Here is a 144,179-nt window from a genome sequence, read left to right as displayed (position 1 = left end):
TTGTTTATTTTTGCTTTAATTTCCTTGGTATTTTCATAAGTATTGTACTCAGTCCACACACACACACAAACACACACTGGAATACTACTCAGCCATAAAAACAATGACATTTTCACATTTGCAGAAACATGGATGGACTCGAGGGCATTATGCTAAGTGCAGTAAGTCAGCCAAAGAAAGACAGATACTCTATGATCTCACTTGTATGCAGATTCTAAATGATACAACAAGCTAGTGAATATAACAAAAAAGAAGCAGACTCACAGATTTGAGTACAAGCTAGTAGTTCCAATGGGAAGAGGGAAGGAGAGGTAACCTGGGGTAAGGAATTAAGAAATACAAACTATTAGATATAAAATAAGCTACAAGGCTATATTGTACAATATGGGGAATATAGTCAATGTTTTGTAATAACAATAAATGGAATAAAAACTTTAAAAATGTGAATCATTATGTTGTACATCTGTAACCTATAGTGCATACCAACTATACTTAAATTAAAATATTTAAATTTAATTTAAAAAAAGAAATGGAACCTAGAGCTTCCCATAGGAACTGCTCTGTGGAAGTGACAATTCCAAAAGATGACCTGGAATATGCTATCATGAAACACAGAGGGGCCAGAAATTATTTGAAAAAAAGGATTTAATCCAACCCTCAGCTCCTGATATTGAGCAACAGACTGAGGGTAGAAGCTGTGCCTTAGTTCACTTTTCTGCCCAGTGTCTAACACTTGCTTATCTAAAAGTCTAATACCACACCACTATTTCCTTGAAACAGCAGAGTGATTAAAAGCATGGACTTTCAAGGTCCAAAGGTCTAGGTGTAAATATACCCTTCACTGAAAAAACGGAGCTTTTTACATGGAAATCATTGAAAAGGACCCCTATCTCACACCATCAAAAATCAATACTGAATAGATTAAGAATATAAATGTCAAGGCAAAATTTGAAAACTTTCAGAAGAACTAGTGACTATCTTAATAACCTTGGAAAAGGAAAAGATTTCTTAGTCAAGACACAAACATTTCTAGTTATATAAGAAAAGATACATAAGTTTGACTATATTATAACCAAGAATTTCTGTTTGTCTAAAGAGCCTTCAGTGGAAGGGAACCCTCCTACACTGTTGGTGGGAATGTAAACTGGTTAAGTCATTATGGAGAACAGCATGGAGGTTCCTTAAAGAACTAAAAATAGAGCTACCATATGAAATTAAAAGACACTTACTCCTTGGAAGAAAAGTTATGACCAACCTAGACAGCATATTCAAAAGCAGAGACATTACTTTGCCAACAAAGGTCTGTCTAGTCAAAGCTATGGTTTTTCTAGTGGTCATGTATGGATGTGAGAGTTGGACTGTGAAGAAGGCTGAGCGCCGAAGAATTGATGCTTTGGAACTGTGGTGTTGGAGAAGACTCTTGAGAGTCCCTTGGACTGCAAGGAGATCCAACCAGTCCATTCTGAAGGAGATCAGCCCTGGGATTTCTTTGGAAGGAATGATGCTAAGGCTGAAACTCCAGTACTTTGGCCACCTCACGCAAAGAGTTGACTCATTGGAAAAGACTCTGATGCTGGGAGGGATTGGGGGCAGGAGGAGAAGGGGACGACCGAGGATGAGATGGCTGGATGGCATCACTGACTCGATGGACGTGAGTCTGAGTGAACTCCGGGAGTTGGTGATGGACAGGGAGGCCTGGCGTGCTGCAATTCATGGGGTCGCAAAGAGTTGGACACGACTGAGTGACTGAACTGAACATCACCCTGCATCCCACCCTTGGCATGTATTGGGAGAAAAACATGATCTGAAAGGATACATGCACTCCAATATTCATTGCGGCACTATTTACAATAGCCAAGACATGGAAGCAACCTAAATGTCCAACAACAAAAGTAAGATGTGGTACATATATACAATGGAATATTACTCAGCCATTAAAAGAATGAAATAATGCCATTTGCAGCAACATGGATGGACCTAGAGAGTGTCATACTGAGTGAAGTAAGTCAGAAAGAGAAGGAGATATATTGTATGACATCCCTTATATGTGTAATCTAAAAAGAAATTACACAAATGGACTTACAAATTAGAAAGAGACTCACAGAAAACAAACTTAAGGTTGCTAGGGGGAAGGGATAGTTAGGGAGTTTGGGAAGATCATGTACACACTGATATATTCAAAATGGATAACCAACAAGGACATATTTTATAGCACATGGAACTCTTACTTAATGTTATGTGGCAACCTGGATGGGAGAGGTTTGGGGGGAGAGTGGATACATGTATTTATATGGCTGAATCCCTTCGCTGTTCATCTGAAACTACAACAACACTGTTAATTGGCTATCACTTCAGCTGAGCCGCTCAGTCGTGTCCAACTCTTTGCGACCCCATGGACTACAGCTCGCCAGTCCTCCCTGTCCATAACCAACTCCCGGAGTTTACCCAAACTCATGTCCATTGAGTTGGTGATGCCATCCAACCATCTCATCCTCTGTCATCCCCTTCTCCTCCCACCTTCAATCTTTCTCAGCATGAGGGTGTTTTCAAATGAGTCAGTTCTACACATCAGGGGGCCAATGTATTGGAGTTTCAGCTTCAGCATCAGTCCTTCCAATGCATATTCAGGACTGATTTCCTTTAGGATGGACTGGTGGATCTCCTTGCTGTCCTAGGGGTTCTCAAGGGTCTTTTTCAACACCACAGTTCAAAAGCATCAATTTTTCGCCGCTCAGCTTTCTTTGTAGTCCAACTCTCACATCCACACATAACTACTGGAAAAACCATAGCTTTGACTAGACGGACCTTTGTTGGCAAAGTAATATCTCTGCTTTTTAATATGCTGTCTAGATTGGTCATAACTTTTCTTCCAAGTTTTCTTCCAAGCAACAGTCTTTTAATTTCATGGCTGCAGTCACCTTCTGCAGTGATTTTGGAGTTCCCCAAAATAAATTCTGTCACTGTTTCCCCATCTATTTGCCATGAAGTGATGGGACCAGATGCCATGATCTTAGTGTTCTGAATGTTGAGCTTTAAGCCAACTTTTTCACTCTCTTCTTTCACTTTCATCAAGAGGCTCTTTAGTTCTTCTTCACTTTCTGCCATAAGGGTTGTGTTATCTGCATATCTGAGGTGATTGATATTTCTCCTGGCAACCTTGATTCCAGCTTGTGTTTCATCCAGTCCCACATTTCTCACGATGTACTCTGCATATAAGTTAAAGAAGCAGGGTGACAATATACAGCTTTGATGTACTCCTTTCTGGATTTGGAACCAATCTGTTGTTCCATGTTCAGTTCTAACTGTTGCTTCTTGACCTGTGTACAGATTTCTCAGGTGGCAGGTCAGGTGGTCTGGTATTCCCATCTCTTGAAGAATTTTCCACAGTTTGTTGTGATCCACACAATCAAAGGCTTTGGCATGGTCAATAAAGCAGAAATAGATGTTTTTCTAATAGGCTATACCTCCAAACCAAAAAAAAATTTTTTTTTAATTTGAAAAAAAAGTTAAAAAAATTAAAAAAGAGTCTTCAATGAAGGTAAAAATATAAGCTCCAAACTTGAAGAAAATATCTGAAACATATAGGGCCAACAGAAAAGCAGTTTTAAAAATATATAAAGCACTCCTACAATTAAGAAAAGCCTCATCTCAGCATAAAAATGGGTAGAAACCATAAAGAAGAATCTAATAGAACAAGAAATACATATGGAACCAATCGTTTCAGCTTCTAGACAGGGAGGAGCTAATGAAATATAATTAAGCAATATTTGGAGTTTGCTTCAAGTTTTAAATAAAAGTTGTTTCATATTTATTTAAAAAAAAAGAAACATATGATCAACAAAGAGACGCTCATCTCACTAATAATCAGGAAGAGATGGATGACATTTTGTCCCCATGAAATACCCGTTTACATCTATTTGATTGACAAATCTAAGAAGTCTGACAATACCAAGGTGTTGGATGTGGAGAGGGTCTCATACACATAGCTGGTGGAAACTGAAAAACCATGTAATGTTATCTTGGAAAGTTGAATGCCTGCATACCCAGCAAATTCAATCGGTATATATTCAATTTCTGTGGGGACACAGTAGTGAAGAATCTGCCTGCCAATGCAGGAGACACAGGAAACACAGGTTCGATCCCTGGGTGGAGAAGATGCCCTGAAGGAGGAAATAGCAACACACTCCCATACTTTTGCCTGGACAGTCCCATGGACGGAAGAACCTGGTGGGCTGTGGTCCATGGTGTCACTAAGAGTTGGACACGACTGAGCAACTTCACTTTCACTTTCCCTTTCATGCATTGGAGAAGGAAATGGCAACCCACTCCAGTGTTCTTGCCTGGAGAATCCCAGGGACGGGGGAGCCTGGTGAGCTGTGGTCTATGGGGTCCCACAGAGTCTGACACAACTGAGGTGACTTAGCAGCAGCAGCAGCCAATATTCTTGCCAGAAAAATTCCATGGACACAGGAGCCTGGTGGGCTACTGTCCAAGAGGTCGTAAAGAGACGGACGTGCCTGAACAGCTGAGCACCCATGCACACCAATATCTGTAAGGATATACCCAAGAGAAAATTAGCATATGTAAAGGAGACAATATACAAACAATAATAACAGTTGAATGTATTAAATTAGCAAAACACTGGAAACAATCTCAAAACCCATCGAAAGAAGAGTGCATAATGAAATCATAGTGTATTTAGAAAATGGAATGTTCTATGACATAAACAAAACAGCCACAGAAGCACTCCTCTGCATGGATGAATCCATGTTGGATGAAAAATCCTAGTCCCAGAAGACCACATACAACCTGAGAGACTTTTTATAAAGTTCAAAAACTATGGAGAAGTAAAGCTAAAACTAAGCCAAGCTAAATATGCCACTGAGGCATGCATATTGCTATTTTTTTTAAAGGCAAGGAAATGGTAAGCACAGTATTCAGAGTGTGAGCCAAGTCACTTCAGTTGTGCCCAACTCTGTGTGACCCTATAGACTGTAGTCCACCATGTATTTTGTCAGTGGGATTCTCCAGGCAAGAATACTGGAGTGGGTTGGGTTGTCATTTCCTCCTCCAGGGAATCTTCAATACCTAGGGACTGAACCTTTGTCTCCTGCATTGCAGGCAGATGTCTTTACTGCTGCGCTATCAGGGAAGCCCCACTGTATTTGGGTTAGTGCTTATCTATGGGGAGGAGTCAGGCTTGTGAAAGAAGAGAACAAAAAGGGAGCTGGATGTTGTTGGTGACATTCTAAACTTGCTTTGGGGTGGGGGACATCAGATGTATTTATTGTATTATTCAGCATGCATACATGCATAAAATAAAGTAGAATAAAAGATGGCCTTTAGTGGATCAAAGGGGATTATGTACCATGAACCAAAGATTATGATTAATCCAATTTTGTGAAACTAAGATCCAGTCAATCAATCAATAGGAAATCCTGGGTCCATTACATGCTACTTATATGGGTCAGATTAAGTTGCTTTAATACATCTTAATCTCAGTCTTCTTGACTGTGGAATAAAACCATGAGCTATTATAAAGATTAACTGAGCAATAAATGGGCACTAATATATTTTTTATAGCATCTTTACTGAGACATAACTCACATCCCATATAATTCACCCATTTGAAGTTGACAATTTAGTGGTTTTTAGTGTATTCAGAGTTGTGTAACCATCACCACAATCAATTTAAGAACATTTTCATCACTCCAAAAATAAACCCTGTACCTATTAGCAGTCACTTCCCTCATGACTTCTCATGCCCTGCTACCCAGCCCTGGGCAACCATGAATCCACTTTCTGTCTCTGGATTTGTCTGTTCAGGACATTTCATATACAGGTAAATGCAACCATATAATATGTGGTCTTTTGCGATGGGAACCAATTTTTTTCTGTCTTTCCCTAGAGCAGAAATTATTACAATAGAGCTGTGTGAATTCTTGTTGGCTGTTTGTATTCATATCAGCTGTAATCAGGACCATCTAACATAGTTTTCTTTTAAACAACTGACTACTATCTACCATCAAAACACTGCAATACATTGTCTTACTCATACAAGTCTAACAACACCCTGTGAAGCAGGCATACAGAAGCCAAGCTACTTAGTCACATGAGCACTTACTGGTTTAAAACAGTAATCCATACACAGCTCTAACTCTAGAATCCAGGATATTAATCACTACCTGATTTGTTGTGTTGTTAAGTTGCTAAGTCGTGTTCAACTCTTTTTCGATCCCATGGACTGCAGCACACTAGGTTTCTCTGTTCTCCACTGTCTCCCAGAGTTTGCTCAAACTCATGTCTATGATGTTATCCAACTATCTCATCCTCTGCCCTCAATCTTTCCAGCGTCAGTCTTCTCCAACAAGTCTACTCTCCACATCAGGTGGCCAAAGTATTGGAGCTTCAGCTTTAGCATCAGTCCTTCCAATGAGTGTTCAGGGTTGATTTCCTTTAGGACTGACTGGTTTGATCTCCTTGCAGTCCAAGAGACTCTCAAGAGTCTTCTCCAGCACCACGATTCAAAAGCATCAATTCTTCAGCGTTCAGCCTTCATGGTCCAACTCTCACATCCACATGATGACTGGAAAAACCATTGCTTTGACTATGCTGTGACATATGCTTTGACATAGCTATGATATATGACATGTACTTTGACATAGCTATGACCACCTGATAATGCCTTAGTATGTGATGAAATGCTATTCTTTTTTTTTTTTATAGTCAGGAAGGGTGTGTAATCAGTTTCATTTTAATACAATGACTTTTCTTTTTCCTGGTGAAGCTAATTTGCAGTATTCACAGGGATGGAGTAGTGGTAAGGGTTTGGGTATTCTTTGCCTGACTAAAATCAATACAGTATTAACCACAAAGACCTACTGTACAGCACAGGGCACTCTGCTCACATTAGGCAGCAGCCTGGATGGGAAGGAGTTTGAGGGAGAATGGATACATGTATAAGTACGGCTGAGCCCCTTTACTGTCCACCTGAAACTATCACAACATTGTTAATTGGCTATACTCCAATTTAAAGAAAAAGCTGGTTTTTTTTTTTTTCTTAAGTCATCCAATATGGAACCTATTTTTCTCTAAAAAAACTTACCTGTGGGAAGAGTGGCAATTATCACTCAGGAAAACATGTGCCAATGGATGAGTAGGAGATTGTTGACTTTAAGGGTTGGTTGGTGAAACAGAGAGCTCGCTAAGTCCTTAATTACTGCTGTTAAGGATGTACCTTCCTGTTCTGATGTTCCTGTGGGTCAGAGAAACAGGAGCTAGTGTTTTATGGGCACTGGGACAGATTTTCTCAGAGTGTCTGGCAGCTATCACTGAGGAGGGGGAACCGATGAAACCTAATTTAACATGTATGTTTAAACTGTTATGCATATTGTTACTCTATTAGGCCTTGGAGATTCCACAATTTCTTTTTTAAAATTTATTTATTTTTAATTGGAGGATAACTGCTTTACAATATTGTGTTGGTTTACACTAGTTTTACAAAGCAGGGAACACTGTATTTACTTTGATTATACATTGATTTGGAGGAAGGGATGCTGCTTTTGGAAGTGTACTTTCCCACAGAAAGACACAAAATTCATGGCCCCTTCTTCCCTCTTTAGCCTCAAGGGAGCTTAACAGAGACTGATTAAGCAAGGAAAGCCATCAAAGCTTCAAAGCTCAGAAATCCCTGGGGTTGAGTTGAGTTTTAGGTGAAGGGTTCATGTTGGTGTCAAACCAGTTCCTGCCATATTGTCACTGTGCATACTGACAGCCAGGGGACACGCACTCAGGTCTGAGATCTGAGGAAAGAAACACCTGGCTGCAATTACTTGCAACTATATGATTAACTTTTTTAAAAATTAATTTTTAATGGAGTATAGTTGCTTTACAATGTTGCATTAGTTTCTGCTGTAAAGTGAATCAGCTACATGTATCCTTGTACATGTAGCTACATATATCCTACATATATCCTTTTTATTTTCTTAAAGGGAAATCAAGATGGCAGAGTAGAAGGATATGAGCTCATCCTCTTCGAGAACACCAAAATCACAACTAGCTGTTGGACAACCATCAATAGGAGGATGTTGAAATTTACCAAAAAAAAGATACCCCACATCCAAGGACAAAGGAGAAGCCACAACAAGATGGTAGGAGGGGCACAATCGAGGTCACTCTAGAGCACTGAATAGAATTTCCTGTGCTATATAGTCAGTTCTCATTAGTTATCTATTTTATACATAACAACTGAGTGACTAGCAGACACACATACAGTACATATATATGTCAATTTCAATCTCCCAATTCATCCCACCCACTCCCCTACTTCTCTCTTTGGGATCCTTATGTTTGTTCTCTACATCTGTGTCTCCATTTCTGCTTTGAAAATAAGTTCTTCTGTATATTCAGTGGATATTACTCAGCCATAAAAAGGAATGAAACTATGCCATTTGCAGACACATAGATGAACCTAGAGACTGTCATAATGAGTGAAGTTAAGTCAGAAAGAGAAAAATAAAAATCATATATTAACACATAGATGTGGAATCTAGAAAAATGGTATAGATAAACTAAGGATTTTGATGTAGATCTGACTGACCCCAAAGCTCATTATTATTTTTTTACTACACTACCAAGAAGGAGGGGCTTCCCCAGTGGCTCAGCTGGTAAAGAACATGCCTGCCAATGCAGGAGACTCAAGAGATAAGGGTTCAATCCCTGGGTCAGGAAGATCCCCTGGGGAAGGAAATGGCAACCCATTCCAGTATTCTTGCCTGGGAAATTCCATGGACAGAGGAGTCTGGCGGGTTACATCCTATGGGGTGGCAAAGAGCCAGACATGACTGAGCATGGACGCATGCATGCTCCAAGAAGGAACGGGGAAAGTGATGCCTATTTGTGTGTCATTGTGAAGAAGGAAAACCATGTGTCTTGTCATGAGAAAAAAAAAAAATCATTCTTAGTCAACTCTATCATGAGTCAGCCATTTCCATATTAATGTTATTATCTATGGTAATAATAATGTGGGTTACTATTATATTCTTCTAGAAATCATCTCAAGTTTGTAAAACATGATCAGACATCTGTATGGGTTCTCACTATATATAGTGTTAGGTGGAGAGAAGTCTTCTGGTGCCTACTTTGTCATACTTAGAAGAATATTCTGTGTATAAAGGCTAGAAATCTGACCCTTAAAGATTATTTAAATACTCCCATGATGCAACATACTTATTAATTGGTTACTGTATAAGAGTATGAACATTATTATGCCTCCTCTGGCAGTGATAAATCACTTCACCATACAACCACCAGGTTATATAACACATGAATCAGGCATTATGGCTAGATGTCAGTTTTCTAGAAAAGAGGTGACATGACAAGATAGGTAGGCATCCAAAATAAATGGCAGGTGGTCTCCCTGGTCTGCTAAATACCAGAGAGCCTAGACATCTGCACAAGATGTTGATACAAAAATGAACATGTGTACGTGCTAAGTTGCTTCAGTCAGTCCGATTCTTTGCGACACTTTGGGCCATAGCCCGCCAGGTTTCTCGGTCCTTGGGATTCTCCAGGCAAGAGTACTGGAGTGGACGGCCATTCCCTTCTCCAGGGGATCTTCCCAACCCAGGGATCGAGCACACATCTCTCACATCTCCTGGATTGCAGGTGGATTCTTTATCACTAGGCACCACCTTGGAAGCCCCCAAATGAACATACCCCTCACCATTTAGTGAAAGACAGAGGCAGAACTGGGATGACAGGGCTAATGGGGAAAAGATGAAAACAGCCTTTCTAAATCTCCTCTCCTGGCTTCAAGTTAAGCTCTCAAAAATTCACATCGACGTCCCCTCATAGTTCCTTAGCTAACTAATAAGTAAATTCCATTTTTTAAAAACCACCTTAACCTGTATTTTCCTCCATCTAGTGCACTATCTCTCTGATCACCTTCCCAACAAAATTCTTTGAGAGTTGTTCATATGAACTTCTTTTCCCCAGTTCTCTCGCAAACCACTGAAACAGCTCTGAGTACGATCACCAGTGACCTCTGTGCTGCCACATGTAATGTTCAATCCCGGGTTCTTGACCTCCCAGTTATACTTGACAGTCAGCCATCCTCTCCTCCAAGAAACACTTTCTCTACTTCACTTCTAGAACGTGAGCGTTACCATTGCACTTGCTGATCTTTTGCAATCTTCTCTGCAACTTTCTAATTCCTTTGACCTCTAGAAACTAGAGACCCCCAAGTTTCAGTCTTTGGATGCTTTTTTCTGCAGATGGCTTTATCAGTCCTTCCTGTTTAAATACAATCTATGTATCAACAACCCCACATTCATATCTCCAAGTCTGACCACTCCCTGAATGACAGACTGGCTTACCTTCTGTCCACTCTACATCTCCACTTGAATATCCAATAGGCAGTTCAAGCCTTACTTGTCCCAAACTGAATGTCTGATCTCCCCAACCCCCCTAAACCTGCTTCACTCATCATCTTTGTCTCAGGTGATGCAACTCCATTCTCCTGATTGTTGGAACCAAATACCTTAGTGCCATCCTTGACTCTTCCATGTCTCCAATATGTCTTAGGAAATCCTGTTGGCTTTACCATAAAAATGTTTCAAGACACTAAGTGCCCCTCAGCATCTCATGGCTGCTGCCCCACTGAAGCCATGACTGTCTTTAGCTTGGATTACTGATGTTGCCTTCTTGCTGATCTGCCTGCTTCCTCCCTTGTTCCCTACAGCCTGTCCTCTATTATGACAGCCAGAACCATCCTGTGAAAGCCTGACTCCAATTATGCCACCCCTCCATTTAAAAATATCTGACAGGACTTCCCTGGTGGTCCAGCGTTTAAGAATCCACCTGCCAGTGTAGGCGATGTGGGTTCAATCCCTCATCCGGGAAGATTCTGGGACAGTTAAGCCCATGTACCACAACTACTAAGCCTGCACTCTAGAGCCCGTGCTCCCCAACAAGAGAAGCCACTGCAATGAGAAGCCTATGCACCACAATGAAGAGTAGCCCCTGCTCGCCACAGCTTCTAGAAAAAGCCCATGTGCAGCAACCAAGACCCCAAACACCAAAAAATGACTAAATTTAAAAAATCTGATAACTTCTCAATGAAAGTCGAGTCCTTACAGGGGTCAAGAAGACCCTATGTGACCTGTCCTCCATCACCCTTCTCAGCTTCTTGCCTCCTACTACCCCATCCACTCACTTATCTCCAGTTCCACCAGCCTCCTTGCCTCTCATAAACATGTCATACCCACATCTGCCTCAGAGACTTTGCACTTACTATTTCTTCTACCCGCAGTGTTCAATATTCACATGGCTTATTCCCTGACTTTATTAAGGTCCCTGCTTACATGCTGCTGCCTCAGGGAGTCTTCCTGACCCCACTCCTTTGTTCCTTGTCCTCTTAACTGGCTTTATTTTTCTTCCTTGCATGTATCACCAGCTGATATTTTCTGTTACCTGTGTGGTCTGTCTGCCCTGGTTTCCCTTCGGTATCTACGAAGGCTGGAATTTTGAATATTGTATCCCAAATGCCAGAAGAGTCACTGGTGCCTAGTAAGTGCTTAATACATATTAATTGAATGAATACTTTACTTCCTGGAGAGAGTCAATCTTAAAGACCAGGTAAAAATTAACCAGGCAGGTGAGAATGGAAGAGGATTCTAAGCAGAGAAGGTGGCAACTTGAGGCTACAATGGTCTCAGAATGTGGCAGAGTAATTTACAAGCAGTTCTAAATAAGTCTGTAGGAGCCTCCCCATTAATAATACTCATGTCTTTTCCATTTAAGGAGTACCTTAACTGTTTTCAAAATTGTTTTCTTTTTCACATACACATAGGAGTTAACTTTTAAATTGAATAAAAACTTCTAAATGATCTTATTTAATCAGTATAGATTTTAGTAAGAAAATATAATGAAACAATAAGAAAGCACTGTATTGGAGTTAATTTGGCAACAATTTTTCTTCTTTAGTTTTACAAAAAATAAGATGCCTCATGATAGCATTTTAGGTTTAATAAGAAAGGTACTATTTGAGAAATCATGTTAGTATTTACAGTCAGGGAACATGGGCTTGGCTTTAACCTGGTCATAAAATAGATACTGAGGACCTAACTATACTGCAATAAACCAAATGGGATTGTCCATGTACAGAGAACTGGACATTATAAAAGTATTGCTTATGACAGTGAAAGTCATCTCTTACATTTGATGTACTTTGAATCTTTTAAAATAAAATATAACTTGGCTTTTAAATTCAATAAAGAGATTTCTGTCTCCCTGGGAAAAAGAAAAAAATACTCATATCCTTCCAAGGGTTCCTGTAAAGCAGCCCCGCTTCATCCCAGGGCTATCAGGCAAGTGCTCAAATTCTTAAGAGTTCCTTGGACTGCAAGGAGATCAAACCAGTCAATCCTAAGGAAATCAATCCTGAATATTCATCGGAAAGACTGATGCTGAAACTGAAGCTCCAATACATGACCACCTGATGCAAAGGGTCGACTCATTAGAAGAAAACCCTGATGCTGGGAAAGATTGAAATTAAGAGAAAGGGATGACAGAGGACGATGGCTGGATGGCATCACTGACTCAATGGACATGTGTTTGAGCAAGCTCTGGGAGATGGTGAAGGACAGGGAAGCCTGGTACGCTGCAGTCCATGGGGTCACAAAAAGTCGGACACGACTGAGCTACTGAACAACAACAGCAGCAGCTCCCTCTAGGGAGGATCTGGAAGTCTGAGTTGGCTAATTGCTCCCTGGCTCAAGAGGTCCCACCTGAGTACCAGAAGATGGGGGTGGTAGGGGTTGGGCAGGGGGGTGTTGATGGAAAGCTAGGAGGTAAAGGTATAGGAGAAGGAAGGAGCTCTCAGTTTAATCCTGTGAGTTCATTACCCTGGAAAGATGGGTCCAAGTGAGCCATGTCTGGCAAGTAACGGGCCTTGCCCAAGTGACTCAACAGCATCAGCTCGGCAACCGCACTGAGTCAGTTGGAAGGAAACAGAGCTCCCCAAGGCCTGATGAGTGAAGCTGAAAGGAACTCACTGAAAGGCACTACAAAGCCATTCACGGTCCCAGCAAGATGTTTCAGAACCAAATGCAGAACTAATCCAAAAAGAGGGCATCTTGATCCCTGTTCACAATGCATGTGGGCAAGACACCCAGCACGTGCCAGGAGGCCAAGGTTCCAGGCACACTGGGACACTAAGCCCCACTGAGTGTGTGGTCCATTAGTAGAGGTCCACTGCCTCCAAAAGGGCCTGGGATTTGGATCCTCAGCCTCCATGCTCATCCCGAAGCACTTTCCCAGGGAGAATTTTTTGTTCCATTTGGCGGATGTGGCTCAGAGAAGCCAAGTGTTGCCTGCAGTCAACCAGCAACTCAGTTTCCTGAGATGGGAACCGAGGCCCAGACCTACCAGCCTTGAGTGGTTTCTTGATGGCATCCTCCCAGAGACTCAGAGGACAGCAGAGGCAAGGGGGTCAGCCCTCCTGCATGGGAACCAAGGTGGACAATGGGGACGGGCAGTGGGTGTGGAGCACTGCAGACCCACCATCACAACAGGGAGAACAACTCAGAGCACATCCTCCTGGGGGGAGGGGATGTCAGTGACATTTTCTTTGTAAATGAATGACATCAGTCCTGAGGTTTGCAGCTGTACAGTCTAAAATGTTGGAGTTGGAAGGGGCCCTGGGAGACATCAATCCAATTTCTTTTGTTTCCTGGTTGAGGAGATGGAGATGCGGAAAGACTAACTCGCTGCTCAAGGTCACACAGCTGGCTCAGGCCAGAGTGAGGACAGGAGCCCGTGTATCTTAAGTGTTGACCTCGTTCTTTTTCCAAACATCACTCTTACAATAATGACCTGTCCTCTGATGACACCATGAAACAAGGTCAACAACAGCCAGCTTCTCTCCTCTGCTTTCCTAACATTAGAATGAAAGTGGCGTGGAGGAGTCTGGAGTGAAGGGGTGGTGTGCTCAGCTCAGACCTACAATCTAACACTCAAAACCCCCTGAATCTTCCACTCATTTGGTATTGGAGCCAATATTAACATAGCCATGGAAAGAAAGGCTAAGAGATTGCAAAGAGGCTCTTGGAGAGCCCGCCCCTGGGAGATGGTGAACTGGGTCTCACCGACGTGGTCAGGCTCACTCCAGGGCAGGGCTCTACGGCAGATGTGTCTGGAACAGTGTTCTCAGGCTTCCTGCCTGGGCCCTCCATGGCACCCAGTGATGAGCATGGCTCTGGGCAGAGGTGGCTGCTGCCAGCGGGAAGCTCTCCCATCACTCACCCACCAGGTGTTCTTCCCAGCAACCACTGCAGCTTGGCAGGAAAACCACAGTGGGGCTGCGGGGCTGGGCAGAGAGGTGTAGCTCCCTCCGCTGTGCCGTCCAGGTGTCAACAGATGGGTTATGGATCTGCCTCTCCCTTAACAAATAAACAGGACTTTTACAGGCTGAGTAATCCCACACAGGGTAAGCCAGACTGTCACTCAGCCAGCTTTCCCAGCCAGGGACTAGCCTCCCTAGGCCCTGTTCCTATAAAGAGAGGTGTTTCCAGAAGGCTGGCCATCCCAGGGCAGTAGCAAGGCTGAATGTCCTTCCCACCCATGGAGTCACAGGGAGCCAGGTAGTCCTGGGAGCCACCATGCATCCTTTAAATGTCCCCCCTGGGCAAGTGTCCCTGCCAGTTCCCACAGTCTGCATGCTCGTGGTTCTATGCAGGTGCGACCCTTCCTCCCATCCAGCCCCGAGACAGCAGAGAGTGAAAACACAGATGAGATGGCTAAAGGAAGGAAAACTCTCCCTTGTTGACAGTGGCCTCGGAACCAAATCTCTCCATCCTTCTCCTGACAGCTTTCAAACCTTGGGGAAATGGACCAGGAGACAGGCTCTTGGGCCATTTTCCTCTTCTGATTCCTGTCCAATATCTGGCTTCTGAGTAAGAGGGGCAGTCTGGCCTGGTCTGGAGGGGCCCCAAGAGCAGGATGAAGATAAGTTAAGGAGTCAAGTCCTGTAGCCCAGTGGTCACTGGCGCTGCATATAAGCATGAGAGACCACGGAGTGCTAGACCAGGCATCCGATGTCCTGGGTTCACTTGCTTAAATGTCACTTACTTTCCTGAACCTCAGTTTCCCCATCTGCAAAATGGGGACAGTAATACCTCTCCCTGCTCTCCTTGCCTAAGTATGAGAATTCAGTGAATCAGAATAAAGGAAAGGTTGAACGTGCTGGGTAGGACTCCACTGCAGCTCCTGTGCATGGTCACTTCCAGCCAATAACAAGTCGCTTGTCACCTCCAGTGACAAGTGGGTTCCAGCCCAAAGGAGGTAAAAGAGGTGGCTCTGGGGTTCTCAGTTGTCCTCCCTCCTTCCTGTACACATTCTACCAGCACCATGCCAGGCACTGTTCACAGGCGCAACAGATGAGGCAAAATCCCTAATGTCAAGGGTCGGGGGCGGAGGGGAAGCAGACTAACTCCCTGGTCCAGGCGCTGGTGGTGGTGGCCTGATTCCGGTGGGGGATACACTTCAGGACAACACACTCTGTGTCAGCCCTGATTAATAAAAACCAGTAACCACGGGAGAACTTTCTGATTCTTTCTAGCCCAAATACCAGCTGAGCAGCTGCGGAAACCAGCAGTCCAACTCTCTGCAAGTGGTCACCCACATCTTCCCACCTGCACGCGAGGCTGGTTCTCAGCGCAGGGTCACGCTGGGGTGAGCCGTCAATCTAGGCCTGGAGCTGCTCACCTCTGACTTAGTCACAGTCTCCAGGTTTGTTATCTCCCAAGCAATGAATTGGCACTTTTCACTGAGGGATGACTACTGGGCCCTTTAGAGCTTCATTAAGCTCCGTGACTTAATGACTCTCCTGTTTAATGGAAGCCAAAGCTGTTTAAGTGGCCACAGCTGCCAGGAACTGGGGTAAAAGAGTGAAACTTCGAGGGCAGCCGCACTAATCTGGCCGGCACCCCTCCCCAGCCCTGATCGTGGCCTGTTTTGACAGCTCCCAGAGCCGGTCCCACTGGGAGCGGCGGGGGCAGCTCCTTTCCCTCACGCTCTCTCCTCCAGCGCATCGCCTGCCGCAGGGGAGAGGAAGAACAATCAAGCATTGTCTTGTTCTGGCCCGGTGTGTCAGCGCCTCCTGGAATAAATATTATTTGCCTGGGAGGGAAACTGGCTGAGAGACAGCTCAGGGTCAGGGCTGCGGAGGACGAGAGGGAAAGCGGTGATGTTTGGGTTTGGTTTTATTGTGAGTTTAATCTCTTTCTCCCTGAGTTCTGCACATTTCCCCCGCCTCCCCATCCCAAACGGGCCATTAAGCAGGAAGCCAGTGCTGGGCGGGGGGACTCTGCCTGGTAGAAACAAAAGGGATGTTCTGCAACATGCACCCTGGGTTGCTCTCAGCCCAGCTCCGGATGAGCAGAGGGCGTGCATTCCAGGGACTCGCGCAGGCTGCAGGCAGAGTGGCCCACCCGGCATGGCATGGCAGCCCCTCGCATGCAGACACACTTTACCCTTCTGTCCTTTACTCCTCAGCAAGTACTGCCTGGGCCGCAGCCCCCTCTGTGAGTCGGGGGAAACTGGACCCCAGATACCCCAGGCAGTCAGCACTTACTGAATTCCTACTGTGTACCTTTCACCAGGTGTACTTCCTGTCTCCTAGAAAGCTTCATGACTCTCCCAAATGAAGAGCTAAAGACCAACTATTGAATAGGAGACTTGAGGGGCTGCCCTGGAAAGGCCAGGCACCCCCCACCCCTCCTTCTCCCGGCTCAGGAGTGAGTAGGAAACAAAGGGCCAAGCCTCCTGTGACAGCCATGAGCCCTGGGGCATTGAAGGGGTGCCTCTGCTGTCCTGTCCCAAGTCCCCCTTTCCACTAGGAAAATGAATCTCCCCTTCATCCTTAAAATCCACGCTGGGAACAATACACCTACCCAACAGCCGAAACAAGAGCTATCGATGATTACATGCTTACTCTATGTCGGGCACTGTGGAGAAGGCAATGGCAACCCACTCCATGGAGCCTGGTGGGCTGCAGTCCATGGGGTCGCTAAGAGTCAGACACAACTGAGCGACTTCACTTTCACTTTTCACTTTCATGCATTAGAGAAGGAAATGGCAACCCACTCCAGTGTTCTTGCCTGGAGAATCCCAGGGATGAGGGAGTCTGGTGGGCTGCCATCTGTGGGGTTGCACAGAGTCGGACACAACTGGAGCGACTCAGCAGCAGCAGGGCTAAGTGCGTTATGTATATCGTCTCATTTGACAGAAGCATGCCTGCTCAGTCCACTTCCACAGATGGGAAATGAAGCTTGGAGAGGGCACGGAACTGCTCCAAGCTTACACAGCTACTAAGAAGGCTTCAAACCCACCTTTATCTGCTTCCAAAGTCTTGACCACTCAAAGGTACTTCCCAGAAGTGGTGATGGGTTTGGAAGCCACCCCACACAACCCTGTGCCACTTCTTCTTGTCAGCCAGGACACACTTTTCCCAAGGAGGATGTGTTCTAGGATGCTGGCTCTTTGGGCTACCCTGATACCTTCACTCACTGGGGCTCCTTTGTTCCCAGAGGGCAGAGTTCCACCCTGTGGACTCTACTTAATTATTTTTGTGTACAAAATAGTTCATTGCTCTGCTCAGTGCCATGTACAGTTAGAGAGTTAATACCTGCTTTGTAAGAGTGATAATGATCTCACCGCCCAGCCAGCGAAATAAACGTTGCCCCCCCGCCCCTCTTCTTGAGAAACAAAGAGCCAGAGAAAGCCAAGCCATCCAAGCACTTGACATGGGGCACGGAGAACATGGGTGTGAGTCCGCAGACCTGGTGTCAGGTCCTGGATCAGCCACACCCTAGCCAGGTGCCTACGGCAAGCCAGCTGACTTCATGAGGTTGTGTTTCTTCAAATGTGGGGGCAGGCCACTGTACAGACACAATAACCAGATGTGTAACTGTGAAAATCTGGTGAGAAAGTGCCCACAAAGCTCTGAACAGCCTTACCTGGCAGAGTAGGTGTTCAATGTCTGTTTCCTCACTTAGTGCACCTTTTTTCTTTCAGTGGAGCTCTCATCATCTAAGAATCTTGATTCACTTCTGCCTTGGGGACATTCCCACCACTGCACGCTGCTGGCAGTCTCAGTGCCTCAGTTTCTGCATCTGTAAAATGGGAAGGAACAAATGACTTAACACACATAAAGTCCTTAAAATGGTACCCAGCACATAGTAGTTGTTAAATAATTTAGACATTTTATAAACATTGTTGTGATTAGTGATTACTATTATTCTTTCTCAGAGTTTTGCGAGGAATAAACAAGATGATGGCTGTGAAAACGTGTTATCAACTACAAGAATAAGAGTAAGCACTCGGTGGCTCAGACAGTAAAGCGTCTGCCTACAACGTGGGAGACCCAGGTTCGAGCCCTGAGTTGGGAAGATCCTCTGGAGAAGGAAATGGCAACCACTCCAGTACTCTTGCCTGGAAAATCCCATGGACTGAGGAGCGTAGCAGGCTACAGTCCATGAGGTCGCAAAGAGATGGACACTACTGAGCGACTTCACTCACTTCACTCACTCACTCACTCGTACACGCAGAGAGGGTAACAGGGGAAAAGACCTGGCCTCAGACACGCACTTGAACAATCTCAAACCACCCCCCTTGACACAAAACATAGAATTCCTCCTTCAAAGAAACAGTGATTCACCTTCTGGTTTTTGTTTGTTTGTTCTGTTTTAATTTGAAAGTGAAAGTCACTCAGTCATATCCGACTCTTTTCAATCCCATGGACTATACAGTTCATGGAATTCTCCAGGCCAGAATACTGGAGTGGGTAGCCTTTCTCTTCTGAAGGGGATCTTTCCAACCCAGGAATCAAACTGGGGTCTTCTGGATTGCAGGCAGATTCTTTATCAACTGAGTTATCAGGGAAGCCCCCTGTTTCAATTTAGACCAGATCTTTCATGTCGTGTATCTAGGCTGTTTGTATCTCACTGACGTATCCTCGATCACTACAACAAGGGCATTGTTAAAGAAGCATCTGGTCTAAGCAGTCCTTGGATATCCTGATGTGAACAGAGAATACAATTAAGCTCTGTCTCTCCCTCTCAGGTAATCCAGGTGCAATCTTTCCTGGTGGGTTGGAGGAACCAGGCAGGCAAGCCAGTCAATGAGGGGGAGTTGCAGATAGCTGATTAATGGCTGGAAGCCCAGTAACACCACCCCTCAAAGGCTCACAACAGAAGCTCCTGGGCCCATCTTTGACAGGTTTACAGTGTAATCAGACAAACAAGAGACACAGGGTGTGGGCTTCCCTGGTGCCACAGTGGCAAAGAATCCGCCTGCAATGCAGGAGTCAGGAGTTTGATCCCTGCGTTGGAAAGATTCCCTGGAGGAGGACATGGCAACCCACTCCAATATTCTTGCCTGGAGAATCACATGGACGGAGGAGACTGCCGGGCTACAGTCCAATGGGTCACAAAGAGTAGGACACAACTTAAGTGACTTAGCATGCATGCAGGAGACACTGGTGCAACTTTTTGCCCAGCACCCTGCTGGAAACCACAGGGCATGTAAAGCAAGTGCCTAGGCTACAGTCCCTGCCCTTAGGGAGACACCCAACTGATGGAATAAGACAGATGAAAATGAAAGAATGAGAGAGTCAGAAAAGGCAATGATATAATGAAGGTTAGATTTTATGGCCCAGACTGTAAACACTGGTGCATGGAGTAAAGGGAGATGGGTGAGAGCTAGAGGGAGTGGAAAGGCTCGCACAGGAAAGGGTTTCTTAGCTGGGCCCTGACAGGCGTGTAGGAGTTGCACTGGTGAAAGGCAGAGTGGCAGTGCAAGTTGGGGAAACTGTGAGAGAGGTCTAGGAGGAAGAAGGACTGTCTATAGGGCAGAGGTGAACCGGGCATGTCTGGAGCAGGAGTGCATCCTAACTGCCAAAACTAGCATTGCTTTAAAGAACCAGGAAGATGAATTCTTATCAGTAAAAAAAAAAAAAACTCGTTGAAAGTGGTCTAGTTTGTTCTAGTTTGCCTCCCATTACCAGTGAACTTCATTCAGCAAGTCACTTAACCACCCAACTGTCGCTCTCTTCCCCTGTGAAATGGGGATGATGATACATGTCTAACAGTCCCTATAAAAGGCGCTGATTCCAGAGGCAAGTGCTAATAGGCAGGCAATGAGGGCAATTCTCCCCCAAACTCCCTGGTAGGTGACTCCAACTCAGGTTCACCAAGTTCTCTTCTCCCGGCAAGGAGGGAGAACCAGGCTCTATGTGAGTCACCTGCTGTTGACCTTGATCCACAGGGGCTGCAGGAAGAGCCTGTCGGGGGCCCATCCCCCCAGAGAGCAGGACTGCCCCTGACCAAGTAGGGACAGGATGGGATACCCTCCAACTTGAGGGCTTCTGAACCAAGCCAGGGGTCCTCAAGAGGATGGGGAGGTAGGAGTGGGCCTGAGAACTTCTCACAAGTGCCAAATGGCCCGAGGGAAAGAAGGTGGCCAGGTAAGGAGTCAGATCAGAGAGGAGCCCCAGGAAGAAACCAGCGTGTTCGTGAGCAGACGCCGCGGGGACTGAACCGGTGGGAAATTAACCACCGACTCAGACGCCCCGGAAGGAAGCAGCAGCTAATGGACCAGCCCCAAGGGCCAGGCCCTCACCTCCTGACAGTGTTCTCGGCCTGGTTTCAGGGCCCGGAGTACAAGTTTCTGCCTCGGACCCAGGGCCGAGGCTGTTCCCAAAGCGCTGTTTTCCCCGCGCGTCTCGCGCAAACCCCGCAGCTCGGGCGCGCCTGTCTCTCCTCCCACCTGGGCGCCCAGAGGGAATCGCTGAAAAGGGAACGGGAGCGGGACCCTGGGACCCTGGGACCCTGGGACCCTGGGACCCTGGGAGCGCTGCCCACCTGCCCGCAGCGCGGAGCCCGGCTGTGAGAGCGGAGGGGAACGGCCGGTCAGGACTCAGGTTCCCCGGGCTCCGCTCCGCGCCGGCCTCCTTCTGGCGGCGCCTGCACGGTGCAGGGGACGCGCAGAGGCGGCCTCGGGATGAGCGGCCCCTGGGCGCACGCGCGCGTCTACTGCCCGCACCTCCGCGCTGCGCCCTTGGCTTGGGAAGGGACTGCCCCGCAGGGTAGGTGCGTACGCGGGTGTGTGCGTAGACCTATGCGCACGTGATCACAAGAGAGGGCTGCGAGGCAGGGAGCAGGGCGTGTGTGTTGTAAACAGGGACAGTAAGGAGGTGCCCTAATAGGGACTTCTCAGCAGCCCAAGCCGAGAAGGCAATGGCACCCTACTCCAGCGCTCTTGCCTGGAAAATCCCATGGACGGAGGAACCTGGTAGGCTGCAGCCTATGGGGTCGCTGAGAGTTGGATACGACTCGGTGACTTCACTTTCACTTTTCACTTTCATGCATTGGAGAAGGAAATGGCAACCCACTCCAGTGTTCTTGCCTGGAGAATCCCAGGGACCGGCAGAGCCTGGTCGGCTGCCGTCTATGGGGTCACACAGAGTCGGACACGACTGAAGCGACTTGGCAGCCCCAGCAGCCCAAGACTACCTGAAGCCACTGGATACAAACCTTTAGGATGTAGGCTGTTTGAGGGGGGCTTGGTGTTTGATTGTCCACTGCCATATCCCCAGTGCCCGTTATGGTACCTAAAACTTAGTTGCTGAACTAATGCCTGGATGTCGGGGGTGGAGGGAGGGCATTCTAGAACCAGAGAGAGTGAGAACAAAGCCACATTTCACCCGCTTGGCGATTCTTCCTGGCACCACCCCGGGCACTCCCTCAAGGCCAGCCCTTCTCCACATCCAGGTGATGCCAAGTTTTCTTTCCCACTCCCATTCTTCCATGTTCTCCCCTTGATCTGTCTGTTTTACGTGTCTCCTGCCTGTTGGCCCTCCGCTGTCAGAGAGGGACAGAGGGGAATGCGGAGGAGCCGAGCTCTGCCAGTGGAGCAGTGGCCTGGTGGCCTCCCCATTCTGGAAGCAAAGGGTGGGAGAAAAAAATGCTGGAACATGCAATGGGTGCTCCAGAAATGTTAGTTCCTTTCCCTGAAGAGTAGGCAACGTTCTGGGCGTGCCCTGTGTGTGGCTGGGGATTGGTTCTGGTTTGATAATCACCGCCAGAACACCCCTCCTTTTTTTCATAAAATGCCTTGAGGGGGATTTAATGGTAGCTGAAAACTGAGGCAAGCTTCATTTCTAAAACATTCAGAAGTTAATATGCTATGAGTCATGTATTCTGCAGAGGCCTCCTCACACTCGGGAGAAAGGGTTTCCAAGTAATTAAACAATCATGTTGGACCAAACTGAAGTGCCCCAGCTCCCACTTCCCCACTGTGGACATTCCTCTGCCCACACCAGCTGCCTCCACAGCTACCCTGGTTGAGATTAGTAAATTCTTCCTTCAGCTGTGGGAGACACTGTGTGAAAACCAAATCCCACAATAACATTTTTCATCACTGAAGGAAGAATCAGGTTTCACCCTCCTCAACCTGATTTAAGGACCTAACAGAAATAACAACCTTCATGGGGTAATTAGGAAATTATCCTCTTACAAATTGGTAGATGTCTCCTTTCTTTTCTGGGGGATGAGATGGGAAGGGTATTATTTTTCTTTTTCCATGGTGAAGTGCCTGCGATTAACCATGCCACCCGGGTAATTGTTCCCTTGTGTGTAAGCTGATAGCCTGCCGTTCCGGGGTGTACCTGCCAACGCACTCCAGAATAACATATTACAGCCTCCATGCCCTTTCTGATGAAAGGAAAACTTCAGTCATGTTTAGTTAAAGGAGCTTTTTCAACCTGGCCGGTCAATACCCTAGTATGCTATGCCAAGTTGCTTCAGTCGTGTCTGACTCTTTGAGACCCTATGGACTGTAGCTAACCAGGTTCTTCTCTCCATGAGATTCTCCAGGCAAGAATACTGGAGTGGGTTTCCATGACCTCCCCTAGGAGATCTTCCTGACCCAGGGATTGAACTGACATCTCCTGCGTCTCCTGCATTGGGAGGTGGGTTCTTTACCACTAGTGTCACCTAGGAAGCCCCAATACCTTAGAGGTGGAGAATTACACCAAGGGTAAGCAAAGGTTCCCTCCAACTAGCTAGACACTCATTTGTTAAAAGAGTATGGATGCATCCAGTGTGAGCCTTATCAATACTGCCTATTTCTAGGCTTGTGGAGAACAGTGCTAATATTTCAGAGAACCCAGGAAGTCCCTAAGGGTCCCAGGAAAGATTTTTATTTGACAGGAGGGAGAAATTCCTAGCTGAAGATTCCTAAATCCAGATCTGTTTTAATTTATAGATCTTCTACGATGTTATCAGAAACAAGACCAGAACTCAAAGATAAAAATGGAATTAACATTGGCCTCCTTTTCCCACTCTATTCTACTCTAATTATCTCACTCCTTTGTCTCAAGATCTCTCTCTCCTTCACATGCACACACATGTACACACATACATGCACACACCCACACATGCAGAGCAACCATATAACAGGTTTGACAGATCTCTTGGATTCATTAAGGAACTTAGGGAGTTTTCGATAGCTAAAAGGAGTACTAAAAGATACACATGTGTCTGTGTGTATGTACATAACCATATTTTTCACCAACTGTCTTGTTGTTCAGTTGCTCAGTCATGTCTGACTCTGTGGTCCTGTGGACTGAAGCACTCCAAGCTTCCCTGTCTTTCACCATCTCCCGGAGCTTACTCAAACTCATGTCCATTGAGTCAGTGATGCCATTCGACCATCTTGTTCTCTGTCATCCCCTTTTCCTGCCTTCTGTCTTTCCCAGCATTAGGGTCTTTTCCAATGAGTCGGCTCTTCACGTCAGGTGGCCTAAGTATCAGCAACTGCCTTCAGTTCAGTTCAGTTGCTCAGTCGTGTCCAACTCTTTGCAATCCCATGAATTGCAGCACGCCAGGCCTCCCTGTCACTGACTCCCGGAGGTCACTCAAACTCACGTCCATCGAGTCGGTGATGCCATCCAGCCATCTCATCCTCTGTCTTCCCCTTCTCCTCCTGCCCTCAATCCCTCCCAGCATCAAGGTCTTTTCCAATGAGTCAGCTCTTCTCATGAGGTGGCCAAAGTACTGGAGTTTCAGCCTTAGCATCATTCCTTCCAAAGAAATCCTAGGGCTGATCTCCTTTAGAATGGACTGGTTGCAACTGCCTAGCACTTGATATATTCCAAGAGCTCATACACATTTTTAAATTAACGCAGCTGGCAGACAAAAGGCTGCCAGGCAGCGTCCACATCCCCAGTCCCACCAAGGAGGAAACTGAGACTAGGACACAGGGAGGTGACATGACTTGGGTGGCGTCATGCTATCGGGATAAGATGCAGCCGAACCCATTTTCCCTCCCAGGTTATCTGCTATACCTGAGAGCTTATTAGAGATGCCGGTTCTCAGGCCCCACCCCAGAACAAGGGAAGGGCCTAGCAATCTGTGCTAACTAGCCTTCCAGGCAATGCTGGTGTGCACTCAAGTTTGAGAACCACTGCATCAGAGCCTACAAGAGAATACCCAGACAGCCCTTCAAGATTAACTGACCCCCCTCATCAGTTCCTTATAGTCTAACTGCATCCACCTGTTCCCTAAACATTTCTTTTTCATGTTTTTGATACCATGCTCCTGTTACTTTGAATGATAATTCTGTTCTTCTCTACCTGGCAAACTCCTGCTAATCTTTTAAAACCCAGTTCAAAGACCTCCCCTGTCTTAAGATTTCACCCATCTTCTCCAACAGTCCACTTACCTCCTCCACTGGTAATCTCTCCCAACAGCCCCAGGACATACCTCCATAGCATCATCATGCCCTGGGCTTCAGTTTCTCAGCATCACCTTCCTAGTGGATGGCTTAAATCTTATTGCCTCTTGGTACTCTCAGTAGTTAGCCCTGTGCCAGGAATACAGTAGGTGCTTAATAAATATGTATTGAATTAATGAATAAGTGAATGCATGAGCTGAAGCATCATTACAAGTGTGTTGAGTAATGGAGACAGGCGACTGGCCTGGGCACACAGCTGGCTGCTCCAGAGCCTGGTGTGACCCCCAGGCATCCTGACACCCAGCCCAAAATAGTAATTGTCTAATTTCTTTCACCTTGACTCCAGTCTTTAGGTAATGTAATTGTTAAACAAGAGAGTCATTTTTGGCTACTTTGTGACAGATAATTATGACAAGCACACTGAACAGGTAAAATTCTCCCCTTTAGGCTATAGCTGTGACTTGACAAGGTCACAGCCTGTCAGTTATCTCTGCATCTCTCTGTGTTTGTATTTATATATGGCACCTATTGCAATGGTATCTAGACCAACTATTAAACCATTTAGAATGCTCAGGAATCAATTTGTGGCAGCCAGATTATATAGCTCCATTCATATTTTAAGTTTTGCCTCCTTTTGAAGTTTAATAGATAGTTATTATGATGTAGTTTTCACTGCCTCCAAGTTTGCAGGCTGCTCAAAGCCTAAATCTGCAGCGAGAGGAGGTTAGACTTGAGAGGGAGCATGCACATAACCTAAAGCGACTCTTCGATTTCTGCTCCTAAGTCTGCTGCTTTGCCTGGGTCTTCTTCCTCTGTGAGGAGAATCGGGATGAAAAGGGGTAAGGAACATGCCTAAGTGTTTATTCATTCATAAAAACACACATTTAGTGAGGTCGACTACGTGTTAGGGTGCTGGGGATCCCCAGGGAGCAAGATGTGGTACCTACCTTCACAGAGCTCCTAGCCTGGTGGGAGAAGGAAAGGTTGTGAGTGGGAATTCACCATCCACTATGATGGATGTTACGTAGAGGCACAAGGAGGGACGGTTGCCTATGTGGGGAGCTTGAGCATGCACAGCACCTAGCCAGGTGACAGGGAGGGGAAACCTGGGGGTAAGAAAGAGGAAGGCATTCCAGAAGGACTGAAAGTAGTTCCCAGGCCTGGATTCAGGCTAGACATTGGTCTGCTTCTTCAGTGGGATGCTTGAAATCCAGGTGGGAACTCACGAGAGGCCCAGGCTGTGAAGGATGGAGGTCAGTGAGAGTCTGGTAAGAGGACAGGAAGAGGCAGGAAGAATGGGCATAATTTCTCAGCAGTGCTTCCTTGTGGGTGTCAGGCACAGCCAAAAGTTTGACCCCAGTTTGTTTGAATCAAAGGGAACTTCTCTTTCTTCAAGTCACTTGTGACTATGGGGAGTAAGAACATTGCAGAAGACAGGGAGTTGTGAGTAAAGGATCAGAATTCATCATGATTGTCAACTTTCCCTTCCTAAAGGCTCTTTGCCTAAGACTTATAAAGCATACTTAAAAGTCTCTTTCAGGGGCTTACCTGGTGGTCCAGTGGCTACGACTCACTTCTCCCAGTGCAGGGGGCATGCGTTCAATTCCTGGTCAGAGAACTAGATCCCACATGCTGCAACTCAGAGTTCACATGCCATAACTAAAGATTTCACATGCCACAATGAAGACAGAAGGTCCCGTGTGCTACGACTAAGACCCAGCACAGCCAAATAAATATTTTTTTTAAGAAGTCTCTTTTATCCTTAACAAAATGATCTAACTAAATACAAGCCTTCCTTCACCCTGTGATACTGGCAAGCTCTCCCTTTAACTCTTTCCTTCCTTTGTTAACCAAGTTCCTCCACAAAATGCACTCACCTTCTCCTTTCATTCACTTTCCATCCATAGCTGCCAGGCTCGTGTCTCTACACCCACAGAAACACTAGGATAAAGGTGGTCAATGGCCTTCAATGGCCATGTGCGATAGACTCATTCATTGATCCAGTCAACAAAGCTTTGTGTCTTCTCTGCATCAGGTGCTGTTCCTGGCCTGCAGATACAGCAATGTAAAGGCTTTCTCAGAGTTTACCTTTCGGTGGGCTCCTTTCAGTTCTTAGGTCTCTGCAGCATTTGTCGTCATTGAATTCTGCCTTCTGGGAATACTCTCTTGCTTTCCATTCACCAATCTCCTATGATTCTTCTATCTTCTTTATCATTCCTTCTCTATTGATTCATTAGGGCTTCCCTAATGAAAAATCCACGTTCAATGCTGGATACTCAGGTTTGATCCTTGGGTTGGGAAGATCCCACGGAGAAAGAAGTGGCAACCCACTCCACTATTCTTGCCTGGGAAATCTCAAGGACAGAGGAACCTGGCGGGTTACAGTCCATGGGATCACAAGGACTCAGACACAATTAACGACTAAACCACCGCCACCACCATCTATTCACTAAAGCCTTACTTTAAGTAGGTTATGTTCTAGGCTCTACACTTATCCTCCAAGGTTTTATCCTTCTCTTTGATTTTATTTGATAGATATATATCTCAATACCTGTATAATCAGCTCGCTTCATATATCTCCACGTGGACATTGCCTCGGTGTCCACCTAACCACAGCTGGACTGTAAGAACTCTGTGCCCACCCTGCTCCTCTTCCTGTGTTTCCCAGTTTGGTGAATCTGCTATGCAACTGGGGACACTGAGAGTCACCCTGGACGTGTGATTTTTCTTTTTTAACCTTTTAGAAAATTTATATATCTTTAGAACATGATTATTCGTAAGACATATATATATATATATATAAATTTGGGGGGGGGCACACCATGCAGCATGCATGATCTTATTTCTTCAACCAGGGATCAGACCACGTCCCCTGCAGTGAAAGTGTGGCATCTTAACCACAGGACCAGCAAGGAAATCCTTGTAAGATATTTTTTAATGTGCTCTCAGATAAAAATCTATGTTGTGCAATGTACTGAATAAGGTGCCTGGACAAGAAAAAAAGCACAGCTCCAGCAGTGGCCTTGTGATTTGACCAACTGTATAGAGACGGCAGCACCCCAACTACCCTGCTCATCACTCTCACACTTGGACCTGGACTTTTCTTATCCCTGTGCTCCCAATGCCTACAGCCCCTGTCCTAGGCAGGACCCTCATCATCACTTCTGGAACACTGCCACAGTCTCTTTGGCTCCAGACTGATTCCATCCAACTCTTCATTCTGCTAGCAGAGTGATTTCCCCAAATTGCAAAACTGACCATGTTCCTCCCCAATATTCTCATCTCCTCCAGCAGCAGTTCTCAATATGAAACCCCGAGACACTTTCAGGAAGTCCACAAGTCAGATTTATTACATAATATTAGTAACGCATTACTTACCCTTTTCAGCATGCTGACATTTGCACTGATGGGGCAAAAGCCTTGGTGGGTAAAACAGAGGGTGACTTAGCACAGATTATGGCCACAGAATCAACTGGTGCTATGAACTAGTAGTTGTAGTCTTAACACTGTGAACTCTCAGAAAGAAGAGCTGGTTTCATTTAATGAAATGAGTGTCCCTGATGAAGTAGAAAAAATATTAATTTTATTCACCTCAGCCCTAGAATGAGCATCTTTTTAATATTCTGTGACAACATGCAAAGTACCCATAAGGCAATTATGTACCAAAGTGTGATGGTCGTCTCAGAGAAAAGCACTAGTGTGATCATTTGAGTTGCAAGCTAAACTAGTCTTGTTTCCCCTCACCTAACACCATTTTTATTTGAAAGTATGACTGACAAACTGTGCTTATTCAGACTTGGGTATTTGGCAGGCACATTCTTAAAGATTAATGAAGTGACTTGTCACTTTAAGGAAAACACCTGACAATGTTTGCTGCCAGTGGAAAAAAATTGGATCTTACAAGCAAATATTAGAATTTTGGAAAAGGCATCTACAAGCCATGGCAGCTTCCCAATACTTAACGACTTTTCTGATGAGATTGATAGTGATGCTAACAAATATGTGAGGTTTCTCTTGGATCTTGTATCATGAGATGTGTTAAAATTCAGATGAGTTACATGACTCTGTGAGCCAATATTTTCCAAATGGCCAATGGTTGATGTTACAAAATTATGCATAAGTAAAAAAAGATCTGTTCAAGTGTGAGACAGACCAATGGGTGTTAATGTAACATTTTGAAATGTTCATTAATACAGCTTCAATTTCCATATTGGAACTCACCTTTAAGAAACTGCCTGTTATTAAATTTTAGTGTAGTATCAAAGAATGTTCAAAACTATCTAAAAAGCCTATTAAAATACTCCTTTCTTTTCCAACTACATATGGGGAAAGCAAGATTTTCTTCATATACTTTGAGCAAAACATCATATTGTAAAAAATTGGGTGTAGATATGACAATCCAGCTGTCTTGCAATAAAGCAGACACTTCTTGCAAATTTTTGTCTCAGACAATACAAATATATTATTTGTTATTTTAAAAATTATTTACAAAATAGTGTGTGTATGTGTCTGTGTGTTCAGTCATGTCCGACTCTTCACAACCCCGTGGACTGTAGCCCTCCAGGCTCCTCTGTCCATGGGATTTTCCAGACAAGAATACTGAACTGGGTTGCCATTTCCTCCAGGGGATCTTCCTGATCCAGGGATCAAACCCATGACTCTGTCTCTTACATCGGCAGGCAGATTCTTTACCACTATACCACCTGGGAAGCCATATTAAACATTCTTAATTTCAATTTTAAATAATAATACATGATAGTATCAATATGTGTAATTCACATAAACATAAAATACTTTGAATCCTAAACAATTTTTAAAAGTGTAAAGGAGTGTTAAAGCCAAAATATTTCAGAATGGCTGACCTAGAGGATTAAGGTCCCAAATTTTTTCTAGGTAGTTTATTTTTACAGAATAATTTGACTCAATGTTCAAGGTTGAAATACTGATGGCTGATAAGTAGCAGTAGGTTTTTTTTTTTGGCTGCACCACACAGCATGTAGGGTATTAGTTCACCAAACAGAGATCAAACCCTCACTCCTGCCATTGGAAGTGCAACATCTTAACCACTGGACCACCAGGGGAGCCCTGTTTCTCTCAGGTGGGGCAGTGGTAAAGAATCCACCTGCCAGTACAGGAGATGCAGGAGACGCAAGTTCGATCGCTGGGTGGGGAAGATCCCCTGGAGAAGGAAATGGCAACCCATTCCAGTACTCTTGCCTGGGAAATCTCATGGATAGAGGAGCCTGGGGGGCTACAGTCCATGGAGTCACAGAGTCAGAAATGACTGAATGAGCACTCACCAAACCTGTACTAAGATTCACCAACTGTTACATTCTTACCAAGTTTGTTCCTCCCACCTTTCTCCCCCTCCCACATATAGTTTTATATATATATATATATTAATATTTAAAAAAAAATCTGAAAATTGGCTATATAGGACACTTCACTCCCAAATATTTCAACACATTCCCAAAGAACAATAACATTTTTTATGCAGCTACATTACCCATTACCACTCATGAAAATCAACATTAATTCAGTAATATCTTGTGATATTCAAATTTTCCCAGTTGTGCCAAGTATATGCTTTCTAGTTGTTTTCCCCTTTGATTTAGGAACTACTCAAAATATGTGTATTGCAACAGCTCAATATCAAAAAGACAAACAACTCAATCCAAAAATGAGTAGAGAATCTAAACAGGCATTTCTCAGAAGAATACATATAGATGGCGAACAGGCACACAATAAGATGCTTGGCATCACTAGTTATTAGAGAAATGCAAATCAAACAACAATGAGGTATCACCTCACACCAATCAGAATGGCCATCATCAAAATTTCTGTAAACAATAAATGCTGGAGAGAGAGAGAGGGGAGAGAAAAGAACCCTCCTACACTGTTTGTGGAAATGCAAACTGGTGCAGTTACTATGGAGAATAGTATGGAGGTTCCTTAAAAACCTAAAAATAGAGTTACCATATGATTCAGCAATCCCAATCCTGGGCATATATTCAGAGAAAAGCCTAGTTCAAATAGGTACATGCACCCCAGTGTTCATTGCAGCACTATTTACAATAGGAAGGACATGGTGGCAACCTAAATGTCCATCAACAGAGGATGATTAAAGAATATGTGGTACATTTATATAATTTAAAAAATTAATTTATATTTTTATTAAAAGATAATTGCTTTACAGAATTTTGTTGTTTTCTGTCAAATCTCAACATGAATCAGCCATAGGTATACATATATCCCCTCCCTTTCGAATTTCCCTCCCATTTCCTGCCCCATCCCATCCCTCTAGGTTGGTACAGAGCCCCTGTTTGGGTTTCCTGAGTCATACAGCAAATGTAAGTTTCCATGTTTCTCTCTCCATACATCTCACCCTCTGCTTCCCTCTCCCTGTGTCCACAAGTCTATTCTTTATGTCTGTTTCTCCATTGCTGCCCTGTAAATAAATTGTCCAGTACCATTTTTTCTAGATTTCCTATATATGCATTCAGTTCAGTTCAGTTCAGTCCAGTGGCTCATTCGTGTCCGACTCTTTGCAAACCCATGAATCGCAGCACAACCAGGCCTCCCTGTCCATCACCATCTCCCGGAGTTCACTCAGACTCACCTCCATTGAGTCCGTGATGCCATCCAGCCATCTCATCCTCTGTCGTCCCCTTCTCCTCCTGCCCCCAATCCCTCCCAGCATCAGAGTCTTTTACAATGAGTCAACTCTTCGCATGAGGTGGCCAAAGTATTGGAGTTTCAGCTTTAGCATCATTCCTTCCAAGGAAATCCCAGGGTTGGTCTCCTTCAGAAAGGACTGGTTGGATCTCCTTGCAGTCCAAGGGATTCTCAAGAGTCTTCTCCAATACCACAGTTCAAAAGCATCAATTCTTCGGTGCTCAGCCTTCTTCACAGTCCAACTCTCACATCCATACATGACCACAGGAAAAACCATAGTCTTGACTAGGCGGACCTTAGTCGGCAAAGTAATGTCTCTGCTTTTGAATATGCTATTTAGGTTGGTCATAACTTTTCTTCCAAGGAGTAAGCATCTTTTAATTTCATGGCTGCAGTCACCATCTGCAATGATTTTGGAGCCCCCAAAAATAAAGTCTGACACTGTTTCCACTGTTTCCCCATCTATTTGCCATGAAGTGATGGGACTGGATGCCATGATCTTCGTTTTCTGAATGTTGAGCTTTAAGCCAACTTTTTCGCTCTCCTCTTTCACTTTCATCAAGAGGCTTTTTAGCTCCTCTTCACTTTCTGCCATAAGGGTGGTGTCATCTGCATATATGCATTAGAATATGGTATTTATCTTTCTCTTTCTGACTTGACTTCACTCTGTATAATAAGTTCTAGTTTCATCCACCTCATTAGAACTGACTCAAAGGTATTCTTTTTTATGGCTGAGTAATATTCCATTGTGTAGCTGTACCACAACTTTATCCATTCATCTGTTGAAGGACATCTAGGTTGCTTCCATGTTCTAGCTATTGTAAATAGTGCTGCAATGAACAATGGGGTACATGTGTCTTTTTCAGTTTTGATTTCGTCAGGGTACATGCCTATGAGTGGGATTGCTGAGTCATATGGTGGTTTTATTCCTAGTTTTTTAATGAATCTCCATACTATCTTCCATAGTGGCTGTATCAATTTACATTCCCACCAACAGTGCCCTTTTCTCCACACCCTCTCCAGCATTTATTTTTTGTAGACTTTTTGATGATGGCCATTCTGACTGGTGTGAGGTGATATGATATCTCATTGTAGTTTTGATTTGCATTTCTCTAATAATGAGCGATGTTGAGCTTATTTTTGGGTGTTTGTTAGCCATCTGTATGTCTTCTTTGGAGAACTGTCTGTTTGGGTATTTTTCTACTTATTGATTGTGTTGTTTGTTTTCCTGGTATTAAATTGTGTGAACTGCTTGTATATTTTGGAAATTAATCCTTTGTCAGTTGTTTCATTTGCTATTATTTTCTCCCATTCTAAGAGTTGTCTATTCACCTTGCTTATAGTTTCCTTTGCTGTGCAAAAGCTTTTAAGTTTAATCAGATCCCACACGTTTACATTTGTTTTATTTCCGTTACTCTAGGAGGTGGGTCATGGAGGATCTTGCTTTATGTCATTGAGTGTTCTGCCTATGTTTTCCTCTAAGAGTTTTATATTTTCTGGTCTTACATTTAGGTCTCTAATCCATTTTGAATTTATCTTTGTGTAGGGTGTTAGGAAATGTTCTAATTTCATTCTTTTACATGTAGCTGTCCAGTTTTCCCAGCACCATTTATTGAAGGGGCTGTCTTTGTCCCATTGTATATATATTCTTGCCTCCTTTGTCAAAAATAAGGTACCCATAGGTGCATGGGTTTATTTCTGGGCTTTCTATCTTGTTCCATTGGACTATATTTCTGTTTTTGTGCCAATACCATACTGTCTTGATGACTAGCTTCGTAATATAATCTGAAGTCACGAAGGTTGATTCCTCCAGCTCCATTCTTCTTTCCCAAGACTGCTTTGGCTATTTGGGTCTTTTGTGTTTCCATATGAATTGTGAATTTTTTTGTTCTAGTTCTATGAAAACTGTCATTGGTAATTTGATAGGGGTCTCATTGAATTTGTAGATTGCATTTGGTAGAATAATCATTTTCACAATAATTGATTCTTCCTACCCAGGAACATGGAATATCTCTCCATCTGTTTATGTCATCTTTGATTTCTTTAATCAATGTCTTGTAATTTTCTATGTACAGTTATTTTGTCTCCTTAGGTAAATTTATTTCTAGATACTTAATTCTTTTTGTTGCAATGGTGGATGGGATTGATTCCTTAATTTCTCTTTCTGATTTTTCATTGTTAGTATATAGAAATGCAAGTGATTTCTGTGTGTTGATTTTGTATCCTGCAACTTTGCTAAATTCATTGAGTAGCTCTAGTAATTTTCTGATACTATCTTTAGGGTTTTCTGTGTACAGTATCATGTCATCTGCAAACAGCGAGAGCTTTACTTCTTCTTTTCCTATCTGGATTCCTTTTATTTCTTTTTCTTCTCTGATTGGTGTAGCTAGGACTTCCAGAACTATGTTGAATAATAGTGGTGAAAGTGAAACACCCTTGCCTTGTTCCTAATCTTAGGGGCAATGCTTTCAGTTTTTCACCATTGAGAATAACGTTTGCTGTAGTCTTATCATATATGGCCTTTACTATGTTGAGGTAGGTTCCTTCTATGCTTATTTTTTGAAGAGTTTTAATCATAAATGGATGCTGAATTTTGTCAAAGGTTTTTTCTGCATCTATTGAGATTATCATATGGTTTTATCTTTCAATTTGTTAATATGGTGTATCACATTGATTAATTTGCATATACTGATGAATCCTTGCATCCCTGGAATAAATCCAACTTGATCATGGTATATGAGCTTTTTGATGTGTTGCTGAATTTTGTTTGCTAAAATTTTGTTGAGGATTTTTGCATCTGTGTTCATCAATGATATTGGCCTGTAGTTTTCTTTTTTTGTGTTGTCTTTGTCTGGTTTTGACATCAGGGTGATGGTGGCTTCATAGAATGAGTTTGGAAGTGTTCCTTCCTCTTAAAAAAGCAATGCCTATTTCAATGGCAAAACAGAAACCAGGGCAAACATATAAAATATTCTTGTTACTGAAAAAGGCAGTTATCTAATTTGAAACAACATGCTCACTAATCACTCAATTTGAAGATGCTTTTGAACACACCCTCAACCAACCAATTCCATGAACCTCACAAAAGATGAAAGACATTTTTCTGTATCTGGAACGCTTATCTTGAAACTAAGATTTCACTGTTGGGCAGCAAGATTCATGCTTGTGTGATTTGTAATTTTAATAGTAATTTTTAAATCTTAAATATTTGTGATATTATCTTTAGATTTTTTAAATGGTTTTTTACTTGACATTTATTTTGTGTTAATGTTTCCTTTTAATTTTATCTTCTGTGTGTCTATACTTAGTCACTCAGTCGTGTTCAGCTCTTTGGAACCCTTTGGCCTTTAGCCTGCCAGGCTCCTCTGTCCATGGGATTTTCCAGGCAAGAATACTTGCCTTTCTTTCCTCCAGGGGATCTTCCCAATCCAGGGATCTCTCCTGTATTGCAGGTGGATTCTTTACCCATTGAGCCATTGGGGAAGCCCTTAATTTTATCTTCTTATCAGATGTCTATAATAGGTAGATGTCATTTTTACATGTTATTGAAACAAATAATTTTGTTCCAGTATTTTGGTTCATGTAGTAATAGCCTGCAGTCGTGTCTGACTCTGTGCAACCCCATAGACGGCAGCCCACCAGGCTCCCCCGTCCCTGGGATTCTCAAGGGAAGAACACTGGAGTGGGTTGCCATTTCCTTCTCCAATGCATGAAAGTGAAAAGTGAAAGTGAAGTCACTCAGTTGTGTCCGACTCTTTGCGACCCATGGACTGCAGCCTACCAGGCTCCTCCATCCATGGGATTTTCCAGGCAAGAGTACTGGAGTGGGGTCCCATTGCCTTGTCTGAGTAATAGCCTGATGCTGCAAAAGACTGAGGGCAGTAGAAGAGGGCATCCGAGGATGAGACGGCTGGATGGCATCACCAATGCAATGGACATGAACTTGGGCAAGCTTCAGGAGATGGTGAGGGGCAGGGAGGCCTGGCTTACTTTAGTCCATGGGGTTGGAAAGAGTCGGACATGACTGGGCGAATGAACAACAACAAATAGTAATAGTCAACAACTTATTATTATATATTTTCTTCTTTGCAGAAAACTTTTCAAATATCTATTATAACCCTATCACAGAAAAGCTGTTCATTGTTCATTATTGTGACCAATTTTTATTATTTAAAAACATATAAGTAAAGTGTTATGGAAAAATACAGAATAAATTATGATTTGGGGAATACCTACAAATTCCAGTTTCTTGTTTCTGCCTCACAAGAATTATTATCTGTCAGGAATTTGGAAATGCTGTCCTGTATTAAGGCAGTCACAGTGAAAGTAGAGAGGAAAAGAAAAAATAAAAGGATATTTAAGAGGTAAATCATCAGATTTAGTGGCTGATTTAATGTGAGAAATAGGGAAGAAGTGAGTCCAGAATAACTTCTGAAGTGTCTGGTTTTGTGGACATGAGTGGTGAAGATTTTGGGAAGAGAAGCTGTGTGGGACAGCTAGATTGTTGGAACACAGAAAGTTTGAGGAGCCTGAGTCATTCGACTGAGAGTGTTCCCTCTGTTTGGGGTTCAGCAAAGAGGTCTGTTCTAGAAACAGAGGCTAAAGACTCAGTAACAAATAGGAGTCAGAATTCTGGGCAAGTTGGTATTTGCTTCCAACTATTTGGGACTTGTTCAAGACATTGACAGTATAACAGCAGAGGTGGGTGTCTGGGAGCAGGATGGGTAATTATTTTAGTGCTTTCCCAACCTTACACATTATCTTAGTCATTTTGGCAAGCAAACAAACCATAACGACCACGGTTATGGTTTTTAGCCTCTCGAACTTCGGAAGTTACAGATTTATGTACTTCAAAACAATGGAATAGAAATGCCTTTTGGTTTTCCTTTAGTTGAAACCACAGTTGAAGTGAGAAGGAGAAATACTTCCCTATTCTTTTTCTTTTAATTACAACATTGTAAAACATAGAGGAAAACTTATGAAAATTAGGTAAATCAACTAGGAAGTCATAGAGAAGAGGAGATGAAGAGAACCCGGCATTCTCTCATGTGTAACCCGGCATTAGCCCATGCCCTGCTACCTTTAACCTTGTGGGCCACAAGGTCCTCATTCTAATTATTTTTTAAAAATTGATCTGTGACTGTGTTCTTGTTTGTATGCTATAGAGCTCTGAGTTAAGCAAGAGCTCTGGAGTCAGACAAATGAAGGTTTGAATCCTGACTCCACTGCTTCCAGCTATGTGACCTGAGGTAAGCTGGATAATCCTTCTAAGCTTCAGTTTCCGTAGATGCAAAATGAGTCATCCTTGACTTCTCCCATTCTCTAACCCGTCCAGGCATCTACTAAACATTTTTTGTCTCTGCCACCACCTCTCTGTCCCCACTGCCAGTTCCCAACTCTAGGCTATGGACACCTCGTGTACGAACCCTTACTATAGCCACCTATCACTTTCCCCACATTTAATCTTGCTCTCTTGAATTTCCATTCTTGACCCCACAGCCAGAGTGATCATCTGAAATCATAAACTCTACAATTAAAAATTCTGTAGTGTCTCTCTACTGCTCTTAGTTTTTACCACCTATCGCCACCCCCAACACTCTCTGAGCCCCTTCTGGCCTTAGGGTCTTTGCACAAAGATAAGACAACCTCTGTCTCCTTACCCTGAGCACTTTGACTACCTAACCCAGTTTTATCCTCCAAGTCTCAGCTTGGAGGCCATTTTCTCAGGAAGTCTCTCTCTCCCGTCCCCAGTTCTGGATTAGATTTCCTGTAGAGGTATTCCTATAACACAATATACTTCTCTCATCCATTCTGCATTCTGTTTTCCCTAACTTTGTAGTAAATGTTTTTAATAACTACATATTGTATTAGTGAAGTGAAGTTACTCAGTCGTGTTTGACTCTTTGCAACTCTATGGACTATAGCCTGCCAGGCTCCTCTGTCCATGGGGTTTTCCAGGCAAGAATACTGGAGTAGGTTGCCATTTTCTTCTCCAACTTATTGTATTAGTGATGGTTTTATTAGGAAAAGAGAAATCACTCTCTATGCCCCACAAGTATTAAGAGTTTTAAGAAAGTAAGGCTTACACAACCATTGGGATAGCAAAGATCAAGAAAGTCATCATGAATACTCTCAACCTATGACATTGAAGCATGTGATCCCCAAGAGCTGACCTGGGAAACTACAAAGCTTATGAATCTCTGAGATGTTTCCACCAGCCATCTCAGCCTGTAGCACAACATAGGTGATTTTCAAAAAACCTATCTAAAGCAGCCTTTGACTGTGTGGATCACAATAAACTGTGGAAAATTCTGAAAGAGATGGGAATACCAGACCACCTGACCTGCCTCTTGAGAAACCTATATGCAGGTCAGGAAGCAACAGTTAGAACTGGACATGGAAGAACAGACTGGTTCCAAATAGGAAAAGGAGTACATCAAAGCTGTATATTGTCACCCTGCCTATTTAACTTATATGCAGAGTACATCATGAGAAACGCTGGGCTGGAGGAAGCACCAGCTAGAATCAAGATTGCCGGGAGAAATATCAATCACCTCAGATATGCAGATGACACCACCCTTATGGCAGAAAGTGAAGAGGAACTAAAAAGCCTCTTGATGAAACTGAAAGAGAAGAGTGAAAAAGTTGGCTTAAAGCTCAACATTCAGAAAACAAAGATCATGGCATCTGGTCCCATCACTTCTTGGGAAATAGATGGGGAAACAGTGGAAACAGTGTCAGACTTTAATTTTGGGAGCCCCAAAATCACTGTAGATGGTGACTGCAGCCATGAAATTAAAAGACGCTTACTCCTTGGAAGGAAAGTTATGATCAACCTAGATAGCATATTCAAAAGCAGAGACGTTAACTTTGCCAACAAAGGTCCATCTAGTCAAGGCTATGGTTTTTCCAGTGGTCATGTATGGATGTGAGAATTGGACTGTGAAGAAAGCTGAGTGCTGAAGAACTGATGCTTTTGAACTGTGGTGTTGGAGAAGACTCTTGAGAGTCCCTTGGACTGCAAGGAGATCCAACCAGTCCATTCTAAAGGAGATCAGTCCTGGGTGTTCTTTGGAAGGACTGATGCTAAAGCTGAAACTCTAATACTTTGGCCACCTCATGCGAAGAGTTGACTCATTGGAAAAGACTCTAATGCTGGGAGGGATTGGGGGCAGAAGGAGAAGGGGATGACAGAGGATGAGATGGCTGGATGGCATCACTGACTCGATGGAGGTGAGTTTGAGTGAACTCCAGGAGTTGGTGTTGGACAGGCAGGCCTGGTGTGCTGTGATTCATGGGGTCACAAAGAGTCAGACACGACTGAGTGACTGAACTGAACTGAACTGAAAGCAGTTTGAACCTGCATTTCTCTGTGTATCTGCCTTCATCTGCCTCTGGAGAATAAGGATTCCTTCTTCTGCTCCCCTTTCTTCCTAAGTGCCTTTCATAGGATGATGCTTCCTGGAACCAGGCAGAGAAGAGGTGCCTGGAAATGTAGCTACCGGCTTCTCTTCTTCATGGCAGGAAGGCCTCAGAAGGGGATTTCAATGATGTCCAGTTTATAACCCACTATTCAGCACATCTATCCGATGACAACTGGAAACATTTATGTTAATGACATTAATGGTATATTGAACTTAATAGACATTCTGCTTATTCACTGGGCACTAAGGCCCAGGTTCCTCTTAAATCACAATAACTGCCTGGCAATGCACCTTCAATCTGTTCCAGACAATGAATGTTATGACTGAAGCTGAGTTGCCTGTGTACTTTTATGACTCCTAAGTGGATAGATGAGTCAGATCCTTGCGTCCTACACACAACCCATTAAAAACAACAAGTCTCTACTGACCTGGGAAGAAACAGAGCAGTCTTGCACTCGCTGATGCCATTCCTGGCAAGGTTGCCATAAGTCAAAGTGTTGGATGGTGAATCAGATTTCCTAGCAAAAACTGAGCCACTTGCATTACCAACAGCAGAGTGACCATTTTTTTTCTAGAAAATGACACAAATGCCACAATCAACTGAATGCAAATTATATATCTGTACACAACTCAGTGTAAAGCTTTGTGAAATGTATAAATACCAAACAGGGAGATAGAATAGCCAACCACTGTTATACAATAATCAATTAAACCTTTACTATCTTAGCATGATTTTTGTTATATTTACCACAATGAGTAGAAAGTGAAACTGCATTTTTCTAAGCAATTTTGGATATGTTCTGATAAGATTCTTTCAATAGAACTTTGAATAGGAAACAGGGGTTTGTGATGACTTGGAGGAAATAAATCCTGGGAGGCATGCACCTGCTGCCAAGTTGCAAATTTTCTTGAAGCTGGCAAATATACAAAGCAACATGTAATTGGTCATTAGCATTTGAATTCTGTTTTGCTTTCTGAACTGCTACTTCATAAGCACTAACTTCTACCTTTATCCTATCTTATGGTAGGCATACTTCTTAAAGACGTTTTGCTTTTAGGATGCACAACCTAACCTTTGATTGCACTGAAATTTCCATCACTTCATCCCTTATTATGTTGTTTTTGAGGATCAAGAACGCTCCCTTCCTGGCCTGGAACTATAACCGGGCTGACCAATATACATCATTAGTTTGGTCTTGAGTCCAGAAATGATTGTTGTGCAGCTATAGTTGAATTGAATCCTCTAGTGGATAAATGTATTTTCCACTAAAACAGAAAAAAGACTCAAAAAAAAAAAAAAAAAAGTGAGGGCTCCTCTGGTGGCTCAGTGGTAAGTGCCAGTGCAGAAGATATAGGTTCGATCCCTGGTCTGGGAAGATCCCATGTGCCGCAGAGCAGCTAAGCCACAGGCATTGAGTCTGTGCTCTAGAGCCCGGGAGCTGCAACTAGTAAAGCCTATGCACCCTAGAGTACACGCTTTACAACAGGAGAAGCCACCACATTGAGAAGCCTGCACAGCACAGCTAGAGAGTAGTCCCTGCCCATTGCAACCGTGCAAGTGCACAGCAACTAAGATCCACCCAGCACAGCCAAATAATAATAATAATCATTTTTAAAAGGGAGTGAATAGTTAGAATACTTTTAAGTACTGAAATAGTCACTTATTTTCTCCATTACCACCTTGGAACATACAGTATTCTTCAGAAGTGGCTGCCTTGGGCTAAACATCTCTAGAGTTCTTTGTGAAGTAGTATAACCATTGTGGTCAGTCTTATCCGCTTTACGTGCACAAGACAATTATCCTTTGTCTGCAGCCTTTTCTTTTCTCCGCCTGTCTCTCTCCTCCCCTCCGCTTTATACTGAAGTCCAGTTTTTCCTTCCACTCTGTGACCTTCGTGCTAGAGCTTAACAGGAGGAGTCTTTGAGTGAGGGGGTGAGTGCCAGAGGATGGGGATGGTGGAGGAGGCTTCCCGAGACAGGGAAGGGAAGCTGGGATGGGCCACACTGGGAAGACAGGTCCAAGGCCATGCACCACCAGCACTGCACGGACACATATGACATTTGTGTTCCCAAGGTCACTGACAAGGCAAGTTTTCCAAAGTCTCTGGTAACTTGAGTGTTCACATCTGTGAAATGAGTGGGTTGCAGCAGCTAACCCTTCTTCCTGCTCTAACATTCTAACGACGCATGTTGTCTGCCTCTTGAAAGTACACAAGGGGTACAATTCACTAAGCCACTGAAGTGTAAATACGTGCCAGAGGCCAGTGGGAATTTAGGTAAGGAGCACTCACACATCCATCTGAATTCTAACACCGTTAAGTTGATGGTGGAGATCCGGAATCCAGTGGGATGCATCCCAGAAAGGCGCTGTGGAGGAAATGGGATTTCCAGAAACTTTTGCATAATGAGAGACAGCAAGTCAACTTAGCAACTTCTCAATTCAAGCAGCCACATGCTTTAAGGCTCTAGAAAATGCTGATCCTCATTAAATGAGCTCATTCACTCTCCTTTCAACTTCCTCCGGGCACCACCTTGGCTCCCAAGTTTCCAGGTCAACCTGTTGAATTTCTAGCATTCCTACTGGGAGAGTCAGTTCCTAGGCAGGTTGATAAGAAGTCCTGGGTCCCTGAGGATCTGGGCCTCTCGCTCAGTCGTGTCCAACTCTTTGTGACCCCATGGACTGCAGCCTACCAGACTTCTCCGTCCATGGAATTTTCCAGGCAAGAGTACTGGAGTGGGGTGCCATTGCCTTCTCCGCGAAGCAGAGTTAGGGGTCTCGAATTCTCAAGGAGGAAGAAAGGACAAAAGTCTTTTTTTTTTTTTCCTCTACATTCCTTAGTCTGGCACATAAAACTTTTTTTTTTCTTTAAGCCTGGAACTGATGATTACACAACAAACAACTCAGTTTAAACTCTGTACTAGGGATTCTATAACAATGTATCCTGCTTGAGGACAGTTTCTCCTTCCTGAAAACCTTATGACTAATTCTGATATCTTAGAATGTATATTATGGGAGTGGGTCTGGTAGGATCTTTCTATTGTTAAATTCTAATCCTATTATCCTAAAATGTAAATTATGGGAGTGGGTCTAGTAAGATCTTTACAACCTTGAGACATTCTTTTGATTTATTGTAATAACTAATTTTAAAAAGTATATAATTCCCTTGCTAAAGACTAACAAGGGGGGCACTCTGCATCCTCCTTCTGACGTCTATGTCAGAAGCTTTCTCTGTCCCTTTTGATACTTTAATAAAACTCTGCTATACAAAAGCTCTTGAGTGATCAAGCCTGGTCCCTGGTCCCGAAGCTAAATCTTCTTCAGAGATCACAAATCCGACATTGTTCACTGTAAGCTATTTTCCACTAGCCAGGAAATGTCCCTGACTGACTTACAGGACATTATGATTTTCCTGGAGAGAACAAAGCCCCATGTCAAACCCACAGTACTCACCCCACTCCAGACACATCAAAAGCCAGATAATCAATATCGACTGTGGACTCAATGCTCTTTAAGGCTGTCCAGGATTTAACCTGGACATTTAAACTCCCTGTTGGGAGTTTATGCTCTTTAATTTAGATCATAAACTCTTAGTAGGAAGGTGCCGCCTCTTGTTTATTTTATCTAGTTTGGCTCTGAATTTGTGCGTTTACCAGATTCTCCTTGGATTAACTATTGAAGGAAAAGGTGGCTTCCAGCTTAATGAAGATGGATCACAGCTTATATCATCCTCCAAAATTATAGTTGTTGAGACAATCTTGGCAGACCTTCCTGCTCCGATAGTGTAAATGGCAGAGTCACCAAGATCCCACGGGGAGGGTAGGTGGGGCCTGCTACCACTGCTGTGGGCCAGCTGATCTGCAGTGGTCCCATGTTTGAGCTTCTCTTTCATTTTCCTTCTCCCAAGAAAGGAAATGTCCATCTGTGCTTGTGTGTGACTTCCTCCCTGTCTGGCTGTGCTCTGGAGATTCTTCAGGAAAGACGGGTCAATCACCTTTCTACCTGAGATACTGAGACTCCTTGCCAATACTTGCGGCCAATCCAAGTGTCTCTACTTTGTAGTTAGAGGACATGAGGTTGGAGAGACTCATAAGAACTCAATCTGGGATTATAATCAATAGATGGGAGAGATGAAAATAACTTGAGTAATATGTCCCAGCACTTGATCTGCTGAGGACAAAAGGGTGGTCAGATAGAGATAGCTGAAAAGGACCTTAGCCTGGAGAATCCCAGGGATGGGGGAGCCTGGTGGGCTGCTGTCTATGGGGTTGCACAGAGTCGGACATGACTGAAGTGACTTAGCAGCAGCAGTAGCAGCAGCTAAGCCAACATCTTCATTTTATAGGAAGTGGAAATCCAGAGAGGAATAGTGACTTGCTCTCTTATGAGATTGAAACATCTCTCTTTTTTTGGATTCAATTTGATTCTTTGTGCTTCTACTAGAGATATAGTCAGGCTAATTCTAAACAACAGCATTCATTTCAGGACCCCAAGGAGCCAAGGAACAGTGGCAGGGCCAAACCTACCTACCCCACACCTTTGCCCAAAGACTCAACAAATTAAGTCAGCAAATACATACAGAAATTTCAGCTAATCACAAGGTACGTTTTATTTAAACTCTCAGCCAATGAGGTCACAAGATAATCTAGAAGGAAAAAACTAAGCAAAAGCAAATGATACAAAATACAACTAGGAAAACTGATTGACTGTAAGAAAGAAAAAATAAATCCCAGATTTCAAGTCCACAAAATCCAAGGGAGTATCTCATTGATATAAACAAATATATATTTTTTTCATGAGTCATGCTTTTATGTTTGTTTCTTTTCTGATGGTCCATGAAAACACAGGTTTAAGACAAATTCCTCAGCTTCCATTTGCAATATCGAGGCCTCTAAGGCCCTCTTCTATAGAAATTCTGGAGGGAAGACTGTAAGGGAAGCCAGTCATACACTGCAGTGCTCCAGGGAAGAGAGGCAGGACTGTGCTCCCTGGGAATAAGGTCTAAAAACAGTCTGTAGGAACTCAGTTGTCTGTATCATTAGGGCCAGGCTGTGACAACTGGAGCTGTCTCTCCACACTCCTACCATTAAACAACACGCCCTAGTCCCAGTGGAAGACCCCTGAAGCTGAGTGGCAGAGAGCTGGGAGCTTGCAGGAAATTCTCCCGGTGAACTTGAGATTCCTGCCTTGAAGAACTCAGCAACTGGCTGGGCTATTCATCCAACCCACCTAATGGCATCCCAAGAGAAGAATTTTTTTTCTGTGCTGCCTCCTTTTGGAAATTTACTCTAGGGTGCTAGGCAGAGGTGGGGCACAGGACCAGCTCACATGGTTTACAAGCACTTTGGAGCTCGAGCTTACAATGTCTGATATCCTCTCGGGACAGAGGAGGACTCTGTAAACCAAGCCCTTCTCGATTCATCAGCCCTGGGTCTGCAGAGTCTTCACATCAAAGACAAGTTGGAACAGTGTGGAGACTTTGGCAAAAGAAGGTCCCCTTTCTCCAGCTCTCCATTTTAATGAAACAATTCTAGGGTGAGGTTACTTCTCTGACTCATTTCCTTTGGTCTTTTTCACACACTCCTCTGAAGCAAAAGCTCTGAGCACCTCATAGCCCTGGGCATGGATGGGGCCTGTGCGGTGGGGGTAGAGATGTACCGGGGCCCACTCAGAGCAGTACCAGGGCCCACTCTACTCCCAAACTGGGAGAGAGGCGTCTCTCCCAAGGCAATTTCTGTCAGCACCCCAAGCTAGTTGGGGACACCATTGCCACACAACTCATGAAGAAGCCTCAAACTGGTTCTAGCTCTCAAATAAGCAGGTAGGAGTTAGCCTGCTTAAGATCCCTAGCAACTGATAGAGAGTTAAGATAAGCAGAAGGGAGGCAGTAGGTCTGGCCTCTGCCTTTTCTGTTGAATCAGGAGTAAGGGGGACACTGGTGTTCAGGGATGTAGGCTAACCTGGAAGACGCAGACCCTGGCCCGGTAAAGCTGCTGGGCTGTCTGAGTACCTCCTGTCCCAGGTTTCCCGTTTCATAATCTGATTTACTCTGCTAGCACTATATGTATATATACACACACTGATATATGTATACATATATATATACTATACACTATATATATATATATATATATATATATCAGCACTGTTTTTAACAGTAAACCTGCCTGTGTTCACTTGGGCTTCCTTCCTTATTTCATCTATGCCTAACTGTAGAGATGCTAGCTAAACAAGGGGAACAAAGAGAACTCAAATCCCGAGAGAATGGAAGGGAGCCAATACCATAACGGCCTAACAGGTTTATTAAGGTTGCATATGGCTGTGGACTGATTTTCATATTTTACTGGCATGGTATAACTGGTCTTAGACATGCATACGTGTGGAAACTGCAATTGAGTCCTCTTCACAAATACCACATGATGTCACTTATTTGGGCTTCCCTGGTGGTTCAGATGGTAAAGAATCTACCTGCAATGCGGGAGCCCTGGGTTCAATCCCTAGGTTGGGAAGATTCCCTGGAGGAGGGCATGGCAACCCACTCCAGTATTCTTGCCTGAAGAATCCCCATGGACAGAGGAGCCTGGCGGATTACAGGCTGGGGTCACAAAGAGCTGGACATGACTGAGTGACTAAGCACATCACTTATTTACAAAATCTAAAAAAATGATACAAATGAACATATTTACAAAACAGAAACAGACTGACAGGCATAATAAACAACCTTATGGTTACCAAGGGGGATGGGAATGGATAAATTAGGAATTTGGGATTAACAAATACATACTACTATTGTTTTGTTTAACTATATATAAAATAGAGAAACAATAAGGACCTCGTGTTTAGCACAAGAAACTATATACAATATCTTATAATAACTTATAATGGAAAAGAATCAGAAAAAGAACATATATAAAACTGAGTCACATTACTGTACACATGAATCTAACACACCATTATAAATCAGCTGTACTTTGATTAAAAAATTTTTTTCTTAACTAATTTTTCTATTTCACTTTGCTTTTTTAATGAGGCTACTAGAAAATTTTAAATTATTAATATGGCTCACTTTATATTTCTGTTAGATAGTATTGCTCTCTAGAGTATCAAATTTAATACCTTTTAGTGATAATAATAAATCTATTTATAAAGGGGAACATCTGTAATTGGACACTCATTACTTATTATGTAACTTCAGTGACTGTAGTGAGTTTTTTTTTCACCCTTCTCTCTCATGGAATTTTTCAAAAATCAGTGTATCAAGACCAAATGAATGAATCTTTTGATACTTTTCTCTTTTTTCTAGCAAATCCCTGGAGATCTTTGGGGAGGCTAGTGATAGCCCTACACTGGGTGTGTGAGCAGAGCAGGTGCCTCTGGGTGGGTCTGGATCTGTTTGTTATCCAGGACTGGGACAGTTGTTCATTTAGAAAATGAATTGCCAAAGCACTTGTCCACACCAATAGGTTCCCCACCTGCACTTTGCTGAAATTAAACACACCCACACACACGTTTAATTGACTGGGTTATATATCAGTGTTAGGCAATTTTCCTCCTGGCTGTTTTTCCTTTCTTATCATCATCACTGGTATTGTTTCTCTTTCACTTTCTGTGTCTTGCAAATCTATAAAACAGACACTTGTTTCTCTCAAAGCAGCTCCTTCAGAAAAAGCAGAAAAAGAGTTTATAATCTAGATTTTCATGTTGAAGTGTTTTGAATATTGAATGTGTGGGAAGTTAAAAGGTGAAAGGGAGGGCTCTAGGGGATGCCAGTAGGAAGAACAGTTTCTAATTCTCTGATAAAGAAGTGTTTGGGGCTAAGAGGGCTTCCCTTTCCAGAAGGAATTCTTAGAATGAGAAGTGTTAGCTGTCTTCCATTTTGTCCGGGAGCACTGCCTTGGGTGAACATAAACCCTCTGGGGAGATGTCTGAATCCAAGGAGCAGGAAAAGGCAATAGCATCCAGTTAGCAGGCTCCACCTCCTCCTCTATGCCCCCTTGGGACACTGTTCACTGCTGCTGCTGATGGGACACTGTTCACTACTCCATCACAAACTTCCAGGACAAAGCAGGCATGGGCTCTTGCCATCTGACACTTGATGGTTGAACCTCCAAAGGAGACAGTAAACAATGAAAAAGAGCTGGAATTTTTAATATATACTTGCCTAGAATTTGGAAATTAAATTATACAATAGTTTTAGCTGGTAAACCAACAAAGAATATACTGTGGAATCATAAAAAATGATCCACAAGAAGATGGAAAACAAAGGGAAAAGGAAATAAGAAACAGATGGATAGGTAAAAGACAGAAAACAATGTGACAGATTTAAACCAACCAGATCAATAAATCTATTAAGAGTAAGTAGTCTAGACAACCCAGCTGAATGACTGTTAATTATAACAATTAGAGATTGTCACATTGAACGAAAAAAAAGGAACTATGTGTTGCCCGCAATAAACCTACTTTAAACATAAAAGTACAACTAAGTCAAAAGGAAATAAGTAACAAAAGATACAAATACTAATAAAAATAAAGGTGAAGTAGTTATATTTATATCAGACAAAATAGGTCTCAGGGGAAAGAATATCACCAGAGATAATAAAGGCCATTTCACAATGGTAAAGGAATTAATTCATTAAATCCTAAATGTTTATTCCCCTAATAATAAAACTTCAAACACAGAGAAAAAACTGATTGAGTTGCAAGAGAAACAAACACATCTACAATTACACTTGGAGATTTCAATGTCCCCCTCTCAATAACTGATAGAACAAGTAGAAAATCCGGAAGCAGGTAGATTTGAATGACACTCTCAGCTATCGGGATCTGAGTGACATTTGTAAAGTACACCATCCGACACACATTCTTCTCAACAGCATAGACCATGTGGTATCAAATTCTGAACCATCAAAAAATTCAAAGTTATTCACATCGTGAAAAGTATGTTGTTTGACCACAATGAAATTAAACTGGAAATTCATAACACAAAGTCCCCTGGAAAGTCCCCCAGTATTTGTAAACTATCTAATGGACTCCTATATAACCTGGTGGGCTTCCCTGGTGGCTCAGTGGTGAAGAATCCACCTGCCAAGCAGAAGGCGGCGGGTTCTACCTCTGGGTCGGGAAGATCCGCTGGAGATGGAAATAGCAGGAATACTCCCGTATTTGGAAATCCAAATACTGAAATCCCATAAAGAGAGGAACCTGGTGGGCTACAGTCTAAGGGGTCACAAAGTGTTGGACATGACTTAGCGACTAAACAACAACATATAATCTGTAAGGTAAAATAAAACAAAAAGGAATGAAAGTTTAAAATATATGTCTAAAGAGTGGACACAGCTAAAGCATACTTATAAGGAAATATATAGTACTAAATGGCTATATTAGGAAAGAGAAAGATTTCTAATCAATGACTTCAGCTTCTAGCCTAGAAAAATAGAAAAGTAAAGCAAATGAAACCCTAAGTAAGCATATCAGAGCAGAAATTAATGAAATAAAGATTGAAGACAATAGAAAAAAGCCAATGAAACCAAAAGTTGGTTCTTTGAGATCAATAAAGTTAGTAAACCACTAGCTAGACTGGTCAGGAAAAAAAAAATACATAGCAAATTACCAATATCCAGAATTAAAGTGATAATTTCACCACAGACTGTTTAGATTTCAAATAGATAAAAAAGGAATATTATGATAGTTTTTGCCAACACATTTGCAATTTAAACAGGATGGGCAAATTCCTTGAAAGAAACAAATTAGCAATAACTCACTCAAGAAGAAATAGATAACCTAAGTAACCATAAATATTTATTGGAAAAAACTGAGTTTTTAATTTAAAACTTTACCTCAAAGAAAACTATGAGCTCAGCTTGTTTCACTGACTGATTTTTATCTAACACTTAAAAAAGAAATCACACAAATGTACAAACAATTATATTTAAAATAGATAACCAACAAGGACCTAATATATAGCACAGGAAATGCTGCTCAATATTCTGTAATAACCTAAATGGGGAAAAAAATTGAAAAGGAATAGATTCATCTATATGTATAACTGAATCACTTTGCTGTATACCTGAAACTAACACAGGATGGTTAATCAACTATGCTCCAATATAAAATAAAAATTAAAAAAATCAATCAATGTAATTTACTATATTATGGATATTTTTTAAAACCATATGATCTGATTCACTTTGCTGTACAGCAGAAACTAACACACACTGTAAAGCAACTATGCTGCTAAGTCACTTCAGTCGTGTCCGACTGTGTGCGACCCCATAGACAGCAGCCCCCCCGTCCCTGGGATTCTCCAGGCAAGAACACTGGAGTGGGTTGCCATTTCCTTCTCCAATGCAAGAAAGTGAAAAGTGAAAGTGAAGTCACTCAGTCGTGTCCGACCCTTAGCAACCCCATGGACTGTAGCCTTCCAGGCTCCTCCATCCATGGGATTTTCCAGGCAAGAATACTGGAGTGGGTTGCCATTGTCTTCTCTGGTAAAGCAACTATACTCCAATACAATTTTTTTTTTAAAAAAGAACTACTTCACAATCCGGCAAAAGAAAAAAAAAAAAAAACCTTACCATATGATCATCTCAATATAGGCAGAAAAAGAATTCCTGATGGGTGACAATCTATCTGATGTGCTGAAGGAACAGCGAGATCAGTGTGGCTGGTATGGAAGGACTGGGGGAGAGAGTAGGCAGAGATGAGATCAGAAAGGGGGCAGGGGAAGGTCATATAGAATGTTGTGAAGACTCGGGCATTTTCTTTCTCTTGGTGACATGCAATGTCACAGGGATGGTTTAAGGAGGAGCATAACATTTTTTGATTTAAGTGTTAATCAGATCATACTTACACAGCTGTATTAAGATTTAGAGGGGTTGAGGACAGAAATAGAGGCTCCACTGGGGAGGCATTTGCAGTGAGGTATGTAATAGACAGCAGTGGTCTGGACAAGGAGAGTGGTAGAGATGGTGATAGAGATGTTAGGCTTCTGGCCTTTCTATTCTGAAGGACTGAGATGAACATAAGGTATAAAAGTCATGAGTCAAAGATGATCCCCACGTTTTTGCCCTGAGCAAATGAAGGTGTTGTGTTTGCATTCACTATGATTGCTTGTTGTTGTTGTTCAATTGTTGTTCTTTGTCACCCTATGGACTGCAGCACGCCAGGATTCCCTGTCCTTCACCATCCCCTGGAGCTTGCTCAAACTCATGTCTATTGTGTCGGTGATGCCACCCAACCATCTCATCCTCTGTTGTCCCCTTCTCCTCCTCCCTTCAATCTTTCCTAACATCAGGGTCTTTTCCAGTGAGTCAGCTCTTCACATCACTTAGCCAAAGTATTAGAGCTTTAGCCTCAGCATCAGTCTTTCCAATGAACATTCAGGACTATTTTCCTTTAGGATGGACTGGTTTGATCTCCTTGCTGTCCAAGGGACTCTCAAGAGTCTTCTCCAGCACCACAGTTCGAAGGCACTGTGATAAGGAAGACCACCAGAGGAGTGGGTTCAAGAGAGGAGGGGCACTGGGGATGAGGAGTTTGATTCTGCACATATCAAGTATGAGATGGCTATTAGAAGCTTAAGTGGAGATATTATGCAGAGAAGCCCAGAGAAAGAAGTCCAAGGTGAAAACGGAAATTTGAAAGTCATCAGCTAATGAGTGATATTAACACCCAGTAGAGGGTGAGATCACCAAGGAGGTGAGTGGTGATAGAGAAGACTGAGTACCTGGGGGCCCAATGCTTAAAAGTTGGAGAGATGAGAGAACCCCCTCCCTTGGGATATTAGCCGTTGGTGTATGCTGGGCACTGTTACCAGCAATCAGCACTTGACAGCTCCTTTAATGCTCAATCTGTCAATTAAGTACTAGTATTATTTGTGCTGTAGATTGATGAAACTGTGAGACAGAAAGTTTAAGTAACTTGCTGAGGGCAAGAGAAATATTCTAAGAATAGAAACAAACAACACTGAAGAGAAAACAGCAGGACTCAGAGGTACTGAGATGAAAATGAGTAAAAAGGACTCATACTATATACAGGCAAATGGGATGTATTTAAAGAGCCGCTTATGTTAAATTTTTTCAAGAATGAAATTCATGGAGACTATGCAAAGATGCCAAAGCAGCAAAGCAAAAATAGAAAGGAAGAAACATAGTGTAAGTGGACCAATGAAAGATCCATTCTGGAAGATAATGCAACCCCAAGAAACAGGAGAAAAATACAAGTGTTTTAGGAGAAAAAATTCAAAAAACACAGATTCAGTGAAACAAACGTAAGTAATCAGACAGACAGTAAAATGAGATTTAAAAATATCATTATAGAGCTAAGAAAAAACTGAGGAACAAAATAATAATTACAGAGTTAATTTTGAAACAGCAAAAAATGAAGTGAATATAACTAAATACTAAATTTATCACATTCAGGAAAACTTGAGGTAATTCATAGTACATGTACAGGGAAAAGACAAAGTGGAAGTGATTAGGAGGAAGATAAAGGTATGCAGGATGGAAAATGACCCGACATATGGGTCTTTTTGTCCCCAAAGGAAATACTATAGCACACGAAACGGAAAAAAAAATTTACTAATACAAAAGGAAAGGAAGAAAAGACTATATTAAGAAACTGAAAGGGCACCTTCAGTTCGAAAAAAGTGATACCAAGTGTTTAACCCTGAGACAAATTTTGATGAATTTGCCACACTTCAGACTAAGAAAAAAAGGGTCTTACAAAAATGATTCATATAATGCAGGTGAATCAGGCAGCATTTAATGCAAGAAGATGGTAAAACAGTGTCCATAAAGCTCTAAAGAAAAGAAAGTAGGACCCAAGAATTTTCCACCAAGTAAGTTATTGCTAATACAGAAACAATTGACAATGTTGAACATATAAAAACTCAGGAAACATAATATCCATAAACCCTTCTTATAAACAAATATGAAACACACTCGACCAAAAGATGAATTGAAAGAGTTCAGAAATGGACTAGTTCTGGCATCAGAATTCTTTTAATAGAGGGAATTTTCCTTAGGAAAAGCTACTTTGGTAAGGTTATGGGGGTAGTATAGTATTTCCCACCTTCACAGACTTTTCCTTATCTGTGTAACATCTCCATGGTTTTTTACTTAATAAGTTTCTTTAAAATAAGTCAGTTTTTAATGTAGATTTATTTGTTTAAAAAAGAAACCTGCTATTATAAGCCTAAAAGAGAAATTGGCATTGCTGATAAGAAATAGAAGATAGCCAGGCATAAAAATAAATTCAATGAAACCAAAACAATGTTATTAATATCGAGCCAGATACTCTTGCCAGGTTTCAAAGAGCTGAGCCTGAAGCCTGCTTTTGCTTTGATAAAAAGGGAGATTGGTATTAAATGTTACATACCTATTCCCACCATGCTCATACTTTCTCTCTGACTACTGAGGCTTGCTAATAAACAGTGTAGTGTCTCATCATGTGAGTCCGTTTAATTTAATGCCACGTCCTTCTGTTTAGTCTCTCACTTTGGGAAACACAGGTAGAGGAGGATGAGATCCTGTGGTCACAGCAAACGGGAAACCATCCTGCCGGGGACAATGAGAGGAAACTGCTCTCGTTCTTCTTAAGAAACAGATGAAAAGACATAAAGGGAAATAATAAAGGTTGTATTGGTCTCCTAGGGTAGTCATAACAAATCATGACAAACTCCTAGGTTAAAACAACCGGAAGTTGTTTTTTCACAGTTCAGAAGGCTAGAAGTTCAAAATCAAATGGTTGGCAGAGACTTGTCCCCTCCAAAGTCTCTAAGGAAGTTTCTTTCCTGGCTTCTTTCGACTCCTGGTGGCTCCAAGCTTTCCTTAGCTTTTGACCGAACAGCTCTGTTTTCATGTAACCATCTTTCCCCTCTTCCTGCGTGTCTCTCCTGTATGTCTCTTATTGGGACCCCTGTCATTAGATCACAGCCACCCTACGTCCAGGAGGACCTCATCTCAAGATCCTTAACTTAATTACATCTGCAACATCATCACATCTTAAACATGCTTTTTTTTTTTTTTCAAGTAAGATCAATTTCACAGGTTCCAGAGAGGTTGGAACAAACCTTTTGGGCATCATCATTCATCCCACTAGAGGAAGATAAAGCTTCAGTGCCTTGCTTTTAAGTTGAAATTTATTTGGATGAAATCCTTGCTGGTTAGTCAGCAAAACAATAATTTGAACATGGGGATATCAAATGTTCCATTAGAAATTATTTAAATTGGTATAAGGGGCTTCCCAGGTGGTGCTAGTAGTAAAGAATCTGCCTGCCAATGCAGGTGATGCAAGAAATGTGGATTTGATCCCTTGGTCAGGAAGATCCCCTGCAGTAAGAAATGGCACCCCAAGCCAGTATTCTTGCCTGGAAAATTCCATGTGCAGAGGAGCCTGGTGGTTGATAGTCCATGGAGCCACAAAGAATTGGACGCAACTGAGCAACCAAACACTAGAGCACTAAATTTCTATAATGTGAAACCCTTCCCTCTCTTTCCTTAAATTTTTGGTTAGGCTGTTACAAACGCACATCCATCACACATAGTCCTTCACACACACATTTCTAAACTCTTCTGTATGTAGATATGTATATTTTTATCCAAAAATGATTATAAAAGAGTACTATGAACAGTTGTTTACCAACAAATTGGAAAACCTAGATTAAATGGACAAAGTTCTAGAAACACTACCAGGACTGAATCACGAAGAGAAAAAAAATCTAAATAGAACTATAACTAGTAAGGAGATTGAGTCAATAATCAAAAACCTCCCAACAAAGAAAAGCCCTAGACTCGAGGACTTAATTGGTGAAATCTACCAAGCATTTTAAGAACTAACACCAGTCCTTCTCCAACTTGTCCCAAAAAATTGAAATGAAGAGACACTTGCTAACTTATTCTATGAAGTTAGCATTACCAAGGTAGAAAAAGGTGACACAAGAAAAGAAAGCTACAGACCAATATTCGTTAACATATAGATGCAAAAAACTTTTATGAAATAATATCAAACCAAATTCAGCAGCATATTAAAAAAGATGATTCACCATAAACAACATAGATAATTTGGACTTTATTGAGTTTTTTAAAATTTATGTATCAAAAGATACTATCAAGAGCATGAAAAGACAACCCACAGAAAGGAAGAGAATATTTGCATATCACATGTCTGATAAGTTTCCTATCCAGAATATATAAAGAATTCCTCCAGCTGAACAACAAAATGAAAACACAGTTCAAACATGAACAACAAAATTAAACATTTCTCCAAAGAAGATATACAAATTTCAAATAAACACATGAAAAGATGCTCAACATTAAAGTTATTAGAATGTAATCAAAATCATCGGTTACCACTTTGCATCCACTAGAATGGCCATAAAATGAAAAAAAAAGACAGAAAATAACAAGTGCTGACAAGGACGCAGAAAAATTAAAACTATTATGCATTACTGGTGGAAATGTTAAATGGTGCATCACTGTGGAAAAAATTTGGCAATTACTCATAAAGCTAAACACAGAATTACCATTTGACCTGGCAATTTCATTCCTAGGTATATACTGAAAAAGTAAAGCAGGAAAAGAGAAATCCAAATACTTGTTTGCTAATGTTCATAGCAGGATTTTTCACAATAGCTAAAAGATAGAAATGATCCAAATGTCCATCAACTTATAAACCGATGAGCAAAATGTGGTATATTCATGCTATAGAGTACTACTCAACCATAAAAAGGCATGAAATTCTGATACATGCTGCCACTTGGATGAACCCTGAAGACATGCTAAGCAAAATAAGCAAGACACAAAGGGCTAAATTTTACATGGTTTCACTTACATAAATATGTAAAATAGGGAAATTGATAGAGATAGAAAGCAGATAGAGGTGGCCAGGAGCTATGAGAAGGGGGAATGGGGAGTTATTACTTAATGCATAAAGAGTCTCCATTTGGGTTGATAAAGAGTTTTAGAAACATTTACGGTCTTCCTTGGCTGTGCAGTGGATAAGAATCTGTTTGTCAATACAGGGGACATGGGCTTGACCCCTGGTCTGGGAAGATCCTACTGAGCCCTCACTTTAGAGCCCATTCTCCACAACAAGAGAAGCCACTGCAAAGAGAAGCCCTCCCAACACAGTGAAGAGCTAGAGAAAGCCCCTGGGCAGCAGTGAAGACCCAGTGCAGCCAAAAACAAACAAACCAAAAGGCTGAAATAAAGAGAGCTATTTTTTTTTTAAACAAACATTTAGAAATAGTGGTGATGGTTGCACATCATGTGATTATAATCAATGCCACTGAATTGCCCTTAACAATGGTTTGAAAGGTAAATTGTCTGTTATATTACCACAGTAAAAATATTTTACAGTGTGATTGTCCTGCACGGCAATGATAAGAAGGAATTACTGACATGCAAAACAATTTGAATGAATTTCAAAAACAATATAAACTGAAAGGAGACAGATAGAAGGACATCTGGAAAAAAGAGAGAATACGATTCAGTGTGATTCAGGAAAAATACTCCTGGCAGAGGTTGTGGGCAGGCAGGGACTGAAGACAAAGGGGCATAACGGAGCTTTGAGGGTGAGGAAAATGTTCTATATTTTGTTTAGGGTAGGGGTTGCATGACTTTTTACATTGGTCAAAACTCCATTGAACCACACATCTAAAAAAATTCATTTTGCTCTATGTCAATTACACTTCAATAACCCGATTTTTAAAACAGTCCTCACAGAGATGCTGGCCTATGCTGATGGAAAATCACAAGTGCACTGGTCCAGTTTCAGCAGTTAACCTCTTCTTGTTACTTGAATCTCTTCTCATACAGCCCCTTAGCCATGCCCACTGATGGCTGTGCATTTGAAAGCTTTTGACAAGATGACATTTTTTAATTCCCAGGAAGTCTCTAGGTTGGGGATGTTTCCAGTTCCGGAAACTCGGTGAATGGGGACAACTAGCTAGGACTGGAAGAGACAAGGAGGTGATGGTTGGTTGGAGGGTGGAGGCCATGGAACCAAAGGCAGAGTGGGGCAGGAGACAGACGAGGAGAAGGGGCCCCGAGTTCCTGATTCTTTCTTGTTCTGCTAAAAAAGGAGAAATTCCTGCTTTCTGATAATCCTGTCTCAAAATTGGCAGTTGCTCCCTGAAATCGGCCTCTCCTCGCTGAGATGCTTGTCTCTGACACCTCTGCAGTTTAATAGATGTGCTTCTGGTGGCCGGCTCTGATCCTGCACCCCATCTTGCCACCCTGGCCAGGAACGGTCACTGCCTGCTCTCCTGCCAGAGGGGCGCGTACAGGCCCGTCACTTACTTCCTCTCCTCTCCTAATCCTACCAGCCCAGTAGAGGTTGTTGGGGCCAGGCCAGGGGCTTGCCTCGCCATGGGAAGCTGCTCTCCTGCTGGTCCCAGCCAGGAAAGGCAGGGGCCTTGAAGGAGTGGTACTCAGCTCCCTCGGGTGTGGCAGGAAACCCAGCCGCCTCTCCCAGCCCCACTGGCTCTGCTTCCAGATGCACCTGGAGACCTGGGGTGCCTGAGGGCCAACTGGAGGAAGCGAGGTGGGGCAGTGAGCTGGAGCCAGGGAACCTGGCACTTACTGTGGTGAGCAGAGAGACTGATGAGGAGTTTCCTTGACTTGGTCTGCATCTAACACCACTGGGTATAGAAGAGACCTTGGAAATGACCCTCTGGGCTTCGCTGGTGGCTCAAACAGTAAAGAATTTATTTGTCTGCAGTGCAGGAGCCGTGGGTTCCATCTCTGGATCCAGAAGATCCCATAGAGAAGGGAATAACTACTCGCTCCAGTATTCTTCCCTGGAGAATTCCATGGACAAAGGAGCCTGGAGGGCTACAGTCCATGAGGTCACAGAGTTGGATATGACTGAGTGACTAACACACATACACACACACACACACACACACACACACACACCCCTATCTCATCCATGGCATCTTACTGCTGAGGCAAGTGCACCCTGGAGGGTGAGCTGATCTTCCTAAAGCTGTTGCCCGGCACCACCAGCACTGAAATGACTTCTCCTGGCAGAGCCTGTCTTTCCTCAAAACTTCTGGCGGCCTCCTTCTTCTCCCAAAGTAAAAGCTGAGGTCCTGATAGTGGTCTCTAATAGACACCCCATGGTCTGCCTCCCTTGTCTTGTTCCCTTCACCCAACCCTCCCCACCCAAACTGGCCCTGAGCATAGCAGCTGAGCTCCAATCCACATCACGCTGGCAACATCACCATCACTTGCCCCCATGTCCTTCAAGTCTTGGCTGAATCTCACCTTTTCAATGAGGCTTCTCCCAACACCCTGTTTAACAGTTCTGCCCATCCCCCTTACTTCTCTGGGTTCTGATATCCTCATTCAACTCTACTTTTTCTTCTTTCTCAATACTTTGCACTCCAAACACACCCTTCACTGTCTTCATTTATGATGTTTCCTATTCTTGTCTGCCTCTGCCACTGAGTGCCAGCTCCACAAGCCAGGGTACGTCTGTTTCGTTCACTACTGTGACCTTGATCTCTATCAGGGTTCCCTGCCCTAATCAATTGAAACTGATCAGAGGCCAGACAAGAAATTCAAGCAAGACCTTACTGGGGACCCTGGGGCTTCCCAGGCGGTATTGGTGTTAAAGAGACTTAAGAGATACTGGTCCGATCCTGGGTTGGGATGATACCCTGGAGGAGGAAATGGCAACCCACTCCACTACTTTTGTCTGGAGAATCCCCATGGACAGAGGATGCGGTGGGCTACAGTCCATGGGGTAGCAAAGAGTCAGACACACCCGAAGTGACTGAGCACACGCACACACACACACACACTGCTGCAAAGAGGGGAGCGAGAACAAATAACAGTTTCCCTTGCTCACTCGCTCCATCAGGGAGGTGAGCTGGTTCCTTACAGGGGGTGAGGGTGGGGTGTGTCCATGAATGGGGCTGTAGGGGTGACTTAGGTCTTCTGCCCAACTGTTACGTGGTATCGTGTGCTGAGGGCACGCATAGTACCCTCATTTTTCTCCCAACATCATGTTTTTACTCCAGGCTCTTCAAAAGTGGTAGTTGGTTTTTTGGTCTTTTTGTATCTTTTGTCCAGAATTTCCTGCAACTGTGCATGCATGCAGTTATTTTTAGTCCCCATGTAGTTTCTTTATATTTTGTTGCTGGAGGAGAGGTGTGTCCAGGTGCAAGCACCCCAACAAAGGGTTCCAGGTCCCAGCCTGTCTCAACTCCAGCATGTACAGAGGTACCTAACTCAACCAGTGTTTGTTGAATTAATGATTAGATGAACTTTTCCAAGTGTCCATGTGCTATATATTTACTTCTCTTTCTAACTTCCCCTAGAGGCTTAATAACTTACCAAATGATTCTCTTGCTTTTTAAATTTACCCCCAAAAGAGGAATGTCTAAAACTGAAACTCTGATTATCCCTGCCTGAGACCTCGGTTGGATGAAGAGGTGCTGTATTTTTGAGTTAGAAAGGTCTGGTTGTTGACAGCTGTGGCATTGGCATGCACAGGACAAAATACCTCATTGGGCAACAAGGTACCCAAGCATTGAGCCTCAGTGGCCATGGAAGTGGAAATGCATCCCACATTTACTTGTTTTGGAGGAGGCATTGGTGGCCCACATATATATTCAGCCAGCTATTGTCAGGCCAGGGTTTACGTGGGGAGGTCCCAGGATCCCATTAAAATACATGGGATTAGACTTTCCTGGTGCTTCAGTGGTTAAGTATCTGCCTGCCAATGCAGGGCACACAGATTCCATCCCTGGTTTAGAAAGATCCCACATGCCACACAACAACAAAGGCTGTGCACCAGAACCACTGAGCCTGTGCTCTAGAGCCTGGGAACCACAACCACGGAGCCCACCTACTCTAGAGCCTGTGCTCTGCAACAGGAGGAGCCACTGCAATGAGAAGCTCGTGCCCTGGATCTAGAGAGTAGCCCCTACTCGCTGCAACTAGAGAAAAGCCCGCGAACTAGTGAAGACTCACTGCGGCCAGCAAAGAGATAAACAAAAATAAAAATTTTTTTAATGAAATAAAATGCACAAGATTTTGTTTGCTTTGATTTCTGAAGGATCAGCCCAGGGAGTCCTCATCATCCCACTGCCGCCTGCTGCTTGGTGAGTTTATCTGATTGACAGTAAGCGGGCTGCAGACGGGGTTACGTTTATTGAGCACCTGGCTTTGGTTTTCACACATAGTATCACCCATCATCCTCCTAACAACCCTGAAATGTAGGTGTCATCTCCGTCTTCTATTTTAGGAAACTAAAGCTCAGAGAGGGCAAAAGCCTTGCCTAACACTGTCATTAATAGGGGAAAAGCAAAAGAGGCAAAGTCATGTTCTTTCTAATATGCCAAGCTTCCTTCTGCAGGGGACTCAATAAATATTTATTCCAAGAATAAATAATTGAAGGCATGAGAATCAAAAGGACTGAAGCAGAGAATAGGCAGTTTTGAAGAGAGAGGAGGAATGAAGAAAAGGCCAGAGCGACAAGAACAATCTCCTGTTTGCGACACACCGAGGGCCCTGGGAGAAGATGCTGACCAGGAGCAGGTGCAGAAGGAAAAAGTGGAGGCGTGGTTGCAGCCTACCTGTCTGCTTGGTTATTCTGCTTGCCTCTTCCCTAAGCATTGCAGCATCTCATCTTATACACCCACACCAAATTTCATGCCTCTCAAATGTTTTCTGTGCATTTTCTCATTACAGCCTCAGAACAATCCTGTGGGGTGGTACTGTTGTTCTCATTTCACAGATTGGAAAGGTGAGGCTCTGACAGACCAAATAATTTGCTCAAGATAACTGGGCCCAATTAGTGGCAGATCTGGTGGTCTGTTCAATTCTTATGATCCCCCAAGCACAGTGTTCTTACTTTTCCTAAACAAAGAAAATCATATCTCATTGTAACCAAAAGTAGCAGCCACACTCAGAGGCAGAGGGGTCCAGGGAGAGATATCACTAGTCATCAGGGAAACGCAAGTCAAAAGCTCATGACATATCACCTCATACCTGTCAGAACGGCCATCATCAAAAAGGCAAGAAATAACAAATGCTGATAGGGATGTGCACAAAAATGAACTCTTGCGCACTATTGGTGAAAATGTAAATTGATGCAGCCACTACAGAAAACAGTATGGAAGTTCTTTAAAAAATTAAAAATAGAACTACCATCAGTTCACTTGAGTCACTCAGTTGTGTCTGACTCTTTGTGACCCCATGGACTGCAACAAACCAGGCCTCCTTGTCTATCACCAAACCCTGGAGCTTGCTCAAACTCATGTCCATTGAGATGGTGACGCCATTCAACCATCTCATCCTCTGTTGTCCCATTCTCCTCCCACCTTCAGTCTTTCCCAGCATCAGGGTCTTTTCAAATGAGTCAGTTCTTCACATCAGATGGCCAGATTCTTGCAATTTCGGCTTCAGCATCAGACTTTCCAATGAATATTCAGAACTGATTTCCTTTAAATTGACTGGTTGGATCTCCTTGCAGTCCAACGGACTCTCAAGAGTCTTCTCCAACAACACAGTTCAAAAGCATCAAATTTTCAGCGCTCAGCTTTCTTTATGGTCCAACTCTCACATCCATACATGACTATTAGTAAAACCATAGCTTTGACTAGACAGACCTTTGTTGGCAAAGTAATATCTGCTTTTTAATATGCTGTCTAGGTTGGTTATAGTTTTTCTTCCAAGGAACAAGCATCTTATAATTTCATGGCTGCAGTCACCATCTGCAGTGATTCTGGAGCCCAAGAAAATAAAGTCTGTTACTGTTTCCCCATCTGTTTGCCATGAAGTGATGGGACTGGATGCCATGCTCTTAGTTTTTTGAGTGTTGAGTTTTAAGCCAACTTTTTCACTCTCCTCTTTCACTTTCATCAAAAGGCTCTTCAGTTCCTCTTCACTTTCCACCATAAGAGTGGTGTCATCTGCCTATCTGAGGTTATTGATATTTCTCCCAGCAAACTTGATTCTAGTTTGTGCTTCATCTAGCCTGGCATTTCACATGATGTACTCTGCATATAAGTTAAATAAGCAGAGTGACAATATACAGCCTTGACGTACTCCTTTCCTATTTGGAAACAGTCTGTTGTTCCATGTCCAGTTCTAACTGTTGCTTCTTGATCTGCATATAAGTTTCTCAAGAGGCAGGTCATATCATACCAGAACTACCATATCATCCAGCAATTACACTTCTGAGTATTTATCTGAAGAAAATGAAAACACTAACTGGAAAAGATACATGCACCCTGATGCTCATCATAGCATTATTTACAACAGCCAAGTTATGATGGCCATTGTAAATAGCCAAAGTTCAATGATGGATGAATGGATAAAGAAGATACGTGTGTGTACACACACAAAATGAAGTATTACTCAACCATAAAAAAATAATGAAATCTTGCCCTTTGCAACAACATGGTTAGAATTTGAGGGCATTATGCTAAGTGAAATGTCAGACTAACAAATAGCGTATGATCTTTCTTATATGTGGAATCTAAGCAAAAACCAACAAAAACAAACCCTAAGGCCCAGAGTCGCAGAGAACAGACTGGTGGTTGTCAGAGATGGAGGGTGGGGTTGGAGAAATGCATCCAGGGAGTTAAAAGGTATAATTTTCCAGTTATAAAATAATTTGATCATCAGGATATAATGTCAGCATGGGGACTATAGTTAATAATACTGTATTGCATAGTAGAAAGTTGCTAAGAAAGTAAATCTTAAAAATTCTTATCACAAGAAAAAAGTTTTTGTAATTATTTGTGGTGGCAAATGTTACTTAAACTTATTATGATGATTATTTCAAATATATACAAATATAGAATTATTATGTTATAATAATAATTACACCTAGTACTAATATAATGTTATATGCCTATTATATCTCTTTTCTGTGAACCAAGGATTTTATATCAAGCCAAGTTATTGTTCAACTGCTGAAATAATAAGCTCATCAAATGTATAATAACTCAGAGAAAATTATATTCACAACCCCTTTCTGAAGAAACATCTTGAAACAAGCTTTACCCATTGACAATTTTAATGGGGATATTTCTGCAAGACAATTGATGGGGAACATACATTAAATTGTAACAATAAAACCATAACCAAGGTATGGACATAGGTAGCAGTATACCATATATAAGATACAGGTTCACACAAAGGAGAACTATAAAATCTAAGAGAAAAGAATGAACTAATTCATTGGAAAATGAGTGAAAAAGTACAAGGAAATTATTTAAGGGGGCAAAACAATTATTAGAATCCTAAGAAGAAAAGGGACTAAGAATAATATAAAAATGTCAATATAAAGGAAAGTCACATATAAAAATTACATACCTTCTGAACATCAAAAACATACAAAACATAATTAAAATATTTTTAAAAGTGCATTAAATATCACAGAAAATAGTATGACAGAGTTGAGACTCAACATTTTTTTTTTTTTTTGAAAAGAAGATAATAGGTCTTGGTACTCACTACTCACTATAGGCAGAAAAGAGGGTTGGGTGCTGGAGCATTCTGGATGGGTGGGGTGCTGGGGTACTTTATATTCTACAGAACAGCAAAGAAAGGTTAGCTATTATCAGTGATTTTTAAAGGATACCTTGAGGGCTTCACAGGTGGTGCTAAAGATAAAGAACCCACTTGCCAATGCAGGAGAGCAAAAGATGTGGATTCGATCCCTGGGTTGGGAAGATCCCCTGGAGGAGAGAATGGCAATCTGCTCCAGTATTCTTGCCTGGGACACCCCATGGACAGAGAAGCTGACCAGGCTAGAGTCCATGTGATCATAGAACTGGACACGCCTGAGGGATTGAGCACAGCACAGCACATGTGGTGATGAGGTGAGGGCACTGCCCGGCCTGAGACAGTTAATTTCCAGCTATGGAATTTTGGTGTGATTGAGTCTTGGTGAGAAAAAGACTTTGGTTCTGTCGAAGCTCTTCCATGTTCCCCAAAACACATGCTCACCTGTCCCAACAGGGTGTAAAGATGCATTTGGAGAAAACAAGTTCTGTTCTTTCCCACCTGCTTCAGGTCCTTGAGTGACCAGCCAGGAGCCTTGAACAACTCAGATGTCTTCCTCCCTCAGGTGCATGAAGGAGGTGCCCACAGCTGCCCGAAAGGAAGGTGGACTTCATCACAGGGATGCAAGCTGGAAGCAGAGCCCCAGATGGTGTCAGTTACTTCAGATATGAATTCTCTATCCCACTCTGCACCTCCAGAGCCAGCCTAAATGTTGGGAAAACTGTGTTAAAGGGGCTCCCTGTGACCTGGGGAGATAATGGGGTTAAATGCAGAAGCCCCAGGGCAGGCAGGGTCTCCCCACCAAGAGTTCAGACATCAGGACTGGCCCAACTAGAAAAACTCCCCTCACCCAGCCTCCCTGAGTGGAGGGACCAGGCACCATGAACCCTCAAGTTGACCTTGGCCACTGGAGGAAAATAGCACCTGCAGGCACCAGCACAAAGGCAGCCACTTGGCAAGGTTTTTCTGCAGGGCCTTGCTGGTGCCAGGCCAGTCTCAGCCAGGCCCCCTGGCGGTCAGAGGTTTTTATGCAGGATGAGTGGGTTCAAGAAAAGGACAAAGTTCCTCCCCACACGGGAGCCGAATCCATGACCAAAAGGACATCAAGTTGCCTTAATGTTGCTCCCTTGGAAAGCCCGTTCTGGCTTGACCATGTTAGGGATTTTCTATTTCAAGATAGCATAGTACGATTTCCTCTGACAAAGAAGGATAGCGTAGAAATCCTAGTGTAAACTACAGAGTGTGTCATTTCGTTGGTAGTAATATTGTAGAGAGCATGTTAGAGGCAGGCTTTCAGTATATCAATTCTTGATTGAATGAATGAATTCTTCACCAACTATCCTTAGACAGCCTGTGCCTAACAAGTTTGTCCTTAATTCCTCCCTGCCCCTGCTCTGAGCCCATGTGCCCTGGGCTTGCTGGCTGCCCCGGGCTCACCTGCTGTATGCAGGAGTTTGTCTCAACTTGCCTCTTTTGGAGGTCAGAACTTCAGACCTGGGGTGGAGGTCAGGTTCTAGAGCTTGCTCTTTCTGCACAGGGATTGGAAAGATTGAAAGATAGAAAGGTGAAAACCCCTAGATGTCTTTTCATAAAATGTTTATTTATATTTATATTATATTTATTTGGCTACATTGGGTCTTAGTTGCGACACGTGAGAATCTTCAGTCTCTGTGGCAGCATGTGGGATCTTTAGTTGCAGCATATGAACACTTAGTTTTGGCATGTAGGATCCAGTTCCCTGATCGGGGACTGAACCCGAGCTCCCTGCATTGGGAGCGCGGAGTCTTAGCCACTGGACCACCAGGGAAGTCCAACCCCCAGATTATTAACCAGTTTTTTTTTTTTTTTTTTTTGACAACCCTGAAAGAGATTGCTACAGTGACTCTGTGCTTCCTGAGTGATCTCATTCCATGAGCTGGAGATGATTCCATGACCCCCAAGCAAAGGCAGAGAGCAATCCAGAGTTGAGATTATTGAAGAGATTAATTTCTCCATACAGGGCAATTTTCCTCCTATTTTTTGCATAGGCAGCAGTTCAATAAATAATTAATGCTTGTTCATCTTTTAGCTATTTCTCCTGCTGCAAAAAAATTAATTGGCCTTCCATCATCTATTGCATTGTAACCTAGAGGTATTTGGCCCACATCCGCCACCTGCTGAAACCTGCTCCTCCTGAGGCTCACTGGTGCGGTGACATAGGCGTCCTGCCCAGCCCCCAGGTTCAGGGCATGAATGGGAGTGCTTGAGCCTCCACCAACACTGCCTCTTTCTTCCAGAAGCTCGGCAAGTTTGCAGGCACTTTTTCTCACATCTCCTCGCTAGGTGCTGAGACTCCCGTTTTGCAAAAGAGGTTGAGCAAGATTAGTGATTGGGGTGAGGGAGCAGCAGCATCTCCCTCCAGCCCTCAGACTAGGGATGTCAAATATCCTGGGATCTCTTTCTGACTTTGAAGACAGGCCCATCAGCTCTACTGGTAGCAAGATGGGGAGAGTCAGAAAGGAGGGAAGACTCCTTGGATGGCCTTGTTCCCCCAGCCTCAACCACCACATTTTTCCTACTTTAAATCATAAATCATGCCACCACATTGTTCTTTTACAAACATTCTTGGCTTTTATCTTTATACTAATTTAGATTCGGCTTCTCAGGGATGTTGGGATGTTGATTGTGATTGCATTAGGTGTATAGATTAATTTGAAGAGAGAATTTATACTTTTAAAATATTGGAACATTCTTGTGGGGAACTAGGTTTGTCTCTCCAATTAATATACTCTTTTATGTTCTTTAAAAAAATCCTAAATCCACTGTGCCACCTCCTCTAGGAAGTTCTCCTAATTTAAAGCAGTCTGGCCACCCCCACCCAATGCCCGACTTGCATTTTCCACTCAGTGCCCCAAAGGGACACTAATGACACAGTCTGTCGATGACTAGTTTGTCTTCTTTGTTTTCTCGTATTAAGATTTAAGCCCCTACAGAGCAGCAGTCCTGTTTGCTCTGTATCAGATACACCAAGCACTTGTGTGGCTGCAAAGAGTCTTACAGAAGAGCTGGGGTGTCAGCTGGAATGGCCAAGGAAAGGTCAATGAAAACAAACCATGAGTCAGCAGTTGGAACTGTCCCTCTGGGAAAAGCCGTGCAGCCAGTGCATGGGTTCAAGGGACAAACACACTCAGGGGCCCACTCAGGGTCCCAGCCCTACTCCTGCTGCTGCCTCTGAGTGAGGTCATTTCACCTCGCCCAGCGCCAGGACCTCATCTGAAAAAAACGCCTCTCTTGTCAGGCTGTTGTTGGAATTCAACGAGAGGATGAACACGGACAATGTTTGTAAGCTATGGAGCACTAGCCGCATATGAGAATTCATTGTTATCATCTGTGAGGTCCTCTTACTCTGATACCCAGACCTAGAACCATCTTCAGAGACACCACTCTGCGCCCACATTGGAAGCATCCTGAAATCCGTGTGCTGGTTCACCATCATGCCCTTAGGTTTCTTAAGATAGTTTAGTGCTAGGATGCTATAATGTCTGAGCCAGAGCGGTCCCTTCAGGTCTATGAGCTCCTCATTTCACAGGCAGGAAAACTGAGGTCCAAAAGGGCTGATGCACCTGAGGTCAGCTTGCATGCTCCTTGGGGCAGCCCTGTCCAGACCCTGTGGCCCCATCTCGAGGGTGCTGGGCAAGGGATTCCTTAGAAAGAGCATCTCTTTTGCGTACTCATCTTGGGCCAGGCTCTCTGCTAAGCCCTTTACATGAATTATCTAATCTGATGCTCATACAATGCTGTGCCATTAATATAATTATCCTCATTGTACTAGCCAACATAACTGAAGCTCTAAAGATCATCAACTTAAAGTATTAAAGCGAGATTCTAAGTGATTACAGAGCCTTTGCTCCTAACTTCCTATTCTCTGCTGTCTCTAGACACTATCCTGTTAGAGCTCTTCTCTCTGTCTAAATTCCTTCTCCATCAACCACTGCATTCCACTATGAGTTGGGCATTTCCCTAAATGGCAAGATGACCCCAGGCCAGAGTACAGAATCCTTTCTTTTCAATGTGGTAAAAGTGGAGTGAATAACTCAAAAAATCTTGTATGGCCTTTGCAAGCCTGAAACAATCCCTCCACACTATTAGCAGTATTCAACTCTGTCACCTAAAACATTTGCCCATCCCTAAGAAAGTCACCACAACTTATGGAAACTGGAGTCAAATTGGTTGCACCAAAGAGGGTGAAACAAGTGGCCTTCGACAAGTGACACCCAAACTTGAATCCATGGCCCCTGGGTGGGTATCCACCACTGGTCGGAAACCACAGTAAGAACTTCAGAATATTCAGAGATGGGATGATGAGATGGCCTTTTATGGCTTACAGAGTTCTCTCATCCTACTCCAAACAAAGAGGACTCTGCAACGAAGGCAAACAGAAGTGCTTGAACAAAGGAATGGGAGAATGGTAAGGAGTACCCAGAAAAGGACAGAGAAGAAGTCCAAGTTGGCAGAAGAGCAGAGCAGTGCATGAGACCTTCCCATACAGCTCTGAGAGAGCACACTGAGGAATTAAGGGGCTGAGGGCCACATGCATGTCTGTGACCCCGGGAAATCCTTTAGGGTATCACCAGAGCCGGGACTTCCCTCATGGTCCGGTGGCTAAGACTCCGTGCTCCTAATACCAGGTTTGATCCATGGTCAGGGAACTAGATCTTACATACCACAACTAAAGATCCTGCATGCCACAACTAAAAAAAGAAAGAAAAAAATCCTTCATACAAGGAAGATTGAAGATCCTGCTTGAGGCAACTAAGACCTAGCACAGCCTAATTAATTAACTACTTTAAAAAAAGGTATCACCAGGGCCAAAGACTTGTGGAATGTGTGATGCCTTATCCCTGCATTTTACCTCTAATTGGGGCTTTGCTGGAGACAATGCCTTAACCTAAAACAAGTCCAGGGAGGGAACCTGGGCTCTAGGGCAGGGAAGGGGAGGCACAGGTTATAAGGTAAGCCTGTTAACGCCCCTCTAGTGCCAGTGTGTTCTATCTGCATTCAGGTCAAGAGCTCTGAGATCTAGCCATTGCTCTGCACTTGTTTGCTGTGTGCTCCTGGACAGACTTCTTACTTTCTGTGATCCTCACCTTCCTTCTCTGTAAATTGGAGACAGAGTATCTGTCCTGCTGACCTCACAGGTTTCTGCTCATGAGGCAATGAACACAGGGTTTTGTCAACTGTCTGGCACACACTGTTAGACATGGCCTTCCTCTGCTTCCTGCCTCTTGCCCTCTGCAGGCCAACCACCTCACCTCTCCCTGGCAGGGGTCCCCAACATACCCCCCCAAACCCACCAGGATCTAATGCCTGATGATCTGAGGTGGAGCTGATGTAATAATAATAGAAACAAAGTGCACAATAAACATAATGGGCTTGAATCATCCTGAAACCATTCCCCCTCCCCGTTCCATGGAAAAATTGTCTTCCAGGAAACTGGTCCTTGGTGCCAAAAAGGTTGGGGACCGCTGCTCTGTGAGAGGCTCTCTGAGTCAGAGTTGGTCTCTGTCCACTGCGATGTCTGGTCACAGACTCCTCTACCTGAGTCTGCTGCGAGGAGGCATCTGTGACCCTCACTGGGGGCCTCCAGCCCAAAACACTTGAATCTCACACCCCTTAGGACACCACATCTCCGGCGGGAAACATCACCGTCATATCTTAAGTATTTTCCTCTCACCCCAAACCACAGAGCCAACCAAACTATAATAGGAATAAAGTCCTTCTTGGTGAGTTTGGGTTTTGCCATTCTTTTGTTAGTGTTTGGTGCCACAGCTACCGTTGTGCTATTGTTTATCCAGCCTACTAAGGTTCTATTTTCCGTAATAGATTTTTTCTTGTATTCCATCCAGAATGGGCTTGCACAGAGTCCAGGACTGCTAAGCCCACAGGGCCAAGCCAAGGACCTCCTAGTGTTTGCTCGAGGAAAGCCCACATTACGGGAGAACCTTGAGATACCTCCGTGCTGAAAGAGAACCAAGTCCGTTCTTGTCCATCTCCCCACTCGGGCCCCCATGACCAAGTTTTCTCTCTTTCTCCCAAAGAGGAGATCATGGATTGTGAAATGCCCTAATGGAAAAAACAGCCACAGGGCACAGCTTAATGGGATTGTATCCAAAATCATTATGTCATGAAAAGTTTCTTTCCCCAAGTACACACAGGCTGTTTTTCAGCACTTATCCCAAATCAGTTTTTATGGGGAGATGGGGCTGAGGAGGCGGGTTTGGGAGTGTCTTATGCACAATCTCCCCATTCATCCCTTCTGGCTCTGGATCCTCTCCCAATAATACAGGGCTATTCCCCAACCCTGGGACACTGCTCTCCCCTTGTCTGTCCCTCTGCCATCACCCCTTTTTACTCATTTGAAGGGACTTTGCGCTTCAGATTTACTAAGCTCACATTTGCTTTTACCCTATTTCACAAAGCCCTGCATAGAGCAAGCCCTCTAAAGTTGGGAATGAAAACTCTCCCCTCTCTCTATAGTATCAGCCAGAGGCTGGACACCCCAGGAGGGGATAAGTGAGCAGGAGAGGATGGTGCAAAGTTGTGGAATGAACACTGGACTGGGATCTCCGGGTCCCGGTCATGAAATAGCAACTCACTTCCAGGATCTGGATGTAGCACCAAAATGACCTCCCAAGCCCCACCCAATTATACAGTTCCTGATGCATCTTGAGCACGGTTGGGCTGAAAAGAGTACAAACAAGCATGATGAAACTGATAACGTTTTCTGGACCCAGAATTTCATGACTATTCCTAGAGGAGAGGTGAGGAATGTGGCTCAAGGGGAGCGTGAAGGAGGGGTGGGTGTCATGGGCAGAGGGGCCAGTGCAGAGGACAGCAGATAGTCATTCTCCACAGATGATTTGGGAGGTAAGGTCCCAGGATTGCCCACCTAGTTTCGAGACTAGTTCAAATGGCCTGCAGTTAACCAATAAGAAAATCAAGAGACTTCTCTGGTGGTCCCTTAGTTAAGACATTGCGCTCCCAATGCAGGGGGCGTAGGTTTGACGCCTGGCTGGGGAATGAAGACCCTGCATGGTGCAGCCAAAAAAAAATGAGGGTTACAGGGTGGGGTGTGGAGAATGGCGTCACTGCCTACTCACCTGTGACAGGGAGGATCTCTAGCAGAAAGGGTTCTGAGGGCAGAGAGGGTAGCCCAGGTGGAGGGTGCAACAGTGAGCAAGTGCAGAGGGGGGAGAATTATTTGTCCCCTGCCTTACCCACATGAAGATCACTGGGTTTCACACATTTAAGTTTCTGGTGATTGATGCTAGGCTAATTTTTATAATGTAATATGGAGGAATATATCAATACAAAACAGATATAGCTAGATTTTGTACAGCTTTGAGAAGCAAGCATCTGATATGAATATTTACCTGTGAAGACTATAGCTTTAATAACCTTCCAGCCCATGGCCAAGTCCTGGGGACAGTGTGTATGGTAATGGGGAATTCCCAGAATTAACTCAATCCAGCCTCTGCACAAGGGATTAATACTAATACTGTGTTGATATGATACAGGTATCATGAAGAAATTTCTTGGTTTCAACACTCCAGCGAGAGTAGGGAAAGTCCCAGGCACGGAGCAAAGTTCAATTGCTTCACTTCCCATTTGCGTACCATCTTTGAAATAGTCTTCAACATCTATGGCCTGGGAGCTCAAGCTTGCTCCCAGGGACCCTCGGAGAACCTTTCATACGGAAGAGGAGGATTCAGCCTCCTGAAGGACACTGGAGATTCTGCACTACTAGAACCAGGAGACAACTGAGTCAAACAATGGTCAGTTCAGTTCCAAGAATAGCGCTGACCTTTCAGCATGTATTTTCTACAAACAAGAACATGTTCTTATGTAATAACAATGCAATCTAAGAATCAAGCAGTTAACTCACTCACATTCCTATCATGAAATCCCACACCCACTCCAGTGTTGCTAATTGTCCTAATTACGTCCAGGATCACACACCGCTTTAGCTGTCTCCTTAGTCCTCTCTAATCTGGAACATTCCCTTGACTTTCACTGCCAGGACATCTTAAAAGATTCCATGACAGGTATTTGCAGAATGTCCCTCCACTTGGATTTATCTAAAGTTTCCTCCATTCTATTCAGGGGATGGTCTTGGGCAAGAATGCCACAGAAATGATGCTATATCCCCTTGTGTCCCATTAGATGGTGTGGGATCACCATTTGCCTTATCACAGCTGAAGTTAACTTGGTCTACTCCTTTACAGTACTCCATTACAAGTCTGCTGGTTTTCACCACTATAAACTTGCTCCTTTTCTTTAAAAAAAAAATTATTTATTTTTATGTATCTATTTGGGCTTCCCTGATAGCTCAGTTGGTAAAGAATCCGCCTGCAATGCGGGAGACCTGGGTTCAGTCCCTGGGTTGGGATGATCCCCTGGAGAATGGAAAGGCTACCCACTCCAGTATCCTAGCCTGGAGAATTCCATGGACTGTATAGTCTGTGGGGTCGCAAAGAGGTGGACACGACTGAGTGACCTTCACTTCCATGTATCTGTTTGGCTGTGCCAGATCTTTGTTGTGGCATACCAGATCTTCTGTCTTCGTTGTGGCATATGACCTCTTAGATATGGCATGTGGGATCTAGTTCCCTGACCAGGGATGGAACCCAGACCCACTGCATTGGGAGTCCAGAGTCTTAGCCACTGGACCACCAAGGAAGTCCCTAAAGTTGCTCCTTTTTCTCTTGGTAAATAGACTATTTGACACCAAGAAAATACACCAACCCTCATCAAACTTTCACCCACTTGTTCTAACACTTCCTGGAGTTTCTCAGCTGAATTAACTGCTACGATGGTTAGCAAATGGTGATCTAATTTTATCATTTTTTCTCAGTATATTAGTTGGCATTCCACTGCAAGAAAGAGCTGTCTCTTCATTTATTTATTCACTTTTTCATTTATATCAGTGTAGACTCATGAAGTTTATTTTATTCAGTGGGATAGAAATGGTTACTAACATCATTTTCATGTTCAAATTACACCACATTTGGTCATGGGATCTCTTGCAGGCTGGCTTCAGTACAAAATATTCCAGGGTCTTAGTGGTCTTTTCTGCTACCATTCATGAAATCAGTCATTTCTCCAAGGAGCTCTGGCTCCATATAGTGGAGAAAGGTACTTAGAAACTAAGATCTGAGTACTGAGTCTGCTTATTGCTATTGTTGCGTTACTGCTCCCAGGATCTCTCAATGGAGAGGATGCACAAACAGACACATACACTCTTCATCCATTATGACAGAAAGCAGATCGGTGGTTGTACAGGATGGTGAACAGGGGTTGGAGACAGGAATTATAAAACAGTACAAGGAAACTATGGGGGTGATGGGTATATTCACATGTCAAACTTATCAAAATGTACATTTTAAATATATACAGCTGTGCTGGGCTGTGCTAAGTCGCTTTAGTCATGTTCGACTCTTCGCGATCTCATAGACCTTAGTCCGCCAGCCTCCTCTGTCCATGGGATTCTCCAGACAAGAATACTGGAGTGGATTGCCATTTCCTCCTCTAGGGGATCTTCCTGACCAAGGGATCGAACCCAGCTCTCTTAAGTCTCCTGCATTGGCAGACGGGTTCTTTTCCACTAGCACCACCTGGGAAGACCATATGTAAATTATACTTCAATAAAGCTGTTAGAATTTTTAATGTTCCTGGATTCACCAGGGGAAGAAAGCAATACACTATGATGTCTAACATCTTGTCTTCTAAGGAACTGCTTAAAGAAAAATAACGCATATGATTTTTAAATCAGGAAATTCATCTTAGGTTTAAATGGCAATCCACTCCAGGACTATTGCCTGGAAAATCCCATGGACAGAGGAGCCTGGTAGGCTACAGCCCATGGGCTCGCAAAGAGTCGGACACGACTGAGCGACTTCACTCAGCATGTGTAAAATTAGAAGGATGATATAAAATTCTTCAAATATTTTTTCTTAAATTAATATTATAGAATGTGGGACTTGTTTTCTGGGATTTTTTAAATGATGTTTAACAAATGGGAATGTATTTGGAATCCAAGTTTTAATTTTAAGTGAATTTTCTAAAACAATGATAATGAGTAAAATCAATAAGTTTATCCAAAGTCATTTGCATGCAGGAAAAACATTTAGTAATTTATTTTGTAAATGATGTGACTAAAAAAAATATAGTTCAAGTATACCTTTTAAAAAATATCTTGTGCATCCTTCTACCCAATAATTCCATATCTGGTATTTTTCCTGGAAATAAGGTAACAGGAACACCCAAAATTATTATGGATAAGAATGTTCATTACAATGTTATTGATAATATGAAGAATTGTAATCAATCTAAATGTTTTGATAAATTGTGGCTTAATAGTGCAATTCAACTTGAAATAGACATTAGACTATTGTAGAATATTTGATGTCAGTGAGAAATGTTCACTATATATTTTAAGTGAGAAAAACAGTATGGATAAAAACTCAGCAGTGGCCACAGGACTGGAAAAGGTCAATTTTCATTCCAATCCCAAAGAAAGGCAATGCCAAAGAATGCTCAAACTACCACACAATTGCACTCATCTCATATGCTAGCAAAGTAATGCTTAAAATTCTCCAAGCCAGGCTTCAGCAATACATGAGCCTTGAACTTCCAGATGTTCAAGCTGGTTTTAGAAAAGGCAGAAGAACCAGAGATCAACTTGCCAACATCCCCTGGATCATCGAAAAAGCAAAAGAGTTCCAGAAAAACATCTATTTCTGCTTTATTGACTATGTCAAAGCCTTTGACTGTGTGGATCACAATAAACTGTGGAAAATTCTGAAAGAGATGGGAATACCCGACCATCAGATGGCCTGGTATCAGATGACCAAAGTATTGGAGCTTCAGCTTCAGCATCAGTCCTTCCAATGAATATTCAGGTTTGATTTCCTTTAGGATTGACTGGTTTGATCTCCTTAGCATCCAAGGGACTCTCAAGAGTCTTCTCCAAGACCACAGTTCAAAAGCATCAGTTCCTCACACAGCTTTCTTTATGGTCCAACCCTCACATCCATACATGACCACTGGAAAAACCATAGCTTTGACTAGATGGACCTTTGTTGGCAAAGTAATGTCTCTGCTTTTTAATATGCTATCTAGGTTGGTCATGACTTCCCTGCTGGCTCAGACAGTAAAAGCATCTGCCTACAATGTGGGAGACCCAGGTTCGATCCCTGGGTTGGGAAGATCCCTGGAGAAGGAAATGGCGACCCACTTCAGTGTTCTTGCCTGAAAATCCCATGGACAGAGGAGCCTGGCAGGCTACAGTCCATGGGGTCACAAAGAGTTGGACACGACTGAGTGACTTCATTTCACTAGGTTGGTCATTAACATTTCTTCTAAGGAACAAGTGTCTTTTAATTTCATGGTTGCAGTCACCATCTGCAGTGATTTTGGAGCCCAAAAAATAAAGTCTGCCACTGTTTCCACTGTTTCCCCATCTATTTACCATGAAGTGATGGGACCAGATGCCATGATCTTCGTTTTCTGAATGTTGAACTTAAAGCCAGATTTTTCACTCTCCTCTTTCACTTTCATCAAGAAGCTCTTTAGTTCTTCTTTGTTTTCTGCTGTAAGATTGGTGTCATCTGCCTGTCTGAGGTTATTGATATTTTTCCTGGCAATCTTGATTCCAGCTTGTGCTTCATTCAGCCCAGCATTTCACATGATGTATTCTGCATGTAAGTTAAATAAGCAGGGTGACAATATACAACCTTGACGTACTCCTTTCCCAATTTGGAACCAGTCCATTGTTCCATGTCCAACTGTACTGTTACTTCTTGACCTGCATACAGATTTCTCAGGAGGCAGGTAAGGTGGTCTGGTATTCCCATCTCTTTCAGAATTTTCCACAGTTTGTTGTGAACCGCACAGTCAAAGGCTTTAGCATAGTCACTGAAGCAAAAGTAGATATTTTTCTGGAATTCTCTTGCTTTTTCTATGATCGAGGGAATGTAGGCAATTTGATCTCTGGTTCCTCTGCCTTTTCTAAATCCAGCTTGAACATCTGGAAGTTCACGGTTCACATACTATTGAAGCCTAGTTTGGAGAATTTTAAGCATTACTTTGCTATTGTGTGAGGGTAATTGTGTAGTAGCTTGAACATTCTTTGGCATTGCCTTTCTTTGGGATACAGTCTATAATCATTAGTCTTTACAGAGTCTGTATTTATCCCGTTTAGTGTTAATGAACCTATATTTCACTGCAGAAATTATGCTGCCCAGAACTCCTGGAAGTGTCACATAATAGCCAGTACAAATATCGTTTTAATATCCAAAGATACCTGAACTCCAAATCATGTGCCCCTGAGAGTTTCAGGTAAGGTATTTGGGACAATATTTTGTGATTAGGGAAAACGAGGAAGGAAGGGAGGGAGGGAGGGAGGAAAAGAAGAAAAAGTTTATAATCTGGGTGGAATAAAAAAAGTTCTGAAAAGGATGCTGAGGGCAAATTATATGTGAACGTGTTGGTCGCTTAGTCGTGTCAGACTCTTTGCAACCCCATGGACTACAACCTGCCAGGCTCCTCTGTCCATGCAATTCCTCACAAGAATACTAGAGTGGGTAGCCATGCAATTCCTCACAAGAATACTAGAGTGGGTAGCCGTGTCCTTTTCCAGGAGATCTTCCTGACCCAGGGATCGAAGCTGGGTCTTCCACATTGCAGGCAGTTTCCTTACCATCTGAGCCACCAAATTAGACGTAAGAAGGGGTTAAATTTAACTTTTGCTGTCTTTCAGTCAAAGCTCTTCAGCCAAAGGCCACCAAACACACAAACTAGGTCCATAACTTGTGCAGGGAAAGAGGCTGAACCCCAGGAGGCAACCTTGGGGTGTGTCAGTGAGGGGGGGTTAGAGAGAGCTGTTTGCAGAATGTAGGCTTTAATGTGTGCTTTGGGGAAGAGACTGGGCGCCCTCAGAAACTGGAGGCAGGTCTATGACTTGATATTCCAATAGGTCGTCTCTCTAGGGAGGATGGAATGGAAGGAAGAGAGAAGAAGCAGGCAATCCTCTTGGACAAGAAAAGAGGGTGTTTGGCCCTGTCTGTGAAGCCATGACTTGGTCTGTGCTCAGACACGGTTAGGAAGTGGCCTGGCCTTGCCTGGAAACTCAGTGTTGGAGGACCCTCATGCTGGTGTTTTACGTCTGGTAGGGGCACAGCATGGCCTAGCTCTGAGTGCCAGGCTGCTTCTCTTCTAACTCAGTATCTGGCCTGGAAAACCCCATGGGCAGAAGAGCCTGGCGAGCTACAGTCCACAGGACTGCAAAGTGTTGGACACAGAAAAATTGAGCAGAAAGCCCTCTCCCCAACCAATCAGCACCATAGACCCATTATTAACATCTTCCCTCCATGTGATAAGCTTGCAATATGGTGAGGCTGATGAGCCAGCCTTGACATTACCATTAACCAAAGTCCATAGTTTTACATTAGGGTTCATTCTTTGTGTTGTACAGTTCTATGAGTTTTGACAAATATATAATGATGAGTTTACTTCATTACTGTATCATACAGAATAGTTTCACTGCCCTGAAAATCTCCTGTGGTCCAACTATTCATCTCTCTCCACCTCCCCCCAGCCCCAGGTAGTGAAAGTGAAGAAAGTACCTCCCCCCCAGCCTCAGGTAACTGATGTTTTACGACGTCTCCAAAATTCTGCCTTTTCCAGAATGCCATTTCAAACTGGCTTCTCTCATTTCATGTGTTTGAGTTTCCTCTCGCAGCTTGATAACTTTTTTTTTTTTATTACTGAATGATGTTCTGTTGTTTGTCTTCCAAATTTTGTATTCCACGGTTCCAGGCTCTTGCGCTGTAAACATCCTTGCCATAAGCATGGTTGCAAACATTTTGCCACACAACTAACTGGCCTTAAGGCAATTTTCTCGAAAAGATAAAATAACAAAACATAAAAGAGGGACATTATAAAGGACGTAGTGAAACATAAGAAATGAATAACAAAATTTAAAAGACTTCATTGTGAAATGCAAAAGATTTGAATACATTTAAAATGTGTGTAGCTTCATGACAATATTCCGTAAATAACTTGTTTTATTTTGGATTTTGCTTGTCTAAACACCTCTCTTCCAAGTCTTTCATTCACATTATTTTATACTTTTTCTTCTTGTTGATTTTTCTTCTCCTTTGGCTTTGCACAGGTTTTTTTTTTTTTCACTAAAATATCTTCCTTAGTAAGAGAGGTATCAGATTCCACAAAATAAAATGCATATTTGTACCTGAGCTTTGTACTACTGGGTGCTCTTGGCATATTGTCACAAGTCCACTGGAAGATGTTCCAAAGTTCAGTGGGAAATGTGGGTCCAAGTTTGTGCCTTCAAGGGCTCAGCCTCTTTCTCCTCTGGTATATGTAATGTGTTCCAAAATAAAAAACCAACTATTGGAGCAATTTGTTGTCATCTGTCGGCTTGATAAAATCATCAATAAGGTCAATAACATATCTGAACCAGTTGAAATCAAACTGTCAAACCAAAAACTGTCAACCAGTTATTTTATCTTTTATAGCAAAATTGCTTATGGCCAATTAGTTATGCAGCAAAAATGTTTGCAGCGACCATGTTAATGCCAAAGAAGCTTATGGCATACACAGTTTGTTGATCCATTCACCAATGAAAGACATTTTGGTTGCTTTCAAGTTTTGGCAGTTGTGAATAATGCCCTATATCTGTATGCAGGTATTTTGTGTGTGATCAAGTTTTCAGCTCATTTGAGTAAATAACTAGAGATTTGATTTGTGAATCACATGGTAAGACTGTGTTGCTCTACATCCTCACCAGCATTTGGTGTTGTCAGTGTTTTCGATTTTAGCCATTCTCTTGGGTGTTTTGCTGGTAGATTTTTTTTTTTTTAAATACCATCTCTCCCATGTAAAGGAAAGCCCCAAATTACCAACTTTCATGGTGTAAATCATCCCAGCATGGCCAATTTAAGCAACCAAAGCAATGTCACTGAACGCAGAGTTGGAGGACATATGCCAGGGTATTTGTGCTGCCTATGGCACCTCTGCCTGTACAGATGCTCTGCACAGAGACTGGGCTTAGCCATCTTGGACAAATCCTGTTGTCATCTTCTTAGACTGGCAGCCACTGCTTGATCATTCACGGTTGACTTCCTGGTGATCAGAGTGGGGAAATCATGTAAGCAGCTGCCTCTACAGAACCCAAGCTTAACTAAGCTAATTTCTGTCTTAATGACAAAGATGCTAAGGGTGGCAAGTGGGTATTTAGCAAGCAGTAACCTGTGCTCTTCAGTGCTTGGTGATACAGCAGAGCTGTCAACCTCTAGAAGCTCATCTCCCAAGTCATCTAAAATGGTTTATTCCCACAAGACCAAATCCTGGCCACCCTAAATCTTTTCCCTTTTCTCTTACTTTGACCATGACCCCACTCAGTACCCTAATACCTTTCTGGTGTGCTGAGTCACTCAGTCATGTCTGACTCACTGTGACCTCGTGGACTGTAGCCCGCCAGGCTCCTCTGTCCATGGGATTCTCCAGGCAAGAATACTGGAGTGGGTTGCAATTTCCTTCTTCAGGGATCTTTTCTACTGTGGGATCGAACCCATGTCTCTTGCATCTCCTGCATTGGCAACTAGACTCTACCACTGTGCCATCTGGGAAGACCATACCTTTCTAGGGTCACCCTCTTTCTCTCCACAGCCGGTGGGGTTTCCATGGTTTCTCAGAGGGCACCTGATGGCATCACTGACTTGATGGACATGAATTTGAGCAAGCTCCGGGAGTTGTTGATCGACAGGGAAGCCTGGTGTGCTGCAGTCCACGGGGTCGCAAAGAGTCGGACACGACTGAGTGACTGAACTGAACTGAACTGAACCCGATATAAATGTTAAGCTCTCTGAAATAAGAAAACAATCTTACGCACACAGGATTATGTTTGCAGTCTCCAGGAAGTTTCAATTATGTAACCAATTCTTCTCTTCCTAGAGTCTTCTTTCTTAGTCACCAATAAGCGAGGTTGGTAATGATCATTTGATGATTTCATGTACAGCAATTATTTGATTAAAGCTAAATTTAGCCTTTATATGTGAGATTATGCTTTGAAGTGTGACCAAATGAAACCGGGCTCCGCAAGCATGAAACAGGTGCAGCCATGAAGTTAAGGCGAGGGTGTGGGAGCAGGATGGCTGGGTTCTGTGCCCAGTCCTGTCACATGAGTCCTACTCCGCTGGCATAGAGGGGGACCTCAGTACAATTAGCAGATGGGATTAGTAGGGGTGATCATCCCAGATAAGTGAAGTAATTTATCCAAAAGGAAAACAACTCCCTGCAGCCCCGGAGGCCCTGCCAGTGGCCTGATCCCTGCTGGCTTCTCCGGCCCGCTGCAAGCGCCCTGCACTAAGCCCAGGTCTGACCTTGGGCAGATTGTGCAATCTCTTGAGGTTAGTTTCCTCATCTGTTACCTGAGACTGCAGCCTTTCATGATGGACAGGTGGGCTGGCACAGAGGCTTCAGCCATGGGCTGGAAGGAGACGACAGGGAATTTAAAACCAGTTTTGTCACCTTTGGCGCTATGTGACCCTGCCTGAAAAAGCACTTAATTTAAACCCGTTTCTCTCTCTCCTAAATAATGATTATGATGCTGTTGGGCTGGGAAATTACAGGACACTGTCACCCCCGACCCCAAAAAGTCCTGTTAAACCTGGCCCAAACTCCAATTCCTTGACCTCTAGAGGTCCAAAATCCTCCCCTCGGTTTCCACGAATTTTTGGGCTCACCTACCGTTGATTACCCTGCCTCGGGGCACCTCATTCATGTGTGTTACCTCCACTCTGCCCCACATCAAGCTGGAGGTCAGCGCAGCTGGACTACCATGAAAAATACACTTCTGTAGAAGCATCCTGTGAACTGAAAGAAAGTGAATAGGGGCGGGGGGCAGTGGCCCTGGAGGGGGCAGTGGCACACTTCAGGCATCTTGCAGCCTCTCACACATCCAAACATCCTTAGTAGGAGCATGTGCTCAGTGCTGGATTGCGTCTGACTCTTCGTAACCCCGTGGACTGTAGCTCGCCAGACTCTTCTGTCCGTGGGATTCTCCAGGCAAAAATACGACAGTGGGTTGCCATGCTCTCCTCCAGGGGATTTTCCCAACCCAGGGATCAAACCCACGTCTTTTATGTCTGCTACACTGGCAGGCAGGTTCTTCGCCAGTAGAGCCAACAGGGAGCATCTTTCCCATTCTGCCCTCCCAGGTCCCTCTAAATTCCAGCTTCTGTTCCAAAGCACTAATCACAGTATTTTGCCAACAATCCAGCTTTCTCCTTCTAAGGGAGATGGTGGTGAACAAAAGTCTCTCTGTCTCATTACAGTTATAAGAACTGAACCGATGTGCTTTGTTGTGGGGCCATCTCATGCCATCCTCACCAGGACTCTAAGAAGTGTGGTTTTACTGATGCAGATGGAGAAGTAGGGTGGGGATGGGGGATGAAGTGAGCACTCCTCAGCCCTAGGGGAGGGCGGTGCTGAGTTCAAAGCCAAGCTGATTCCAAAGCCCAAGTTCTCCTTCTACCATCTGCCCCTTGGTCTGCGGGGCTCGGGAACCCCCCAGGACTGGTCTGGATGAGCACCTGCTCCCAGGAAGATGTTGTCAAGTCACTCCTCCCCTCCAGAAGGGTGAAGACTCTGCTTCCACGTCACCCTCTCCCCGGGGAAACCTGGTTCTGGGACCACGAAGGGGCAGCCAGGCTCTCCCAAAGGCCTTGATGAGGAGCAGCAGGAAAGAAGCTTTGCTCTCCAGCTGCCCTCCTTCCTGTGTCTGTCCTTCCATGCCCCCCATCAGCCTTCCCACTTCCTCAGCCTTCAGCACCCACCCCCTAAAATGACTCCCACTAAAGACACCCATCTCCTGACAGCCAGATAAAAGCACAAGCTGGTGGGTGATTCAGAGAGGAAGTTAGAGGTGAGGGGTGGAAAGCAGTGGGGCACACCCAAGAGGGAGGCATCTGAACAAGGTTGGGAGGTTGTGGAGGGTGAGTCAAAGTGGAGGTCATGACTGAGGACGCAGTGCTCACAGTCCATGATGCATCTAAAGCCACTGGAAAGATCCACAAGCCATCCCCAGTAGCAAGAGTGACCAGACATGGGAACATATCTTAGCAAAATACATCAAAAATCTGCTGGGCTCGGGAACACAGCTTGTCTCTGTCTATCCAAGTCTGGCTCCAGCTAATGACAAAGGCTCTGTAACTTCCCGAGCATTCCCCACCAGCCGACGGGGAAAGAGATGGCAGAGAATGTGCTGAGTGGCCTGGACAATCAGTGTCAGGTTAGGATTAGCTCTGGATATCTGGTCTCATCACTACACAGCAAATAGAAGGGGGAAAGTAGAAACAGTGACAGGTTTTACCTTCTTAGGCTCCAAAATCACTGCAGATGGTGACTGAAGTCTTGAAATTCAAAGACACTTTCTCCTTGGAAGGAAAGCTCTGACAAACCTAGACAGTGCATCAAAAAGCAGAGACATCACTTTGCTGACAAAGGTTTGTCTACTGAAAGCTATGGCTTTTCCATTAGCCACGTATGGATGTGAGAGTTGGACGATAAAGAAGGTTGAGTGCTGAAGAACTGACGCTTTTGAATTGTCGGGCTGGAGAAGACTCTTGAGAGTCTCTTGAATTGCAAGAAGATCAAACCAGTCAATCCTAAAGGAAATCAACCGTCAATATTCATTGGAAGGACTGGTACTGATACTGAATCTACAATAGTTAGGCTACCTGGTGTGAAGAGCCGAGTCACTGGAAAAGACCTTGATGCTGGGAAAGACTGAAGGCCGGAGGAGAAGGGGGCAACAAAGGATGAGATGGTTAGATAGCATTACTGACTCAATGGACATGAATCTGAGCAAACTCCAGGAGATAGTGGAAGACAGGGGAGCCTGGCATGCTGCATTCCTTGGGGTTTCAAAGATTCAGACATGCCTTAGCAACTAAACAACAACGACATGGATAACACACAAAATAAAGACCAGCAGAAAGTCAGAGCTGATTCTGCGACCTCAAACAGGGGAATGAGAGAGCTGAGGGAGGAGGTGGGGAGACACAGTGCAAAGGTATCCTTTATTTTTAGATCATCAAGGAAATGGAAAGTGAAGTTATTATAACACCTTGCATTTCTACAGCACTTTACAGTTTACCCAATGCTTGCATGTACATCATTTCTTTTAGAAAACTGAATTGTCCAGGGTCTGGAGTTCAGCTGCATAGTTTGAACTGCAGCCTTACCATGTGCTCATCCATGATGTTATTTTTTATTTTTAATATTTTCATGTTGTGGAGCATTTTTAAAGTCTTTATTGAATTTGTTACAACATTGCTACTGTTTTAGTTTTTACAGCCACAAAGCCTATGGGATCTAATTCCCCAACCAGGGATCAAACCCGCACCCCTGCAGTGGAAGGCAAAGTCTTAACCACTGCGAGGGAAATCCCTCATCCATGACTTTACGAAGACAGTTTTCTTCCCTGCATCTCACGTTTCCCATTTGTACGATGGAAATGCCAATCATACAGGCCTCACAAGGTCGGTATGGGGACTAAATGAGACAGCCACTCGTTAATTCATTCATTCAAAAGTTTTGAGCAGTTCCTATATGCCAAGCTCTGTTCTAAGCACAGGGAACAAATTATGCCAAAACTTTTTTTTACCGTGAAATGTTCTCTCTAATGGGAGGGACAGAAAATGGCCATTGACTAGACTATATTGTATATTAGAAGGTGATGTGAGGTATGAACTAAATTGAGCTGGTGGATGGGACCCTAGCACCTGGCACCTCTGAAGCATGGGCCAAACACCAGCCATTATTATCTACCCCTCTTCCGCTCTCAGTGACCCTGCATGGTTGACAGGCTTATAACTTACAACTTATAGGTGTGCCACTGAGGCTTAGAGAGGCTGAGGACCTTTCTAGCGCCACACAGCCAGCACAGGCCAAGCCAGGACTTGGATCTGACCCCTACTCCAGGGCCCTCTCCCTATCTTCTGCAAAAAGAGGAAGGGAGAAAAGCCCCAGGGGACGCGCCCCACAGAAACTGCTGTCACCGCGGCTCTGTCACCTTTCTCCCCGCCCCGGAAGCCCAGAACTTGCTGAACGCAGGTGATCTGGCCCTGGGTGCCTGCTGGGAGGCCAATCCCAGAGCCTCCTGGCCAGAGTTCCCGTGGTGTGGAGGCTGTCAGGGCGCCAGGGAGAACCGTCAGCTTGTTTTATTGACTTTCCACCCAGATGACTCCTCCAGGCCTACAGTTAGGAGACAATGAATAGAAGGCAGAGAAGAGGAACCCTCGGCAGTCCCCCAGGGCCATGCCTTCTCCGACCCCCAGGGCCTTTCGGAGTCAGGGCAGGGCTCAGACAGCAGCCCCAGTCTGTAAACAGCAGCCCCATTTCACGCTCAGGAGTGGCTCCTTTGGGCCAGAGCTCTAGGCTCCAGAGCAAGAGATGGCGGCAGGCAGCCTCCACTGCAGGTTCTGGCTGTGCGGGGCCTCCATCCAAGGCTTACAGCCCTGCCTCCCTGCAGGCAGCCGGGGCTGTCTGACTCCCACTCACAAGGCAGGTCCTGCCCCTGGAATTAACCAGAACTCTCTGGGAGTAAGTACTCAGCTGCCCTCGAACCAGGCACCGCTGATACCGGCCAGGGACCCGCTAGTGATACTGACAAGCTTCCAAGGGCCGCCTGTCTTCTTCTTGTTTCTCAGTCACTAAGTCACGTCCGACTCTTTGTGACCCTGTGGACTGCAGCACGCCAGGCTTCCCTGTCCTTCCCTATCTCCTGGAGTTTGCTCAGACTCATGTCCATTGAGTCGGTGATGCCATCCAACCATTACATCCTCTGTCACCTCCTTCTCTTGCCCTCAATATTCCTCAGCCTCAGGGTCTTTTCCAATGAGTCGCCTTCTTAGGCTTGGGAATAACACTGCCCCTGCTGATACACCCCCAAGATCCACAGCAGAGCACCCCCAAATGACTGCCAAGGAGGCCTACTCACTTGATAACACACTCCCCCTGGCCAGACAGGAGCTCCCCAGGAATACAGGACCCAAGCCCTGTCCTCACACCACTGTCCCCACCCCACCCTCAACCCCCATCCCCAATAGACCTAGTTCCAGATCTCAACCTGCATGGTCCCAGGGCCCCTCCCTGGCCCCTGCAGACTATTTTAAGATCCGGGCTTCCCAGCTCTAGGAATGCCAGATGAAAGTGAAGTGACATATTCTGTTTTGTAAATACCTTTTCAGGGGCTTTCCTGGAGGTCCAGTGATTAAGAATCTGCTTTGCAATTCAGGGGATACTGGTTTGAGCTCTGGTCTGAGAAGATCCCATGTGCTTCAGAGCAACTAAGCCTGTGAGCCACAGCTACTGCAGCCCATATGCCTAGAGCCCATGCTTCTCAGCAAGAGAACCCCCCGCCATGAGAAGCCTAACCACTGCTACTAGAGAGTAGTCCCCACTCATAGAAAGCCCGCACATAGCAACGAAGACCCAGTTCAGCCAAAAATAAATAAATGATATATTAAAAAAAACATTTTATCATAAAATTCAAACATTTTGCATTTCCATAATGCATATAAAGTAAAAAGGAGTAGCTCCAAAATGGGTGAAGGGGATCAAAAGGTGCAAACTTCCAGTTATAAAATAAGCCCTGGGAATGTAATATATAGCTTGGGGACTGTAGTTAATAATGCTGTGTTGCATAGTTGAAAGTTGTTAAGAGAGTAGATCTTAAAAGTCTTCATTACAAGAAAAATAATTCTGTTACTATGTGTGGTGACGGATGTTAATTAGACTTATTGGGATGATCATTTCACAGTATACACACAAGTGCTGAATCCTTATATTGTATGCCTGAAATGAATATTAATATTATATGTCAAAAATCAATAGCTCCTCCCACACCATCCTCCTTAATGTCAATTCCCAGAGGTGTCTACACTTAACAGTTTGGTATGTATTCTTCCACTCATTTCTACATATACACATACACTCAAACACATACCTCACATAGAATTCTTTCACATAAGCAGGAACATTTTGTATAAACTGTTGTGCACTTTGCTCTTTTTTTTTTTTTTAAGCAGTAGTCACTTTTTAAAAACTTTTATTTTTAACTTTTTTACTTTTCTGTTTTTTGGCCATGTCTTGGAACATGTGGGATCCTGAGAGATCAAAGCAGCACCCCCTGCATTGGGTATGTGGAGTCACTGGGAAGTCCTGAACTTTACTCTTCTGAGTGCTGCAAGGACATTTTTCTCTGCAGGATATTTAAAGCTGATTCATTGCTCTGGTGGCTGCTACTGCACTCATTGCAGAGATGTTCCATGATACGTTTAATCATTCCCCTATTGATGTACAGTTACCTCGTTTTCAATTATTCACCTCTACAAACAAAACTGCAATAAAATATTTGTGCACACATCTCTTCATAATTGCATTTTTCCATAGGTTCACTTCCAGGAACTCCTGTTAGCCCATTTTATTTTGCATTCTTTGAAGACAAGTGAGGTTGCCATATTTTGATCTGTTGGTGGGCACTTTGCACAGAAAAATGAATCTGTTCTATTTTCCCCTAGTCTCTGTTCCAGTGGGCAAAGAAGAAGAATTCAGAAGAAAGACAGGAAAATCCATCAACAGGCTGAAGAATGGCAGGCAGAGTAGGATTCACACCAGCGGACGTGCAAGAGGCCAGCTCATGGCTGGATGGTGGACAGAAGGGAGGCTGACTCAACAGACACATCCTCCCCCAATTTCAGCACCTTCACCCGTGTTGCCTTCAGAAGCAGAGAGCTGAAGTGGGTAGGGAAAGGGAAACCAACTCAGAGACAAATTCAAAACCAGGCTGAGATGGGGAGATATCAGTGCCTCAGTAAAAAAGGAATCAGCCACGTCAGCACTACAACAGCTGAGCACCAAAGAACTGATGCTCTTAATATAAACAAATGGGACCGAATTAAACTTAAAAGCTTTTGCACAATGAAGGAAACTATAAGGAAAGTGAAAAGACAGCCTTCAGAATGGGAGAAAATAATAGCAAACGAAGCAACTGACAAAGAATAAATCTCAAAAATATACAAGCAACTTCTGTAGCTCAATTCCAGAAAAATAAATGACCCAATCAAAAAGTGGGCCAAAGAACTAAACAGACATTTCTCCAAAGAAGACATACAGATGACTAACAAACACATGAAAAGATGCTCAACTTCACTCATTATCAGAGAAATGCAAATCAAAACCACAATGAGGTACCATTTCACGCCAGTCAGAATGGCTGCTATCCAAAAGTCTACAAGTAATATATGCTGGAGAGGGTGTGGAGAAAAGGGAACCCTCTTACACTGTTGGTGGGAATGCAAACTAGTACAGCCATTGTGAATACTTTACAATATTGTAAAGTAATTAACCTCCAATTAAAAGAAATAAATTCATATTTTAAAAAACTGTAAATAGAACTGCCATATGACCCAGCAATCCCACTGCTGGGCATACAAACCGAGGAAACCAGAATTGAAAGAGGTACATGTACTCCAATGTTCATCACAGCACTGTTTATAATAGCCAGGACATGGAAGCAACCTAGATGTCCATCAGCAGATGAATGGATAAGAAAGCTGTGGTACATATACACAATGGAGTATTACTCAGCCATTAAAAAGAATACATTTGAATCAGTTCTAATGAGGTGGATGAAACTGGAGCCTATTATACAGAGTGAAGTAAGCCAGAAAGAAAAACACCAATACAGTATACTAACGCATATATATGGAATTTAGAAAGATGGTAATGATAACCCTATATGTGAGACAGCAAAAGAGACACAGATGTATAGAACAGTCTTTTGGACTCTGTGAGAGAAGGCGAGGGTGGGATCGTCTGAGAGAATAATATTGAAACATGTATATTATCATATATGAAACAGATCGCCAGCCCAGGTTTGATGCATGAGACAGGGTGCTCAGGGCTGGTGCACTGGGATAACCCAGAGGGATGGGATGGGGAGGGAAGTGGGAGGAGGGTTCAGGATGGGAAACACATGTAAATCCATGGCTGATTCATGTCAATGTATGGCAAAAACCAATACAATATTGTAAAGTAATTAGCCTCCAACTAAAATAAATAAATTAAAAAAAAAAAAGAATTGATGCTCTTGAACTGGAGAAGACCTGTGTTGGAGAAGACTTTTGAGAGTTCCTTGGACAGCAAAGAGATCAAACTAGTCAATCCTAAAGGAAATCAACTCTGAATATTCATTGGAAGGACTGATGCTGAAACTGAAGCTCCAATACTGTGGCCACCTGATGCAACGAGCTGACTCACTGGAAAAGACCCTGATGCTGGGAAAGACTGACAAGCAGGAGGAGAAGGGGATGACAGAGGATGAGATAGTTGGATGGCATCACTGACTCAATGGACATGAGTCTGAGCAAGCTCTGGAAAACAATGAAGGACAGGGAAACCTGGCTTGCTGCAGTCTATGGGGTCGCAAAAAGTCAGACACCACTAAGCGACTGAACAACTGTAAATGCTAGAACAGAAACCCCTCACCATCCGGGCATTATTCTGCTACCCTGTAGATTCACAAATAAGTGATGGGCTAGCAAATGCTTAGCAGCCAGCTCTCCAGGAAAAACAGAAGCCCTGAATTGTAGCAGCACTTACTTGATTCCATGCTGTGAATACTGCCGCCCCTCTTCAATTTCAAACTCCAAGGTGATGTCACTGATGGTGGAGCTGAGAAGCGAGTCAGGCACCTGGCTCTTGGCTCTTTCAAGCTGGTGGACTGGGCTCCAGCCCCGCCTTGGAGGACCTTGGACCAGGGAAATGCACAGGACACTGCAGAGGGAAGGAGTCAGAGAGCAGTACAACCCATACGCTTCTCATCTGTCCTTCCGTGTGGGCATGATTGCACATACCCAAATGCGATGAGGCATTTAAGGAACAGGAATAGTAAGTGGAGCAGGGTGAGGGGGCAAAGGGTACTCGCTGAGAATGTTCTCTGTTGTCTGAAAGACCTTTTTAAGGAAGCAATTGATTTATTTTATTTCCTAACCTCCAAGCCTAAATCTGAGCCAAAAGGAGCTAAAATAGTTGAAGGAATGGAGTCTTCCACCTCCTTTGGTGTCTTCACTCCCAGACCCCCTTCTCTGATGGTTTCAGCTAGGTATCTAGTTTCTAGTAGAAAAAACTAAGCATGTCACTACTCTTAAAATGCTTCCATCCCACCTTGGCTCTTTAACACTGTTGACCGCGTCATTCATGGTCTGTCTCCTGCTCACCACTACAGCCTCATTTCTCTCTTTTGACCTCAATTCCGGTCTTAATGAATGGCTTCTAGCTGTTCAAGTCAACCATACTCTGTTGTAGCTCCCTACCTTCCCAAGGGCTCTTCTTTCTACCTCGGACTCTCTTTTGCCTCCATCCTCAGCTCCCCAAACTCTTCACTTGGTCTTGAAGTTAACTCACTTCCCTAACCTCCAGCTTAGGTGATACCTTGATGCCTAAACTGCCAGGATACCCTGCTTCCTCCACTGCTGACTCAGCATGCATTGTTGCTCCAACTTTCCACCAAACTACAAACTCCTCAGAGGGCAGGGACCTCGTCTTGTCATCACTGGGTTCTACTTCCTAGAAGGGTGTTTGGCACATATAAGCCCTGAGGAAATAATTGTTAAATGACTCCCCAACTTCTATTCAGCAAAATGCACTCTTCAAAACTTCCCCTGTGGTCCAGTGGTTAACAATCTGCCTGACAATGCAGGGAACATGGGATCGATCCCGGGTCCAGGAAGATTCCACATGCTGTAGGGCAAACAAGCCTGTGTGCCACAATAACTAAGCCTGTGCTTTAGAGCCTGCATGTCTCAACTACTGAAGATCACACACCCTAGAGCCTGTGCTCTACAACCGGAGAGCCCACCACAGTGAGAAACCTGAATACAGCAACTAGAGTATAGCCCCTGTTCTCCGCAACTTGAGAAAGCCTGTGCTCAGCAATGAAAACGCAGCACAGCCAAAAAATTAAAATTAAAAAAATTAATTAAAAAAGACATTTGTCAAATATTTGTAAGCACCTTAACATGCTAAGATCTGAATGAGGCCCAGGGATTCAGAAGTCAGTAGGCACCGTACATAGGCGATATCCCATCCTGCCTTTTCCCTGTAAAACACTGAGCAAAAAAAAAACAAGAGCCAGGGGACCAATGTGCCTGCCACCCTGATGGGGAGTGACTAGGTGAGCAGTGGGAAGCAAGAGGAAAACTGTGGATTCCAGCTATAAATTATACAAATGCTTGGCATTAAAAAATTATTTTAACACATCAAATATTAAGTCATTCGTATGCTCTGCAATTACTTTATCCATCATCAGAGCACTCAAGCTATTTGAAGCGGTGACAGATGGAGAGGAGTCTGTGCCAATTTCTCCTGCAGGTGTGCATCTGGGCGAGAGGGAGGGTGCTGTACGTGCAGGAAGGGAGGGGACGGGGGCAGGGTGGCCGAGGTTATGAAACTGGGGCTGCTGTGAGAGAGGCTTGGCCAGAAATAAAAATGACGAATTTGCATACTGGAGAGCTGCAGGGCATTGCCCTCCCTGGGAACTCAGGGTGATAATTAACTGGGCAACTCAAGGGAGGTGAAGCAGCATGCTGCCCACATCACAGAAGGGGAAAATCAAGGCCAGGCAGAACTCAGGGGGTGGATAAGGCAGAGATACTGCCCAGACTGGGTGTTCTGGCTCCACCACTTTAAGCCCTAATCCGTTCTCTGAGGGCTGCAACCTGGAGAAGTCAGGCAAACAGGAAACTGGGGAGAAGTGGGCCCAGGATTGCCTACGGATAGGATCCTCAGAGGCCAGCAGGTGAGGGATGGAGGGATGGATGGAAGACCAGACTCAGAATGTCTGACCCAGGCCTGACGGTTTCCTAGGAAACTCTAGCACAGGATATGAGATCCACTCTGGAAGAGACTGAATTGCACCTTTAAACCCAGCCTGATGCAGAACTTCCTGGGTCCTAGAAGGTATTCCTGCCAGACAGCATCACCCATTTGCCTGTTTGCCCTTATCCACTGGTCCTTACCTCCTTCCCTAAATCCCAGAGCCTGGGGTCTGCTTCAGACATGCCATCCTTGGCTGTCTCTGACAAGGTCCCCCTTTGTAGGAGGGAATGGCTGTCCTCTTCTGAGTCCACACCCAGCTCCTCCACCCCCAACTCCCTCTTCCACCCGCTGTACTCCTGCAACCACTCTGATTCCAGACCACACCACTTTAACCTTCTCAGTTAACTGCGGTTTCAGAACTCACTTCTCACTCCTCCCCTCCAACCCCTCCCCCATAAAAATGGGCAGGAGAAAACTGTTATGTTTCTTAAAGGAGAAACACCAATCCCTCCCCCATAAAAATGGGCAGGAGAAAACTGTTATGTTTCTAAATGGAGAAACATTGTTATTGGAGCAAGGATGCATAGAGAGTCCCATGCTGCATTCATTCATTCATTCCTACAAGAAATAGAAACTCATTTGCTACTCTGGGAAAAGCACTCCAGCAGGCCCGGAATTATCCAGCTAAGTTAAGGCCCAGAGTAGGGCATGGCATAATACGGGAAGCAGGCAAGGGAGTGACTAACTACCCCTCCGGCAGGTTCTGGGATGTAGGGGTTGTGGGATGAGTACAGGAAGTTGGGGGTACATCAGACCTGGCCCGAGTCTGCAAGACTTCCCAGAGGCAGATTCGTTTAAGCATATTCACAGGTAGCTCAAGGAGGACACAAGTTTGGGACCTAATTGTCCCGGAAGCAAACAAGATGGGCAGAAGTGTGGAGGCTGAATCATCATCTCGTGTTCCCAAAACTCCCCTCTATGACTGAATAACGATGGGAAAGTGGCAGCAGGTGATGCAGGCGTCGGGTGGGGCAGGGGAAAGCCCTGAGCTCCAAGATGAAACTTATAGGTTTGTTACAGAGGTGACAGGAATCCACTGGGGGACTTTAAGTATGGGAGGGACACACTGGGATTGACATCCAGAAAAACTCTCCCTGGGAAAGCTGGCCTGCAGAGGAGGAGGGCTGTGGGTTTAGGTGAGGCAGAGGAATCAGGAGGCTTCTGTAAAAGTCTAGGTGGGGAGGGCTGTATATTGGAATCTATTTCATATGGGGATAAACAATCCATCACACATTTTCCTCACCCACCACAATCGTGAAGCCAATGATATATTTTTTGATATTTACTTTTATTTATCTGGTCGTGTTGGGTCTTAGTTTTGGCAGCGGGATCTCTGGTCGTCGTTGTGACCTGCATGATCTTTAGTTGCAGCATGTGGGATCTAATTCCTTCACGAGGGATCTAACCCAGGCCCCCTGCCTTGGGAGTATGGGATCTTCTTAGCCACTGGACCACCAGGGAAGTCCCCAACGATCTTAAACTTCGTGAGTTTCAAGTAGAAGTTGAGAATAAGATTGGAATAAAAACGCAGAAACTCTGGTGGAGTGGGGGGAGAAGGGAAATGCAGTTACTGCAAGATCAGTTCAATTCAGTGGCTCAGTCATGTCTGACTCTTTGTGACTCCATGGACTGCAGCACACCAGGCTTTCCTGTCCATCACCAACTCCTGGAGCTTGCTTAAACTCTTGTCCATTGAGTCAGTGATGCCATCCAACCATCTCATCCTCTGTCATCCCCTTCTCCTCCTGCCTTCAAGCTTTCCCAGCACCAGGGTCTTTTCCAAGGAGTCAGTTCTTTGCATCAGGTGGCCAAAATATTGGAGTTTCAGCTTCAGTATCAGTCCTTCCAATGAATATTCAGGACTCATTTCCTTTAGGATGGACTGGTTGGATCTCCTTGCAGTCCAAGGGACTCTCAAGAGTCTTCTCCAACATCACAGTTCAAAAGCACAATTCTTTGGCACTCAGCTCTCTTTATGGTCCAACTCTCACATCCATACATGACTACTGGAAAAACCATAGCTTTGAATAGATGGACCTTTGTTGGCAAAATAATGTCTTTGCTTTATAACATGCTGTCTAAGGTGGTCATAGCTTTTCTTCCAAGGAGCAATGGTCTTTTAATTTCATGGCTGCAGTCACCATCTGCAGTGATTTTGGAGCCCCCCAAAATAAAGTCTATCACTGTTTCCACAGTTTCTCCATCTGTTTGCCATGAAGTGATGGAACCAGATACCATGATCTTAGTTCACTGTAAGATAGACTCAGAGAAACAGAGAGTAGGTTTAGGAAAGAACTTAAGAGAACCAAGAAGCAGCCAGTCAGAAACACCTGCTGTATTCCACAAAGAGCTTGGAGTTGAATTCCAAAAGAATGCTCTAAACTCCCCAAGTATCTGAGTTTCAGGGAGCCACTGGTGGAAGGGCCTCCAGCTTGAAGGTCACCTACTACGTGCCTTGAAGCCATTTCTTCATGGGACCCCAGTCCTGGGTGTTGTCCTCTGGCTGCTTGGCTGGCTCTGTGTGGCCAGGAGCAGAACCGAGCTTCCCTAGTCAGTACCTGCAACAAGGTCCTGCCCCAGGAGGCCCAGTTCCCTGGCAGGTAGTGGCCCCCTGGCCACGCCTGAGGTCAAGGGAGAATGATGCACTCTCTTGAATGGATGGGGTTGAACTGGGAGACCAAACCCTTGTCAGTCAAGTGCCAACAGGGCAGTTCTAGACCTGCCAACGGGTTTAGTCATCACCCTTATAAAATAAAAGCACCCCAATAATTAATCTAGAACAAATTAAAGGAAGTGGGAGCACTGCAGGACCCACTGTGAATCGGGTCATAATTATTAGCAAACACAGAAGAGTCTTAATAACTGCCCCAATTCCCGCTTCATAGGTGATGGACTAAATCCTGACACCCGTGCATCTGAAGGTTAGAAGGAAACAGTGGCCTTCTCATGGCCCTTGTCTGCTCATTTGACGCTTTCGAGAATTTTTCAAGCACGTCTGTCCTTCAGTCAGTTACCGTTCCAACCCTCAGGCAGAAGAACCGTAGGCTTCTCCCTATGTTCTGATGGGGGAAAAAGATACAAGAGGCATCAACCCTGTAATAGGGCTTTCCCACTGGCTCAGGGGGAAAGAATCCACCTGCAACGCAGGAGATGTGGGTTCTATCCCTGGGTCGGGAAGATCCCCTGAAGGAGGGCATGGCTACCCACTCTGATATCCTTGCCTGAAGAATCCCATGGACAGAGGAGCCTTGTGGGCTACAGTCCATAGGGACACAAAGAGCTGGACACGACTGAAGTGACTTAGCAGGCACACAGTTCTGTAATAATCAAGCCAGGCTCCAGCTAATAGCTCCCCCACCTTCCTTGCTTCCAAGCAGCACTTTATTTATCTGGGGTCATTACCCGGACTCTGACATCCACCTACCTACATCTGGACTAAATTTGAAGAGTTTCTGGATAAACTTTTTAAATGAATTGAGATGGAGACTATAACTTGTGTTTGACGGGCTCTGGGTTTTTGTTTTTTTCTTTTACCAGTTCACTCACTTGCTTACATACTGCATAAAATACTTATCTGACCATTGATCCTGCTCCCTGCCTCCCCAGGTCATAATCAGAATGGACCTTCCTCACTCAGCAACCACACAGCATGTCTGCCAGGAGGTCAGGTTCAAGACCAGCACTGAGAATGTGGGGACACTGGCCCCTTCACTCCTGAATCAGGAGAGAACCTTGAGTGGATTTTGTTTAGTGTTGGTTTTTTTGTTTTTTTTTTTAATCTATCTCCCACTGCAGAGAAGGGGCCACAGGGGAGCTTCAGTTTATGGACAGATGTGGTCCATGAACCTAGAACGTTGTCTGGCACATAGTAGACACTCAGAAAATAATTTGTGGATTAACACAGAGAAGATTATGGTAAGAACTTTCCAAGGTGGTCCTAGAAATGTCACACAAAGTGAAATGTCAGAAAGAGAAAAACAAATGCTGTATATTAATGTATGTATATGGAATTTAGAAAAATGGTACAGATGAACCTGTCTGCAAAGCAGAAATAGAGACATGGGCATAGAGAACAAATGTATGGGCACCAAGTGGGGAAGGGGACTGGGGAGAACTGGGGGATTTGGATTGACTTATATATACATTATTGATACTGTGCATAAAATACATAACTAACGAGAATCTACTGTAGAGCACAGGGAACTCTACTCAATGCTCTGTGGTGACCTAAACGGAAAGGAAATCCAAAAGAGAGGGGATATATAACTGATTCACTTTGCTGTGCAGCAGAAACTAATACAACATTGTAAAGCAACTATACTCCAATTAAAAAAAATTTTTTTTAAAGAACTTTTCAGGAGTTTTTGCACAAGTTCTGTAAGATTCTAAGGATGAACCAGCACCTGATCACAGCACTACTTGTTCCCTTGGCATCGCTATCCACCTGTTACAGGGGATATGTGGGAAGAACGAAAGGGCAAGGGAGACCAGAGCAGTCTTCTGTGGTTGCCTGGGGACCCTGTGAACTTGCCAGAGCCTGTGCAGAGCTGGGACTTACAGGATGTGCACTCACACCTCCCCTCATGGTCCAGAGAGCACATCTCCAGCAAATCCAAATTCGCTCTGGCCCACCCCGTGGCTGTTCCTAGCACCAACCAGCTAATCTTACACAGCAGAAAAGCAGTGGGCAGCGACTTGCCTGGTGGTCCAGTGGTTACGATCCTCATTGCAATGCAAGGCAGGCGGGTTCATTCCCTGGTCAGGGAACTAAGATCCCACATGCCACAGGAGCAACTAAGCCTGTGTGCCAAAACTAGAGAGAATCTGTGTGCTGCAGTGAAAGATCCCACTTGACGCAACCAAGACCCAACTCAGTCAAATTTAAAAAAGAAGAAATGCAGTGGGCAGCATGTTCAGCGCGTGATGGAAAATCTTTCATTAGAATCTCAACCTCTGGCCCTCACGCACGGCACAGTTCCTGGTCCCCAGTCCTTCAAGTGCCCCGCAGCCTTTCTGAGGCTGCTGATGCCTCCTGGACAGAAGCAGCAAAGCCAGCATCTCCCACTGGGAAGGAAGCTAGCAATCTCCTTCCAAGTCAAGTCTTGGGGGCACATGTGCTCTACCACTACCTCTGACGAAAAGGATGAACTGCAAAATATTGACAGACCACAGGAAGAGAAAATGTTTCTTAAACAGACTTGAGAGCCATGTGGAACCGTTCCTGATCAGAGACCCGATACATGAATCCAGATCTCTGGTTACTGGCCAGACACCAGTTTCGTCTCTTTCTTTAACGAGGCTGAAAGCGTGAAGATATTTTAGTGGTGAAGCATACAGGGCCCCTTCTCTACAGCTACCTGTCCACACAGAGGCAACAATCTGATTCTGGGGGGAGGAAGTCCCCTGGGAGCAAGTATGTCTGTGTATTATCTATATTGCTTCAGGGGAACAGAACAGTACTAATTGTGCTTGTTCCTCAATGAAACCTTACTTTTGAAACCTCCCCCTCCACCAAGTTCTTCTGCTAAAAGCCAGTGTGATCACTTCCTAATGTATCTCATTTCCCCCCACTTCTCTCCACCCCAATTCTGTCCACATCACCTCTCACCTGGGTGATGACAGCTGTCCCGGATGGTGTCCCTGAAATCGTGCTACCTTCCCATGCGTTTGCCCCTCCAACTGGAAAGATCTTGCCTGAATCCCTTCCCTAAATCTGTCTAATGGTTTCCAGTGTCCGTAGGGTTGAGTTCAGTTCTCCTTAACATGACCTGACCCTTCCCAACCACTTCAGCCTCGTCTCTTACTCAACGAAAGAGCCATTATCAGCTCCTTTCCACTTTTTAAGACAATAATCCTCCATCCCTTCCAGATTGTGTAGAACAGAACCTCCTTTGTGGCAACATCCCCCAGAGCTCATCTTCCGCCCTCCCTCCCAACTGCTGTCAACCTACCTCTTCACCGACTAACTCAGCTCATCCCTCTAGCCTGCCGCTTGTAGGGGATCTTATGATCCCCAGACAGTTACCGCCTCTGCCGCGTACTATCGAGTACTATCATCTGTCTGAACTTAGTTCGTCTTAGCCCTCATTAACGCTTTGTGATGGCAGGCTTCCCACGTGACTGACAGCCAGCCCTGGTTGGGCTTGTTTGCTGGCTGCTGTTTTAGCAACACCCCGTGCAGTCTTGCACCAATAAGTGTGATCATTTCAGAAGAGTAGCGAATCTCCACCTCTCTGCTCCCTTCCCAGTCTGCTGCCCAGCACTAGCCTTTAGCTCCAGGTTAATTTCATACTTGGAGCCTTCTTTTATTCAATCACTCGAGACTGGTTTACCTGTTGTATTAATACTTCCCTGAGATGGAACTGCCGTTGTCACTTTTCTTCACCCTGTCACTGACTCAGCTTCGTATTCCTCCCCTAGTGAGAAAATCCCACCAAAGACCCCAGAAGTTCCCAGAAACTTTGAGAAATGCTGAAAATTTGGCTCCTTAATTTTTCAAGGCTGTCGGGAGGGCTGGAGCACCCCCTAGAGGTGACAGTGAGGACGACTTTTGTAAAGTCGCCTGAGTCTCTCCCTGGATCCCCATCAGCAACTCAGAATCGCCAGCTGTAAATCTGGAAGGACTGAGAGGTGTCGTCAAGCCCAGCTGCTTACAGCTACAGATGAAAAACTTGAACAATAGGATCTTGAAGAGGAAAGATGGTGAAACTGTCGGTCTAATGTCCCCCTTTTCCCTCCCAGCCCCCTAGCAAATTTTAAACTCACACGGGTAACTTCCCAGGTGGCGCTAGAGGTAAAGAACCCACCTGCCAATGCATGGGACTTAAGAGAGCTGGGTTCAGTCAATGGGTCGGGAAGATTCCCTGGAGAAGGGCATGGCAACCCACTCCAGTATTCTTGTCTGAAGAATCCCATGGACAGAGAAACCTGGCAGGCTATAGTTCATAGAGTCTCACAGTCAGAAGCGACTTAGCACAGCACAGCACATCATACTTAATGTTTCTGTGCCTATGAATTAAATTAAAACTATTAATTCAGGATCAGTAGAGACAAATGCCTGGGATGGACACTCATCTGCTTTCCTTCCCTCTCTAACATGGGTGAAGAACTGTTATGACCTTAATGAGAGTTTGTTTTACAGCCAAGAGCAGAGTCTAAGGCAATAAGTGATAGCCAAGGTCCTTCTTGCGGGGGAACATCCAGGAACTTGATTCCCGAATCTCTTTTCCAGAATCATACCAGATGGGATTGCACTGTATAAACCCTCATTTCCACAGACCTCCATCACCCATATGATAAAAAAAACCTAGAACACTATGGACAAATTTAATAATCACAGGAAATGAGAAATATTTACTTATAGACCTTTTATGGGACCTACAAGGTAAAATGAGTAATGTTTTCAGAACACTCCCTCCCACCATGCTGCTGCTGCTAAGTCACTTCAGTCGTGTCCGACTCTGTGTGACCCCATAGACGGCAGCCAGCCAGGCTCCGCCGTCCCTGGGATTCTCCAGGCAAGAACACTGAAGTGGGTTGCCATGCCCTTCTCCAGTGCATGAAAGTGAAAAGTGAGAGTGAAGTCGCTCAGTCGTGTCTGACTCTTCTTGACTCCATGGACCGCAGCCTATCAGGCTCCTCCGTCCATGGGATTTTCCAGGCAAGAGTACTGGAGTGGGGTGCCATCGCCTTCTCCACATACCCAAAAATAAACTCAAAATGGTTTAAAGACTTAAATATAAACTATGACACCATAAAAATCCTAGAAGAAAACAGGCGAAACATATTCTGACATCAATTATCACAATATTTTCTTAAATCAATCTCCCAAGTCAAAAGAATTAAAAGCAAAGAATAAGCAAACAGGACCTAATCAAATTTAAAAGCTTTTGCATAGCAAAGGAAACCATCAACAAAATGAAAAGACAACAACTGACCAGGAGAAAATATTTGCAAATGATGCCACCAACAAGGGTTAATTTCCAAAATATACAAACAGCTCATGCAACTCAATATGTATTTTTAAATAAAAACCAGATCACAAAATGGACAGAAGATCTGAGTAGACATAGCCCCAAAAGACATATGGATGGCCAAAAGGCACATGAAAAAATGCTGAACATCAGTAATAATGAGAAATGCAAGTCAAAACTATAATGAGATGTCATCTCACACTGGTCAGAATGCCCATCATCAAAAAAATCTACTAACAATAAATGCTGGAGAGGGTATGGAGAAAAAGGAATCCTCCTACACTGCTGGTGGGAATGTAAATTGGTGTGGTCACTATGGAAAAGAGTATGGAGTTTGCTTAAAAAACTAAAAATAGAGCTGTATGATCTAGAGTCCCACTCCTGGGCATACATGTGGAAAAAACAAAAATTCTAATTCAAAAAAATATATGTACTCCACTATTCACAGCAGCACTGTTTACAACAGCCAGGCCGTGGAAGCAACCTAAGTGTCCATCAACAGATGGACAGATAAAGAAAATGTGGTTCATGTATACATTGGAATATTAGCCACAAAAAAGAATGAAATAATGCCATCTGCAACAACACTGATGGACCAGAAATTGTCATATTAAGTGAAGTAAGTCAGACAAAGACAAATATTACGTGATATCACATATGTAGAATCTAAAAATCAGTATAAGTGAATCAATTTACAGAGCAAATAAGCTCAAAGACTAGAAAACAAACATGATTATCAAAGGGAATAGGGAAGAGGAGAGATATAAATGAGTATAAGGTTAATAGACACCCAGTACTGTACATAAAATAGATAAGCAACAAGGATCTACTGTATAACATAGGAAATGATATTTAACTTCCTATAATAATTTATAATAAATTTATTTCTCAAAAATAAATAAAACGAGCCTCTCACTTCAATGAAAGCAGTTGACAGCATTTGTTGCCAATGATAAAATGACCTTTCAAGCAAAAATATAATTTTGGAAACTGTGTATCTGCCATTATAAACTAGACCACTTCCTAACCCTGAAAGACTTTTCCAGTGGAGTCAGTGGTGTCATTAACAAACGTGGCATTTTTTGTCGTGTATAATGAAATCTGTCAACATTTGGAAGTCACTATTTTCCTTGCTCAGTGAGTCACTGTTTTCCAAATGACCAGGGCATGATGTCACTAAATCACGCAGGGGTGAAGATCCACTCAAGTGCGTGACTGACTGTTGGATTTTATTAATAATCTGAGCATGAAATTCACTCATGTGGTTTCAGATTCCACACTGCAGCTATGCTATAAGAAACATCTACTTGTCAGTTTTTTGGGTAAAAAAAATCTCCAATTATCTATTAAATACTTCTCCTCTTTATGACTACATATCTGTGTGAAATCAGATTTTCTCTGTACATTGCAATGGGAGCAACACATCACAACACATTTTATTCAGAAGTAAGCATGAGAATTCAACTATCTTCTTTTAAACACACCTTAGACAGAGTTGTAAACAGGTAAAACAATACCACTCTTCTCATTAAAAGTTCTTTGCTTTGGAAAATATTTTTTTAATAAAAATTGTGTTATGTTAACATGTGATGAATTTATTGAAGTTATTTTTTAAATTTATTTATTTGACTATGCCAGGTCTTAATTGAGGCACACGGGATCTTTGATCTTCACTGTAGCATGTGGGGTCTTTAGGTGCAACATGCAAACCCTAAATTGAAGCATGTGGGATCTAGTTCCCTAACTGGGGATGGAACCTGGGCCCCCTGCATTAGAACCATGGAGTCTTAGCCACTGAACCACCAGGGAAGTCCCTCAATGTGGTTTTTAATTAACACTTTTTTAAACTTCTCAATTTGCATTTCTAATATATATGAGCAAAAAACGTCTGTCTCTGTCATCCTTATCTCCATAGCAGCTGTAAATAAATCAAATTATTACTATATTAATCTCCTTTATAAAAGTCTTTCAATTAATTCCACTGCAGTTAGAATAAAATCCAAACCCTTTCTGCAGCTCACAATGCACTAAAAAAGGCCCACGGCCAGCATTTGCCATCATCTGGGGCCCCCAGTCTAAGTTCCAGCACAGCCCCCAGTTCCCTATTCCAGACCACACCAAGCTACTCTCACCTGAGGTCTTTGCATTTATTTATCCAGACCCTTGCATGGTGGCCTGATTGAAGGAGGAGTGGATGAAATTCTGGATAAAGAGGACCTGAAGACAGCGGTGTCTTTCCTGGAGAGGTCTGTAGATCAGATTCAACCTGAAGGTCACCAGTTGGTGACTTCTGCTCTAGAAGTTCAAAGCGAAAAGAATGAGGATAAAAACCATGGTGGAGGAAGGGGGTTAAGAAAAAGAAGAAGAAAAAGAAGATGAAGAAGAAAAACACTTCCAGCAAAATTAAATGGCAGGGGTGCAGAAAGGCCCTGGGTTCTGATACAATGTGAGTGTCCCTGACAATTTCCATTTGAAGCCTGGGTCTCCTACATTGCAGGCAGATTCTTTACCATCTGAGCCACCAGGGAAGAGAGTTTCTTCACTTAGTATTCCTTATAAATCAGTTCCTGGATAGCTTCTTCATTCTTTTTTCACAGTCACATTGTATTCTATTTTAGGGAGGTACCATAATTTATGTAAACACTTCCCTCTTGATGAGTTTATTTTTAACCATTCCCCTCCATTTTTTTGCAGTTAAAAACCCACTTAATAAATTTTGCACATCATCATGCAAGTGTGCAATATTCTATAAGGTAAATTCCCAAGAGTATCATGTTGGGTCAAAGGTTACCTGTATTTGTAATTTTGATAAATATGGTCAAGTTACTCTCTGTTTTACCTGTCAGCATTAACGTAAGAAAGTTCTAATTTCTCACAGATATATCAACATAGCACATTGTCGAATCTGGGGTTTTTTCCAACCTGATAGGTAAAAAATGAAATTTTGGTGTAGTTTTAATTTGCATGACTCGAGTGATATTGCACATCATTTTTATATACTTAAGGGCTATATCCATTTTCCACCCTTGGACTATGTGTTCACATCCTTCATCCAATTTCCTTTGGGATTTTTGGTCTTTGGCTAATTGGCAGCTATGGGTTCTTCACCCATTAGGAAGACTGCCTTTCTCTGTGATATGAGTTGCACATATTTTTCCTAGTTTTTCATACTTGCAAGTGATGTTTTGCCATGCAGAACTTTTTATATTGTTAAATTTCTCAATCTTCTGCTATTTCCATAGTTTAGCAATTTCTGCATTTTGAACCAGAGTGAGAAACATTACTCACCTTAGCGTTATAAAGGTTTTAACACAGAAAGTCTCTTAAGTTCTCCTTTGTATTTATATGGATTTTTTTTAACATCCCATTTTGATTCATTTGGAGCTTTTTCACACAGGGAAGAGGATTCCTTGCGTTCTTGCTCTCCATCCAGCCCCCCTAGACTTCCCTTCTATCCTGACCTGAACTTGGCCCTGTCACCACCTTTAGACATTACAGCAGCTGCCAGCAATGCGGACTTCAGGAGAAGGCGGCAGGCCTCGGGCATCTCCAGGAGGGATCGGAATTTCTGCACGAATCCGAGCTGTCGGGGATCAAACAAGGTTTGGGGGAATTGAAGGAGGCAACTGAAGGAACCCAATATCAGGGACCCAAAATTTGATTGCCTGAGCCACTTAAAATTCTTGGAGGCACTGAACAGCGTCTCTTGGAAAGGGAGAGAAACAGACTTAAAAGCAGTTCCAGGGTTTCGACATGTGTTCTTCGCTGGTAGAATTCAGGGTGAGGATTTGAAGGGCCCTGTGGGAGTATCCTCTCTCGGCTCGCCCCTAATCCTCTCCAAATCGCCCGGGCTCTACAGCTGTTGGTTAGCCAGATAAACTATTTGTTCAATTATTCTTGGCCTCGATGGGGCGGCTTGCCTCAAAGGCTCTGGGCTTCATAATTCGGGCCACTTCAATCAGCCTGGGGCCCTCCCAGGGCCGCGGACAGGAGACAGGGCCTGTTTGAAGACTGCAGTGCTCCTGGGTAGCCTCTGCCTACCATGGTCCTTTCATCTCCACCCAGACAGGGCTGGGGCACTCACACGTCCCCATGGACCCCAGCGTCGGGGAGCAGAGTTCACTTTGGGAACGATGCCAAAGCCGAGAATCAAGGCGATAAAATAATTACAAATGAAAGGGAGATTAGCAGGCACTGTCGGGGCAAATGCTTCCAGAACAGTTCCTGAAATCTGGGGCGGCATATTCTCAAAGGAGACGCTGCTGCAGCTGCTGTCTCCATGGCAATGGGGGCAACAGATGCCCGCTGGGAGCGCTGGCCACAAATGTCAGACCCAACAAAACCCCAGCCCTGGGGAGGCAGATGACAGACCAGGTCACCTTTGCATCATGGAAATGGACTGGTAATTAACACACTTTTATTTTCTCCATTTGTCTGCTCTCCCTCCGTCTGCCCTTGGCTTCAGTGGAGACCCACTAATAAATGGTTGACAGCTGTTGAGAGGTGGGTCGGGTCTGGCGGTTGCTATGAGAAACATTCTCTTCTCTGGGTTTGATCCTCAGGGCTGCTGCAGAGTCCTCGTAGCTCTGCTGATATACTAACTGCTCAGCCGCGTTCTTATCTCCACCCTTCTGCCCAGTGTTTATCTCAGTTTCTCAGGACATCCTGAGGCAGCACTAGTGGCTTCGGATAGCTGTACACTCACCTCCATCCTGTAATCTCCATCATTTGCTAAGACCCAGTCTAACAAAATCTAAGTAACAGGAGTGGAATTGCTGCATGAGTCCCAAACTTCGTCCTTCCAAAAAGACAGCCACTCATCGTCACTTTCTCTGTAAAAATTCTTGAACTACTATCAATAGTGCCTCTCTAACCAAAATAACTACAAACTCAGACACTCTTCTTCACATCTTGTATGAACTCGGGCATCTCTATGGGATACCTTTCCTTAAAGCCAAACGTCTCAGCAATATAAGCACAAGATATGAAGAGGCACTTTCTAAATATTTACTGAGAGACCCTTCTTTTTTAAAAAATGAACTCATCATGTACTTACTAACTTGGAGTCAAATAAACCAGACACAGTCTCAGCTCCACCTACTATGTGCAAGTGTAAACCATAAGCTCCTAGAGAGTAGGGATCACACTAAGTTTTGGTCTATCTCCAGTGCCTAGAAGAATGCTCAGTGCAAGCAGCAACAAAACATAGAAGTTCTACCAGTTAGGATACCCTAAACTTCTGAAATCATGTCCCTTATCAGTAAGTTTTAACAGGCCTCTCCAATAGAGGAGTGTTTATTTAAGTAAGTGACCCATTCTAGTAATAAAATGAGCATTGCAGATCATACAGAAAAGTAGAAATTGAAAGGGGCAAGGGTTAAAAGTAAGTAGAAATTCTAATGTTTTCTTCTACAATTGATAATTTTGTTCTTTCACTTTAGAGACCACCATTATAGAGGATACACAATTTCTGCATTCAACGGACCTAAGGTCTAGTTGAGAAGACTTGAAAAAAAATAACACTGGAAATTTGGGGAAAAAATAAAGTAAAATGAAAGTTTAAAGGGAAAAGTGATTAACAAATTCATGGATGGCCTTCATGGAGCCCAAAAACCCCACTGAAACTGAATGCTGGAGTTTATTGGTGTGTGAATTTTTCTGAGGAAAGATTCAAATGGATCTGGAAGACACAAACATTTCAGAACAAGCAGCTTAAAGAGAGAAGAGAGACAAGGGAAGACAGAAGCATCTTGTCCAAAGGTGTCCTGCTTCTGAAGATTCAACAAGCTGCACCTGGTGGCGTCATGCTCCAAACGTCACCAGAGGAGACTGGGGTGTTTCCAAGGACTGAAACTCCATCTCTAGGTTAGCAGTTTCTCTTTCAGCAGTCCCCACTTTCCAAACGAAGTCTTACGCAGAACCCACATATACAGAAGCAGGTCAGAGTGAAGATGCTCTAGGTGAACCAGGGTTGATACCAAACCAATGTCCCCTCAGCATCCGCATGTTGGTGAGTCCAGAGGTAAGGAACTTCCTTCAAATACAGCTGGAAAGTCCTGTGCCGGGAAATCTTGAGTCTGTGTGCTGACAGTTTTCCTTAATTTACGTCCTCTTCACTCTGTTCAGAATTGCTCCTCAGCTACCGCGTTCACCTTTGGCTACCTTTCTTCTTTGGACAAAGTTCCCTTTAGCTACAGTTCGAGTGTCATCCCAGACCCACCCTCATCAGAAGTGCCATTTTTGTTTGTTAACAATGCAGAGTTCTAGGCATCACTCCAGGCCTCCGGACTCGGAACTGCTGGGCACAGCACCGTGTACGCAAGCTCTGCACACACTGTTCATGCACCCTTGAGCCTGGGGTGTACCTTAGGGCTCTCGCCAGGACTCCCACCTAAATGCACTCAGCTCTGCCCCAGACTGCCCGAAAACCAAAGACAGAGCCAGAAGGAGACGGAAAACCCAGGCATGGGTGTCCGTGGCTCCAAGGGGAACAATAGCTGAGTGTTCTCTGAGGTGACAATCCTCCTTCTCCGGTCTGGACACACAGTGACAGGTGTTGTTTTGGTTTCTGTTTGTTTGTATTTTAATACAGTGCATAATGCCCTGCAGCTTCCGTGTGGAACCAGGGCAACAGAGAGGGCTGGGATTCACTCTTGGGGAGGTCAGTCACCTACACCCATGGGGCAGGGATGGGTTGGGGGGCAAGGGGTGGGGGTGGGGGGACAGGGCAGCGCTGAGCTTCGAGGTTGGACCTTTCAGTAGGATGGCAGAGCCCCTGGACTTCTGCATTTTTCCACAGTTAAAAAGACATGGTGGACCTAGAAATTGTCATACTGAGTGAAATAACTCAGAGAATGAGAAATCTTGCATGACATCCCTTCTATGTGGAATCTAAAAAGAAATGATACAAATCAACTTACAAAACAGAACCAGACTCACAGACTTGGAGAAAAAACTTACAGTTACAGGAGGGAAGGATGGGGGGAAAGTATAGCTAGGGAGTTTGGTATGGACAGGTACACACTGATATATTTGAAATGGATAACAAACAAGAACCTACTTATAATACAGAGGACTCTGCTCAATGTTATGTGGCAGCCTGGATGGGAGGGGAGTTTGGGGAAGAATGCATACTTGTATATGTATGGCCACATACAAAACTACCCCAGTATTATTAAATCAGCCATACTCCAGTAAAAAGCAGAAAGTTTAAAAAATAAAACCTGATTCTTTAAAAAAAGAAAAAGACATGGGACTTCCCTGGTGGTGCAGTGGTTATTAAGACTCTGCACTTTCACTGCAGAGGTTGAGGGTTTGATACCTGGTCAGGGAAATAAGATCCTGCATGCCACAGGGCATGGCCAAAAATAGACAAATAAATAACATCTTAAAACAAACAAATAAACAAACAAAAAACAGAAAGAAAGCAGTGGCCTAAGCCTATGACTAAGCGACCTGGTACAATGGCATCATGGGAATTTCCCTGAGTGAAGCAGTTTGCGCTGATGGGGAAGCAAGAACCACTCAGAGAGTCGGGAGTGAGAGGCCAGTATAAAGTCATAAAACCAATTCCCCATGTTCTGCCCTCCTTCAGACTCAAATCCAGTTCTGCTTCTTCCGTGAAGACTTCAACTCACACCACGCTCTCCTGAACCCCTAACATGTGTGTATCAGTGGCACACGTTATAGCACAAGCTAATTCTTCACTTTTAGTATTTCGCTTTGGTCTCCATGTCTCCACACTATAAGCCCTGAGTGCAGAGACCACATCTGGCCTCAGTGCTTCCTGCCGCATCTGTTGCAGGGTTGCCAAGTCTCTGCTGAGCCAAGGGACCACAGTGAAAGGGAAATAACAGTAACAGCCAGTGTATACTGAGCACCCATCGTTATGCTGGGCCAGTACCACTGTAAGCACTTAACACATGACTCTATATAATTTTCACAGCAACCTTTGGAGGCGAACCCCACATTACAGAAGAGGTAACAGATGATCATCGTCATCGCAGAGAAGCTGAGTGAATGGCCCAAGGTCACACAGCCATGAAGAAGCAAGGTCAGAATTTGAAACCAGAAAGCCTAGTTCCAGAGCCCATGTGCTTATGCACACCCCAGCGCTGCAGGAGAGCTGTCCCCCACGGACACCTGAGAGGCAGATGAGGTCAGAGAAACGGAGAAGGTACACGCTTCCCAGAAAAAAGAAGCTGGATTCCCAGAACCTTTACCCCAACTTGGTCTGCAACAACCAGCAGCGAAAAGGCCACCAGCCTTCTCCCAGAGACTCAGCTCTGCTTCCGCTCCTGACAAGTCCACCCCAAGAGCAGCTCTTCCCTCTGCCCATGGATCACAGCCTTCCCCCACCCTGACCTCCCAGAGGTCCTCTTACCTCCTCGTGGATCAGCAAGGTGGGAAGAAGATCTGTCAGTTACCGAGATCAGAGCCCCAGCTGGCGCCTGGAAGTCACCTGCTGGGGACGCAATCCCTGACTGGGCTACCAGAACATGACTGACTGGAGACCCCTCCTTTCCCTAGAAAAGCAGCCTCCACATTAAAACCACCCCTCCCCCACCTCCCGCCCCTTGCCACAGACTTGCTTTCAAACCCTCTAGGGACAGGGATGTCCCAGAGTCCCACCTCTGCAGCCCACCCCAGCCAGCCACGTCCAAAACCACCAGGGGTACCCCTGCTCAGTCGGGACCAGGAGACAGGATGGAGTCTACTGCCTCAGGAGAGAAACGGTACGGATGAGGCTGTTTGCAGGGCGAGGACAGAGACACAGATGCAGAGAGTGGACACGTGAACACGCTGGGGGAAGGGAGGGTGTGGCAAATTGGGAGATTGTGACGGACATATATACACTACTGTGTGGGAAACAGAGAGCTAGTGGGAACTTGCTGTACAGCAGGAAGAGCTCAGCTCAGTGCTCTGTGATGACCTAGAAGAAAGGGATGGGCGTGGGTGGGAGGAAGGTCCAAGAGGGAAGTGATATATATATGGCTGTTGTTTAGTTGCTACGTTGTGTCTGACTCTTTGCAACCCCATAAACTTCATCATGCCAGGCTTCCCTGTCCTCCACTAGCTCCTGGAGTTCACTCAAACTCATGTCCTTTGAGTCAGTGATGCTATCTAACCATCTCACCCTGTGCCTTTGTTTTCAATCTTTCCCAGCATCAGGGTCTTTTCCAATATGTCTGCTCTTCACAGCAGGTAGCCAAAGTGTTGGAACTTCAGCTTTAGCCTCACTGCTTCCAATGAATATTCAGGGTTGATTTCCTTTAGGATTGACTGGTTTGATCTCTTTGCTGTCCAAGAGACTCTCAAGGTCTTCTCCAGTGCCACAATTCAAAGCATCAATTCTTCGGCGCTCAGCCTTCTTTATGGTCCAACTCTCACATCCGTACATGACTACAGGAAAAGTCATAGCTTTGACTATTCGAACCTTTGTTGGCAAAATGACATCTTTGCTTTTTAATATGCTTCCCTGGTGGCTCAGCCAGTACAGATGGGAAGATCCCATGGAGCAGGCAATGGCAACCCACTCCAGTATTCTTGCCTGGAGAATCCCATGGATAGAGGAGCCTGGTGGGCTATAGTTCATGGGGTCTCAAAGAGTCGAGCATGACTTAGTGACTTAACGACAACGTTTATATATGGCTGACTCACTTCATTGTACAGCAGAAACTAATACAACATTATAAAACAACTATACTCCAGCTGAAAAAAAAAATAAAGAAGAAGAAAGGACCTTGCCACCTGCAGGCAGACAAGAAACATTCAATGAGGTGGGGAAACCTTTCCTTTGCAGGTGGTGACTATTTGAAGGATTGAATATATGAATATGTGAAGTAAAAGTGAACTGCTTTCTCTGGTAGCAACTTAAACATATTCCTGGATAGATACATCAATAATAAAGAAAGCATCAGACCAACTGTTTAAGGCATAAACTATCAGTACAGTTCAGGAAGACACTGGCTTGGATGGTACTTATGGAAATCTTTATGTGCATAAAATCTAAGTACAAAGCGAAACACGCTTTTATTCCTTCATTTTATTCCTTTTATTCCTTCACTCAGCAAAGCCCTACAGGTGTCTCCCAGACTGGGCTCTTCCTGGGGTTCTCTGTTGGATGTGGGAAGGGGCTATATACCCTCAGGGAAGTGACAGCCTGGAAGACATGGATGGAGAAACAAATAGTTGTGTGTAGTGAAGGTTCGGGATTCTGGGGTGGATGTCTGGACATCCATCCTGAAGGCCTCCAGGAGGGGACAGTCATCTGCAAAGTGGCTCAGGGAAGAAGGGTGGGATGGTGAAGTGATGCTGCTGGAAGTGGCAGGAAGGTGCAGACAGCTGCCAAGCACAGGTCAGGGGACCACGAGGTGGGCAGCAGGCGTAAAGACAGGGATATAGTGACAATTAACGCTGGAGATGTGGGCAGGAGTCAGGTCATGGATTTAAAGGATGATTGTATTAATTTGGCTGCTATAAGCACCTCCATCTAAAATAGCCAAGGACCTGATTCAAAGTCTCCCTTAAGTGGCATTAATTATCTGGGCTTCTTCAAGGGTAAAACAACCTTCACTCTCACAAAGGGAGGCCTGGCCCTGGTGGATGGGCCCCAGGGGAGCAGCTGGGGGGTGGTAGCAGGAAGGAGCTAGGGAGCCAGGCATCACTACTGTCCCTGCAGAGGCAGGCTTACCTTGTGGTCCTGGTGGCTTCACACACTTGATTTTGCCTAAAGTTCAAGGATTTCCAATATTTTTCACACTATATTAACTGGCCAAAAGTTCTATGATTTTTCTTTTCTAATGCAATCCCTTGTGGACAGTAGGCTATGTTTTCTCTGAATTAGTTCCACATGGTTGAACAAAGGTACTGACCAAGGGCAGAGAAATACAATGATTACCACTGTTCATTGTCAGCCACCTGCAAGCCCCTGTATTAATGGCATATACATATAATATTTATATCTATACATAATTATGTATGTAATATATATCATTTTTATTTGTTATTGTTTTTAAGTTATGTCGTATTTTCATTTTTATTCAAGAATTTTTTTTTCTGGCTACGATGCATGTGGGATCTTAGCCCCCCAATCAGGAATCAAACCTGTAGGCCCTGCAGTGGAAGCAGAGCCTTCCTAACCATTGGACCGCCAGGGAAGTCCCAATAATACTTCTGTCTATATATAATATAATTTATATCTGTGAATCTGTATACAATTTTTACATAATATTTACATATTTATCTCATTTAATACAACAAACTAGGAGGTAAAATTACTATCAATACTCTGCACATGAAGAAAGCCAGCTCAAGTCTGCAGTCAAAGCCCCGTAAGTCAGGGGTTCAAACTCAGGTCTGCTTGGCCTGGGCTCTGTCCCCTCCATTACACCCAGGATGGTCTTCAAGGTTGAAGACCTGAGTTCAAGGCCTTCTTCACCTTCTCGCACCTCTTAAATCACCCCTGGAAGCAAAGGTCCAGGAAAGGCATCACTGTCTTTAGGTCCTCTGGATCCAAGATTCCTCCACTCCTTCCTCCTCTGAGGGCCATGAGGGATCTTAGTGCCCCAGCCAAGGGATGGGACCCATGCCCCCTGAAGTGGAAGGCCAGATTCTTAGTCAGTGGACCACTGGGGAAGTGCTGCTTCTGACATTCTGATCGACTCCTTTCCCACCAGATTCACATCCTTCCACTTCCAACACTGGATTTCCCCTCTTCTCTCCTGCCCCTGCTTGACTGAGAGGAGCCTTCTGGAAGTCGAAACCTGTGCAGGGAAATGAAAGACTTTTGGACTCCAGGAAGCTGCTGACTCCACAGCTGGGAGAACTGGAGGAGGCAAGGCGTCTCGAAGCCTGCAGCCTTCTGCTCTCTGCCCAGGGCCAGTTGAGAGGAGGCTTTGGAAAGGATAAGGCAGGCTTGCAGCACTCACCTCTGACTGAGGTCACGCAGCCTCCCCAGTGTCACGTTCCCACCCAGCTCTGATGAAACTCCAGGCGCTAACGTGGCAAGAACAGGACAAGGGGGCGTGCTCCTTTCACTCTGGAAAACAAAGACTTGCCAAAGAAGTTCAGATTTGCCTCAAGTGACAGTGTGTTAACAGAATCCAGATTTGTGTCTGCACCACACGCAGGCTTCTGCTTCAGACAAACGCCAGGGTGGAGCTGGGACACCTCTGTCCATCAGCGTGTCTGGCTTGTTCAGAATCTTGTTCATCCCGAGAAGCCAGGACAGAATACTGCTGTGAAACTGTCTTGGACCTGGGATGTGTAGATCAAAACTACATTTTGGCAACAAGAGATTCTCACAGTAAGTGAAATAAATTAGAAAGAGAAAGACAAACACCATATGATATCACGTGTATGTGGACTCTAAAATATGACACAAAGAAACACATCTGTGAAGCAGAAACAAAATCATGGACATAAAGAACAGATAGACTAGTGGTTGTCAAAGGGGAGGGGACTGGGAGAGGGATGAAGTAGGAGGCTGGGGTTAGCAGATGGAAGCTTTTCTATAGAGAATGGATAAACAAAGTCCTACTGTATTGCACCGAGAACAATAGTTGATATCTTATGATAAACTATAATGGAAAAGAATATTTTTAAAAAAAGAATGTATTATAACTGAGTCATTTTGCTGCTCAGCAGAAATTAACAAAACATTGTAAACCAAATATACTTCAGTAAAAAGTTGATTAAAAGAAACTGTATCTTGGAAGATAAGAGGGGAAGAAAGGAGAGATGGACTCAGTGGCTCGTGCAGGGAACTCTGCAGTTTCCCACGTTTCTAGGAGAGCTGAACATAAGCCTGTCTCGTGGGTTAAACTTGGTCCAGAAGCCTATTAACTAAGAGCTCTGTCTGGATGAATACACAGGCAGATACGACTGTGGGGTTCCACGCTGGAGAAAAGAATACACGAAGGTCTCTCCAGGGCTCTGGGGCCAGCTTCAGGAAGAGTGGACCGGGCTGTCTAGCAGTAACACTTCTCCGGGACAGCACAGCACCGCCTAGTGGTGGGATGGCTGTGCACGTCATCCCAATAGCATGGAAACAGCGCCACCTGCTGAGCGCTCTGCAGCGTGCTGTCTTGCCAACGCATAGTCCTCTGTGCTGCTGCTGCTGCTGCTGCTAAGTCGCTTCAGTCATGTCCGACTCTTCGCGACCCCATAGACGGCAGCCCACCAGGTTCCCCGTCCCTGGGATTCTCCAGGCAAGAACACTGGAGTGGGTTGCCATTTCCTTCTCCAATGCATGAAAGTGAAAAGTGAAAGTGAAGTCGTTCAGTCGTGTCCGACTCTTCGCGACCCCACGGACTGCAACCCACCAGGCTCCTCCGTCCATGGGATTTCCCAGGCAAGAGTACTGGAGTGGGGTGCCATTCAGTCTTCTGTAGGTACATTCAATTTGCTGACTTAAATGAGGTAGTACTCGGCCTATTGAAGAAGGAAATGGCAACCCATGCCAGTATTCTTGTCTGGAGAATCCCGTGGACAGGGGAGCCTAATGAGCTACAGTCCATAGGGTCGCAAAGAGTCGGACACGACTGAGCACGCACTCGTGCACTGGGGCTATTGGACGTATACTGGTGAAATTTAAAAAGAAAGTGAATATACAGCATAGTGTGCTTACTGGAATAATGGAAATCAAGGAAAAGGGGCAGTAATTATTTCCATAATATGTGCTGCCTTGTGCTGAGGTCGGAGAAGGCAATGGCACCCCACTCCGGTACTCTTGCCTGGAAAATCCCATGGATGGAGGAGCCTGGAAAGCTGCAGTTCAGGGGGTCGCTGAGGGTCGGACACGACTGAGTGACTTCACTTTTCACTTTGTGCTGAGGTGTGAACCTAAAGCATACCTTACCGTGAAGAAAGCATGAATTTTGGAGTTAGGCAACCGAGATCAAATTTCCACTAACTTTGTAAACTTGAGAAAATTACTTAACATCTCTGAGTTTCGATTTTCCTTATCTTTAAATGGGGAAGGGTTTATCTTGCATTCTGACAGCAACATTTAAATGAGATAATGTACGTAAATTTAAAAGGAAATGTGTATAAAGTAAATCAGATAATATGTATCATAATTAGGTTTCTAAATCATCACATACAATTTTAGCATAGAAAATTTCACCTGCTTGTTAGAATGAAAAATTCCTGAAACAGATATATCAGATGAGAAGCCAGAATCTCCGAGGTTTTCAGTTTGTTTGCTTCTTTTTTAATATACTAGATTTTCTTTTCTTTAGAAAGACTAACTCTGACCCTTCTCCAAAAAGCAATCTATTTCTGGTCACTGGGCCTAGAAACAATTCTATCAAATTGAGATTCCATTAACATTTATTGAACATCTGCCACTTTCAGAGCCACTCTTTTATTTTCAGCAGCAAAATCTAAAGCATCAAGACCCATCCCCTCTCTCCATGAGAAAAGACTTTGCCAAGAATATTAGAAGCTCCTGTTTTCATAGCCTCTCAAGTACTTTCAAGATGACTCAGAAAAGTCTCAAATGCCCAATGAAAGCATCTCAAATGTCCATTAATAGAGGGATAGGTTGTAGTCTATCCATACAATGAAATACAAATTCACAATTGAAAAGTTAAACAACCAGACAAACACAATGTGGGTGAATCTCAGATCTTAGCAAAAAAAAAAAAAAAAAAGACCAGAATATATATACTGTATTTTTATGAGGTTCTAGAATATGAAGCTCTAATCTGTGATGATAGAAATCAGAGTAGTAATTTGCTGTGGATGAGGGTGAGGATTGACTTCAAGGGGAGGCACTAGGTAACTGGTGGGGGGATGAATATGCTTCCAGCCTTGATTTGGATAATGGTTACACAGGTGGGCTTCCCTGGTGGTTCAATTTGAGTTCAATCCCTGGGCTGGGAAGAACCCCTGGAGAAGAGAATCGCAACCCACTCCGGTATTCTTGCCCGGATAATTCATGGACAGAGGAGCCTGGCTGGCTAGAGTCCATAGGGTCACAAAGAGCTGGACATGACCGAGCGACTAACACTAACATGACACAGGCGTACCGATGCAGGGGCCTGCTGCAGCCTGCCGGGACTATCAAGAGGACTGACGGTTAACGTTTCAGGACGTTTGCAAGCCAGCTGACAATCACCCTGGTAGATTGGAATCCTTCGTCTTGAATGTATTTATTCCACAGAGCAGCTTACAGAGAAACATTCGTTTATTATAAATGAATGTAACTCAGGAAGAATCAGATGGGTGCTAGGGAAGCTGGATTTAGAAAAGGCAGAAGAACCAGAGATCCAATTGCCAAAATCTGTTGGGTCACAGAAAAAGCAAGAGAGTTCCAGGAAAACATCTACTTCTGCTTTATTGACTATGCCAAAGCCTTTGATTGCATGGTTCACAACAAACTGTGGAAAATTCTTCAAGAGACAGGAATACCAGACCACCTGACCTGCCTCCTGAGAAACTTGTATGCAGGTCAGGAAGCAACAGTTACAACTGGACATGGAACAACAGACTGGTTCCAAACAGGAAAAGGAGGACGTCAAGGCTGTATATTGTCACCCTGCTTATTTAACTTATATGCAGAGTACATCATGAGAAATGCTGGGCTGGATGAAGCATAAGCTGGAATCAAGATTGCCAGGAGAAATATCAATAACTTCAGATATGTAGATGACATCACCCTTATGGCAGAAAGCAAAGAAGAACTAAAGAGCCTCTTGATGAAAGTGAAAGAGGAGAGTGAAAAAATTGGCCTAAAATTCAGCATTCAGAAAACTAAGAACATGGCATCTGGTCCCATCACTTCATGGCAAATAGACGGGGAAACAATGGAAATGGTGAGAGAATAGACTTTTTGGGGGGTGGGGGTGGGGCTCTAAAATCACTGCAGATGGCGACTGCAGCCATGAAATTAAAAGACACTTGCTCCTTGAAGAAAAGTTATGACCAACCTAGACAGCATATTAAAAAGCAGAGACATTACTTTGCCAACAAAGGTCCGTCTAGTCAAAGCTATGGTTTTTCCAGTAGTCATGTATGGATGTGAGAGTTGGACTATAAAGAAAGCTGAGCCCAGAAGAATTGATGCTTTTTAACTGAGCCTGATGGGTTGGAGAAGGCTCTTAAGAGTCCCTTGGACTGCAAAGAGATCCAACCAGTCCATCCTAAAGGAAATCAGTCCTGAATGTTCATTGAAAGGGCTGATGTTGACGCTGAAACTCTAATACTTTGGCCACCTTATGCGAAGAGCTGACTCATTTGAAAAGACCCTGATGTTGGGAAAGGTTGAAGGCTAGAGGAGAAGGGGACAACAGAGGATGAGATGATCGGATGGCATCACCGACTCAATGGACATGAGTTTGAGTGAACTCTGGAAGTTGGTGATGGACAGGGAGGCCTGGCATGCTGCAGTCCATGGGGTCACACAGAGTCAGACATGACTGAGCAAATGAACTAAACTGATGGCAAGGTTGTGGGAAGCAGGCGGAGCTCCATGAGACCTCCAACACCTGGAATGCCATCCTTTTGGGGTTTGGGGGAGGCTTTCTTACAGAGGCATGGTGGATAACATCATCAGTCTTGGTGACTGATCTCAGATTCTAGCACCCCTCCCTGAGATGGGGATGGGACTGCAAATGCTGACCTTCTAATCACATGGTTGTGTCCCCAGGCAACCAGCCCCCATCTCTAGGTGACCTGGGGGCTTTCCAAAAGTCATCTCATTAACATAACAGAAGACACCTTTGTCACTCTTGCGGCAGCAAATTCCAAGAGTTTTAGGAAACCTGTGCCAGATAAGGGAATGAAGACCAAATATATGTCTTATAAATCTTGGGCTTCCCAGGTGGCTCAATGGTAAAGAATGCACCTGCTAATACAGAAGTTGAAGGTTCACTCCCTGGGTCAGGAAGATCCCCTGGAGAAGGAAATGGCAACCCACTCCAGTATTCTTGCCTGGAAATCCCATGGACAGAGGGCCTGATGGGCTACAGTCTATGGGGTCGCAGAGGAGTGGGACATGACTCACAGACTAAACAACCACAATTATGCATCACATGTCACAAAGTTTCAGACACTTGGAGCAGACTTTGAAGGTACTGGAGAGTCTGTGAGCCCCTGGAGGTGCAAGAACCAGTGAAAGGAATGTTTTCAACTCATGTTGTGCTGTTTCCAGAGGCCTATGACGTCAAAAGAAAATGTCAACAGAAAGGAAAATTATTACACTTTTGTCCCTTTAAAACTCACCTGCTCCTCTCCTCCATCACAACACCTTTGAGATCTACTCAGCCTGCTGGAGGGTGTGGGTTGTCTGACCCCAATCACACTGCTAAAGCTGGCAAGGTGTCGTCTGACTCAACACCAGGCTGTTAGTCATCACGCCCCCTTGCTCCACTTGCTTTTCTATCATCCCCTGGACAAGTTCTCCAGGCCAGAGAAATTACTCTCCAAACAATACGTCATCGTGTCTTCCCTCCCCCTCCTCTGTGAACCACTTTCCTCTTCTGCCTCTTCCAGCTCCAATAATAGCTTCCCTCCAACCTAGCCTGATCCTCCCCTTCCTTTCTCCTCCCTCTTTCCCTATTCCCCCCATGAAGACTGAACACGTGCCAGAATCGTGCTCCCCTGGGCCCCTCAGAAGCTGCTGCAGCCCAGCCCCCCATGACTTCCTATCTGCCCCCAGCTCCCTGGCGTCCTGGGGCCTCCCGACAGCTGGCCCTTTCCTGGATCCCCTCACATCACCGAACTAAGCCAATGTTCCAAAACAGCCTCCCAAACAATGATGACAACTGCACAGTTATTTTGGAAGGTCTCCTGTGGCCAAGATCCAGGACAATGGAGAAAAGACAGGTCCCTACAGCTTCCACGCCTTAAATGCACAAGGACTGTAAAGACAGGGAACGAGCTTCCTTTAAAACACTGCGCTGTTCTCACAGGATGCCCAGAATCCAGGGCCTGGATCACAGCATGTCAGGGTCTGTTCTAAGCACCAGCACTCTTCAAACCCAGTTTCCAAAGTTTCCAACATAGTCCAGGTTGGAATCCAATTATACTTGGCAACAGAGTTCTTGCTTATTTTTTTGCAAGTTTTGTAAAGCATACGTACAGTGTGTATGTGTGTGCTAAGCTGCTTCAGTCATGTCCAACTCTTTGCCTCCTGTGGACTGTAGCCGGCCAGGCTCCTCAGTCCACGGGATTCTCCAGGCAAGAATACTGGAGTGGGTTGCCATTTCCTCCTACAGGGGATCTTCCTGACCCAGGGATCGAACCTGTGTCTCCCGGAGCTCCTGCACTGGTGGGCAGGTTCTCTACCGCTGAGCCTCCGGGGAAGCCCTTGCAGACATTATGTTGAGTGAAATAAGTGAGACATGGTGGGACAGACACGGTGTGATTCCACTTAAAAGAGATACTTGAGGAGTCACATTCACAGAGAATGTGAAACCGCAGTTATCAGGGAGTTGGGGAGCAAGAAATGGGCAGGTACTGTTGAATAGGTGTAGAGCTTCAGTACAGGATGATGAAAAGTTCTGGAGAGAGACGTTTGTACAACAATGTGAACGTACTTGATGTCACCGCAGTGTAAAACGATTATGGTTAATGAAAGGTCAGGGCGAGGTCAGGATGAAAGGTCAGGGAAAGGTCAGGCATGCTGAGGCATGCCCGGGCATGTCGGGACATGCCCCGGCAGAGGGCGCTGCAGACACACCCCGGAGACGGGCCGGCAACCAAGCCGACCAATCAGGAGCCGACACGAAGCCCTCGCCGTCCAATCAGGAACCGACACGGAGCCCTTGAACACCAATCACCGCTGAGCCCGCATTTTCTTCCTTATATGGGAGCCCAGGCCCGGGCTATAAAACCCCTTCCCCACCCCTCACACCTCGCAGACTCCACAGACTCCCTTTACCCCGCAGACTCCCTTTGCTTCGCAGACACCCCCCTCCCTCTGCTGCTTACCCGCTCCCGGGAGTTCTGCCCAAGAGCGACCGCCCAATAAAAGGCCCTGTTCAACGGTCCATAGGGGTGGTTCCTTCTTCCCGTGGCGTTTCTTACAGTTAAAAATGTTCATTTTTATATTATGCATATTTTATTACAAAGAAAAACAAAAAATCTCTCTCACCACTCTGCAGACTTTCTAATTTTAACAATACATTATGACTGGTCAACAAATATAAATCTAATACAGTCTTAAATAACTGCACAATATATCATAGATCACATCTGAGTTTATTGATATTTCTCCCAGCAATCTTGATTCCATGTGTGATTCATCCAACCAACCCTGTATTTCGCATGATGTACTCTGCATAGAAGTTAAATAAGCAGGGTGACAAGATACAGCTTTGTCGTACTCCTTTCCCGATTTTGAACTGGTCGCTTGTGTGTATGGGTTTTTCCAAATCCAGTTCTGACCACATACACTCTTAAGAGTGGGACTGCCAGGTCATACAGCAGTTCTGTTTACCACTCATGCGTGTGCGTGCGTGCTCACATAGTGGTCCTTATAATGGCTGTTACCACTTGCAGCGCACCATGGCACCCCACTCCAGCACTCTTGCCTGGAAAATCCCATGGACGGAGGAGCCTGGTGGGCTGCAGTCTATGGGGTCGCTAAGAGTCAGACATGACTGAGCGACTTCACTTGCACTTTTCACTTTCATGCATCGGAGAAGGAAATGGCAACACACTCCAGTGTTCTTGCCTGGAGAATCCCAGGGACAGGAGAGCCTGGTGGGCTGCCATCTATGGGGTTGCACAGAGTCGGACACGACTGAAGCGACTTAGCAGCAGCAGCAGCAGCACCGTAAAATGGTCCTCTTTCCTTAACCCCACTCTAGCATTTCTCCTGCACGTTTTTTGGTGATGGCCTTGTTAACGACATTCCTGAGGTGATGCCTCATTGTCATTTTGATTTCTTAATCTCTAATAATTCGTCACACTGTTCAAATTTTCATATGCTTTCTCTGTAAACTTTGTGAATTGCATTTTCCTATTGATATTTTCTTCTGCTTGCGCTTTTTTTCATTTTTGTTTCATTAGTTACTTCTGCGAGTTTTTGAGGGTAGCTATGTTTACAGTCCACAGTTGTGATTATCAAGCGCCCATAATCATTTCCAGGTTGCTATGGCGGAGAATGGTCACAAGGTGGCAGGATTTCCTCTGGGCTGCTGCGGTTACCCTGGAACCAGAACCTCACTGGAAGTCCTGTTTGGGGGTTGTAAATAAGAAAATAGAATGAGAACATGCCAGCATAAACACCCAAAACCGTGTGTCTCATTCCCACACTTTTTATTAATTCACTTTTGTTTCTTATTGTAGTAGCACTGATATACAACTTGATGTGTGTTGTAGGTGAATCCGAGAGGCAAGGAGGTGAGGCCAAGGAAGAGACTTTAATCGGGGAGTCAGCTGATTGAGAAAATGACAGGCTAGCACCTCAGAATAACCATTCTTAACAGGGCCTGCTTGCCAGGTTCTTTTAAGGATCAGAGATGAGGGGAGGGGAGGAAACAAAGTAAAAAACTATTCAATCCTTGCAAATGTCTCCTAGAATGGCAAGCTTCAGGCAGGCTAAGTCGCTTCAGTCGTGTCCAATTCTCTGTGACCCCATAGACGGCAGCCCACCAGGCTCCCCCGTCCCTGGGATTCTCCAGGCAAGAACACTGGAGTGGGTTGCCATTTCCTTCTCCGATGCATGAAAGTGAAAAGTGCAAGTGAAGTCGCTCAGTCATGTCCGACTCTTAGCGACCCCATGGACTGCAGCCTACCAGGCTTCTCCGTCCATGAGATTTTCTAGGCAAGAGTACTGGAGTGGGGTGCCATCACCTTCTCCGGCCTCAGGCAGGGGAATGTGTCAATATCCCTTCCTTACCGTCCTTCACAGATGGGCAGCTCAGCTTATCTCACTCAGGCAGGCCATTATGTCTGTCTAAAGACAAAAAAGGGTTAAAGCTGCAGAAGCCGATCCAGTTTAAATTTAAAATTAACCCTTCCCCGTACAGAATAACTTCAGGAAGTCCCATGAACCAAAAGTCATTTACCATTAATGTTTTCCGTAAACTTTTTATTTTGAAAACCATCAAATGCAGAGAAATGGGAAAAATACATGTGAGCTTCACTTGTATTTAGGAATTAATACTTTACAGTATTCACTTCATACAGGCCTGTGCCTGTTTGGTCTTTATCCCTGCGAGGTTCATCATCCCTGGGGCTCCTGGAGATTCCTCAGGTGGGTTTCCTGGTAATGATTCCAATTTACCAGGACAGGCATGAGAGGTAGGTTCACCTGGTGAATTGATTTCAGGGCACATGGATCAGGCAAAAAGCCAATGGGATCAGGTGAGGTTGCTTCTTCAGGTCAACCGTCCTACTCAGCAGAGACCAGACCTGCCCCTCGATTTCCAGCCCTGCGTCTGGAATGTTTTCTCAGCTCCCCAGCGGGACAAGAAGGGACCGAGCCTGCCAAAACCAAGGTAGTGCGCTCAACATGATCATGACAGCTGTAGAAACAGTTACTATCACAGAACCAAAGGGAAAGGGGAGGACTTCTCTGGGGCAACGTGGGGAGAGGAGACCGACCCTACCCTTCTTTCTACCGTCTCAGGAGGTTACAGGAACTCCCTCGTTTCCACCTTAGGGGTGCAACCAGCAGAGACCTGGTGGTCTAACCAAGGGTCCTGTGTCTCCAGGTACCTGGTGATCTAACCAAGGGTCCTGTGTCTCCAGGTGCTGGGTCTGGGGATTCTGTGGGTCTCCCTCCATCTGCCTGGGTCAGGCTTCTGTACCCAGAGGCCCCATATCTGCAGTTTACCTGCAGTGTGTCTTGTCCCCTCTGAGATTCCCAATATCTGAGCTGAGGGTGTTGCCCTGATTAACCTGTAGTCCTTTTTCTTCTGTTCATCTGGTAGTCATTTGAGGTCAGGTAACTTTGAGTGAGTTGCTTCTCCATGTTCTGCTGAGTGAAAACCTTTGATGGTGTCAAGTAAATATCATAACATCATCGGATCACCACAGTCTGGTTTCCCCTAGACCAAGCTCATGTAATATAATTTGTAATTGAAATGTTATTTTATATTGGGATAGATTTGATATCAATATTTTGTTTTAGGTGTCCATGAACTTGATTCAGTTATACATCGACATCTATCTGTTCTTTTTCTGTTTTTTCCTCATGTAGGTTATTACAGTTTGTCTAGTAGAGTTGCCTGTTCTATTCAGTAGGTCCTTTTATCAACTTGATATATATTACTGTGTATATTTTCATCCCAAATTCTTAATTTATCTCTCCCTTCTAACTTTGTTTCGATAATCATAATTTGGTTTTCTCAGGCTATGAGGCTGTTTCTGGTTCATATATTAGTTCACTGGTATCAATTTATAGGTTCCGCCTGCATGTGCTATCTGGATGTTTATCTTCTCTCCGACTTGCCTTACTTAGTATGAAGATTTCTTGGTCCATCCATGCTGCTGCCAATACCATTATTTTTTTGTTTTACGGCTGAGCAGTATTCCAGTTACAGATGTACCACGTAAGCCTTCATTTTTCTGTTCGTGGACGTTTTGGTGGACTCTGTGTCTTGGCTATTGTCAATAGTGCTGCCCTGAAAATTGGGATGCATGTGCCATTTTGAAAGATGATTTTCTCTGTATCTAGGCCCAGGAATGGGGTTGCAGGATCATATGACACCTCTCTGCTTAGTGTTTCAAGGAAGCTCCGTGCAGTTTTCCACAGTGGCTCACCATTTGCATTCCCACCAAGGTTGTCGGACGATTCCCTTTCTGCGCGTCCTCTGCAGTATTTATTCTTTGTAGATCTTTCTGATGATGGTCACTGTGGCCAGTGTGAGGTGATAACTCATTGTAGTTTGGATTGGCTTTGATTTAATAATTATTGATGTGGAGTATCTTTCCATGCACTTTTATTATTTTATACCTTGTGAGTAAAATTTACCTCTCGAATCTGGCTTCTTGAAACTTGGCCCTGTTTGGAGTTCTTTTCTGATGATTTGCCCCCAGGACATTTCTTGAGGGCAGGGGTCATTTACTGCCCTGTTGGACATGTTGCTATAATGAGCCCTTTAGCACCTGTTTTAAGTTGTGTATATTGATCTGGCCCTTTGCCTTTATTTTTTGGTAAACATAGTTTCTTTTCTAAGTCTGTGAGGCTGTTGCTCTTTTTAAAGAAGTTTGTTTCCGTGTTTAGATTCCACCAAAAGTGATATCCTAGGATACTTGTCTTACTGTTTCTCACTTCACTTAGTATGATCATCTCATTTCTTCTGTGTAACTGGAAATACCATTATTTCATCCTTCTTTATTTCTGAATAATATCGCACTCTTTAATCTGTTTGGCGTTTCTTCATGTGTGTGGCATTAGGGAGCATTCCAATTTCATTCTCATTTTCATGCTAAGGAACCTGCCTGGTGTCCTCCACAGTAGCTGCTCCCAATTTCCACGTGAAGCATCAGTGTAGGAGGTTCCCTTTTCTCCACACCCTCTCCAGCGTTTATTGTTTGTAGAGTTTCTGCCTATAGCCTTTCTGATTGGTGAGAGGTGTATGAAGTTTTGATTTGCATTTCTCTCATATTTAGTGATGTTGAATTTTTTTTTCATGTGATTTATTAAAACAGTGTGAGTTAAACTTACTTATTCAAATTGGCTTCTTAAATGCCTTTCCTGTTTTGATTATTTGTCTGATGACCTCCCCTAGGACATTGCTTGAGGGCAGGTGTTTTTTACTTATAGCCCTGCAGGCCTTGTGAATATTAAATGTCTGTGAGCAATGGTTTCAAAGTTGTTGTTATGAAAATGGCCACAGGGCCCCAGCACTTCTTTATGCCCAACTCTGGTTACCAGGAGAACCAGATCCATAGGGAAAGTCCTGTTTCTGGACTGTCAATTACGGTGGATGTGCTAGAAGAAACACGGAAGATTTGTGTCTCCTTCCTTCATCCTTCCTTACCCCTAACCCCTGGACACATCCGTATTCTTGCAACACCACTCTGTGGAGGTTGCTTTCACCCATAAGTGGGGTAACCCTAAAGAAGGAGCCTGGAGTAGGAACCCCAACACCAGGAGATGTGGAGCCCTTGGGGCTTTTCAAAGCTCTTAAAGCCCAGACGCTCCACATCTTCTGGGAGTAATAGATGTAATTTCACTGCAGGAGGACCCACCTGGATCTGGAGGTTGTGGGCCCGTGCAGAGGGGAGGAGGCACGCGAGGTCCATGGGGCAGGGTTCATTGGCTGGCACGTCCTCCCCAGCTCCGTCAGCCCCACTACAGTCCATCCTTGGGAACCAAGCCTGTGCAGGCTTCAGGAATGTGCCAGCAGCCCAGGGCACCAAGGCCTGAGGGGAATAGAGTCGGCATTCTCTTTCTATAATTTGTATTTTGTGTTAGTATAGAGGTGACTTACAGTGTTGTGGGGGTGTGTGTATGTTATTTTTTTTTAGGTGGCCAGAAACATGATTCACTTATACATAGCCATGTACATGTCCTTATTTGAGTTCTTGTCCCATGTAGTTTATTATACAGCGTTCATTAGGGGTCCTCATTGATTATTTTATAAAGAGTACTGTGAGTATGTTCATCTCCACTTGCTCATTTCTCACTGGCCACCACTTTTCCCTTTTGGTAACTATTATTTGTTTAGCTGCATCTGAATGCAGAGTTCCAAAGAATAGCGAGGAGAGATAAGAAAGCCTTCCTCAGCGATCAATGCAAAGAAATAGAGGAAAACAACAGAATGGGAAAGACTAGAGATCTCTTCAAGAGAATTAGAGATACCAAGGCAACATTTCATGCAAAGATGGGCTTGATAAAGGACAGAAATGGTCTGGACCTAACAGAAGCAGAAGATATTAAGAAGAGGTAGTAAGAATACACAGAAGAACTGTACAAAAAAGATCTTCATGACCCAGATAATCATGATGGTGATATCACTCACCTAGAGCCAGACATCTTGGAATGTGAAGTCAAGTGAGCCCTAGGAAGCATCATTATGAACAAAGCTAGTGGAGGTGATGGAATACCAGTTGAGCTATTTCAAATCCTGAAAGATGGCACTGTGAAAGTGCTGCACTCAATAAGCCAGCTAATTTGGAAAACTCCAGCCACAGGACTGGAAAAGGTCAGTTTTCATCCCAATCCCAAAGAAAGGCAATGCCAAAGAATGCTCAAACTACCACACAATTGCACTCATCTCACACGCTAGTAAAATAATGCTTAAAATTCTCCAAGCCATGCTTCAGCAGTATGTGAACCATGAACTTCCAGATGTTCAAGCTGGTTTTAGAAAAGGCAGAGGAACCAGAGATCAAATTGCCAAAATCTGCTGGATCATCAAAAAAGCAAGAGAGTTCCAGAAAAACATCTATTTCTGCTTTATTGACTATGCCAAAGCCTTTGACTGTGTGGATCACAATAAACTGTGGAAAATTCTGAAAGAGACAGGAATACCAGACCACCTGACCTGCCTCTTGAGAAATCTGTATGCAGGTCAGGAAGCAACAGTTAGAACTGGACATGGAACAACAGACTGGTTCCAAATAGGAAAAGGAGTACATCAAGGCTGTATATTGTCACCCTGCTTCCTGTGGTCATGTATGGATGTGAGAGTTGGACTGTGAAGAAGGCTGAGCACTGAAGAATTGATGCTTTTGAACTGTGGTGTTGGAGAAGACTCTTGAGAGTCACTTGGACTGCAAGGAAATCCAACCAGTCCATTCTGAAGGAGATCAACCCTGGGATTTCTTTGGAAGGAATGATGCTAAAACTGAAGCTCCAGTACTTTGGCCACCTCATGCGAAGAGTTGACTCATTGAAAAAGACTCTGATGCTGGGAGGGATTGGGGGCAGGAGGAGAAGGGGACGACAGAGGATGAGATGGCTGGATGGCATCACGGACTCGATGGACGTGAGTCTGAGTGAACTCCAGGAGATGGTGATGGACAGGGAGGCCTGGCGTGCTGCGATTCATGGGGTCGCAAAGAGTCAGACATGACTGAGCGACTGAACTGAACTGAACTTATTTAACTCATATGCAGAGTACATCATGAGAAACTCTGGGCTGGAGGAAACACAAGCTGGAATCAAGATTGCCGGCAGAAATATCAATCACCTCAGATATGCAGATGACACCACCCTTATGGAAGAAAGTGAAGAGGAACTAAAAAGCCTCTTGATGAAAGTGAAAGAGGAGAGTGAAAAAGTTGGCTTAAAGCTCTACACTCAGAAAATGAAGATCATGGCATCTGGTCCCATCACTTCATGGGAAATAGATGGGGAAACAGTGGAAACAGTGTCAGACTTTATTTTTCTGGGCTCCAAAATCACTGCAGATGGTGACTGCAGCCATGAAATTAAAAGATGCTTACTCCTTGGAAGGAAAGTTGTGACTAACCTAGATAACATATTAAAAAGCAGAGACATTATTTTGCCAACAAAGGTCCGTCTAGTCAAGGCTATGGTTTTTCCAGTGGTCATGTATGGATGTGAGAGTTGGACTATAAAGAAAGCTGAGCACCGAAGAACTGATGCTTTTGAACTGTGATGTTGGAGAAGATTCTTGAGAGTCCCTTGGACTGCAAGGAGATCCAACCAGTCCATCCTAAAGGAGATCAGTCCTGGGTGTTCATTGGAGAGACTGATGTTGAAGCTGAAACTCCAGTACTTTGGCCACCTGATGTGAAGAGCTTACTCATTTGAAAAGACTCCGATGCTGGGGAAGATTGAGGGCAGGAGGAGAAGGGGATGACAGAGGATGAGATGGCTGGATGGCATCACTGACTCGATGGACATGGGTTTGGGTGAACTCCAAGAGTTGGTGATGGACAGGGAGGCCTGGCGTGCTGTGGTTTAGGGGGTCTCAAAGAGTCGGACATGGCTGAGTTACTGAACTGAACTGAACTGAACAGAGTACATCATGAGAAATGCTAGTGAGAGGGTAACAGGCAGGAAGGCCAGAGGTCTCCAAACAGAGGAAATAGCCTGCAAGTGTCAGACATTTTTATCTCTCTTAAGCGGCAGGAGGAAACAAACTAGCGATATTTTTTACTTCTCTGCTGCTGCTAAGTCACTTCAGTCATGTCCAACTCTGTGCGACCCCATAGACGGCAGCCCACCAGGCTGCCCCGTCCCTGGGATTCTCCAGGGAAGAACACTGGAATAGGTTGCCATTTCCTTCTCCAATGCATGAAAGTGAAAAAATGATCTATACAAATTTAAAAAGAGGTTTCTCTTAAAATACTGTGTTGCCATAATGACACCTGGTTTCACCTGAAGTTAACTGTTCTCAAACCTAGAGATAACCAATGCCTTTTTCTTATGGAAATGTTTTGTCTTAAGCTATGCTAATTACTGTGCATTTACCCCAAACTCTGTCTTCAAGTCGTTCTGCCTCTTGGCTCAGAATGTACTTGACAAACCAGTATGTTATACTCAGGTATTGTTCCTCTAATCTATGTAAATGAAACTATTTGTATGGTGATCTGCCCTTCTTCAAGATTCAAGTTCATCATTTTATGGCCCAGGATGAGCCATTTGGTGCCAAGATTATCCCAAAATGCATCTCATGGGTGAGGGGACTGGTGCCATTCTGAGTTTTAAGATATTCCTTTCTTTAACAGACTGCTGCTGCTGCTAGGTCACTTCAGTCGTGGATTGAATTCTCCTCCGGGGGCCAAGAATCCCAGCGTCTTTGCGTGATTCAACAGCAACCTTTCACTAGGTTGGATGAAGCACAGCTGGAATCAAGATTGCTAGGAGAAATATCAATAACATCAGATATGAAGATGATACCACCCTTGGCAGAAAAGTGAAGAAGAACTAAAGAGCCTCTTAATGAAAGTGAAAGAGGATAGTGGAAAAGTTGGCTCAAAACTCAACATTCAGAAAACTAAGATCATGGCATCTGGTCCCATCACTTCATGGCAAATAGAGGGGAAACAACAGAAACAGTGTCAGACTTTATTTTCTTGGACTCCAAAATCACTGCAGATGGTGACTGCAGCCATGAAATTAAAAGACTCTTGTTCCTTGGAAGAAAAGTTATGACCAACCTAGACAGCATATTAAAAAGGAGAAACATTACTTTGCCGACAGAGGTCTGTCTAGTCAAAGCTATGGTTTTTCCAGTAGTCATGTATGGATGTGAGAGTTGGACTATAAAGAAAGCTGAGCGCTGAAGAATTGATGGTTTTGAACTGTGGTGTTGGAGAAGACTCTTGAGAGTACCTTGGACTTCAAGGAGATCCACCAGTCAATCATAAAGGAAATCAGTCCTGAGTAGTCATTGGAAGGAGTGATGCTGATGCTGAAACTCCAATACTTTGGCCACCTGATGCGAAGAACTGACTCATTCAAAAAGACCCTGCTGCTGGACGAGATTGAAGGTGGGAGTAGAAGGTGATGACAGAGAATGAGACGGTTGGATGGCACCGACTCAATGGACATGAGTTTGAGCAAGCTCTGGGAGTTGGTGATGGACAGGGAAGTCTGGCGTGCTGCAGTTCATGGGGTCACAAAGAGTCGGAGATGGCTGAGCACCTGACCTGACCTGACCTGACTCGCATGTCAATGCTATATTAGAGTTGATTTGCAGGGTTTTTTGCTTGTCTTAGTATACTGCTGCCTGGTTCAGTTATGACATGTACATACAGCATATCTCTTTTTTTGGATTCTTTTCCCATGGAGGAATTGCAGGACGGCAAGCAGAGTTCCCCATGCTGAACATCAGGTCCTTGTGGAGTATCTATTAGAGACACAGATATCTGTGAATATGTTAAAGATACAGGTTTCTGTGTATATATTAGACTTACAGATTTTGCTTATATGTGGAAGGACAGAACCGAGGAAGCAGATAATCACTGCAGATTACCTATTGCGGATATAAGATTTCTGTGTATATTTCAGAGATCCTGAGATTTCTGTATTTGTGGGAGGAAGGAAGCAAGGAAAGAAGAAAGGAGGTAATCCTTTTGGATTCTCTATTTTAGATACAGGTTTCTGTGTATATGTTAGTCCCGACCTCTTAGTTCATCCATGCTTTCTCAGTTTTTTTGGAGCCCTCTGTTTGTGTTTGAATTCTCAGAGTCTCTTTTTGTGTTATAAGTTAGTGATTCTGTATTTCCTTTCTCATTTTGCCTGGAATTTACATCATAGGCTCTTTTCTTCCTCTGTCTGGCTGACTTGACTTAGTGTAGGATCCTCCAAGGTCCATCCTTGAGGTGACCAGTGCAGTAATCTCGTGATTTCTGTGGGGGTTTCTCATGACTGAGTCATGGTCCACTGTGTATACGTACCGCATCTTCTGCAAGCTTTAATGTCTCAGTGGACGTTTTCCTGGACGTCCTTGGTTCTGTAAGTCATGTTGCAGGGAACACCAGGGTCCATTTTTGAATGATGATTTCCCTGGGATATAGGCCCACGTGTGGGAATGCCAGATCCTCAGATTAGCTCTCTAGAAAAAAAATGTTTTGTTTTTTTTTTTCTGGCATGGGGAGGCTGTCCTTTCTAGTGGCCATTCCCATGTCCTGTGTAGGTGGGTTCTCTCTCCTCCTGGCTCGCTCCTGCATTATAGTTTGTGACATGTGAGAATGGCCATTCTGAGGGGCGGGATTTGATTTGTTCTTGTCATTTTGATTTTCATCCTCCTGTGATGATTAGGGATGTTGAGAATCTTCTCCTGTTACAGGGTGAGAGTTTCTTTTCCCTTTATTCTTTTCTTTGAAGCATGTGAGGAAATTTTACCTGTTGCAATTGACTTCTTGAAAATAGGATTTGTTTGGAATTTTTCTGCAATACTAGCCCCAGATACTTTTCTGAAGGCAACTGTTATAAATAGCCCCACGGGCCTTGTGAATTGGAGGTGCCACTAAGCGCCAGTTCGATCCCTGGGTCAGGAAGATGCCCTGGAGAAGGGAATGGCAACGCACTCCAGTATTCTTGCCTGTAGAATCCCATGGACAGAGGCGTCTGGAAGGCACAGCCCATGGGATCACGAAGAGTTGGACAGGTCTGAGTGAGAGTCACTCACCAAGCCCCAGTGGTCAGTTGTAGTTACAGAAAATGTCCACAAGGTGGCAGCACTTTCCCATACTCATTTTTGGTTTCTAGGGCAGCTGGATCCTTAGGGAAAGTCAGCATCCTTGGCTATGAATTCAAGTGGAATGTGCCTGAGCAAACACCCAAGGGCTTGTGTTTCACTACTTCTACAACGTAAAGCTTCACTCTTCACCTCCCAGCTCATCCATACCCGGCCCACAGAACCCTGCTGCGTTGCCTCAGTGGCTGCACTCTCAGGAAAAATAATTGAGCAGGGGACCCCAGCACCAAGAGATCTGGAGTCTAAGTTACTTTTCCAAGGTTCTAGGGCAGAGGGTGGGGCAACCATCCTTAGGTTTAACTAGGGACTCTAGTCCCAGCCAGAGCGCACCAGACAGTACAGGTTAAAGAGAGGGCTCATTTAAGGACACCCTACCTGGCTTTTCCACCCCACTCCAGGCCAGTCATGGGATCCAAGGCTGCTCAGACTCCAGGAGAGGGATAGCAGGCCAAGTCAGGGAGGTGGGAGGAAATCAACTAGGCTTTGGTTTCTTTCCTTTTCTTTAATCTAATTCCAGGGCTACATGGGAATATAGTTGATTTGCCTTTTGCGCTTGTCACTATGCAGCCACCTGATTCAGTTATGACGTATGTTCACATACAGCATATCTGTTCTTTTCATCGATTCTTTTGCCCTAGAGATTATTGCAGAATTTCGAGCAGAGTTCCCTGTGCTGAACATCAGGTGTTTGTGCAGTATCTGTTAGATATACAGATTTCCATGTAAATGTGGAAGGAATGAAGGAAGGAGATAATCCTTGTGGATTATCTATTACAGATACAGCTTTTTGGGTCTATGTTAGTATTGACCTACTAATTCATCCCTCACTTTTCCTTTTTTTGGAATTCTTTGTTTGTGTTTAAATTCTAAGAGTCTCTATTTGTGCTGTAAACTACTTCCCCTGTATCTCTTTTTAAAATTTTTGCCTCGAAGGGACATCATCTGCTACTTTTTTCCTCTGTTGCTGACTTCGCTTAGTGTTTGATCCTCCAGAGTCCATCAGTGTGGAGGCCATTGGCACGATTTCAGTGGCAGTTTTTCATGTCTGAGTAATACCCTGTTGTATGTCTTTAAGATTTAATCTGTTGATGGACCGTTTCTTGGGTCTATGTGTGGCTATTGGAAGTAGCACTGCAATGAACATTGGAGTGCGTGTGTCGTTTTGAATGATGTTGTTTGTAATATAGGACTAGGGTTGGTTACTAAATCCTGGGCTTAGCTCTCTTGAAGTTTTTTGTTCTGGCCAGTGGACACTGCTCTTTCTGGGAGCTATTGCCAATGTACCTTCCCACAGAACGTGTAGTGGCGGGGGCGGGGGTCCATCTTCTCCTCCTCTCTCCCCCATTTACTGTTTGCAGACAGTCAGGATGACCAAGTTTAAGTCAGACGGAATTTGGTGCCTTGTTGTTTTGATTGGCATTCCTCCTATAATAATTGGGGATGCTAAACATCTTGTCCTGTGGCCATTTGGGTTTCTTTTTTCCCTAAAGGGTGTGAGGAAAATGTACCTGTTTCAGTTGACTTCTTGAAAGTCAGTTGTGTTTGAAGTTTAGTTCTACAAAACCTGCCACATGGCCTTTCCTGACGGCAGCTGTCATTATCAACACCACAGGCCTTGTGGCTTGAAAGTGAAAGTCGCTCAGCCGTGTCCGACTCTTTGCAACTCCATGGACTATACGGTCCATGGAATTCTCCAGGCAAGACTACTGGACTGAGTAGCCTTTCCCTTCTCCAGGGGATCTTCCCAACGCAGGGATCGAGCTCAGCTCTCCCACATTGAAGGCGATTTCTTTACCAGCTGAGCCACAAGGGAAGGTGCCAGTATTAAGTGCCAGTGGTCAAGTTGTAGTTACAGGAAATGTCCATAGGGCGGCAGCACTTCTTCGTGCTGATCTCCAGGTCCACCTGTCACCAGAGCCTTAGGGAAAGTCAGCTTCCTGCGCTGTAAACCAGAGTGGAATGTGCCTGAGCACACACTCAAGGGCTTGTGTCTCACTACTTCTTCCCCCTGAAGCTTCACCCGTGCCCTCCACACTCGTCTGTACCAGGGACACCGCTCCCTGCTGAAGTACCTAGGAAGCTGCACGGTCAGGAAGGAAGCTTCGGTCCGGGACCCCAGTACCAGCAGACATGGATAGTTGGTGACTTTATCCTGGTCCTCGAGGCCAGAGGGTCGGGTAGCAATTGTTAGGGTGCATTAGGGATTCTGGTCTCAGCCAGGAAACAGACAGTACAAGTTTAAGAGAGGTTTCAATGCGGGGCACCCTTCTGGGCTGTGTCCACTCCACCCGAGTCCACCCCTGGGACTCAAACCTATTCAGGTTTCAGGGATCTGAGAGCATCTAAGTCAGGGAGGTCAGAGAAAATACACTAGGCATTCCTTTTCTTTAATCTCACGCCAATGCTATGCTGAAGTATAGACATTTGCATTTTTATGCTTGTCCTCAGTGTAAAACGGGCTGATTCAGTTCTGACATTTACATGCACCATATTTGTACTTTTAAAAAATTCTTTTGCCACAGAGGTTATTGAACAAGGTGGAGTAATGTTTTCTGCTGAACATCAGGTCTCTGTGGAGTAACTATCCAGTTCAGTTCAGTCTCTCAGTCGTGTCCGACTCTTTGCGACCCCGGGGACTGCAGCACGCTAGGCTTTCCTGTTCATCACCAACTCCCGGAGCTTCTTCAAACTCATGTGTATCGAGTCGGTGATGCCATCCAACCATCTCATCCTGTCTTTGCCTTCTCCTCCCGCCTTCAATCTTTCCCAGCATCAGAGTCTTTTCTAATGAGTCAGCTCTTTGCATCAGGTAGCCAAATATTGGAGCTTCAGTTTCAGTCTTCCCAATGAATATTTAGGATTGATTTCCTTTAGGATTGACTGGTTCGATCTCCTTGCAAAATTTTTCATATATGTGCATGGAAGGAAGGAAGGAAGGAAATAGCCCTTGTGGATGGAGTGACAGATTTCCACGTATATGTTAGAGATAAATATTTCAGTGTCTATGTGTGTGGAAGGCAGGAAGGAGGTCATCCTTGTGCATTATTTATTAACGATGCAGATTTCTCTGTATGTGCTAGTGTGCTTTTTTGCTTAGTCCTATCTGACTCGGCAACACCATTACCTGTAGCCTGACAAGCTCCTCTGTTCATGGAATTTTCCAGGCAACTATACTAGAGCAGTTTGCCATTTCCTACTCCAGAGGATCTTCCTGATCCAGGTATCGAACCCACATCTGTCCTTCTCTTGCATTGGGATACAGATTCTTTACCACTGACCCACCTGGGAAGTCCAGTACTGACCTCCTAATTCCTCTCCAGTCCTTTCTTTTTTTTTTTTTTAATTTAGGAAGGTTTGTGTTTGAATCTCAAGTCTCAGTTTCTGTTTTAATTTACTTCCTCTGAATCTCTTTTTTTTTAATTTCCTAAAAGGGACATCATCTGCTATTTTCTTTCTCTGTTGCTGAATTCACTTAGTGTATGATCCTCCAGGGTCTATCTTTGTGGTGACTAGTGGCTTAATTCCATAATTTCAGTGGCAATTTTTCATGTATGAGTAATAGCCTATTGTATATATGTACCAATTTCTTTAAGATTTAATGTTTTGGTGGACGTTTTCTTGAGTCTTTGTCTTGGTATTGGAAGTAACACTGCACTGAACATCAGAGTGCACAGGTCATTTTGAAAGATGGATTTTTGTAATTAAGACTGGTGTAGGTATTAAAATCCTAGGGTCAACCCTCTTAATTTTTTTGTTCAGGCCTGTGGAGGCTGTGCCTTCTATGGACTGCTACCAGTGTCCATTCCCAGAGAACGTGCAGGGGGGTTCCATTGTCTCCTGTCTCTCTCCTCCATTTAATGTTTGCAGATGGTCAGGATGGCCATTTTATCAGCTGGGGTTTGATTTCTTGTTGTCATTTTGATTGGCATTCTTTCTGTAATAGAGAGGCTGAGCATTTTTTCCTGTGGCAGAAAAATTTACCTTTCCAGTTGACTTCTGGAAAGCCGGTTGTGCTTGGATTTTATTTCTTCAAAACCTGCTACAGAACATTCCCTGAGTGCAGCTGTCATTAATAGCCCCTTCAGTTCAGTTCAGTTCAGTCACCCAGTCGTGTCCAACTCTTTGTGACCCCATGAATCGCAGCACGCCAGGCCTCCCTGTCCATCACCATCTCCCAGAGTTAACTCAAACTCATGTCCATCGAGTCAGTGATGCCATCCAGCCATCTCATCCTTGGTCGTCCCCTTCTCCTCCTGCCCCCAACCCCTCCCAGCATCAGAGTCTTTTCTAATGAGTCAACTCTTTGCATGAGGTGGCCAGAGTATTGGAGTTTCAGCTTTAGCATCATTCCTTCCAAAGAAATCCCAGGACTGATCTCCTTTAGAGTGGACTGGTTGGATCTCTTTGCAGTCCAAGGGACTCTCAAGAGTCTTCTCCAACACCACAGTTCAAAAGCATCAGTTGTTCGGTGCTCAGCTTTCTTCACAGTCCAACTCTCACATCCATACATGGCCACTGGAAAAATCATAGCCTGGACCTTTGCCAACATGGACCTTTGTTGGCAAAATAATGTCTCTGCTTTTGAATATGCTATCTAGGTTGGTCATAACTTTCCTTCCAAGGAGTAAGCGTCTTTTAATTTCATGGCTGCAGTCACCATCTACAGTGATTTTGGAGCCCCCCAAAATAAAGTCTGACACTGTTTCCACTGTTTTCCCATCTATTTCCCATGAAATGATGGGACCAGATGCCATGATCTTCATTTTCTGAATGTAGAGCTTTAAGCCAACTTTTTCATTCTCCTCTTTCACTTTCATGAAAAGGCTTTTTAGTTCCTCTTCACTTTCTGCCATAAGGGTGGTGTCATCTGCATATCTGAGGTGATTGATATTTCTCCTGGCAATCTTGATTCCAGCTTGTGCTTCCTCCAGCCCAGCGTTTCTCATGATGTACTCTGCATATGAGTTAAATAAGCAGGGTGACAATATACAGCCTTGACGTCCTCCTTTTCCTATTTGGAACCAGTCTGTTGTTCCATGTCCAGTTCTAACTATTGCTTCCTGACCTGCATATGGGTTTCTCAAGGCCTTGCGAACTGCAGGGGTCAGAAAACAGGGGTGGTCACGCTGTAGTTACATGAAATGTCCACAAGATGGACGCACTCCTGCATGCCCACCTATCGGTCCACCAGCAATCAGAGCCTTGGGAAAAGTTGACTTCCTGGGCTGTGAATTAGGGTGGAATGTGCCTGAGAAAATTCCCAGTGGCTTGTACCTTGCTACTTCTTCCCCCTGAAGCTTCACCCTCCCCTCTGGACTCATCTGTACCTGTGGCACTATTCCCCACACTGCTGTGCCTAGGATGCTGCGTCTGAGGAAGGAGGCTTCAGCTGGGAACCCAGCACCAGGGAAGCTGGATACTGGTTGACTTTAGCCTGGTCCTTAAGTCCAGCGGGTCCAGCCACTATCATTGTGATGCACTAGGGATTCTGGTACCATCTAGGACGAACCGGATAGTACAGGTTTGAGAGGAGCTCAGTGAAGGGCACGCTACTGGGTTTTATTTACCCCAACCCAGTCCAGCCCTGGGCCTCAAGCCTACTCAGATTCCAGGGATTATAGCATCCCAAGTCAGGGAGATCAGAGGGAATACTATACATTACTTTTCTTTCCTTTTCTTGGCTTTATCGCACGTCTGTGCTATGCTGAGCTATATGAAGTTTTGTTCTTGGACTGAGTGTACAATAGATTACTTTATGACATGTACATACAATATATGTGGACTTGCTTTTATTCTTTGGTCGTAGAGGTTACTGAACAAGATGGAGTGAAGCTCTCTGCAGTGAACATCAGGTCTGTTTGGAGTAACTCTTAGAGATACAGGTTTTTTACATCCATGCCAGGAAGGAAGGGAGGGTACTCCTGTGGACTATCTGTTACAGTGAGAGATTCCATGTAAGTTAGAATAAGTATTTCTGTGTGTATGTGCAAGGAAGGAAGGAGATAGTCCTCGTCAATTACCTAATACAGATACAGATTTCTGTGGGTATGTTAGAGCTAAAGATTTCAGTGCATATGTGGAAGGCAGAAAGGAGATCATCCTTCTGAACTGTCTATTACGGTTATAAATCACCATTACTAGGTTAGTGGCTCTTGATTCATGTCTGGACATTTCCTTTTTTTTTTTTTTTGTTAATTCTTGTTTTGGGTGAATCAGAGTCTCATTTTGTGTTTGCAATTACTTCCCCTGTATCTATTTTAAATTTTGCCTAAAAGGGAGATAATGGAATGTCCGGTCAATGAAGGACACCTTGTCGGGCTGTATAGATCCCAATTTTGTCCATTCCTGGGATCCTACCCTACTCAAGTTTCAGGAATCAAACACCATCCCATGTCAGGAAGATCAGAGGGAATAAAGTGGGCATTACTTTCTTTTCCTTTTCTTATATGTAATCTCATGCCGGTGCTCCGTTTTATTGTACTCAAGTTGAAGCTTTGTGTGTCTCCTCATTGTACAACGGACCGGTTCAGTTATGATATAGGCATACAGCCGGGAGAAATATCAATCACCTCAGATATGCAGATGACACCACCCTTATGGCAGAAAGTGAAGAGGAACTAAAAAGCCTCTTGATGAAAGTGAAAGAGGAGAGTGAAAAAGTTGGCTTAAAGCTCAACATTCAGAAAACGAAGATCATGGCATCTGGTCCCATCACTTCATGGGAAATGGATGGGGAAACAGTGGAAACAGTGTCAGACTTTATTTTTCTGGGCTCCAAAATCACTGCAGATGGTGATTGCAGCCATGAAATTAAAAGACGCTTACTCCTTGGAAGGAAAGTTATGACCAACCTAGATAGCATATTCAAAAGCAGAGGCATTACTTTGCCGACTAAGGTCCGTCTAGTCAAGGCTATGGTTTTTCCTGTGGTCATGTATGGATGTGAGAGTTGGATTGTGAAGAAAGCTGAGCACCGAAGAATTGATGCTTTTGAACTGTGTTGTTGGAGAAGACTCTTGCGAGTCCCTTGGACTGCAAGGAGATCCAACCAGTCCATTCTGAAGGAGATCAGCCCTGGGATTTCTTTGGAAGGAATGATGCTAAGGCTGAAACTCCAATACTTTGGCCACCTCATGCGAAGAGTTGACTCATTGGAAAAGACTCTGATGCTGGGAGGGATTGGGGGCAGGAGGAGAAGGGGACAACCGAGGATGAGATGGCTGGATGGCATCACTGACTCGATGGACGTGAGTCTGAGTGAACTCCGGGAGTTGGTGATGGACAGGGAGGCCTGGCGTGCTGTGATTCATGGGGTCGCAAAGAGTTGGACACGACTGAGTGACTGAACTGATTCTATTGGCACAGAGGTCATCGAACATGGTGGAGTATAATTCTTGTGCTGAACGTCACATCCTTTTTTATTAGGGAGTAACTGTTAGAGGTATAGATTTTTTGTATAAGAACAGGGTATGAAGGAAGGAAATATTCCTTAGGATAATAAACTGAAAGATTTCTATGCATATTTAGAGATATATTTAGAGATAAATATTTCTGTGTATATGTGCATGGAAAAAGGATGGAAGGAAGGAAAGAAGCGAGGAAAGAAAGCAGGCGATAAGCCTTGTGGATTATCTGATACAGATTCCTGTGAGTATGGTTGAGAGAGAGATTTCAGTGCATCTGTGGAAGGAAGGAAGGAGATAATCCTTGTGAATTACCTATTACAGACACAGATTTATGTGGCTATGTGAGTACAGACATCCCAATACCTATTCCTTTACTTTTTTTTTCTTTTTCGGAATTGTTTGTTTTTATTTGAAATTCAGAGTCTCTCTTTGTGTTGTAAATTACTTCCCCTGTATCTGTTTTTTCAATTTTGCTTTGAATAGACATCATTTGCTTTTTTTTTTTTTTCTCTATTGCTGACTCCACTTAGTGTATGATCCTCGAAGGTCCATCCTTCTGGTTACCAATGGCATAATAACTTAATTTCTGTGGCAGTTGTCCATGTATGAGTAATAGCTCTTTGTGTATATGTACCAATTCCTTTAAGAGTTCAATCAATCAACCGTTTCTTGGATCTGTGTCTTAGCTTTTGGAAGGAGCAATACAGTGAAGGTTGGGGTGATGTGTCATTTTCAATAATGGTTTTTAGTGACATAGGCCCAGGTGCGGGCTTTAAAATCCGAGGCTAACTCTCCTGAAATTTTCTGTTCTGGCCTGCGGCAGCTGTCCATTCTAGGGGCTGTTGCCAGTGTCCCTTCCCATGAACCGTGTATGGGGGTTCCATCATCTGTCTGCTCTCGTCCCTATTTTCTGTTTGCAGACAATCAGGATGGCTTTTCTGTCCGATGGGACTTGATCTTGTCGTCTTGATTGGCATTCCTCCTGTAATTAGGAACACTGAGCACCTTTTCTTGCTGCCTTTTTTGCATGTTTTTTTTTCTTTTTGTTTCCTTTAAGGGTGTGAGGAAAATTTACCTGTTTCAGTTGGCCTCTTGAAAGTTTGTTGTATTTGGAGTTTATTTCTGAAACACCACCGCCAAACTTAAGTGATGGCAGCCGTCCTTAACAGCCCCACAGGCCTTGTAAATGGGAGGTGCCAGTGAGCCCCGGTGGTCAAGTTGTAGTTACAGAAAATGTCCACAAGGCGGCAGCACTTCTTTATGCCCAGCTCTGGTTCCAGCTGATAGCAGAGCCTAGATTCGTGGGCTGTGATGTAGAGTGGAATATGCCAAAGCAAACACCCAAGGGCTGGTGTCTCACCCCTTCTTCCCCCTGAAGCTTCAACCCTCCTCCCGATACTCAAGCCTTCCTGGGCAGCGCTCCCTGCTGTGGTTCCTAGGAGTGCAGCAGGGAGCAGGAAGCAGGCTTCAGCTGGGGACTCCAGGTTCAGGAGTGGATGGAGTCCCTGTCGAGCACGTCAGAGAAATGGGCTATTGTGTTTTGTGTGCACTGGGAATTCTGTTCCCAGCCAGGGAAAACCAGACGACCCTTTCAGAGGGCACTCATTGAGGACACCCTGCCTGTCAACTCCTGCCCAGTCAGTCCATCCCTGGAACTCAAGCACACTCAGGTTCTAGCTGTGGGATCGCAGGCCAAGTCAGGGAGGTTGGAGGAACAAAGTCGACATTCCTTTTCTTTCCTTTAGCCTTATGCCAGTGCTATGTTGAAGCACAGTTGATGTGCAGTTTTGCGCTTGTCCTCAGTGTGCAATGCACTGATTCGTGCATGATATATACACACACACAGCATGTTTGTGCTTGTTTTGTTCTTTTGCCATAGAGGTTATTGAACAAGATGGAGTAAAGTGGTGTGGTGAAAATCAGGTCCCTGTGGAGTGACTGTTAGAGAAACGATACTTTGTAGACATGCCAGGAACAAAGGAAAGATGTAGACCTTGTGGAGTATATGTTACAGTGACAGAAGTCCACGTATAGGCTAGAGATAAGTGTTTCCGTGTACATGTGCATGAAAGGAAGGAAAGAAGAAAGGAAGGGAGAAGATAATCCTTGTGAATTACCTAATACAGTTACAGATTACTGTGTATAAATTAGTACTGACGAGTGATTCATCTGGCCGTTTCCTTGCTTTTTAATTCTTGATTTCGGTTGGATTCAGAGTCTCTTTTGGTGTTTTAACTTACACCCCCTGTATCTCTTTTAAATGTTGCTGAAAAGGCAGATAATGGAATATCAGGTCAGTGAAGGGCACGTTGTCCAGTTGTGTGGACCCCAATCCTGTCCATCCCTGGGACCAGCGCCATGCAGGTCCCAGAAATCAGACACATCTCAACTTAGGCAGGTCAGAGGGAATAAAATAAGCATTACTTTCTCTTCCTCTTCCTGTTTGTCATTTCATGCAGATGCTGTGCTGAAGTACAGTTGATTTGGAGTTTTGTGTGTCTCCTCATTGTACAATGGACTGGTTCAGTTGTGACATATGCATACAGCTTATTTATAGTTTTTATTCTTTTATCACAGGGGTTATTGAACATGGTGGAGTAAAGTTCCTGTGCTGAACATCAGATCCCTGTGAAGTAACTATTAGAGGTACAGATATTTTATGTAAAGACAGGGTATGAAGGAAGGAGATAGTCCTTGTGGATTCTGTATTCCAGGGACCGCTTTCTATGCATATGTTAGAGATCAATATTTCTGTGTATAGGTGCATCAAAGAAAGAAGGTAGGAAGGAAGCAAGAAATCAGGCAAAAATCCTTGTGGATTGTGATACCGATTCCTGTGGATATGGTTGAGCTACAGATTTCAGATTTTCAGCCACAGATTTTGCATATTTGGAAGTAAGAATGGAGATAATCCTTATGAATTATGTATTACTGATATAGATTTCTGTGGATTTGTTAGTACCAACATCCTAATGCATACCTATGGGTTTCCTTTTTTTCTGGAATTATTTGTTTGCGTTTGAATGTCAGAGTCTCGTTTTGTATTGTAAATTACTTCCCCTATACCTCTTTTTTCAATTTTGCCTTGAAGGGACAACAGTTCCTATTTTTTCCTTCCTCTGTTCCCAACTCCATTTAATGTATGTTTCTCCAAGGTCCATCCTTGTGGTGACCAGTGGCGTGATATCTTAATTTCAGTGGCAGTTTTCCATGTATGAGTAATTGCTCTTTGTATATACACCAAATTCCTTTAAGAGTTCAACTGTTGATCAGCCATTTCTTGGATCTGTGTCTTAGCTATCGGAAGTAGCAGTACAGTGAAGGTTGGGGTGTTGTGTCATTTTCAATGATGGCTTTTGGTGACAGAGGCCCAAAGGTGGGCTTTACAAGCCAAGGCTAGCTCTCCTGAAATTTTCCATTCTGGCCTGTGGTGGCTGTCCGTTCTAACGGCTGTTGCTGCGAAGTCCACTCCCCTGAAATGTGTAGTGGGTTTCCATCATCTCTGTGCTCTTCCGTATTTACTGTTTGCAGACAGTCAGGATGGCTTTTTGTCAGATGGGATCTGATTTCTTCTTGTCATTTTGATTGGCATTCCTCCTGTGATAGTTAGAGACACTGAGCATATTTTCCTGCTGCCTTTTGTGTGTGTGTGATTTTCTGGAAAATTTACCCGTTTCAGTTGACCTCTTGAAAGTTTGTTGTGTTTGGAACTTATTCCTAAAACAGTGACCGTCAAACTGAGTGATGGCAGCTGTCCTTGACATCCCCACAGACCTTGTGAATTGGAGGTGCCAGTGAGCACTGGGGGTCAAGTTGTAGTTACAGGAAATGTCCACAAGGCGGCAGCGCTTCTTCATTCCCATCTCCTTTCAGATAACCGTAGCCTTAGGGAAAGTGGGATTCCTGGGCTGGGATGTGGACTGGAATACGCCAGAGCAAACACCCTAGGCTTGTGTCTCGCCACCTCTGCCCCTTGAGGCTTCAACCCTCCTCCAGATACTCAAGCTTCCCTGGGCACCGCTCCCTGCTGAGGTTCCTAGGAGGGTCAGTGTCCTTATTGCACAATGCACTGATTCATGTATGACATGTACACTCAGCATGTCCATACTTGTTTTTGTTCTTTTGCCATAGAGGTTATTGCAGAAGGTGGAGTGAAGCCCTGTGTGAACATCAGGTCCTTGTGGAATACCTCTAGAGATACAGATATATATGTGCCATGAGCAAAGGAAGGAGATAGTCCTTGTGCATTATATGTTACACTGACGAATTTGCATTATAAGTTAGAGAGTGTATATTTCTGTGTATATGTGCATGAAAGGAAAGAAAGAAGGGCGGAAGGAAGTAGATACCTTGTGAGCACCTAATACTGATACAGATTTCTGTTGTTTGTTAGAGATAAAAATTTCAGTGCACATGTGGAAGGAAGCAAGGAGATAATCCTTGTGAATTATCCATTACAGTTATAGATTACTGTGTATAGGTTAGTGCCGACTACTGATTCATCTCTAGCCAGAGAGATTTTTTTTAGTTTTTTTTTTCCTTTTTTTTTTTTTAAGTTTCTGATTTGGTTTTGCTTCAGAGTTTCTTTTTGTGTTTCAAATTATGTCCCCTGTATCTATTTTAAATTTTGCCTAAAGGGAGATAATGGAATGTCAGGTCAATGAATGGTATCTTGCTCAGCTGTGTAGACCCCAAGCTCATCCATCCCTGGGACTCGAGCCTATTCAGTTTCCAGAGATCAGACTTCATCCCAAGTTAGGGAGGTCAGAGGGAATAAAGAAGGCATTACATCCCTTTCCTCTTCCTTTCTTTAATCCTCTGCTGGTGGTATGTTGAAGTATAGTCGTTTTCCATCTTTGTGTTTGTCTTCCTTGTACAGTGGAGTGATTTCAGTTCAGTTCAGTCGCTCAGTCGTGTCTGACTCTTTGTGACCCCATGAATCGCAGCACGCCAGGCCTCCCTGTCCATCACCAACTCCCAGAGTTCACTCAGATTCACGTCCATCGAGTCATTGATGCCATCCAGCCATCTCATCCTCTGTCGTCCCCTTCTCCTCCTGCCGTCAATCCCTCCCAGCATCAGAGTCTTTTTCAATGAGTCAACTCTTTGCATGGGGTGGCCAAAGTATTGGAGTTTCAGCTTTACAATGATTCCCTCCAAAGAAATCCCAGGGCTGATCTCCTTCAGAATGGACTGGTTGGATCTCCTTGCAGTCCAAGGGACTCTCAAGAGTCTTCTCCAACACCACAGTTCAAAAGCATCAATTCTTTGGCGCTCAGCTTTCTTCACAGTCCAACTCTCACATCCATACATGACCACTGGAAAAACCATAGCCTTGACTAGACGGACCTTAGTCAGCAAAGTAACATCTCTGCTTTGAATATGCTGTCTAGGTTGGTCATAACTTTTCTTCCAAGGAGCAAGCGCCTTTTAATTTCATGGCTGCAGTCCCCATCTGCAGTGATTTCAGCATATTTGTATTTTTTATTCTTTTGCTACAGAGGTTATTGCACATGGCAGAGTATAGTTCTCTGTGCTGAACATCGGGTCCCTGTTGAATAACTGCTAGAGGTACAGATGCTTTATGTAATGGCAAGTAACAAATAAAGGAGAGAGTCCTTGTAGCTTATCTATTACAGGGACCGATTTCTGTGGATATGTTAGAGATAAATATACCTCTGCATATGTGCACAGAAGAAAGGAAAGACTAAAGGAAGCAAGGAAAGAAGGCTGGAGATAGCCTTTGGGGATTGCCTCAAACAGATGCAGATTCCTGGGGGACTCTCCTCCCTGACGTTTCTCCTCTCCTCTCCGAACTCCTCAAAACCTGGGACTCAGCTCCCTGCTGAGGGGTCTTGGAGGCTGCACTCTTAGGACAGAGGCTTCCCCTGGGGACCCCAGCACCAGGTGACCTGGATATTTGGTGACTTTACCTGGTCCTGGAGGCCAGAGGGTCCAGCCAGCATCGTCATTATGCACTAAGCTTTTTGGTCCCAGCTCGGATAAAGCAGATTTAAGTGGAGTCTCAGTAAAGGTCAATTTGCCCAGCTGTGTCCACCCCACCCCAGTCCAGCCCTGGGATTGAAGCCTACTCAGGTCCAGGGATCTGATAGCACCCCATGTCCGGGAGGTGGGAGGGAATTAATTAGACATTTCTTATTTTTCTTTTAATATATTGCTGATGCTTTGTTGACATATAGTCAGTTTTCAGTTTTGTGCTTGTCCTAGTGAACAATGGACAATTTAGTTATGACATGTACATACAGCATATTTGTAGTTTTTTAAAAAAATTTTGCCATAGAGGTTATTGAACAAGATGGAGTAAAGTCCTCTGTGCTGAACTTCACGTCCCTGTGGAGTAACTGTTGGATATACAGGTGTTTTGTATACATGCAAGGAACTAAAAATGGAGAGACTGCTTGTAGATTATTTATCACAGTGAGAGATTTCAGTGTATATGTGAGAGCTAAGTATTTCTTTGTATATGTACATGGAAGGAAGAAAAGTGAAAAGACAGAAGATAATCCTTATGGATTACCTAATACAAATAGATTCTTGTGGGTATGTTATAGATTTTAGTGCATGTGTGGAAGGAAGGAAGGAGAAAATCCTTGTGAATTATAACAGATACAGGTTTCTGTGTACACTTTAACCGACCTCCTAATTTATCTCTGACCCTTCCCGTGTTTTCAGGGGGATTCTTTGTGTTTGAATGTGAGTCTCTTTTTGTGTTGTAAATTACTTCCTCTGTGTCTCTTCTTTAAATTTTGCCTTGAAGGGACATCATTTTTCCTTCCTTTGTTGATGGCTTGCTTTCTGTCTGATCCTCCAAGGTCCATCCTTGTGTCAACTAGAGGCATAATTTCATAATTTCTGTGGCAGTTTTCATGTCTGAGTAATAGAGTATTGTATATATGTCCTGAATATTCACTGGAAGGACTGATGCTGAAGTTGAAGCTCTAGTACTTTGACCACCTGATGCAAATAACTGGCTCATCGGAAAAGACTCTGATGCTGGGAAAGATTGAAGGCAAGAGGAGAAGGGGACGATAGAGGATGAGATGGTGGGATGGTATCACTGACTCAATGGACATGAGTTTGAACAAGCTCTGGGAGTTGGTGATGGACAGGGAAGCCTGGCGTGCTGCAGTCCATGGGGTTGCAAAGAGTTGGACATGACTGAGCGACTGAACTTACTGAGAATAATCTCCTGTGCCCATTTGGTATTCTTTCCTTAAAGCGTGTGAGGAAATTTTACCTTTTCAATTGATTTCTTGAAAGTTGATTGCGTTTGGAATTTATTTCTGCAGAACCTACTAGAGGACGTTCCCTGAGGGGAGCTGGTCTTAACAGCCCCACAGGTCTTACAGGTGAATTGCAGGTGCCAGTTAAGTGCTGGTGGTCAAGTTGTAGTTACAGAAAATGTCCACAAGGTGGCAGCACTTCTTCATGCCCAGCTCCGGTTCTTGCAAGCAGAGCCTTAAGAAAGGTCCAATACCTGGGGTGTGACTTAGACTGGAATGTTCTGGGCAAACATCGAAGGCCTTGTATCTCACTGCATCTTCCCCGTGACGCTTCATCCTTCCCCTGCTGACTCATCCTACCTGCGCCATCCCTCCCTGCTGAGTTGCCTAGGAGGCTGCACTCTCAGGAAGAAGGCTTCAGCTGGGGACCCCAGCACCAGGGATCTGGATCCTTGGTGATTTTACCCTGATCCATGAGGCCAGAGCGTCGGGCCTTCATCGTTGCAGGGCACTAGGGATTCTGGTCCCAGCCAGGGCAAACCAGACAGTAGAGGTTTAAGAGGGGTCTCATGAAAGGCGCCCCGCTCGGCCGCGTCAACCGCACCCCAGCCCAGCCCTGGACTCAAGCCTACTCAGGTTCCAGTGATGGGGTAGCATCCCAAGTCAGGAAGATTAGAGGAAATAAACTAGACATAACTTTTCTGTCCTTTTCTATTCTTAATCTCACGCCAATACTATGTTGAAATACACTCGATTTGCAGTTTCGTGCTTGTCCTCAGTGTACAGTGGACTGATTCATTTATGACGTATTTGTACTTGTTTTTATCCCTTTGCCATAGAGGTTATTGAACAAGGTGGAGTAAAGCTCTCTGTGCTGAATATCAGGTCTCTGGAGCAACCGTTAGAGATACAGATGTTTGCTTACAGACAAGGAACAGAGGAAGGCCATAGTCCTTGTGGATTATCTATTACAGTGATAGATTTCTATGCATAAGTTAGATATACATATTTCTGTGCATATGTGCATGGAAAGAAGGGAAGAAAGGAAGGGGGGAGGCACTTAACATAATTACAGGATAAAATTTTTTTACACTTATTTCTGTTAATGTTCTCTGACAAAATATTTTATATTCATTTTTTTGATGCCTCCATATTGATTTCATTTCACAGTGCCCTGTAAATACAACTTATTTAGCAATCTTTCAGTTTCAAATTAAGACTTTTGTTTGTATTAAGATGTAAGACAGTATACTTGAGTTAGAAGAGTTGTCTTAAGTCTTTAAAAGCGTTACTCAAAAGGCACAGTGATTTTCATTATGGTTCATGGACTGGTATTTGCATATCTACTAAATCAGAAGCTCTGGAACTGCAGTCTGAAAATTTGAGTTAATAAGCCCTTCAGGTGCTTCTGAACCACAAAAGCACACTGAAGTTTGAGAATTATTGCCCTAGCAGTCCAGGCAAAACACACATTTACCAAGGCCAAGTTGTAAGAATTAGTATCATTATAAGTTACAGTAAAATTTTTATTCTTTTGGTTAAAGAACAATAGCAAAGGAATCCACACCACAAATAAGTATTACCTAGGTGTGTATATATGAAATATATACCTATAGGTGTATATATGAAATATATACCTATGTGTGTATATATGAAATATATACCTAGGTTTTCATATATGAAATATATACCTAGGTTTTCATATATGAAATATATAATGAATAATAATGAATAATACTCAGCTACAAAGAAGATTAGACTTCCCTGGTGGCTCAGACGGTAAAACGTCTGCTTGCAATGCAGGAGACCCAGGTTTGACCCCTGGGTTGGGAAGATCCCCTGGAGAAGGAAATGGCAACCCACTCCAGTACTCACTCTCGCCTGGAAAATCCCGTGGACACAGGAGCCTGGTAGGCTACAGTCCACGGGGTCGCAAAGAGTCAGACACGACTGAGCAACTTCACTTCACTTCACAAAGAAGATTAAAATAATAGCATTTTCAGCAATATAATCCTATAATTATGATAATAAATTATGTAAGTCA

This window comes from Capricornis sumatraensis, chromosome 8 (genome assembly GCF_032405125.1).
Source record: "Capricornis sumatraensis isolate serow.1 chromosome 8, serow.2, whole genome shotgun sequence".
NCBI classification, from domain to species: Eukaryota; Metazoa; Chordata; class Mammalia; order Artiodactyla; family Bovidae; genus Capricornis; species Capricornis sumatraensis.
This window is presented reverse-complemented; position numbering follows the sequence as displayed.